Genomic DNA, 144,179 nt, shown 5'->3' with positions numbered 1-144,179 from the left:
CTCATTTGGCACAGTTAATTCCGGATTCCAGAGTTATCATTAAAACAAAAAGCGCATCTCACACATTGAAATCAGTGGGAATTAGACTCCAGGAGCACACACAAGGCTATAACAAAGATAATCAAACAGCATAAGGATAATCCACTAATTGCTGAAATGAGGCGGAACATCTCCATGGCTTGTCTCAACAGAGCCCTGGGCTGAGTCGTGTTTGGAGTTCAGGAAGTTTCTATCATTTTAAAGTATGTCAGAGCTGTGCACTTCATGGCACAGCAGGAAGCAGAGGGAGCGTTTTGCCTGCCCTGAGGTAGGCAGTTCTAGTGTAGGAAATGAAAATCACCCAGTTCCAGTTGAGTAAGTGAATGCTCCTGGTTCCAGTTGAGGGCACACATATCCGCAAGGCCTCCCAAAACCAGGCCAGTGCCTAACTGGTGCATGTTCTGCTTCATCAGCTGGTCTCTGGAAAATAATCCAGTCTTTAAAAGGAAGACAAGCCCAAAGTTTTGTAGTTCCCTGGGTTTCTATATGACAAAGAGGCCAAAGGCTGCTGAAGCAAATTAGGATCATGCTCTCAGTATATCTTTAGAATGATTTTATTCTCAGTCTGAAGCAGAATTTGACATTCAGTAACCTTTGCAAGTCCAAAGAAATGCTATTGACTTCACTTGCAACTACTATAAATTTACACTTGATGTGAGAGTGGAGCTGTGCCACAGTTTGGTCATTATGAATTCATATGACACAGAACAAGCCCAGCAATTCTGTGTGGTGGTTTTATTTTCAATGACTTCTTGGCACATGGTAATTCCAATGAGTGGTCCCCCGCCTTGATCATTTCAAATGGTATTTGAAGCATTTGGCTCTTTAAAATCTCACTGGCTTCTAAGAATATCACATTTCCTATGGCTGACTCTGAAGTTAGAGCTGTGCCATTGAAGAAAGAGGTTCAGAAAAGGTGCACCATGAATCTGTGCATGAATCTATGGACATGGTGGAGAGGTGAAAACACCACAAACTTAAAGAAAACTTAATGCTAACAGAGCTCTTTAACTTTTGGCTGCCTTTACTCCTCTCATTCTACCTATGTGTGGTCTCCTTGAAAAAATAACCAGCTATGTGGAAAAGATACAATCAAATCCTTGCATTCATGTGTGGCATAAAGGACCCTGCAATACCTTTCTCCTTACTACAACTTGTTGTAACTGTGCTGGCAAGAAATCAGCCTGTTTGTGGCCATGGGGTAAGCAGATGATCCCTTGAACAAGCTCAGTACCTACTGCATTTATACAATATCTTGGATACAGTAGACATACATCTCATATCATGATACACTTAAAAGTATGCTATATTTTTGCAGATGATCCTATAGGTCCAACTAGTCCAAAGACTATTTGAGAAGCAGAGTGCCTTTGAAAGGGACCAGATGTGAATAGATGTGTGCAGTGGCTTTAAACTGACAGAGGGGAGATTTAGGTTAGACATTAGGAAGAAGGTTTTTTCCCTGTGAGGGTGCTGGCAGAGGGTGCCCAGAAAAGCTGTGGCTGCCCCATCCCTGGCAGTGTTCAAGGCCAGGCTGGACCCAGGGGCTTGGAGCAAGTCTCTCTAGTGGAAGGTGTCCCTGCCCGTGGCAGGGGTTGGAACTAGTTGAGCTTCAGGGTTCCTTCCAACCCAAACCACTCTGTGATTCTGTGACACCCAGCTTCACACTTCACCATTAAAGCAGTGTTGAAGATGCGAGTTCTATAGTGGAGGGGCTCTCTTTTGTCTCAGTGGAGTTATTCTTAATTTACATCGGGTTAGAATTAGTCCTCACAACTGGAGAAATCTATTCTACCAGGATGGTGATGGAGGCATTGATCCTAAACAAATAAAGTGACCTTCTTCTTCAATTACTTTGGGTTTCACTAATTAAAATAATTTTGCTAATGAAAGCTGCAAAAATATTCACACAATTCTCCCGCAGTCAGTCTGACCTTCTGCTGATGTTTCTGATGGTGGCAAATACTTTAGTCACCAGAAAACGTACAAGCTGTAGAGCCTCTTCTGCAATGTAAGAAGCCTGAAAATAATAGTTCATTAGATACTTCAGCATCAGTGGCAGGCACTGGGTTCTGTGCATACAGGCACAGTGACTTAAAGGTGCTAACACAACTGCTGATCTCCCACCTTCATTATTTCTTGCTGACCCTCTGACCAAACCCCACTGGTATGGTTTGCAAACCGCACCTGAAGATCCTCTGAAATAGAATCACAGAATGGTTTGGGTAGGAAATGATCTTAAGATTATTCAGTTCCAATCTCCTGGCATTGCAAGGATGCCTCACACTAGACCATGCTGCCAAAGACTCTGTCCAGCCTGGTCCTGGACACTGCCAGGGATGAAGCATTTACCACTGCTTTGGGCACCCTGTGCCAGCACCTCACCTTCCTCACAGGGAAGAATTTCTTCCTTCTTATATATAACCGGAACCTCCCATGTTTAAGCTTGAACCCATTCCCCCTTGTTCTGTTGCTACAGCATCCTTATAGATGAATCCTTGTATTAAAAAAAAAACCCCACATCATTTTTCCTTTCTATTTCATCAAATAGAAGAAAAGCAATTAAGAAACATTCATATAGGACTTTAGTATCTAGTAACCTGTTATTGACACAGGGTATTACCAATTGCTGCAGGAAGAGGAGCAGTCACACGTCTACCATAAGAAGCATGTGTGGTTGCTCCCCAGCTTGCATTAGGTAATATCTGGCACATGCTTTGAAGCAGGAAGATTTATTTCCCTACAAAAAAAAAAATTCTCCTCCTGTCTTTAAATATTTGCCATTAGAAATCTGGGTAGTCTTGTTATATTTATATAAATGTCACTCCTTGGGCTTCACTGATATCTTCTGGTAATTAATTATTTATTCTAAGAGTGCAGTGTATATTCATTTTACATCCTTTCAGTTTCATTGTACCTTCCTTTTGCTTCTATTGGAAACACTGAAAAGCAGAAGGGAGTAATCCCAAGTCCTAATAGAAGTAGTGTTAACTCAGCAGCCCTGAACAAGCTTGTGGTTCCATACAGTGGGGTGTGTATTTTATCCTTATTTACTATTTGTATGGCTGCAGCATGCAGGGAAACACAGAACTGAATCAGGGCTATGTTACTCTGAGGACCCTGGAAAGAGACTGCCACCTCTCTAAAGGCCTTATGTAAAGGACAACATAACATAGAGAAGGCTTGCAGAGTGCCCAGATCTCCTGCCATGTCTACTTCCCAACTTCCAATGGCCAGTTCCTGTTGCTGTGTGAATTTATATTTTGAGCCTCACACCTCTCCCTGCAGTTGCAGAACTCCTTTGATCCGGTGAGGCAACAGGGCAGCAGTAAGTCAACTCATTTTCCTGTAAACTGGTGTACAAGGAAGCCTGAAGGCAGAGCAATGAAGGATGAGCTCCCAACAAGACTCCTTTGGTCCCTTCTTTCTTTCACAAGAGCCCACTGAAAGCACAAAGGCTGCTGATAGTGCCATGCCAAAACAGCTTTATTACTATGTGCAGTATGGAGGGCTGCACCCCACCTTTTCCACAGGCAGGCTCTGCCCACTCAGGCTTGGGTGCTGAGGAGAAGAAAGAGGGTTGTGTTTGCAATACCTTGTCCTGTTTCATCCAGCAAAACACATGAATTGCTACCTCCTCCAACCAGCTCTGCATAACTTGGCAGTTTTCTGCCTTCCTGGCAGCAAGCAAAGGCTTGTGCGAGGCTACATCCTCCCTAAGCAAAACCTTAATCTGGTTTCAGTCAGTTACTTTTTTTTTCCTGGCAGCAGATACAAGGCCACACAGTCAAATAATGAACTTGTCTTTCATAGGGATATAGTTTATTAATGACAAAACCACTAATCCATTAATCAATTTAAAACAAGTTGGGAAATGAAAAAAAAAGCTTCAGTCTCCTTTAGTAAGAGGATCACATGCATCTTAAAAGGGGGCCATTATCTCCATGGGTTTCTCAGCTGAAGTTAAAAATCTAAAAATGATTTTCATTCATTCCTCATTAATATGCAAAATTATTCAAATTAGATAGTAATTAACCATCTACTCAGTAGAAAACCTTTCATGATAATTTATGATAAACTCAGTAGCAGCTTTGATTGAGATTGATTTTTGGTGTTGAGAAGCTAGCATGAATACAAAAAAGCACCTGAAAAAATGTTTTGAAACACCTAAGTTACTGCTCTGCTAATGACATGGTAACCAGGTTTCAAAGGGAGGCCTATAGGCAAGATCCTAATGCTGACTGAAACAGGCAAAACATCCTTTGGAGTTTGTCCTACATTTCATCTTAAAGCTCAGCTTTCTTCACATCTCCCAGCCTAATTCATTTAGAATGTTACATGTTTAGCACTGTTTAATTCAGCAAACGGGTATATTGGAACTGGGGCTTTGCTCGTGAGGCTTTCAAGATAAAGCTGTTTTGTAAAATCAAATACATTCAAGACAAACTGTTGTTTTACAACACAGCGTTGCTGGGAATATCACTAGGATTTGTAAACAGACTCCAGATCTATTTTTGCAGATGGTGACAAGAGCTCAGAGGGTTATGGGGTTAATATCATGGGTACATTGCACTATGGAAGATACAGTTTTGTTCTTGGCAAAGATGAGCTTTAGGACTGGGGGACACTCTAAACACTGGGGATTGCTGCTCAAGAGTGCTACTCTCTTGAGGTGGGAAAACCAGAGGGAAAGAAGCATTGACATTGTGCTGCTGAAGTAGCATCAAGGGGAGAAAACCCCCTGTTCAAATACCTATTGCTCCTGGTGGGAATTGCTGGGAGCACCCATGGCAAAGAGGCAGGACTATGGAGGAAAGGGAAAACTAATATTCTTAAAGGCTTTTCCTCTGAACTTGATCACAGAACTAATGCAAGCAGCAACCAATGGTCTCATAGTATAAGGTATATACTGCATATTCTAAGGATTTTGTGTAATTTATAAAAATACCAACAGCAACAGGAGAAACAGGAACCTTAAAGCCAAACCTCTTGAACTATGCCATCACTGGGGGGAGAAAAGGAGGAGGGGAAGACACCAAGTTTTGGTTATAAACTCTTTGACTGTCCCCAGGGTTTAGCACCAGCTCAGATCCAGGGCTGAAGGGCTGAAATCCAGGGTGAAATCAAGGCTATGCATAAGCTGCACTTCACCACAGGTACATCTTTTTCAGTTCTTAAACCAAGACTCAGAATAAACACGTATATGTCTAATAAGCATGTAACCAGCAGCAAAAGACTAGAGCATGATAGCTTTGAACAGGTCTCCATTCCTGGACAATGGCATCAGCATTCACATACATTACATCGTGGCCGAGTTTTATTTACTGCCCCACTGCAACCCACAAAATCCTTTTCCTCATCAGAGTGCTATATAAATGTCCTGGTTAGTAAATAATCCCCAACTGTACTTCTTGGCCCTGTGTTATGTCTTACACTGAAATGTATTTGCCATCTCTTGACCTAGTACCTAGACAAGGCAAAGGCTTTTGAATCTGCCTGCATTGTTCCTCATTATTTACCCTGCCTCCGATTGCTTCCAGATGGTACTTTTACAATGACTCTATTCATTCCTCCCTAGAAAGCCCAGAGGGTGGCAATGGACAACCTGCCCCAAGAGCCCTCCTTTCTGCAGGCAGAGAAGGGACCACATTCATCCACAGTCATGACATGAGAATGTTTTCAGAGAGTAATAAAAAACTCTGCCAAGAAGTTCCTGATGATGCCCAAGTTCACATTTCTTCTTCCCAGGACATGGTAGGAATCATCTCGGGATTGGTACAGTGCTCACAGGAGATTGAAACTGAAATTCCTGCTCAAGTGACATGTCACAGATGGGCCTCAAAGAAAGGCCATATTAGGGAAGAAAACATCAGCTCCCAGCTGGCACATTTAACTACTGCATCAGAGAGCAGGGAATCACACAGGGAGTGATGATGGACAAGTTCAGAGGGACTGATACAATTAACAGTGGTTTCTGGGACAGCAGAGACTAAAATGGCAAGAAATTTCTCCCAAACTTCCACATACATTGCTTTTCAATGATCTGGTTTTCCTGCTTTTTGAGATTGAAATAAATTGAAGGGAGCCATGTCTTTGAAAAAAGCAATCCTCTAAGCACTTATAAACCTTTTCTTTTATACCTTCTATTGGAATATCTCAGGGAAGTTTGTAAGTATGAACCTCAAGCGGTGAAGTGCGGTGGGGAAACAGCAGCAAAGGACAGGTTTGGTACGTGCCCGAAGGTCACGTAGGAAGTTTGTGTCACAAGTAGAAACAGTTACTTCACATTAACCTGGAGCGCTAAATCGCTAGGTTTTCTCTGTGAGAACAGATGGCAGTGAGAAGTTTGGCTGAGTGAGTGCAGGGTTGGAACCAGATGATCTTTAAGGTCCCCTGCAACCCAAACCAGTCTGATTCTATGATACAAGCTCTGATAAGCATGTGCTGTTCAGGCAGCTCACAGGTTTGCAAGAGCAAATAACATCAGGCTTTAACATAGCCCACTTTTTAACTTGACAGATACTGGCTGGCAGTGACTCCTGAAAAAGTCCAACTGGAAATCAAGTGGCATCTCTCCGACCACTTCACACCCCTTGAAGGAGAACAAAGCAGCTGGGAAGCCACCTTTTCAAGCCAGCAAGTTAAAGCTCTTTTGTTGCAGTAAGAATCCAGTTCAGAAAGGTTTTGCCTCCTCAGGAGTGCTGGAGCAACCCTTTACAACCACATGTGACACAAATCCTGGTGCCAAGTTTGCAGTTTCAAAGAGGATTCAAAACAAGATGGGATAATGTATGGCCCAGCTCTAAAATGGGACAGCAGGGAGATCGCAGTAGCTACACCAGGCAATATTCAATCTATTTACTCATCTTCAGTGGGGTGAACCTCCAGCTTTGCCCTTGTAGCATTAAGTTCAATTTCTTTTTGCTGCTTGTGGATATGTGAAACAGTTAACATCCTTGTTTCAATAACATAGAATCCTGAAGGAGGAAAAATTTAGGACCTAAGGAACCCGGCTTTTTTCCCCCTCCCTTATTATAAAGTCATTTCTCAAATCACCTTTCTGACACATTTGTCCATATTGATTAGCTGCTTTTAGAATGACATTGTCTGACCTGTCTAAATCCATCAATTGCTCTCCCGCTGATTCTTAATTCCCAGGCTACTTTAGCTTCTAATGGCATGCTATGAATATTATTCATAAAGTCTTTTTGCTGAAAAGATCAATACCCATGTACATCTTAAGTTTGCATTCTGGGTGTTGTTCAAGTAGCCCTTTAACTGCCCACAGACTCCTCTCTTTTCCTTTTATCACTGTAGACTGTAAATGTTTCATTAGTAGCATTTAGAGTGTACATACTTGATATTATATCCCCAGGAGTTTCAAGTGAGTTATTAGGAACTTGTTCAGCATTAGGATTAATGCATATTCCCAGTAGTTTTCATTGCATTTCCATTCTGTGTGCCACAAACTCTACTGTTAAATATGTTTTGTCCACTTAGAAACTGTTTGGTAGGAAAGGCATGCCTTAATTGTTCCCTAGACATTGGGTAATGCTCTTCTGATGGGCCTAAGGTTGAACTAATAGGCAAGTAAGATGCAGTTTAGCTTCAGCAGGTTTTAAAGTACTAATGAGGCACAATATAATGAAGTTATGAACTTGTCAAGATGGGCAAATCATAGAAAAAGTTGAAACAACCTTTATATTTTTTTGTCTTTAAGAAAAATGCATGCAGTGGATTACCCCAGTGCTGAGAGGATATATTCAAGTTCAATATTTTCTAGATTAAATGAGCAGGTATTTGCCTTACAAAACCTGGTTCTGCCTAAGAAAATCACCTGTGTTTTACAAAAAAATTGTTATTAAAATAAGTTTCAGGAAAGAGTTTTCAAAACTAGTCCCTGAGTTGAGCAAAGAACAAAATGAATCTGCTTGAGCACTAATCGCAGTGTTCAAGACCAGGTTGGATGAGGACTTGGGTGATATGGTTTAGTGAGAGGTGTCCCTGCCCATGGCAGGGGGGTTGGAACTTGATGACCTTAAGGTCCTTTCCAACCCTAACTATTTTATGATTCTATGATTCTATAATATGGTTGTAAAATACAGAGCCTTCAGTTTGCAGAATGCATGTTGGACATCCTGGATTCCAAGCTGCTGTTTAAGCAACTGCTTGTCTACATTGCAAGCTGGGAAGTTTTAGAAGCTTGGAAGCACAAATAGTGACTAGTCACCATTTTAACTTTATGGCATTTTCCTGGAAGCCCTTCTCAGAACAAAAATGCAAATTCCTAGGTATTTTAGTAACTACAGGATTGATTGGAACTTCATTGGATTTTAACTACTGCATGCCAGGCTGTTGTGTTTAGTGACATGAAATATTTCATTTTCATTTTACAACATAAAAGTCTAAAGAGTCCTGCTGCTGAGATGTATCAATCAAATCAGAGGTTCCGATGGAAGATTATCTTGTTGCTGGGATGAGAGTGAAAATGATGCTTTAGTTCACAGTCAATCGGTACTGAATGTCTCTGCAGTCAATAACAGACTTCTGCATATACTTTTGCAGAGCCATTACTTCAGGGTTCATAAAGTGGAACACAGCACTTCTGGCAACGCTGGAGGAAGTTTTTTTAAGGACATAAAAATGTTGCTTACATTGAAAAGTAGAAGTCAAACTTGTTTTTAGAAGGATCACTGTAAGACAAGCATTTCAAACAATTAAAGCCCAAGTGTTTCATGGATAGTGATATATCACAGATGCTTGAAGAACGGTTATAATGTGTCAAATCCTTTCTTTTATGAAGACCACTAGAAAGCTGCACCAGTGGGATGGGTAGCTTGGCACTGTAGGCTAAGCAATAGGAATTTCTTGGTGTTTATGTGATCACCTCTCTGGCCACGGAACACAAGATTATTGTGGATAAGTGGAATGAAATCTCTACACTGGAAAAGCTCAAACTGTTTAAAGCTGAGAGATGAAAAAAGAAGTTTAATTCATTAGTAAGCATCTTGGCTTATATTAGGCTTACACCTTAAGCAGTCTTTCTCTTACACAGTTAACTTAGCTCACCACATACAAGGACTTTCAGTTGCATGCTTTACAAATCTAGTGCAAGACACTACACCAAATGGATAGTACATGCCTCAAGTGCTCTTACTGGTAACTCAGCAGAGCTGTGGAGCACAGGTACCATGAGAGCACTCCAGCACCATGTTAAATCTCCTCAGCTGGGGACCCTGTTACATATTCAAATGAAAACTTGCTGCTGTAATTATAGAAAAAACAGAAGTTTGGGCATGGTTGGGTTGGTTTTTTTTCTGTGTTTTTCTTATAGTAGAAAGAATAAAAAGATGACTGAACTCCTTAAATGTTCGAAGAAGAAAGTATAAGCTGCAGGTAAAAACAAAATTGGGGATGGGGAGGGAGGAATTCCAAGAGAAATGCTAAGGCTCCAGGCTTTACTGCACGTTCATTTCCCATGACTTGGCATGGGAATGAGCCCATACCAACAGGCTACAATCAGTCAACTAACCAAAATTTGGCTTTTTGCACCTCTTGGTGCCAGAATCCTTCAATTCTGTGCTCTAGCCTGACTAAATGCTTAATTTCATAGGAGTGCAGGATCTCCTTGAGTCTGTGACTCTCCCAGTACAGGAGAAAATGGCAGGCTCAGCAGTCTGCATTCCTGAATAAAACCAATGTGCTTTATCACTGTACTGGAGCACACTGGGGATAGGCAGCTGTTTGCACCTGGAAGCCACAGAAAGCATTTCTGCACATGCTTTTGATGCTTCTCCTGGCCTGGTGCCACTCTTCTCCCTTCCTGCTTACAGCTAGGCCATGGAAGAGGTGCTCAGCTTCCACAAACCAGCCCCCTGAGACTGGTCTGCATAAAGGCATCAGGGGATAAAGCCCAGTAAGTGAAAGTTTGCAAACCTTTGGTGGTATGATTTGCTTCTCAGTTTTCCTTAACAAATTGCCCTCCTTTAAGGGATACCTGAATCAGAAACCTGGAGAGGCACAAATGAACTTCCAGGACTGGACCCTGAATGTTACTCTTCAGAAGATTTCCCTTGGTCTCTTACATGTACCACCAGCACATCAAACGTTTCCCTCCTGTGCACACACATACCTTGTTACTTTGCTTTTGCTGACCCTTCACAAGATGACCTCCTTTGCAGCTTCTCATTCTCATGAGGCAGTTTGAAAGTGCTGCTGTACTGTGCTTAACCCTGACCTGAAGGACAAAGAATCACTGTGCTGTGAGGAACGCTACAGCTTTTGTGGTGGTTAACATTTACTTAGTCCTTACTGCTAACCTTGTGTTTTCTGCCCACCATATCATGGAGCTTTTCCAGGCTCAAGTAGGAAGTAGCAGGGGGGAAAACGAGAGAAATCCAAATAAAGCAATTGTTCTGAAGGCTTGCTGCAATAATTTATGGTGCTTCCTTAGCAAATGACTGTCAGGCTTTGTTTAATATTATTTCATAGTAATATCTTTTTTCTTCTAAGCAAGGTAGGTAATACTGACCATGCTGTCATATAATTACAGCAGAAAAACAAACGTATGGCATTGTGCCCCTACTATTCCTCCTCTGGCTGCCCAGCCTGCAGCTCAGCATGCAAGGCTACAAGCCACTGACAGTAGAAGAAATGGTTTTACTTATTAATTGAGAAGCTCCAGGTTACAGAAATGCCACTCAGACTTGCTGTGCTCCCATATAAATAATTGATGATTTTATAGCTCAGCATAGTTACTATGAGAGCACGTAATGCTCAGTGGATCAGGCATTTGTCAATACTTAACACTGTCTATATGTAATCCAGTGGAAGCCAGACAAGATTTGTTCAGGTAGTTCCATCCTTTACTCACTATTTGATAAGATCATAGGCTGAGTGTAGTTGTGGGAACTACTAGTTGAAACAAAAAGCACCTACAGAACATAACACCTCACATTTTGCTGGATCATCTTACTCCAGCATGGACAGTAGCTTTCTTGGAAGCCTCTGAAAGTCAGTGTGTGCCCTTTCTAACAGTAAGCACCTTGTCTCATCATCCTAAAGGTTAATCAGGCACGTTTAGAAGTCTTAGTCCTCCAGATTCTATGCAGTGTCACCTGGTCAATCCAACCCACTGATCACCACAGTCCATATTTCATCTGCACTGAGGATCTAGGAATCAGAGAACCTGGCAGAAGCACAACTAGAGAACACACTGCAATAATCCTTCCTGATAAGGATATCTTGGGTTTAGCCTGATTAATGTAGGAATAATGTGCCTCAGCATAAGACCTTCCTGGATCTCTTCTTCAAGATGTTGCAACTCAAGCAGGAAGATAGCTCTCAAATGCACCAACAGTCCTCCTTGTGAAGTATAGATGCATGCACACAGATGCAACAAAAGACAATGACCACATGCTGACCTCCACATGCTAAAGAGAACTTCAGTGTCCCCAAGCATCATCAGTGAAATAGCTGTCTCCCCTCAACACAGCAAATGTTACTGTAGCACCTCCTGCAGTGGATTTCTCTCCTAATGTCTCTTCCATGTCCTATTCTCTCATAACACATCCAGTCCAACAGGTAAGACAAGCTCCCAAAGCTGATGAAAAGGAGCTGACAAAAGCACTCAAGCCAAACTTAAATTTTCTCCCACATCGATGCCTGTGATTTAGTGACACTGAGTAACAATAAAAGCAAACTCTAGAAGTGAGGAAACAAAAGCCAGTTCCTGCATATGCTGGTGCTTAAGGGAAAGGCTTGGAAACTGCAGCTTCCACAAAGTCCTCACCAGTGCCTGAGCATGAAAGCCTTTTTTTTCTTATGCATAAGGACTGCCTCAGGATTGGTTTTGAGCTGTGAGTTTAAGTGCTCCCAGTTTTCTAAAAGAAATTACATGGTTAAAAAATGGTAAGAACTTTTTACCATATTCTGTGGTAAAAAGAGTTATGTGCCCTGTGGATCAACTTTTCTTTTCTCCTACGTGTGAGAATTGCTAACTTGATAGCGTGGAAGTCTGCATCCCCCACAAGACACACCTAGTGAGTAAATGAAACAGCAAGTTATCTCTTCCCACTGCTGTACTGTCGTGTTTCAAGCCTCTTTTGGAAGGACAACCACAAAGAATTAGAATATAAATCCTTTCTAATGCCCATTCCATCCTTGGTCTATCTGCTATCACTGCTAAGCAGAGTGCCAATTAGTGTCACTTGTAATGGTGGTTTCTTTACTAGGAACATTCTTCAACTGGGAATTGGACTAAAAGACCATCGTCTCGTTTCACACTGGCAACCAAAACAGTCAGCAAGCAGTAATAACTTTTGGTCACTGCTAACCCAGACCTCATCAAACCAGTGACCTTGAAATGAAAAGGTCTGTGTCCCACTCCCCTTCCTCCCATTTCTCAAGTGGAATGGCAATGCCAAGAGTTCTGAGGATTGGAAGGAATCCAAGTGTAATGGATAAGTCATTGAACCTCGAGCCCTAAACTGGAAGCCAATGAGATCTATTCTTTATCCTTCTTTTAAGGGAAGATTAAAGAAAACCCCAACCCCCCCCAGACCCAAAGATCCCATTTCCAGCCATGGACTATGTACTGTGCATTACCCACAATGCTCATAACTGCTGACCTCTGGACACATCTCACGACCAGCTGATAACCTCCAACATTCTCTTATTGCCACCACTTCTGCAATAGTCTGATTTAGATGTAGAACACCGCACAGTTTTGGACTCAGTCCACTGTAACTGACCACTTGAATTACTAGGTCCTTATTTGAGTTATTAGTTGAGATTAATTGAAGAGGTTTGTTACTGAGCCAATGCTGCTCTGTTACCCCTGTGCAGCTTGAGCCAAGCAGTAAAGGTTGTTTGAATAACAGAGATTAAATTTTGGTTCACTAGCCTTTATTTCTACTTTAAAAAGTTATAAAGACTGCATTAACTGGGTTATAATACACACGGCGATCTCTATTTTGCACTCTTTCTAGCTATTTTTCCTGTTGTAAAACAGCTGCTGTCTTTTCACTTTCAGAAAAGCAAGACCCAGAATTTCAAGTGAGATCTGTGTCTAACTAAATATATATATACACATATATGTGCTAGAGAAATTACAGCACAAATACCTACATATCCTGTCAGTTTTAACTGCATTACTCTAAAGCTCTGAAAATAAATATGTGAGCATTCTACTTTTAGTCCATGATATTTAAGATTACTAAGGTTGGTTTTGCATCACGAGGACTTCCCCCCCCCCCCGTGTTAAAACCATAACTGTAAATGTGTTTTCTCCTGCCCAAGTCCTCCTTTATAAGGCATGTGAGGAAGGGCAATGTGGATTGTCATGAACGGAGCAATCATCATCACATTAGAAACAAAAGAATCAGACAGAACAAAGCTTTTTTTTTTAAGATTCTAAATCACACACAAAACATTTGTTCTGCTCCAGCTCTTTGTGAACTAATTGGCTCTCCTGGAGGGACAGGTAATTGTACTTGACTACACAAGCTGTCCTGAAGCTCCCTTGGAAAGCTCCAGTAAGCTTCCAGTGTTAGCAGCCATCAAGGATTTCACAGGTCAGGCATTGGATCAATACAGCTAAAAGCAGCAGGGACTGTAATGTCGACAGCAGGTTTCAGAAAGCGCTGCAAGTGCCAGTTTGTTCCCCTTCATGCAGAAGCTCAAGACAGCTTAATTAACCCTTGGAAAATACAATTTATCCAGAGGCTCTGCAGGTCTGTACGAGGCCTTATTGGTGAACTGATAGCAGAGGTACTGTAGCTGGCAGCTCTGAATTCCCATTTCCCCCTTTAATGCTGCTTGGGTTAGGATGCAAACAACACATGATTTTAGGTGGATGTGTTTGCCTTGTCCCGAGATCATGCTACAGGAGGCCACAGAGGTGGCTGGTTTGTTAGAACTCACTGTGATTCCAGCAGGAGCCTGGCCCAGCAGGGGCATTGATCACTCACTTCTTGGGTTGTGCGTGTGTGTGTATGTGTGTGTGCATGTGTGTGTGTGTGAGAGAGAAAAAGAGAGAGGGGAAAACAGTCATCTCCCACAGGTCTAAATGCTTCTTTGCCCTCTTGTAAAGATGTTCGCTTGTTAGTTGTCTATTTTTACTGTCTTTTAACACCACATGGCCATGAAAAGTACAGACAAGGTAATTTTCCACATCCCAAAACACCTACATTTTAGGAGACAAAGAATTTGCCAGGGGTGACAGACCAGTAAGAAGTTAGCTTGTCGGATGTGAGATTCAAATTTGTGTCTCCAGTGTCAGGCCAATAGGCCAAAGGGTTTTTCCTTCCACAGCTCTTTTCAAGCTAAGGAAATCTTTTAAGATGACATGCATAGAACAACTAAGAGGGAAAAAAAATGACTCAAGTTACTGAGGCTTAGCAGTTTAACATAGAAATCTGAATTCAGTTCAATTATTTAAAATATGAACTACTTACACTGCCACCAGTTATATTTCTAATTTGTATATTTTCAATTAAATCATGTAAATGTCTCTTGTGCAGTTTATATTTACTTCCTTTAGTGAATGAAAACATGCTGTTTTCCTTCCAGAACAATGCTTTCACTGGAATAAGCAAGGTGGATACACACTACTTTCTTTGCACTGGTTTGTTACTGTTTCTGATGGTAAGACTCTGAATGAGTAGAATGAAGTAGATAAAATCAAGTTACAAAGAACTGTTATACGGGTGCAGACAGATATCATCATATGAACTCACACATAGATGTGAAGACTTGAGGCATTCACTATGCAACTTTGAATCTATCCTTAATAATCATTACAGGCATAAGAGTTTGTGATGAAATAACAAAAAGTGCTGAAAAATAAGAAACCAGGATGGTAAAAGAAGGCAAATGCAGCCAGACAACACCTGTGATTCTTGTATTAACACACTCAGAAAACCAGCACACAAAGAGCACTTGATAGAATTATTTAATACATCTATGTCACAGTCACCCTTAGCCAAGCAAGTAGATATTAATTTTTCAGGATAGCTTGTAGGAAACAGTCTGCCAGGGGTAGTGAAAGATGCTGCTTGAAGGTCTGCAAGCAAAGGGTAATGATAGATACTTGACACATTTCAACCTGGTATATTGCTACCTGCTGGGAAGCCAGAAGGTTCCGGGGTAGACCCACACACTCCTTTGACAGTTGTATTAATGACAAGCAAGAAAATAAAACAGGACTTGAATGACAAATGTGGAAGGGAGAAAGGACTGGACTGTGCCCAACATCGGTGTGCAAATACAGAAGATGTATGTGGATGAAGAAATTGGACTTGCTCCGGTAAAATCTTGTTTCACATGAGCAAAACTATCTTAAACACAAGTACACAGCATTTTCCATGAGGAGAGGCCTTTGCAGATGAATTGGCAACAAAGAAAAGACATAAGTAGCTGACAGAAAAGAAGTTTTATGGCCACTTACACCAACTGTAAGTCTGTCTGGATTTGAGAAAACAGCCTACTGTTTTAAAGTCTTTACTTACAGTTTGGACTACAACCAGAACATGATTCAAAAGACCACAGAATCCAGCTGGTTATCTAAGATTTGTGAGATCAAGAGGGATAAAAGCAGCATTGTTAAACATGTTGTCCCAGTTCTTAGCAAAGCTCAAAGCTGGACTGAAGAAAACACAAGATATTAGACAGTACTAAGGCAAAGATTTATAATTATAGCTGGAATATCAGTTAAATAAGTCAACTTTGACTCCAGAGTACAAATGCATGTCCATGGAAAGATGAGATACACAGGTATGAAATAAAGAGATAAATTCTCTTTTTACCTCTGCTACTGATCCCCTTGCTGTCTCTGTGTTTCCTGTCACTCTATCCACAACTTTAGTTTTGGTTCTACTGTTTCGGATTGGTTTTCATGCTTGCTTTGTGGGTTTTTTTCATATTTACCCTGTAAGGTAAAGGACTTGATCTCTAGTGGAACCACTTGGTGCTACCAGAGCACGCAGCAACATCTGACTTACTGGGGTGTGTGTGAGAACAACCACAAAATTTGTAGTTAATGCTAAAATATGCTCTTGTGCTTAACAAATCAAGTATTTGTAACATGCCACCTTCTTGAGAGGCATGCTTATTGTAGCCATAAGACAAGGGGTGATAGGCTGAAACGGAAACAGGGGAAGTTCAGGTTAGGTATAAGGAAGAAGTTCTTTACTGTGAGGGTGCTGAGGCACTGGAACAGGTTGCCCAGAGAAGTGGTAAATGCTCTACCCCTGGCAGTGCTCAAGGCCAGGCTGGACAGAGCCTTGGGCCACATGGTCTAGTGTGAGGCATCCCTGCCCACAGCATTGGGTTGGAACTGAATGATCTTAAGGTCCTTCCCAGCCCTAACTGTTCTATGATTCTATGCTAGTGTCCGTGCTGGTTACACTGCTTGCTTTCATCTGACACTGCTTGCAATCAACTTTGAAAAACCAAACCAAACCAAAGCCACCACTTGGTACAAACATTTCCTTCAGGAAATACCAACAGTTTCTGAAGACACACACCAAAGTGCATTTTAGCATTTTATCCCAGAATACAGCAGGTAAAGATCCTTAAGGAGAGCTCTGCTCTGACATGTTTTAAGCAGTGTTATTCATTAGCATTGAAGAGCACAACCTAAATCTGCTGGAGCGCAAAAATTTCATTTTAATATCATCAACAAAGAGCTTTTACATACCCACAATACAGTTTAGAAGCAAAACCCTCCTGTTTAATTATGAGGCAGTGCAGGCTGTCCAAGGCTGAGTACCTATTTCTGTCTACAGATCAACACGAAGTGTTCTAAAATCCACATAATTGCTCAAGTTGCCTTGAAATTTGGTGTGCCTCATGGCACACCAAGGCAAGGTTACAGTCATCAGCTTAGGGTCACATTTGCCTGTGCTTCTCAAGATACGGTGTGAAAAAACCCTAGCTTTTCCTAAGTGATGAAATTATGGTAAACTGCTGTTATTTTCCTGCATATCCACAGTGGATCAAACCAGAGCTTTACACAATGTTCCAAGTGTTAGCATTCAACATTTGGCACCCTGAATAGGTAAGCATTTAAATGCCTGATCCTAAGAGATTATAGAACATATTAGGATTCTCAAATCAAGAATGGCTTCTACCTTACTGACCAGCCTTAAAATGAGGTGGGTGGTACAAGGGGATGTATAATAGAAACTCACTCTATACCTAGAGGCAGTTTGCTTTTAATCCTCAGAAGGAATTGTGAAAGCCAGCTGAGCAGATATTAGGAATGCAGAGACCATTGAAAAAGACGTATTTTGTTATTGGGGTCAATGCAGTTCAAACATTTCTGAAAAAGAAAGCAAGTTACATCTATGGATTCTTGCTTTGGAGGACAGGGGAACTAATGAACAGTGAGGAGACAAGGAAGAGCATTTGAAGGGCAGTGGGGAGCCAGAGAGGAAGGTCACCAGACTCTGCAAAGAACTTGAAGACACCAGGGAGGAAGGGGGTGAGCAATTCTCATGCTCATTTTCACCCATTTTATGTGTATTTCAGGAGGTTCAGAGGCTCCTTCACAATCACATCAGGTCCTGGGAAACCCTGTTCCTCTGGGAAGAAAGGATGGGTCTCCAGAAGTATGTCCTGTCCACACGCAAGGAACAGAAAACCAGGACACTAAAAATAAGCTACCTGCCACCTCACTGTAGAGTTGGGATGAGGGAATGGACCAGCCCTCACTGGTCACTTGGACAAAGGCCCAGGTAACAAGGCCACAGAGGTGGGGGAATAAGAAGTCATCAGCGTACAAAGAAAAGGAATCTTATGACCTTATTTCTGGCTTAATGAGACAGAAGAAAGAGCCTGGAAATGTTGACCAGTGAGGCTCTATGTTTTTAGGAAAATTATAGAAGACAGACTCAGCCATTAGTTTTATGCTACATATTTAAAATTCGTGTAGCCATCCCATAATTAAAAAAAAAAAAAGCCCAAATGTTGGGCAATGTGTCATATTTGTGATTTCTCTGTTAGTAAGCAGGAAATTCTGATTACATAAAGCATCTGCTTGCTGATGGTGTTGTGAGGAAAATATGGCATGAGCTGATGACCATACGCTTAGTGATTTCCCTGCAATGATTTGTTGAGGGGCTGCCTCAGCTCAGGGCATGTGGTGTCAGCCTTATAAGGAGAAACTGAAGTTGAGCTTTAATGCTGTTTAAGCTCAAAAAGTCAAACTCATGCATGTCCCTACATATATAAAGCTATATGCTTCGATCACACTTCAAATCTATTTGTTTTGACTCAGAGCTTTGATTGTGACAGTCTTAAGGAGTCCTGTATAGTCCAGTATCACTGGCTCCTCCCTTTCCACTTTAACATGCCTATACATCTTTGGCATGTTAAATTTGGGGGTTAATGTTGCCACAAAAAAGCAGAATTTGTATAATCTTATATCTGTGGAATGGGACATCTGTGTATGTGCTATGGTTGTGTATTAGTCAGTAAGGTGTTCTGAATAGAAATTCTCTCAATAAAATATGGTTTAAAATATCCCCAAACTGTTATTGTAGTCAGGCTGAATTGATTTCAAAGATCCAGGTGAAAAAGAGTACTTGAAGAGAAAATACCACAACAAGAGATTTCCAAGAGGAAATGTGGGTAGCACCAGAAATGGGTCATTTGAGGTTGTGCTGGTATAAAACTCAGTCTAAAGCTCTTGACAGTGGTATAACTTCTTGCAAGTATGACTTTTTCTGTCATTGCTTTAGAGAACAGACAGATTTTGAAAACCAGTATATAACATCCTGGATTGAATCTAATTAGAATCCCAGACTGGTTTGTGTTGGAAGAGACCTTAAAGCTCATCCAGTTCCAACCCCCTGCCACGGGCAGGGACACCTGCCACTAGAGCAGCTTGCTCCAAGCCCCTGCGTCCAACCTGGCCTTGAACACTGCCAGGGATGGGGCAACCACAGCTTCTCTGGGCACCCTGTGCCAGCGCCTCAGCACCCTCACAGGGAAGAGCTTCTGCCTAAGAGCTCATCTCGGTCTCCCCTCTGGCAGGTTAAAGCCATTCTGCTTGTCCTTGATTTTTAATATTTCATCATATATTTCCCAAATGCATCACACAAAAATAATGCAAAATACAAGCTTATAAAGCCATAACTTAATTCTTCCTCAGTTTTGTCTTTCTTAAATTCACTTCTAAACTTTCATCCACATAAGGCCAAATGATTCTCGAAAGCTAAAAGGCACCAGGTAAAGCTTGTAAAGCTTACAAAAACTGCTCTATGAAGGAAAGATAGAATCAACAAGAGGTAGGAGGAGCCTTTTGTAAGGCTGCAGTACAAGAAACTTTTTGTTAGATCTCCTGTAAGAATGCCACAGCAGAGCTGCTGGCCCATCTGCTGCTGAAACACATACGCCTCCTGGCACCATATCTAACAGTGTCAGACTCACAAAATTGCTGGATTAGGGTTTCCTGGAGGTGCTCAGCCAGGACATGAAACCTTTTCATCAGCCAAGATCTGAGCCTTGAGAAGTAAAAGAGGAAATGCAGTTATAGCATATCAAAGTTGCCTAAAAAAGCCCAACTCCAAGCTATTGTCTTCTTTCAGAATGTGCCCAGTGTACTCTGAAACACATATTGTCCCCTTCTGACCACATTACAAGGAAGCTGGTTGCTAGTTTTGTCCTTCTTGTAGTTTGACATACATATGCCTGTTACAGCATTCAGGCATTTGAGTCTGCAGGTATGTGCCATTCATTATATACAAGAAAAATGTTTACAGAAGCCAGAGAGACAGCACTGCAGAGGCCTGTCTTGTGAACACGAGCACAAATCATGCCCCTGTAGCAGCAGCCAGCTCAAACCACAGATGTCCAGAACATATTGCTGAGAACATGCTGGAGGTCAGAGCTGCTGCTCCAGGTTGGTGTATAGGGAGTGAGAAGGGGAAGCAGCTGGCATGAAGACATTCAATACTAACCTAAGCGGCAGACAGAAGTGTACCTGACACTCCTGAGTGAGCAGCATGCTGCCCATCATAAGGAAAGTCAGCTTCTCATCATTATACACACTTAACAGGGAGTTGAATTTACTATGCAAAACAATAGCTATACTTTTCTCCATTCCCAAACAGATCATAATAGAATTAGATTGAGCAAGACGGCCCAGCAACTGGGGAAAAACATTAGGTGTCATCAGAAAAGACCAGCAAAGCAGCAGTTTCAGACTCCATGCCTAAACACTCCGGGAGAACTAATTCGCTTTTCAAATGTAGCCAAGATCTGTTCAGTCACATTCCTGAGCAGTGTAAGGGTTAATGATTTTCCTGATAGCAAAGGCTCTTCCTGTAAGTAGTAATGTAATAGCAGAGGGATGGATTCAGGGACTTGAGAAATACACACTATTCAAATGCACAGGGTCAATATGGTGAAACAGATCTTTGCCATTATCCTAGCAACGCTGTTCATAAAAGCAAGATCTAAATGGTGGGAACACAGAAGAGGCACACTACTGTGTAGCCACACAGGTGATAATCTATGCATTTATATCAGCACTGACGCAATACATAAATATTAATTAAATATTGAAAATACTGAAGACTATTACATCTCTTACTGTACATAAAGTTTTCACCAGGCACCTCTTCAGTTCAACTGGGTGGCTCATGGCAGTCTCTTTCAGAAGGGTGAAGGAAGGAAGAATAATAATGGGATAATCAATAGTCAGCCCCTAACATGATGGTTAAAGTCCCAGATACTGATCCATTACTGTACAGACACAACAGCTCACAAAGCAAGAAGTCTTCACTAACCATAGAAATCTGTTGCTCTGGGTAGCTACCCAAAGGTGAAGTTACTCCCAGTTTTCTCTTTAGAGGTGTTGTGGCTCCATTCTCTGATATTTTTAAGGGCCACCCCTCTGAAAGCAATCGTGGGAAACAAGCATATAGAAGAGGGGTTTTTGCCTCACTAGAAAGAACATAAGGACCATATGGTTAGAAAGGGACAGGCTTCAGTTTCTTTGTCAGCATGAGGACTGTGCACACTACAGCACAGAATAAAAGCTTCTGAAAACTGTGGGAGAAAATGGTTACTGTAAGCCATTAACTCTGTAATTTTCTACATGTGCTGGGCAAGTATCCTGTGAAATAGCAGGACTCTCTCTGCGGTTACAGGGACTATAAAGCAACCCTCAACAACTGTTTAGATAGGAACTTGTTTTAAATCCTGAAAGCCTGGAACCACTTTATTTAGTCAGCAGTGGGGCAAAAGATGATTTAGAAATAGCTTCCTGGTGTGTCTGGAAATACATCTGTATTTCATCATATAATGGAACAAACATGGCATAGTTCAAATACAGGAATCAGTTATATAGATGATGTGTTCATTATAGGTACAAATTAGGAAGCTCCTTTGGGAAGATCAGCCTATTCTGAAGGTCACTGTAAGGTTAGATTTATTCCAAAGCAGCTTCTTTCTACAGAGCCTGGAACTAACACACTTTTACATGCTCAGCTTTTGTTCAGCTGAGGTTTTATTTGTGTTTTCTTTTTAACTTCAGAGAAGCCCCAAACACTGGCATACTCATTGCTGTCTTTACAGCATTTCAAAACTTCATGCTGCATTGTCATACCACTTGCCACTGCTGTCACTCTCTTTCTGCTGCTGATGCAAGGCTCCTGACTGCATACACTGAGCCCTGTTTCCCCTGCAGCTCTACTCCAGTAACAGATGATGCTTTGCATTTCTGAGCAGAGGAGCAGCATAGCTGTCCCCTAGACTTCTCACCCCAGTTGGATCTCACATCTCAATGAAAGCAGCATTACAGCTGGACAGGAGTGCTGAAAGGATTTTCTGCCAAGAAGTGAAAGGAGTGTGCAGTGGTCTAGAAAAGAAGAGCTGAGGGATAAGGTTGGTCTTTTCCAAGAAGAGTGGAGTGCAATGGGAAGGGAAAAGCAAGGGAAAAGGAAAGGGATCAATAGGAAGAACAGGGTGAAAACACTAACAGAAAGACAGTCAAGGAAGGAAAAGTCTCACAATTATAAATGTCTAAAGTGTAGATGAGGCCCTCAGCGATATGCTTTAGTGGTGGTCTTAGCAGTCTTGGAGTAATGGCTGGACTCAATCTTAAAAGTCTTTTCCAACTCTGCTGATTCTATACATTTATGTATACATATACACATCTATTTTGATCTTTGATACTGATTTCCTGTGGGACCTTAAAAAAGGTGTGAGTTTTTCATTTGCATCTGTAAAGTGAAGATACAGACACTTCCACCCCACAAGAAAGTGGCAGTAGCTCCAGCTACTTGGAAGGAAATACTGCTACTTATACAGGCTATAGCTATAGCAGAACTACTAATGGGTTTGTATTAAAAGCAGGCAGTGAAAATAATCAGTGCAAACTCTTAAGTAGTTTATTGGGGTAAACCAGGCTGAGGAACAATACACAAAATTCTATCTTTTCTTCTCCAAGCCAAAAATTCAAGACTCTTATGAGTTTATTCCAGTTAGAAGGCAGAACTGGCAGTGGAGCTGTGTATCCCCTTCCAAGCAATCCTGTTCATCTGTAAAGAGCATACGAAGCTCTATTTCCCTGAAGGTGCCAAGGCTTAACAAGAAGCACTTTTTCTACTCAAATTCCAAGACCCCTTCTCAGCCAGTTCCTAAGTCTGTACTCATCCCCCTAGGATCTTTCTGTGACCAAAACACTTAGCCTTGTTTTTCTTCTCTCTCCTATGCTCAGGAATGCAGATACACGCACTTAGTTAATTCCACTTAGAATCATAGAGAAGTTAGGATTGGAAAGACCCTTAAGATCATCTAGCTCAAATCCCCCTGCCATGGCAGATGTATCAGTCCCTGGAAATACATCTTAGTGCTGTTTGTCCTCACTTTTGTCTTCTTTTGACAGATTAAAATATAGAGTGGCACATTTGGATCAAAACTAAAACTAGTTTTACCCCTTCTGAAGCTTAGTTCTTAGAATCATAGAATGGTTTGGGTTGGAAATGACCTTAAGATCATCCAGTTCCAATCCCCTGCCATGGGCAGGGACACCTCACACTAGACCATTTCACCCAAGGCCCTGTGCAACCTGGCCTTGATCACTGCCAGAGATGGAGCATTTACCACTTCTCTGGGCAACCTGTTTCGGCACCTCACCACCCTCACAGTAAAGAACTTTCCTGTTGTATTTAACCTGAACTTCCCCTGTTTCAGTTTTAACCTATCACCCCTTGTCCTATCACTACAGTCCCTGATGAAGAGTCCCTCTCCAGCATCCCTGTAGGCCTCGTTCAGACACTGGAAGCTGCTCTGAAGTCTCTATGCAACTTTTCTCCAGGCTGAACAGCCCCAACTTTCTCACAGCCTTTTTCATACCAAAGGTGTTCCAGCCCCTGATCATCCTCGTGGCCTCCTCTGGACTTGCTCCAACAACAGACTGCTTTGTACTTACCAGATGGTAGGGCAATGCACCACCTGCAGCTGTTTGTGCATGGTATTAGCCTCAAAAATGAGCAAAATATGTCAAATCAGTTGTGTCACATCAAGGACCTTTTTTGTTCTTTCATTGTTGCCCTCTGATACTTGAAGTATCTCAAAGGCCTGAGTTTCTTGGGGTATTGTGAGTCAATAAAAATTCCAGCTCATTCTAAAAGACTGCAAACTTTGCAATTAAAAAGAAAAGCTGGAAAACACAAACTCCTAGAAACCCAGAAGATAAACTTGACAAATTTGTACTCAATCAATTCTAGTCAATGCTGAAATTTTGCAGAGGTGGGTGTACAAGTTTGAACACTTGAAACTGACAATTCTGCAGCTTTAAAAACTGAATTTTCAAGTTACATAGAATTCACGTGACAGATGAGACACAGCCACTTCCCAGCAAAAGCAAATCCATGTATGCAGCAGCTGTGTCAGAAAGCTTCAGTGATTTTTATCTCTTCCTTTTTGAATTGAAAATTTCACAATGTTATCACTAGTCCATAGGATAGGTAAAAAGCCTTACAACGGGGTCCTTATAGACAATCTTATTTAGACTAGAAAATATACATAATACATAAATATACCTTCAGCCTACACTTTTGTCAGGACTGGAATGACTGCCTGTCATGTGAAATATTAATAAGTGCTAAAGGGTAAGTTGCTTTCAGAAATTAACATTACTTTAAAGCAAAAAACCTCAACCAAACCAACACCACCACAACCCCCTAAAAAAAATTACAGAATCATAGAATCATAAAACGGTTTGGGTTGGAAGGAACCTTAAGCTCATCCAGTTCCAACCCCCTGCCATAGGCAGGGACACCTTCCACTAGAGCAGGTTGCTCCATGCCCCATCCAACCTAGCCTTGAACAGTCAGGGATGGGGCACAGCTTCTCTGGGTATGCTGTGCCAGTGCTTCAGCACCCTCACAGGGAAGAACTTGTGCTTTTTATCTTATCTGAACTTCCCCTGTTTCAATTTGAAACCATCAGCCCTTGTCTTATCATTCTAGTCCCCAGAGAGGAGTCCTCCCCTGCAGCACCCTTGGAGCCTTCCAATACCTGAGGGGGGGCTACAAGGGGGGAATACACACAAACTTAAGATTTAAAATAAAAGGAGATGTTCCGAGTACCTGCTGGAATTTGGAAATCCAGTAGATTTCTGAATAGGAAGTTGTTTGTATTTTTATCAGATCACAAACATCTTGTGAACATTTTAAGTCAAAACTTAAATGGTTAAAAAAGCCTCGTATCACTAAGTGAAGGTTTCTGCCAGTTACTTTCTGGGAAATCAGTCAAATCAATGGCTCACTTTACAGATGCACAACTCTGCCTCATTTAAACTCAGGGTTTAAACCATTTAAACTCAGGGTTTAAAATACTGCGTTGGGATGGATAGCAAAAAACTGGCTGCAATCACCTGCTAAAGCCAGCAGAAAAATACAGAAATTTGGATGCAATCTGTAGCTGCCATTAGACACAAGAGAATGAAAACCCTGCAATCTTGTAGAGCCTCAAAGAAAATCAGACTGAGAATATCCCCATCGCAGGGAAGATAATCCTGTTGAAAGAATTGTGTCTGGGGCTCAGATGAGGTTCCTTCTAAATTCATCTGAACAGCCAAATACTGTAAGGGGAAGGGATATATAGACCATATTTTGTGATGTTTATGTATCATGACAAAGGTCTTCTTGACAGAATTGTTTGGAAGGATCTCCTGAAAGACTGGGATAAATACCAAATCAGCAAAAAGGAATTTTTGGGGCCACACATATAGGAGATGACTGTAGAAGAGAACAGATACTAGTAAGAACAAAGCAGTCCGTTGAGTCTGGCAATGTAATCTATTAGGAAAACATGACTGAGCATACGGAGCAAATGTTCCCCATAATGTGCTATAACATCGCATCCTGCCAAACATACTTTAAGCAACAGGGCTTCCAAGAAGACTTCTAAAGTTCTAGTTGTTATGGGTTTTGCATAAAATCTTACAAAAACTTTTCAAACATAATGGGTTTAAACTTAAACAGCGAAAGTTCAGGTTAGATAGAAGGAAGAAGTTCTTCACTGTGAGGGTGGTAAGGCACAGGGTGCCAAAAGAAGTGGTAAATGCTCCATCCCTGGCAGTGTTCAAGGCCAGGTTGGACAGAGCCTTGGGTGACATGGTTTAGTGTGAGGTGCCCCTGCCCATAGAAGGGGGGTTGGAACTAGAAGTTCTTAAGGTCCTTTCCAACCCAAACCATTCTATGATTCACCTTTATATCTGAAGAACTCTAAACATTTCCAGTAAGACAAAAAAAGATGAAACACAATGAATGGCTTTTCAACACCTTAACTCAAATAGGATCACAAAGTTTTCTGTCCAAATATCAGCATGCTAGAAACGGTATTTTTGGGAAAAGCACCCTATTCAGTCTATGGATGAGTGCCACATAACTAGCTTAATCTTTTCTTCCTGTGCTGACCTAATTAAACATATCATCTTTGAATCCAATTTCCATTTTCACATGAGAATTGCATGAAGATAGGCTGAGAAAGTTGGGGCTACTCAGCCTGGAGAAGGCTGCGTGGAGACCTCAAAGCTGCCTTCCAGTATCTGAAGGGGGCCTATAAGGATGCTGGGGAGGGACTCTTCATTAGGGACTGTACTGACAGGACAAGGGGTAACAGGTTAAAACTTAAACAGGGGAAGTTTAGATTGGATATAAGGAAGAAGTTCTTTACTGAAAGGGTGGTGAGGCACTGGAATGAGTTGACAAGGAAGTTGTGAATGCTCCATCCCTGGCAGTGTTAAGGCTAGGCTGGACAGAGCCTTGGGTGACATGGTTTAGTGTGAGGTGTCTCTGCCCATGGCAGGGGGGTTGGAACTGCATTATCTTAAGGTCCTTTCCAACTCTATCTATTCTATGATTCTATTCTGTGATTCTATGATTCTATCCTAAGCCTCTTGTGTTTCCACAGAACACAAAGAGTTTTCCAATTGACTTCACAGAGCTGGGATTTTGCTTCAAGGAAGTGGAGAGAAGTAAAAGAAAATAGCGCAGTATTTAGGCTTCTAATACACATTGTGAGTACACAACATAAAAAGATTCAAAGGAACTGAAGTAATTTAGCCATTAGATAGTTAATAAGACTTTTCAGATTCTTGAAAGCCTTCTGTAAGTAAAAATTGTGCAGAAGGCAGTTACCTTCCCTTTATTTAATAAGCTAAATTTTCATGCCACAGACCAAAGAGGACTTTCTGATGTGGTAGAGGCCTTGATTAAATTCAAATTATTCTAGATATTCTGTTCTATGTTACAGTTGACTCAGTGGATTTGTTCAGAATAACAGAAAAAGAACAAACCATTAATAATTATATTCCTTAAACAATTTTAACAAGGGGTAAAAAAATAGAGGAGAAAGCAAAATAGTTGAAAAGGCTTTTCGCTTGATTGAAAAAATAATTGAAATTACTCTGTATATATCTGTGAAAAGTTGTGTTTGTAGTGGGGTGAAAAATTATAAGGAAAAGGATTTTTACTGTGATGGTGGTGAGGAAGCTGGGAATGCTCCATCCCTGGTGGTGTTCAAGGCCAGGTTGGACAGAGCCTTGGGTGACATGGTTTAGTGGGACGTGTCCCTGCCCATGGCAGGAGGGTTGGAACTGGGCGATCTTAAGGTCTTTTCCAACCCTAACTGTTCCATGATTCTGTGATTATATATCTGTCACACAGGATGCATTTTAATTATATGAATTAAAATATAAAAATATGGTATCCAATTAAGTTTTAAATACATTCTTTGTATTCTGGAAATCCACTATGATGTCACTGCCTTCATGGGCTACCAACAGCACTGTAGAGCAATTCACTAACACTACACAAATGCACTTTCATACAGGCTTGCTAATGTGCTGCTTTCCTTGGAAGTCAGTGGTTTAATTACACAGCACCACAACAACCACCACAAACAAATTAACAAAACCCCTACACAGATACAGATGTTTTGTGAAATAAAACCCTCCAAGTTCTGAATGTGTGTTATGCACCTTGCACTGGCATCTGCCAAAGAGATGCACATTCCACAAAAACCTTAATACTGACAGAGGTGAGTTTGATTCCCTTTAGTGCCTCAGGCTTCTGCCAAATAGCCATTAATTACATCAGACTAATTGCCCATTGTACCTCACCAAAGCAAAGACCTGAGGTTTGTTTGGATTCCATTTAAACTTCAGAGCAACTTCAATGCTGTGATCACCCCAGTAAAAGCACCTGCTTTGACTCTATTTTCAACTGCTTCACTTTTCAAAGCAGCACATGCTCTTTAACAGGCTTTTTTCCCCCTCCCTTTTATGATAGTGCATAGTCTCGAGCTTGGTGCAGAGAAGAGACTCACACTTGTAAGTTAGTAGTTTGATGCATAAACTACAAAGCTTGTGCTTTCTTTGCAAAACTGCAAAATCCTCAAATGACCTCATATGTAAGCATCATAAATCACCTGGGACAGTCCATCATGTACAAGCTCACAGCATATCATAAGAGTGAAAAACAAAGCCAAACTTGAAAGCATGTTGCATGCCTTAACAGTAACCAGATAAACAGAAGAATAATGCATTGAACTTTTATACTTTTCCACACTTGTGTAAGTTTCTGTTTCTTCTGCTTGTGTTCCTTCACTCATTCAAATGTCAGCATGAAAATCCCACTTATGAACACAGCCCTGTAAGCATTTACTGTGCATTTCAAACAACCTTTCTGATATTCATTTTACAAGCAATTAATGAAAAACCACTCTGAGCTATAAAGAGGAAATTATGCCAGGTTCTGACAGAGGTTTTGCATGCAGATGTGCTGCAGTTATTACAATGGTTTCACTGTAAAGCTAAAAAGAGGAGCTGCAAATAACATGTTAATTTGTTGCACCTTAAAAATGCATTTTGGGGAACCGTCAAGAAAATCAATGAAGAAACTCATTCCAGACATCGAGAACAAAGTTCCTTGAAGTCCCCAACATTCCTGCCCTATAGAATGAAAATTGAAGTTCTTTTCTTATTTTCTTTTACTTCTCTTTTTACAGTCTCTTTAACCCTGGAATGTAAAACATCTACTACCCTTTTCCACTTACTACACTTGGATGTTCTTTGCCTTCTAGATTTCGCTATAGAATCAGATCCTGGAGGAGTACCACCAGAACCTTTCAGCAGAGGCTGAGCCTGAGTCTTTGTATCAGTGATTATTGCTTGCAATAGTCTCATTAAACTGTTTTGTCCCCAGCTACAGAGTTCAACAGGGAGATGGTTTATATGCCTTCTCCGTTTAGAAATTACCTCTGTCAAATCCACAAACATCCTTCTTTCCTTAAATATTGTTTTTAAAAAAGCTATATTATACCAGCAATTCTTATTTTGCCATAAAAAAAGAAAAAACAAAGCAAATAATCCCTTCTATAACAACAAAAATTTAAAACTCACGTTACCCTTGATTTTTTTCCGAATGGCCTCATACAAAACATCCCAGAGTATCTGATAAAAAGAACACACCTTTTAAAACTTAATCTTGCTTAAGTTCTACCTTTTCTAACTGAAAATTCTAATGGCTTTTTCATCAACCTGCCTCTCACAGTTGCATTACAGCGATGCTCAGCATCAGCAGCAGTGGGTCATCCAGGGCAGTGTGGGGCTGTGGAGGATAAACCTGAGCTGAAGAAGCAAATTCCTCTGAGGGCTGCAGTGACTCCCTCATGAAGCTCATCAGGAATCACAAGCAATGCTGCATTTAGGCTCTCTGCACTAAGCAGCAGGTTGCTCATGACAGTAACTGCTCACTAAAGGAGATGAGCTAAAACATGGGAGCAGGAAGGTTTACACAGGGCAAGGTAACTTCTCTGCCATGGACTGACACCAAGATTTTGCTCAGTGTTAGGAAGACCCTCTGGAGAGGCCATTCTCCAAGCAGATCAAAGGTGATATGGGCAGTTACCAAGCATACACTTATTTAATCAGGAAGCCTGTAGAAGAACACTGATGAGATTAAAGCCTCTTATTAGACAAATACAAAAGCATCACAGAATTGAGGAGTCAAGAAACAGAGTAATGCCCAAACTGTTCGGAATTATCTTACTTTTCCTTTCACCAAAAAATAAACCCCTAATAGTACAGAACTGGGGACAAGAAATATCCTCCATGAACTAGAAATGAACCTCACTCCCTTGTGCATTTAGCTATTAGAAAAGAGTTTTAAAAGTCACAGTGAAACTCCAATACAGAGTCAAGAACAAAGCACTTGAGAGCTAGAGAATTACAACATCTCTGATAGCTTGAGGGAAACTTTGAGAACCTGGAAACAAACTATTCTGAAAATGAAGCAATTCCAATTCCTCTAATTGTAGGGAACAAGTGCCTTCTGTAGGGCAGTAAACCAGCCTGAACTGATTTCTATTGGGATTACAAACTTATGTTAAACTACTGCACAGAATTGCTATGAAACCAGAAACAATGCTTATATCCAATTAACAATATGCTAAAACATCACTGGATGATAGCATCTATTTTCAAGTTAGGAGCAACTATACAGAGGTGGGGAACAGAGCTTCCTTTTAATAACAGGAGTGGCAACCAGGGTTACAACTATGCAGTAGGCACACCTTTGCCTGACAGTGCATACAGCTGAAAGGCCTAGAGATTTCAGATGTGAAGACTGTGACAGCCACTGTGATCATCTGTTCAAATGATCACAAGCTATAAAACTTGACCTCACAATTTCTCCACCCAACCTAGGTAATGGGGCTAAACCTGTGCTCTGTCATAACTTGGTAGGATAGAAGAACTGATAGAGATTTAATCTGAAAGGATACTGTTATAGCATGTAAGCAAGAAATCTCACAAGACACCTACCCATACTTCCTCTCTTCCATACTTTATAATTTGCAGTCAGTACACAAGGCAAACCAAAAAGGTTTCTAGACATTTTAGAGTAAATCCAGTTTTGGGAAGCTGAGGTATGGATTTTCTTCCTCTGCCAACACTGTGACTTGATCATTAACTTAATCTTATAACAGTTGGCTGGGAGCTTTTGGCTTCATGCCATCAAGTCTCTTTTAAAATAATCTGCCCATTTTCCATGGAGAAAAGGAATCTATTTGTCAATATGCATTGTGTGTAACCATACATCTGAAAACATCTCTACTTGGTAACTGGCTACTTTTCCCTTCTGGAAGAAGAAGGTGGGCCTGTGGCCAAATACATATCACATGGACAATGCAATGAGAAGCTGTACTATATGCTTTAAAATCTGTGATTCCAGGAATGATAAAGAAGACTCAGCAGCAAAGCAGATGTTTTGAGGCCCGGATTGGTGTTGGATTAAAGCTGATGGCAAGGATTCTATGAAGGCCTTTTTGTTGAGGTGCTCCTCATACATGTGTTCTGACCATACTGTGCAGCACATATACCCACCCTGTAACATTAGTACACAGTGGGCTTATCTTCTGTATGGGTGACATTTACCTTGGCTGCATTATTGCTTTCTTTATACGCCTTGTGAACAAATTTACAAAGACCTTCTTTATAGATATTCTGCCACCTATTAGAATACTGAATAAAACTCCCTTTTCTCTACATGTATTGTCTGTCCTTAGGATTCAGGTGCCCTTCACTCCTTAAGAGTAGGGTCAGGTTTTTGATAAAGAAAGTGCAAGACTTCCTTAATCCAAACAGGATGTTCTCTATATGGCGATAACTGCTGCTGGTTTGCATATGGCTCTTGTAGTGTTTATAATGGCCATATAAGAATGCAAATACAATTCAAAATAACTTTATAAAGCTGTGCTGCTTACAACTGTTGTATAGCTAAAACTATACTTCCTCCTTATAGTGTTCAATTCCAATCTCTTCCAGAAATTTAGCCACATGCCTACCAAGACCTCTTGCCAAAATTGCTGGGATATCAGTTTCTAGTACTGTTTCCACAATCATTAACTCCATTAGGTGCTGAACTGAGCCACACTGATGGAATAGATACAACAGATAAGACCTGGAGTATTGTGTGCAGTTCTGGTGTCCTCAGCATAAAAAGGACATGGAACTGTTGGAACAAGTCCAGGGAAGGGCCATGAGGATGATCAGGGGACTGGAGCACCTCCCATATGAAGACAGGCTGAGGAAGCTGGGGCTGTTCAGCCTGGAGAAGAGAAGGCTGCGTGCAGACCTCACAGCAGCCTTCAGATACTGGAAGGCTGCTATAGGGATGCTGGAGAGGGACCGTTCATTAGAGACTGCAGTGATAGGACAAGGGGGAACGGGTTCAAACTTAAACAGGGGAAGTTTAGATTGGATATAAGAAGGAAATTCTTTCCTGTTAGGGTGGTGAGGCCCTGGAATAGGTTGCCCAGGGAGGCTGTGAATGCTCCATCCCTGGCAGTGCTCAAGGTCAGGTTGGACGAGGCCTTGGGTGATATGATTTAGCGTAAGGTGTCCCTGCCCATGGCAGTAGGGGGGCTGGAACTAGATGATCTTAAGGTCCTTTCCAACCCTAACGATTCTGTGATTCTATGATTCTACGATTCTATTGACTTACTGTGCATGTACACAGGCAGTGGTGGAGCAGAGGAGAATGGAAGGTGTGGGCTTTTTTCCCCCAGCTCCAGCCCCAGAGACAGGAAGAGAGCCATGTGTATGTCTTTTCCCACTTAAAAAGTGATAGGACAAAAGGAAATAGCCTCAAGATGTGCTACAGAGGCTTAGATAGGATATTAGGAAAAATTACTTCACTGAAAGGCTTGTCAAGCACTGGAACAGGCTGCCCAGGGAAGTGGATGAATCACCCGCCTAGAGTTATTCAAAAGACATGTAGATGTGGCACTTACAGAGAAGGGTTAGTGGTGGACTTAGCAGTGTTAGGTTTATGGTTGGACTTGATGATCTTAAGTGCCTTTTCCAACCTAAATGATTCTACCATTCTATTCTACATGAACAAAGAGACAGACTGGGTTAAATTATTAGATCTTTATGTCCTCTTAAGTTGTTGTTGACATTTACTCAGAGGAGGCAACAGAACAGAGAAGAGAGCTATAAGCAAAGGCAAGGAGATTGTCTGGGGTTCGGTGCCTGTGTAAGCAAAGTTAGTGTATGCTTTCAACAGTTATGCTAAACAGTTGTTCCATTATTTATGTAAAAAGTAGTAACACATTAAGATTTGGATTCTTGGAAGGAATCTTTTTTTTTTCCTTTCCTAAAGACATGCCTCTGTATTCCTGCAAGTAATGTTTATATCCTTAAGGAATTTCATCAAATGCCTCCTCATAGCAATTTACTCTCCCTAAAGCCTCAATCTGATGAGCCACTCAAGTACAGTAGGTCACTGCAATGATGTAATGACAATGTCAGGGATAGACACTAATACAAGGCAGTAAGGCAGATTTATCTTATAGAAGTAGAAAACTGTAGTCATCTCAGCTGAATTTCTGGTTATTTCAGTTACAGTGCTTTATTTTAGAGTTGCTTTTATCCTCTTGATGTCATTTTCCAAGTGGGGCTTAACACAGTTTGCAAACAAATTCCCTGTGAAACTAAAGCATTCTAAGATGGTCTAAACAACTGATTTCCAGACCTGCCTGCCCCAGATTTCAGGAGCAGTCTTCTTCCTGCCCAAGCCACGCCAGAACACTGGCTGGGAGGGGGATGGCACAAAGCCTTGACCCTCTGCTGGCTGCTCATGATCCTGCTAAAGGGAGAGTCTTGTAATCTACATATTAGTGATGAGCCTCTTCTGATTTATGCCTAATGCTGTAAAAACTACCATGACCCCTCCTTGGCTCCCTTCCTGCCAGCTTTTTCTCCATTCTCATCTAATCTTTTTATCTTTGGGAATGTTCCTGCCACTTGGACTCTAACAGAGCAAAATCCTCTCCAAGTACTCAACTCCCCTTGGACCCCTGTAGCTTCACCACCTCTATTTCTACCATGTTTGCTATGAGAAAGATCCTAACAAAAGCCTGTGGATGCCACTATAATATACAGCTGTTATTAGTGCAGATGAAAGCAATCAGAAAAAATGCAAATTGTAATAAAACTGCCAGACATGCAGTAACAAACTACTACAGCTTTCAAATGACAGGGAAGCTCTGGCTCTGAGCAATTTCACTTCAAAGATTGATATAACTTCGGAATTGGTCCTGCTTTGTGTATTAGCATGGGACCAGGTGACCTCAAGAGGTCCTTTTTGGTCTAAGTTATGATTTTTGTGAAATTATATTTACCAAAGTGAAATATAGTCTCAAACTTTTACACAATATTAATTTACACCTTCAAACTGTAACTTGTATATATGGTACAATTAATTCCACAAGCGACCCAAAAGCCTTCGTTAGATGTAATACATGACGAGAATTTATGTATCACCCAAGGAATCAAATTCTCAATAAAGAAATTAATATGGTACATAACACCATAATGCACAAAGAGAAATTGGATATTTTGTGCAGAAGCTTTCTATTACTACAGTCCTTTTACCATCAAGTTTAACTTGCAAACTCTCCTGTCTAAATGTGGTTGTTTAGCAGTAATGCTGGAGACCTGGACCTGTACTTGCTTCACCTTTTCTTCTAAACTATGGATGCACCTCCGTTTGTTTTCATGGAATCACTGAGGTTGGAAAAGACTTAAGATCATCAAGTCCAACCATTACCCCAGGACTACCAAGACCACCACTAAAGCAGAAAGTTTTAGTTCAGATCCTGGTTGTCTCCCCTTGTCATGCATTGGTTTGCGTTACGGAACAGTTGTGCAGAATGAGACTTGACCCTTTTTAGAGTGAATAAAGCTGTGCACATTTTGGAGTGAATGAGACTATAGCTAGAAAGTTATTTACTGGTGAGTTCTAGGATACTGATGCTGTTGAGCTGAGCTGCCTTTTTCCACTGTGCACATCAAACATTACTAAAAACTAATCCTGTGATACACATAAAAGGTAAGTAAATATGATTCATATATTACCAGTGATGGTAATGGCCTACCCAGCTAATACCACAGCATTGGCAGAGTGACTATTAGAAGGCCAGCAGCACCCTGAATTCCTGCTCTCCTCCATTGTTAGGCATTGAGATGGAACTGGAATGTCAGTAAGTGAGAACTATTGCAAGCTACTGCTCAGTGGGCCAAAAGTCCTTTTAATGCCCCAGCACAGAAGGAACAGTTTACGGCTTTCGTACAACCTTTGACACCCTATTTGCAACTTTGAGGGATGACTGCTGTAAATTGTCCTAATGCCCATCCTCTGGCTTGCTCACGAATTCATAGTTTCACTGCTGTGTCTATATAATACCTTAAATATTGGTGATATAGTCTCCGTTCAGCAGTTAAAGCAAGTATGGTGTGTGCTGTAGTAAAACAAACAGCTGTACCCTACACAGAACAGTTCAAACCTCCAAATGAAATACTGAAATGAACCTCTACAGTACATCTAGCTTTATTGCACAGAGAGATGAGTCCATGAAGACTATATACACAGAAGCATTATTTTTTGATGGAAGTATAGTACTTAGGTTTTAGAAAAGCAGTGCTGACTGGTTTTCCTGTGCTCAACTTGTAAGTACCATGTACCCAGCTGTCCGTTTTACACAGCTTTGCGTATCATTCTATGTATTATTTATACTTGGAAAAGACAGAGCCTCACAGGAGTCAGAACTTTGTTATGTATCAGTTATGTAGCAAGCCATTGATATGGTTGTGTCAAAGATTTTTTGTTTATTAGTCTTATGATCCACAGACAAAAAAAGAAATTAAAAGCCCCACAAATATGAAGTTTCAATTCAGAAACACTTGTGACAGTTCCTCCCAAATATATTATAGTTCTATACTGATTTAATGGCCTGTTACTTTTAAAGTGACTGCTTTTCAGATAGCTGCACATAGTTGCTTTTATTATTACAATGTATGTCAAGTGTAGAAGTACAGAATTAGTGTACTTACATTAGAGAAAATTAAGGCAGAATGCCCATCTTTTTAACTCTATGTTCCTATAATAGACACTCATTCTTCATCTTTTTCCTTTCAAATGTAAGAAAGCTTGAAAGACTTAAACTAGGTTTAGTTTAATAAGAGAAAATAAGGAGCCTGCCACACAGAAAATGACTAGATTATGCTCAGTTTAGGGGTTCCACTTTTCTCTTGCCTCAGGCTTTTGGGACATTAAGGCCACCTTATAAATCCTGGTCAGCGCTTTTTTTCTAAAGAGCAGAAATGAGAGTTTATTAGCATCACAGTGGTTGCCTCAATAATGACAAAACAGTTGCTCATTAGATTCATATTAGATTCATTTGCAATAGCAATACATCTATTCATACTCGATTGCAGAACAACAGATATGATTTGACACCTGCTGTAGTACAGAATTCATTAGAAAGTAATAATACAAATAGGAACTCAATGGATGGACTTAGTCTTCTGTCTCTGATGGGTCTAAAATCTGTCATTTAATGTTGAATTTATATAGGATAAATACCACAGCAGGCAATCAGGGTCTTCAAATCATACGTACTCCAATAAAATATCACACACAGAAGCAGATATGCAAAGAGCAGACATACAAGTAAGCAAATAAACAGTACCAGATGCAGTATTTTTTGCACAGCGGTAACATACGTGGACCATTTCTGTTGATATCACTCATATAAATGTAGTTACTAATCTTTAAAATTGTAGAAAAATGTAAAAAGTTAAGTTTTTCATCAATATTAAGTCAACAAGTAAACAGGCCTGATTTTCCCTTGAAAACATCTGGGACAAACCAAGCCCAAGAGGTTACTTAGCTGCTGTTGTCTTAATTTACTCAAATAGTAAAACAGTATTGTATTGCTATACTTTGGAAGCACCGATCTAGTGATAGTGCTTAAATGACCTAAAATCTCTACTTTTTTCCCAAAAATTCCATGGGGAAAAAGACCCCAAATTACATCAAAACTCAAAAGTTCTTGCCTTTTTTCCTGTACCAGGGATGAAAGTATACCCAATAGGCCTTCACATCATGAAGCAGAGAAAGAGAGGAATGGGCCGATTCCAAAATATAGCCTTGCATATCCTAAAATAATTCACTTTATATCATTCTCAGCCTCACTATTACCTTTCACTATATTTCTGATGCTATTTCTCAAGGTACAAACCAAATATCCCCTTGCTGTCTTCTGCCCAGCTCCTCATTATCCCTGGTGGTGTTCAAGGCCAGGTTGGACAAAGCCTTGGGTGACATGGTTTAGCATTAGGTGTCCCTGCTCATGGCAGGTGAGTTGGAACTAGATGCTTTTAAGGTCCTTTTCAACCCTAACTATTCTACGACAGCTATGATAATTCATCAATTCAGTTAAATAATTCCTACCACTTACTGTTTATGTAAAGGGATTTCTGTGTGTTCCTACTACCTCAGCACAAATAATATGAAAAACTATATCACTTTGCTTAATCTATCCCTGGAAAGAAATTTCTTCACAACTTCTTTTCAAATCCATTTCTTACAAGAGGCGCTTTCCAACAGAAGAGGTCCTCTTTCAGTTCAACCCACAGTCATAATTTAGCTCTGCTTTCCACTGCAGAACTGAATATAGTCATTGCTGTCTGCATGCACTGGATAGCATTCATGATTTCACGCTCAAGGAGCATATAGGACAGTAGAGATGAATTCTCAATGAAACACTTCCAAATAAGTCTTCTGAATCTCATAATGAAAGTACCGATACAACCTAGAATCAGGCCTGACTTTTGGACTCCTTAAGTCACATTATCAGCTCATGGCCATTCTGTGATTCTCTTTTTCTTTCAAACCAGCACTCTAAAAGAAGCATAGCCTCAAATGTTGCATTATGAAATACTGTTGTTTCTCTTGCACCGATACTCCAATGCCTCACAACTTCATATTCGGCAGCAAATTGTGTAAGGACACTTCTGTTTTGGTTTTGCTGCTCATGAAGTAAGTAATACTCAATGTTGTGGTTTAAGCCATTAAATAGGTGCTGAAGTTGATCCTTAGGAAACCAGTAACCTCTTTGTCATTCACTGTTTCCCCATTCAGTTTATTACTTGCTCATTTCACCAGTTTCACACTTTTTACACTTACATTCTCCAGCTTAATTAATAATTTCCTATATGATTCTGCATAAAATGCCTGGAAGCCCAAATAAATTGGTTCTATCATACTTCTCTTGTCCAGTAAATCGTTACCTTAAACATAGATACAAGTTAGCTTGGCATGACACAAAGCAATACTGCATTTTATCTCAGTTTCCATTTATCATCATGGACTCTTCCAAAATCAAAGTTCTAAAGGTACAAACTGTTGAAGTCAGGCCACCAGATATTTGGTTGCTCAAATCACTTTCTTTACTTAATTGTAATTATTTTCTGCATGGCAATATGCCATACTAGACATTTCTTCCCCTTGCTGTCTGTAAACTATGGAAGTTGTCATCTTTCCTCTTGACTTAAGTCACCTGACACAAAGCACTCAAAACATGCACTAAAAAGAAAGACCACATATAAAGCTGTTCATAAAAGGCATACAAATATACCTCCTGAGAAGCACAACTTTCTCAGGACCACTATGCAGTATTATTTAAAGGTTATTTCAATGTGAGCTCTCTTCTCCCTGTGTTTTACAGAGCAGACTTGATAGAAAATTCATACACAATCACTCTATGAGGAATACTTAAAGCCACCAGATCTGCCTTGGTTCAGCCACCAGTAGAACAGCAGTTCTAAGCCTGGATTTTCAAGAGTTACCATAAATGTAAAAAAAAAGGGGGAAAAAACCCATCAAATTATCCCATCAGTCTTCTTTCACAAGTGTGATTCTCCTCATGGAATTGACTATGACTATCAGGTAATGACAGCACCTTGAGCACCTTGCTTTCTTGGGCATGCTGGAAAAACAACACATATCTATCTTATTAGATACATTACACAACCTATTTGCCACTTCACTACTGTTACTAATTTTAAAAACAAAAAAAAAAACCAAACCCTAAAACAAAGCAAAACATCACATTTAAAGGAGTCTGAACAGTCATTAGAATTAACAGCTTCCTGATTTCTCCTAGAAAAGAAGGCATTGGTACCTTGCCTCTTTCCTTCTGGATGGGATCTGAGAAATAACAATGCAAATATATTAATATTGCATGGTCAGGGCTACTTTCTATTAATATGCCATTAATAAAATGACCTTTGCACTACATTTAAAGATCATGAAAATCAATATTTATTCTGAGGTCAGGGAAAAAAGAAATCAATCTTGCAGTGAAATGTGTCATATTTAACATATCCTATCATCGTAATTAACTTTATACATAAAAAGTAGCATTGACAGGTGAATAATTAATATTATAACAGATGAGTTTCCTTTCTCAAACAACTTTATGTGGATAATCTCAGAAATGGAAAGCCCTTCTCCCCAGATGCTTTGCCAGATTCATTCCTCTCCATTTCTCTAAACCTTTTCACATCACTGCTCTATAGGGGAGGAAAAGTCACTGTTTCCTGTAAATCAAGAACACTAGTGAGATCCTACTAATATTCCTGTAATTTCTTCATTTCCATTTCTAGATATCCTTTGAAAAGGCCTGGTGTCTAAGCGTTAACCACCATAGAAGCTTAGCAACCTTCCCCCTGCTCTTATGCCTAGGATAAAATGTACAATACCGCCAGTGGAGGCAAACTTCTTATTTTCTTTGCAAGGCTGTAATAACCAACTTCACAGAAATCTTGTGTTCTGTATGTGCTTGGTTTTGGAGGGGAAAAGCCTACATTAGAAAAGAAAGCTTGAAACAACAACAGAAACAATGACAAACACAAACATACATTGGAGCTGACTATATGGACCATTTCTAATGCATCACCTGTCCTACAAGAAGGTAGAGCTAATGTTCACCATCAGGTAATAGCCATGGCAATTGCACATACACAGTAGCTCTCACCTGAGAATACCAGCACCTTAAAACAAGCCACCCAGACTGCTTCACATAGATTAAATGCAACAAATAGGAAATAATTTGTATATGGTCAGTCTGTAGCAAAGCCAGGATTCTGATTCCAGGAATTACTCCCATAAAGAATATAATTCCTGATCCCTTTCTGTGCTCTAACCACTAGACATTCTGCTCTCCCTGTAAATTCAATCCATTCCCACAGCAACAATAAACTTACATTATATCTTTGTGCTTTTCTGAAAGTAAATAAACATGAGTAAGAAAACACTTTCTCATAAACAATTGCTTTCTTAAAGGTATGAGCAATAAAACCTCTGACATACAAGAGATAAGGAAGACACCCTCCAGCTATAGTGGAAGGAGCTGGGAGTAACATCTCATCCCAATAGCCATTAAAATGATGCAAGAGCAGGAACACATTAGGAGAGAGGAATCCTAACTGGGCAGATGGATTCTGCACCTCATTCAAAAACCAAACATAATTTCTTCCCCGTTTCAGGAGTTTTGGTGCTTTTCTCACTGGAAAGTTTAACCTCAGGGTATTAATCCCCCCTATTAATCAGTTCTGTGTGGAGAGCTGATTACAAATTTCCACAGTATTGGCAGCAAGGTGAGTGTTAAGAGACTGGATGGAAAAGTTACAGTGGTAAAACAGCCCCTCTAAGTGTGGAGTCATTCATTCATTCAGGCTGCTTGGCATTAAAGCAAATATCACCTATTGCCATTGTCATTTCCTGTACTTTAATAGAGCTCTTCAAATAATTCGTTTGCAGTATATTTAACATGAAAGCTCCAAGATCTCCAACTTATTGTATTGTCTTTCAAGAGATAACTGATTTCTTGCCTGCCTTTTAAAAGTCTCAGCTGTTTTCTTCTGCTCTGTTTAACACATAAAAGCCTTTAATACTTTAAACTTACTGTGAGATGCAAAATACGAGAACTGTCTACATGGAAAACCTTAATCAGTCAGAAAGTTGGTAAATTATGTCTTCATGCCATCCATATTGAATGTCCATTACTCCTGGACATAGCACATTAACTGACTCATTAGCTATTTCAAACCATATGGACTTAGGTTTGGGTGGGTTGCTCTGATAATATCCTGAGGTGAGCTTCCTAATTATTGTAATTATGTGATCTCAATCACGGGCCAGTCACACAAAATAGAGTCAAGGGTCTTTAAAATGGGTGTCAATGCACCCAGACAATGACTGAGTTGAGCAACATGCCCTCTGGATGTTGGAGATCCCTTGGTACTGCAAGAAATAATTACTTCAAAAGTTCTATGAAAGTGACAGGGAGCACAGTGACTTAGCACAGCAAGCATGGGACTCCACACAGATGCACCAACACAAATAGATTCCTCAGCAGAAGCTGGGAAGCAGCTCTGAAACTTGATGCCTTGTTGTCAATGGTCTTAATACAGAGATGTTACAGCTGTTGGGTAAACTTAGACATGATATTTTAAGCAACAAGGAGTTCTGGAGGGGTGGGGGGAAATAAATGTGGAAGTGTTAAAATGACAGTGTTAAATACCACAAAAGCATCACAATGCAGCAGTGAGCAAAGAAATTAGTTGCTCACCTACTGCAGCAAATTTAAGGATCTTTTTGTTACATGATACTGCAAGATTTCATATAATTGAGTAAAACCTTGTATCCTCAAGCTTAGGTTTGAGTAAGAAGAAGAAGAAAGGATTGAAATAAATGGAAAATGCACCAAGTATTTAATATATAGTGTTTCAAAACAAAGCCAAAACCAAATACAGCCTCAGGCCTGAAATAAAAATAGTTTGCTATGTTTTTAAACACCTAAAGAAAGCACTCACCCCCTGAGAATCCTACCACACTTTTTAAATGCAACCCATGGTAATACAACATAACTTTTTGTCACCTTCTAGACCTTATTCTAGAAAGACAATTAGAAATAGGGTGCTGCTTCTGAACCACAGGTGTGGATAGAACTTGCAAAGTTTAAACTTTACAGATTCACTTATAACTTTCAAAGTGCCTTTGGGGCACCTACAAATCCAGAAAGCCAGATATTAAATAGCACCAGGCACCTGAATACATAACAAAATAGCAGAACCTTTTATTGAAATGCTACTTAGGTATATAACTTTGAACCGTTGTATGAACTAAAGTTATCTACACACAGATCTTCACTCCAAAACTAGATCCCTGTATTTGCCTTGCAGAAAACACAGCTCAGGACATTAACAAATACACAGATTAGCCTAAAAAGTATTGCACCACCATTATCTTTATCAGGAATACAACAGCAACCATACCTGTATCAACTCTGCAGAGAAGCTCACATTTCCTCAGCCATCATGTATTGTTGTAATATCAGTATAATAGTAAATATATACCAAGCAAAGCAAATGAATAAGCCCCTGAAGATGTCAGGAGCACTAAAACATCCAGATAGAGGTCTTTCCACCACTTCTAATATATACCTCTGACTAATAAGAAAATGCCTACCTGAGATGCATGAAGGATAGATGCTTCATGAGAAGGGCCTGTGGCCCTCAGCTGTTTGAAGCAATGTGCTCTGAGGAAGTGCAATAACAGTAATTTGTTAGCATTTCCAGTCGGATGCAGGCATGATTTGTGTATTTTTACTCTTATTACATACACACCTCTCTCCTATGATTCTTGAATTTGGCAGTAATGGTGGCTATACCACCTTAAAGGGAAATTACTTCCACCATAATTAGTCTTTTCTGAAAACAAACCAAAACCAAACAAACCCAAATACCAAATAAAAGCCCACACCCCTACCTGTCATTATTTTGGCCATTCACTCCCCCTTAAATCACAACAGCTAACTGCTAATTTGAAGCAACTGTGAAGAGGCAATAGAGGCTTTAACCTGACTAAATGAAGCTCATGTTTGTTGGGAGAGTTGCTAACCGGCTGACAGTAAGCAGGAGAAAAAGAAACCAACCCTATCTCCAGTTCAGCCCAGAAGCCCAAGAGGTTTTCTCAGTCCCACCCACAAAGCATAGGGATGTGTTATATATAGGGCCAAAGGACCTAGTACCAAGGTCTAGTCTGATTAGAGCTTTTCTCAGGTAAAGTTTTTGGTCTTTATTGATTTTTAAGTAGGTCCATGTGTTGATTCCTCGTTCAGCGTTGTCTAGAACAGAGTTGTATGAAATACATTCTAGACACTTGTATATATTTCTGTCAACCTTATTAATAAATATCTGATTTTAAGTGACAGATGAACTCATCCTTCAGAAGGAGTCTGATATATGCAGGAAGCTTCTCTTTCTAATAAATTGTTTTTTGCTTATTAGTCTGAGTAGTATTATTAGTCCTTATCACATTCCTGTACACTTGTCTGAGGGATTTTTAACTCTTGCAATAAACAATAAAAGTTTTTAAGCCTTCAATTTTATGTAAATGCTTTTTTAAATAAAAATAAGCCAAATTCCCAAACAAATGTCAACAAACTGATAATTATTTTCTGTGACTTGCAGAATATATATTTTAAACCTTTTTATGCTACATGACATTGTTAAGTTGTACAAGCTGTGAAAGAGCCATGTGATATTAAAGGGAACTAAGACTTCAGATACCTTTGCTTTTGAGTAGAGTTCAAGCTGTAGAGTTGTTGTTTCTTTTTTTTTTTTTAGGAAAGGAAAGCTTTAGTTGAAAATTGAAGACCTTAAACCTCAGCTGCCTATGGATGTATCAGTCTTGCATGGGTAAAAAGGGTGTCGTGTAGCCTGACTTCAAAGAGTAATAGATTATGCTACTATACTCATTAACAGTTAAATAGAGCCTGGTGTATTGGTTTCTACTTTTAGTTTTGCTATTAGCTTGAAATGAGTATTTTTGAAATAGCCTTTTCTGATGACTTCATTATGCATCAGAACTTGTTTTCTTTTTGTGATCTTATCCTTGCTCAGGAATAAAAAGCAGTAAGTAAGTTTAAAACAACTTACATTTCTGAATTGTGAAGTTTTGTAATGAACACCAACCTTTCATTAAATCAATGTATTCTACTAACTTCCTGATGTTAAAAGTATTCTCAATGGTTTTGGGGGAATGAAATGTAAATGAACTGCAGGCCTTGTGTACTCAGAAAAAAAATAGGAATATCTAATCAATTTTGTTTTTGTTTCTTTAGGAACATGTACCTTTTTATTCATCCATACTTAATGTGTGGGGGGAAAAAAAAAAAACACACCACAATTTCTACACATTTTTGTCTCTTAATTTGTAGGTGTTTTCTCCTGGATCCCCAAAAAAGGAGCCTTAAACTACGTAACAATGTAGGTCTCTGCTAGCAACCTAATGCTATCACTGGTGTCTGCTGAATGTCTAGAAGACAGATGCAAACCTCACCAGATTTGTTTCACTTTCTTATCCTGATGTACTTCTACAGGCAGGGTAAGATAGCTCAGAAGCAGTAAGCTCTCTAATGCATCCTTTTCGGTTTAATCATGTGAATCCCTTTTTGCAACAGTTGAGCAGAAAAGCTTTCTCCTTCAACACAAGCAAGTTCTCTGGTTCCCAGGTAACTATTTGAAGACAATTTTCTTTGAGCAGACTTTTTGCGTGTGGCAGAAGAGTGGCTGTCATCCCAAGTGAGACACCCTGACAGCATTGCCCAAGTGCTCTCTGTGAATAAAGGTGCTAGCTCTCTCCAGAGAATGGTAATGGTTTCTTTGACGCAGCACTAGGCATCTCGGGTTGTTTGGGTGGTTTTTGCAGGGGAAACACAACAAAAAACCCCGACACACAAACAAAACTATCCCAACACTACACTCCTACAGCCTGTTTTGACAGCTGTTCCAAAGAGGAGAAAAACCCTACAAAAAGTTTTATGGCATAAAGCAAATGAATCTTGACTTTTTTATGGATGAGTTTTCTACTGGCAATTCTTTAGCTGGTCCTTTCAGTAATGCTAAAACAACAAAGCCTGCAAGACTGATGAAGCAGAAAAGGTTGTTATGTTAAGGCCTACTCTACTGATGGCATTATGTACTTTCAGTCACAATCTGTGTTAATATTAACTGTAGTGATAAAACAAGGAGTAATTCTTTTAAGCTTAAGCAGGGAAAGTTTGGGTTAGCTATAAGGAGGAAGCTCTTTACTGTGAGGGTGATGAGGAACTGAAACAGGGTGCCCAGAAAAGCTATTGCAGCCCCATCCCTGGTAGTGTTCAAGGCCAGGCTGGACAGGGCTTGGAGCAACCTCCTCTAGAAGAAGGTGGCCCTGCCCGTTGCAGGGGTTTGGAACTAGATCTTAAGATCCTTTCCAACCCAAACTATTTTGTGATTCTACGATTTTAAGTTTACTTGGAAATTGTGGTTGCTGAAGAAGTTCTGGACTTCCATTGTTTGTGAAATTTATTTATGTATAAGGACAAGAAGTCACTGCTAGGAAGATGTGGTGGTCCCCAGGGAGCTCTAACTAGGTGTAGTGTGCTGGCTGGGTGAGTGGACCCTGTTAATAAATCAAAGATCACACAAGATGGTGGCTTGTGATCAGAGGTATGCTCTATGTGCTTGGGGAGCTAAAGGGCGCTGAGGGTTTGTTGTTGGTTCTAATTTTCAGCTCATAAGCTAATGGCAGTGATATGACTGACCCACCACCCCTGGTTCAGCTCCATCTGTACTTCTGTGCAGCAACAGCTGTCATTTGGCCTTTGCTCTTCTCACTGCACTCTGGGGCAGCGCCAGCCTCTGCCATGTCACCCAGTGTGAACGTGAGAGGTGCTGCATGATGGCTTTGGGGTAAGTTTGGGAATCAAAGAACCAACAAGGTTGGAAAAGACCTTCAGAATCATGAAGTCCAATCTTTGCCCCAGCCCTGCCAAGGCCACCACTAACCCATGGCACTGAGGGCCTCGTCTACACGGTGTGTGAACATTTGCAGGGATGGTGGCTCCAGCACTGCCCTGGGAAAGTGTTTGTATGTGTAGGATTGATCCTTGAGCTATGCCAGGAAGATCCTGAGGCCAAAGTGAGGTGGCCTGACTGAGGGGTGGTACCATGATGGCTCTATGACTTCATTACAGCTCCTGAAGTCCTTGCTGTGTCATGAAACCACAGGGTTCAAACTTAAAATGGGAGATTCAGGTTAGACCTTAGAAATTCTTCCCTGTGAGGGTGCTGAGGCGCTGGCACAGGGTGCCCAGAGAAGCTGTGGCTGCCCCATCCCTGGCAGTGTTCAAGGCCAGGTTGGACACAGGGGCTTGGAGCAAGCTGCTCCAGTGGAAGGTGTCCCTGCCTGTGGCAGGGGTTGGAGCTGGAGGAGCTTTGAGTTCCTTTCCCAAGCTACAACCTGACTTTTGTACTTTATTTTAACCCCGGGCACGGAACACCCCGATCACACACACCTATATGCACCAAAACAGTTTAAAAAGGAAAAAAACAACCCAAATAGATGAGTTCCTCACTCGCCAGCGCACCTTTAGAAGCGGGACAGCCGAAGGGATGGGAAATCGCCGCTGTTCATCGACCTCCTCCATGTCCCGCCGCCGCCTCAGCGGGCAGCGCCACACGGCCGGGAGGCGGGAAACGGCGCGCGCCTCCCCCAGGGCGGGCTCCGCGCTGCTGAGGGGAGCCGGGCGGCGGAGCGAGGCCCGAGCCGGGGCTCCAGCGGGAGGACGGCCGCTCACCGCCTCCGCTGCCTCCTGCACCCGCCCCGCGGGAAGTTCCCGGCTGGGAAGTTTGCGGCCGGCGGCGGAGGGAGCCCGAGGGGCTCCTGTGGAGGTGCGTGGGGGGGGGGGGAGCGGGCGGCGGGGCCCAGCGCTCACTGCCCTGTCCCGGCGGAGCGGACGCCGCAGTGGGTGAGCAGCCCCGGCTTCCGCTCCGCTGAAAGGCCCGGGACGGGGAAAAGCGGCCCTGAGGGGGAGCGAGCTGGGCCCGCTGGGCAAAGGACTTTGAGGGATGTTGTTTCTTCTGATCAAAGTCAGCTTTTGATTTCGTTTTTTCCTCTCTCTCAAGGTGCGATGCCGCCAAAGGATCGTGGCAAAGGCAAGCTGCCGGTTCCTCTCCCCAGAGACATGATCCTGAAAGACACCGAAGGGAAAGTGTGGCGGCTGGGCAGCCAGATCGGCCAGGGAGGATTTGGCTTGATCTACTTAGGTAAAATAGTGGCGGTAGTTAAGAGGGTAACTTGTAAACAGTCTTTGCAACTTCTTAACAAAAATCAGAATGGTCTTTAAAAGTTACATGCTTGTGGTCAGCTGTGTTGAAGTGTGGTTTTCTGACGTTTGCAACACCCTGTTGGGCGTCTGTCTTGGTCTAATGCTGTTGATGGTGCAGCGTGTTCTCCATGCCCAGTTTGCTGGCTCCTTGTGCGCTTTGCTGTGGAGCTCAGGTGGGGTAGGCAAGGTGCTGCTGCTGCTGTCAAAGACCACGAAGAGTGTTGCCAAGTGAGGCTCCAGCTAATGGTGATGCTTTCCTTAGCTGCTGCTTTGGACTGGTGCCAGTTCTGTGCTCTGGAGCACTCCTTGGGTTTCCGCTTACTGGAAATGTTCTCTTCTGGCCAAGACTACATTAGTTTCCATCCAGGACGCGCAGCAGTTAGCTGGGTGTTGCCTCTGAAATAAAACTTTTCACCAGAGGTGGAAAAGCTGTTCTTCATTTGCTCTGTCCTAGCTAGCTTTCTGTGTTTCCTTCAGAAGAAGCTGTTGCATTTCATTCAGGCGGTGTTTTATGAGGAATGAATGGTTCTGAAAGGCAGTTTGTAAAGCATTTTGGGTCACTGGAGAGCATATAATGTATGTTACTATTGCTGGTCTCTATGAAACAGCAAATCCTGTTTGCAAGGCAATATTAAATTTGGGATTTTTTGGGGAGGGGGGTGTGTTTTGTTTGTTTTTCCCCACGGCAAACACGTACAGGCAAAGTGGTCCGCAGTGGCTGTTAGGAACTAAACTGAACTTGTATAAGACAGCAGTAAAGAGTTATCTAGAAGTAGTTTAGTACATTGCTTCTGGAGCCAAACATGATCTGTGTAAGTTAGAGATATGTTATCTCTCTATTTAGAGTATTAACGTTTAAATCTTCATGAGCAAGTCACTCCTATACATAAATCAACTTCCCTTTATGCATAAACCAGCTAAATCTTCTTGTTTTACGATTTTTCTTTTTGTGTGGTTGCCGTGGAAAATAGTTTTGATTGTTTCCTACTCCTGGTTTTTTTTTCAGTTGGTTTCTTAATGATGTTTCCTTCATATTGAGTGATTTGTTGGAAAATGATTTGTTCAAACACTGTTACGAAGCATGAGCTTTCCACTTAGTGTGATTTCCAGATCTTTATAATGAGACAAGTATTCATTAGAACAGGCATCATGTGCCATGTGCATTATCAATTGTCTTTAGTAACTCCTTTCAAATATGCTGAGCTGTGCTGGATTTAATGTGGTTTCATGGAGGTGAAGGAGTTGTCCATCAGGAGTTGTCAGCATCAGGCACCTACAGTAGAGAGAAAAAGTGTGCTCTTTCTGTAGAAGGGTTAGCATGTTTGCTCTTTTGGTATTTGCAGACATAAATGTAGCACTTGGGTGCCACTGGTCTCTTGGTGACAGATTGATTGTGACCTTTGTTACATCTGCCTGGCTATCTCATGGTGCTCATCTGCTTTCAGCTGTTCAGGAACATTTTATATTGCACTGAAGTGTTTTTCCTTTCCTTTTTTTGTTTTTTTTTTGTTTTTTTTTTTCCCCCTCCTCATGTCCATTATGGTTAATCACAAAGAACTGAATGGCAACTGAAGACTCATATTTTATTTCATGGTGCCATAGTCCCATATGTGTTCAGATGTTGCTTCTCTAAAGTGGTTGCCCAGTTGTGCTGTTCTTCCAGCTATTTGTGTGTGACTGTAAACTACAGGAGGGTGGGTAATTTTACTTGTGCAGTTGGACTTAGTTCATCTAGACTTCAGATTTGAGTGGAGAAACTTTCTGGGAGGGGAAAAAGGCGTAAACTTGCACTTCATCCTACTGAATGCACGTGTAGATGAAGCAAAAAGATTTCAGTAACAACCTAAATGTCACTGCTTCTACTTTCCTGCCAAGTAAACACAGTCATTGAAAAACCTGGAGAAAAGGTTTGCAAATAGTTTGGTAAAACAGAAATGAATGAGTAAATGGCAACAGTTGGTGGGTATGGCCCTACACCTACACTCAAATAAAGTGGAAGGTTTGTTTTACTTTGGACTAGATTTGGTGTGGTCTGATCTGGACTAGATTCGGTGGGATTCCTCAAAAAGTGCGTGTTTGAGGCTGTCTGAAGAAACTGGTTTGCATCTTTATGTTGCTGTTAGTAGTTGGAGTGCATCTGATGAGTTCCTGTAGTGGAGTTTCTGGTTTGGCTTCCTATGGAATTCATATCATTGACACATTCCTAACTGCTCAACAGACTGAACCAGAAGCTTCAACTAATAGTTATAGAGGAGCCAAAGGTTAGGGCAGTGTTAGAATTTTTAGATTCTTTTCTTTTTGATATATCTGATAGCTTGTTGTGACCTTTCCTGAACCATCTAGTTGATTCTGTGATTCTATAATCAGTGGATTATGTTCAACAGATGCTGTGCATAGAGCATGTATGAGATGTTACCATAAGAAAATAGAGCTTAGCGTGAGCTAAGAAATGATGTTAAGGTGTCTCTGGATATTGCCATTCAAGGATAAATGACTGGAAGATGGAACTTGCAGAAGGACCCTACAGAGAGGAAGAACAGAGGGAATGCAGTGCAGCAAGCAAGGTTGTAGTGGGTGTAGCTCTCCAGTGTAAGACAAAAAATGTTGTGTTTATGAATCACTTAGAATATAGCTTTGTCATTTTCTGTTGCAGTCAAACCACACCGGCCCTTGTGGGTGTACAGCACGTGGGATCTGGACAGTCTCATGCAAATCTGATTAGTTTTCTGCTGATCACACAGACTGCTGAGGTGATTTCACATTGTGGTGTTTGTTGAGCTTGGCTCCCACTGAACTGAGGTGTAAAGCAGTCAGTGATTAGTTGGGAATGAGAATACAACCTAGGAGCCTTGGTGTTACTATTCTGTGGGGTTTTTTTTTGTAAGTGGCAGCATGGCTGAAGAAATGCAGCTGCCACTTTTGTAATGGTATTTGCATTCATTTAATCTCTTCTTTCAGAAGGGGTAGTGAATGATACATGATACATGAATGATAACTGAAGGCTCAGTTCTCTGCATAGCTCATCCTACAGTTAAAAGGAGATATGGGCTAGATTTAGCCCCAGATATTGACACTGGAGCTTTCTCACTTTGTCCACCTCTTTATCTCTGATACATTATGTATTATGTAAATATCATTCAGTAGCATTTTTTTTTTTTACACTTGATCATATGAAAGAGTTCAGCTATCTTTGAGAGTCAAGGGGAATGAAGTAGATGACAAAACTTTTGAGACTAAGATATGGATGCTTGGTGCTGAGAGGCACCTTCTTCCTCTGTGCTGTTCAGACTAGTTTTTAGTGCATATGTGCATATACAACAAGATGTGAGAGGACCACTAAACTTTTCAGTGAGATGCTAACCCAGAAAGAGCAGTAGAGAGGTGGGAAAGACAAGGGGGTGGAGACAGGTTCGACTGCCTTCCAGATATGAACAGTACAGCCCATTTATAAAAGTAAAGGTTAACTTTGCTGGCTATATCTTTTAATAAGTCTTTTTACAGTAGTGGTGTAAAGATTTTGATGTGCATTGTTATAGCTTAATTTCCCATTAAGGCTACTCCATACTCCATAAATCTCTATTATAATAATATAATCATGCTCTTGAGAAATTTTACATTATCTCTGCAAAATCTGTTTACAAGGGATGCATTCCATGGAAGGTTCTATTCACTAAATCAAAGCTGCTGAAAGGCATTTACTGGCCCTGAGTCCTCGAATGCAAGTAGTTTCTTTGGGAGCGGGGCTTCCAAATTTCTAATCACATACCTGAAAGTCACTGCTATCTGCAAGTTCAGTCCTGCCTAACTTAACATTTTCCTTGGTTTTCTGATTTATTCTTTCTCTTTTCCATCTGTGCCATCTTGTCTATTTCTTTATTGACTCATTTATTGCCTTGGATTCCCTTTTTGCATTTTGATCTTGACCAGAGCAAATCCAGCAGCTGAAGGCTTACAAATACTGATTCTTCCCAATGCTCCTGAAAAGAACAGTTTCCTCTGCTGCCAGAAGCAATAGAAGCTGCCTAATGATGTTCTCTCAAACACTGGTTTTGCCATAACAAGGGCAAGATGGATCATAAGCAGAAATTAGCTATGCCTTTTTTTGTTAGAAGGTTTATCTCTGTTACTGGTGCTCAGTTTCTGTCAGGCACCTCAGACAGAACTGTTAGCTCTTTGATAGAGCAAATTGAAGAGCAACTGGGGAAGAACATGGCATATTGGTGGTCTCATGACTGGTTTGTAGCCCTGTAGAGAACAGTGGCAGTACACTGGAAAATGAAGCAAGAGTTGAGGAGGGTGATACTGAGATCCTTACATTTCCTCATTTATCTTCCTGATCCCAGTCAGTAATTAACACCAGTCTTTATATAAATCATTCTCTAATCCTGCTGCAAGCACTCTATTAACGCACAATTTGGACTGAAAATTCAAATGCAGAAAGGTCACACAATGTTTTGTTAAAATTCCAGTGTTACAGTGAAATGTGCTGCACACAGCACTCACTACCTGCCTACAGGCTTCTTTCTCATGGAAGCTGATGGTTCTGCAAAATATTATTTTTTTACATTTATATACATATGTTTTGTTAGATGGGGTCTTTTACAATAGAACTTATTCCATGGTAAAAGTGTTTTTATTGTATTTAGCAATTTTAGTGTGTTAAGCACTAAGTGGTAGATGAACATTAACAGTTTTGAAACCATTGTTTGAGCTGCTTTGCAGCAGGTATTCAGGTGATGCTGTCTGTCTGCTATTTTTGCATGTGTTGTTAGAATATGGGAAGCTCAGGAAAGTATGTATTGATAAAGTCATAATCAAATTCAGCCCTACTTGGAGATCAGTCACCACTACAGCCAGCACACTGGCATTTTCTTCCCCCTCCCCATGATTTTCCAGAAGAGGCAAAGAATATCCACTTGAGCAGCAACCAGTGATTAAATGGGTGAATATTGCCTTTTAATACTAGCAGCAAAGGGAGATCTGCTGTGGGCAGGGAAGAAGCCTGGCTGTGGCTTGTTCTGCTGTAAAGTTTGGACCATAGTATACCCTGCTGTGGATGTTCTGAGGCCTGGTGTTCTGGGGACCAGGCTGAGGTGTGAAATAAACTTTGTTTCTGTTACAGAAAGAGTAATTTCCATGGATAGTTTGTATAGCTGTGAGCAGGGGTGTGCATCTGTCAAGGGAGAGAAGCCTCGATGGGAGCACATTCTGTCATCGTCATGCTGATCATTCATAGGGTCATACAATAGTTAGGGGTTGGAGAGGACCTTAAGATCATCTAGTTCCACCCCCTGGTTTACATTAGGCATTGTTTTAGTAATTGGTTCTAGAGAAACTTCAGCAGTGGGTTACATTAACTTCACTGAAAATATTTACAACAGTGCAGCAATTTACAAAAATGCAGTAAAAATGACACCAAAAGATATATGTTCAGCAGGATTTTTATAAACTCAGTGGAGACAAGAATATTAATAGCAAGCCCCTGTAATTAATAGCAATATCAGATAATTGTCTGGTTAGGGTTGGATTTTTCTTAACCTTCAGATGTTAGAATGCATTTCAGCAAAGGTTTCATTGTACCTGCAGGTGTGAAGCTTAGTGTGAAAATAAATTCATTGTTAGACAAACACCACTTCAGGAAAAAGGCTTTATATCTTGTTACTAATATAAAACTGTATAAATATAGATACAGCAAGCAGATGATCTAATTGTTCACCTTGTCTGTAGGCAACCAAATCATATACTTAGCCTGATTTTGTTACTTAGTGGTTACTTAGAGCTGACCACATGGTGCAGGATCAGCCTGCACCATTTGTTAAAGAGGAAATACTCCTTACTTCAACTAGCTCTTGCTGATGGCTGCTTCCCCTTGAATCTTCCCTTTTCTTCTTTGTTTTTGGTCCTCTGTAGGCTAGAAGTCCTAATTTGGAAAGCAGAACTCATTTTGACACAGTAGTCTATAGCCTGTTACAAAGTCTGCAGAGATCATTACCATTATATTTGAGTGTTCTGCCACATAATGTGTTGGTTTGTTTTGTTTGTTTCATATGTATGGACCTGTGATTTGGGAGCCATTGTCATGCTCTTCGTTAGTCCACCACACTAGTCCACAAGTCAGACTAGTGGATGGGCTGGAGCAGAATCTTGCCAGATTGCAGTTTGTACATCAAGTTTGAAATATTAGAGGGCTGGAAGGCCAGGTCGGATGGGGCTTGGAGCAACCTGATCTGGTGGAAGGTGTCCCTGCCCATAGCAGGGAGTTGGAACTGGATGGGCTTTAAGATCCCTTCCAACCCCAGTCATTCTAGGATTCCCGGACTCCCATTTGAGAGTGCTGTAAGAGCAGATCATGGATACCTTTTTTTTTGCCTGGGGTTAAAGGATGTGTCATACCTATTCCAGCTTAAAGTTAGTAATTCTGAAAGTCAAACAGTGGCTTCCATTGCAGTGGAATACAAAACTTTGGCTCTACTGAGTCATGATTAAGGGTTCATTGGAAGATGAGTAAGAAATGTAGTGAAATTTCCTGCCAGTACTGATTGTCCTTAACCTGGGAGGTATTTGCAGTTGTCTGCAAAACAGTTCAGCAGTTGAGCACAATTTTCTACCAAAGCCAGTTTAGTTAGGGTTGATGGCAGGTGGTTTCACAAGCGTGGTACACGGGTACATATAATTTGTGTAAATAACCCCCTATATTCATAAAACTACATAGAAGAAGAATCTATACAAAAACCATGTCATGTAAACACTGCTCAGGAAAGAGTTTGTCCAGGAAATGATAATGCACGATAAAGTAACAATATAAGCAGAGAAGTGGGTGTTCCTTGGGCTACATTAAAAACGGACTGCAAACGCCCTTCAAGCACTGAATATTTCAGTTCTTGGGAAACACTGGATATTGTGAAGGCAGAGGGGAGAAAGTGATGTCCTTCGTTCTCCTTAGTACCAGTACTTCCCAGTACTGGTATTTCCCTCCATAGGCAGGAAATATTCAAAGTCATGTGTTAAATAGTAGATACGACATGTGTACATTTTGATTTTGGTAACTATATTCCTGCAGCTTGGATTGGTTTTTATTGTTAGATGCTTTGAGCAACACTTCCCCCGCCCCTGTTTGTTAGCCATTGAATTGAACAGCTCTTGGCTTGACTTAAACAGGGTCAGAATTTTCCCAGCTTTTTAACAGGTAGCCTGTAACTTCCAAGTGTGGTATTTTTGAGGTTAGTTTTTATTCCTGCAAAAAACTCAAGTGCCCATATAACTCTTTGGGATCAGTTAACCAATGAAACAAAGCAAAAACCCAGCTAGCAACCGAAGAACTTCTGAAACCAATTTTACACGTTTTCTAAACAAATATATCTTCAAAATAGCCAGCAGTGGCAAAGACACCAGCTGCGGACAGGAGCAGGGATGTTTTTCCAAACTGCCAAATCAATGCTGCTTTCTTTTCCACTGTGTAAACTTTGTCAACAAAACTGTTTCTGGGAGAGCCATTGAAAATATTTCACCATATTCCAAGTGTGACTGCCACAAATGAACTGCTAAAAGTGCAACAAGCACGTTTGAACTGGCAAATAGAATTGGCACTGTTCTTTGTCAAACTGCATGTAATTGTGCTGTGTGGTTGTAGGAAACCAGCTCATCCAGAAACACCCTTTTGTTACCATGTCTTATTAACATTTAGAAATCTCCATTAATTAAAGTTGTGGCAACAAAACAAATGGAACTTACCATTAAAGTGGATGATGAGACTGTAACTACTGTGCCTGGGTGAAACTAGGGAATTCTGGACATTGGTTAATTTGGGGTGAGTTATTTGCTGTGTTGTGTAGGCACAACAGTTGGAAATGATAGCAAAGAATGTGAATCTCACTGCACAGCTTCATTTCGGAGTGCATGTTAAATTTGTATGCTTTTCACTGGCGTGGTAGCTGTGACTGGAATGAAGGGGAGGAAGGGAAAACAGAGCTGTCCTTTGCCCTTTGCAAGTGTTTGGTGAGACTCATCTTGGCATGAGATAGAAACAGCTACAGTCCCCTACACAGGTTCATCTTGCACCAGTGTTCCCAGTTAACAATTATGTAGACAATGGTTTTGATTGTGTGCATACATCAACAGCACCACCCACAAACCCCCACTCCCAGATATAAGGAGATTGTGCATATCTAGTTGATCAAAACAATGTGAACTGTAAACTGGGAACTCTTACACTTGTTATGCTATTTCAAGATATCCTTTGCAAACATAATGTTGCCATATAGTGCTCCTGGTACTCTATACATGTACTTATATACCATCAGAGACCTCCTGCCTATCAGCATTGCTCTCCTGCAGGGTCTCTGCTTACTGTCCTGCAGTCTAGCATTAAACTGCTTGTAATATTATAAATAGCCATGTGCTACCACACAGAACGAGGCTAGCACATGGCTAATTACGAGTATACAGTAATTAACTATGAGCTAAACTCGCAGGAGAGTATGTGGTGGTGGTCTATGAGGTATGTAATCAGACTGTTTGTTAAACCTTGGGAGCCTTTCCAGTCTGTTAAGTAACTATACATAGTAATGAGACAATTTTTTAAAAACCATTTATGTTTATTTATGGACACAAAAAAATTAGTCTGTCTTATTTCTGAGCTGCACTAAAATGTTGCTGCCTGAATGGTTAATTAAAATGATGCAACACAAGGTACACATGCAGCTCCTGCTTAGCTGTATGTATGAGACTAATTGTCTCAGCCTCATCTGTATGAAGTTTAGAGTGTTATTCATTGTGAATGTTACACCTTGTTTCATGGATGTGCAGTAAACCCAATAATACAATTTCTCCTTTTGTGGATTTGAATGTCATGCTACTCATTTTGAGGAGCATCTGTTCCTGAATCTTGTTGGGCTTTGCCTGACTTTTCTCCCTTTTCACATTGTTAACAACTGCCAGTTAGTTTTGGTTGTATTTTTCTTCAGGATGTTCTTTCAGTGTGACTCCAAAACCCATCCACGCTGGCACAGTGGAAGAACCATGGGAGTCAGGCCCTTTTGCTGGGCTACCTCCTGTTAATTGCTCTTCTTCATTACCCTGACAGCTGTTTCTGTCTGTTCCAGATTACCATGATTGAGGCCTCTCTTTAGAAAATGTCAGGATGTCTACAGGGAAGTTAGATCAGACTCTTTCAAATACATTTAAATTTGATTCTTCTCTATACCTATCAAACCTTGTTAAGTAATTTGATATTAAAATACATTTTTCTTATACACAGGTTCTTTTCTGATCTGTGTCACGGAGCATATCTAATTGTTTGGGTAATGTGATGTTGTTGAATACCATGAAAACACATGGGATATATTCCTTTAAAGTAATGTCTTCGGTTATTAACACATAGTCTGCATGTGTCAGAGACTCAAGCACTTGTGTCTCAATTCCCAGTTCAGTACAATAATATGGTAAGAATGAAGTTTACCAAAACCTCCTTCCTGGTTGTATGATAGTTTTAAATTGTCTTTTGAGTATGACCACTTCTTGTTCCAGTCCGCGGACAGTTCACACCTTCCAGAGCTACTGTTTTAGGATATGTTCATTTTATCTTAATGCGTTACTAGTATAGAAGCATTCATGCAGGGGAGTGTCAAGCAGAAGGCAGTGGGGACCCTGTGGGTGTTTGGGGTGTATATGCTGCCAGATTCAACCCAATTGCCGAATAGAATTAAAGGAAGATGGCAGCTGAAGGGGGCTGTTCAAAATATTTTTGTGCCCTGACCACCAAAAAATATAAGCTTTGATGGTTTGGTGAGATCCAAGTTTACTTCATTTTTATTACATGGATAAAAGGAGTCTATTTTTGTGTGTGCTGATAGTTGAAGTGTTTCACACCTGGGCTGTTGTTGGTATTTGATCATTACAAGAAGTTTGAAAGGGACATTTATTTCCTAGGAACTGTATTCTTTTTTAGTTTTCTTTTCAGTGATGATTCTAAAAGATGATTTAGTCTCATTAAATTTTAATCCCAGTGTAGCTCCATGTAGCTTCAGTAGTATCAGAGAGAACTGATAGTTCTCTCAGGGTCAGAAAAAAATAGGATTGCATTGTCTGTGCAGAGAGGTTCTGTCTCCTGGGCTGTAATTGGCACATGTGGTCAATTATTGTTTTGAAATCCGTACTTGCAGTTAGAGGCACAATCCCTTGTCTCCCCTTTAGGCAGGTGGTGGCTGTGCTATCCCTAACTTAGGCCAGTGTCTAAATAATGTCAGAATAGAAATCATGGTTCTAGGGCCAAACTAATTTGTAACAGAGGAAAGCAGACAATCCTCTCTAAAGGCATAATGTAGGTCACAACTTTTAAGTGGTGTCTTTGTCACGACAGTGAATTGGCAGCAACCCAATACAGAGGTTATCCGATTGACTGGAATGACTTCAACATAGTGTGTTATAATGGAATACCTCATTGTGGTGCAAAGGTGTAGTGGGCACATCCTGCTTACTCCTTAATTAGCATCTAGGAAGAGAGTTCTGAAAATGTGGGTTAAAATTGCCTCAGTACTTGTTGATTAAAGCTTCCACGTGTGTGTGGGATTTGTTTTGGTTCTCTTTGAACTTTGCAAACCTCTAGCTTTTAAAAGCAGGAATTCAGAGAAAATGTTGGGTATCTTTGTCATGTATTTTGTTGGTCACCTTATGCATTGTTAGCTTGGTTTTTATTTGTAATCGTATTTTGCTTCACACAACTTGATCCCTTCTCTTTCTCATTTTGCAGCTTCCCCTCATACTCGTGTTCCTGTAGAAGATGATGCAGTGCATGTAATTAAAGTGGTAATGTGTAGATCTCATTACTAAATTATTAACTTGTGCACACAGTTCTTTCTCTTTATTGTCTGTCCTTATTGTCAGCATTGGGTCTGTACTGAGTGCTTGTGCTTTTTGTTTTTTATATCTTGAATTACTTTCCCTGCTTGGGGATGTTTTTGGCATTTCTATGACTTACAATGTTTCCTTGAGTTGATTCCTTCCTTTCCTTGGTTACTGCCCTCAACAGTTTAGTAAGGAAAATCAGGTTATGAACTTGAACACACCTCATTTACAGGATTTTTGAAAAAAGTGTCTTAAATCATTCCTGAATCTGAGTTGTTTAAGAAAATGTGTGGCCAAACAACTTATTAAAATGACATCTCATATGGCATGAAGTATGGGAGGTGGGGGGGGGGGGGGGGGGGGGGGGGGGTTTCATTCTCTTGAATTTCTCTTGAATTTCTCTTTTCTTGAGAAACCATTGCCTTTCTAATGTGTTTTATGATACTGAATTTGCTTATTTCTCAATAGGAATATCTTGAAAATGGCCCCTTATTTTCTGAACTGAAATTTTACCAGAGGGCTGCAAAACAAGAGCAGAGTAAGTAATATATCAGTTCTGATTCTGATAGATTTAAGAGCAAGTTTGGGTTTAACTGCTTCTAGTAAGAACTGTTGTTGATAGTGAACTCATTTCGTATCCACTGACCTAATACTGTTGGTGCTGCAATAATTTGAGATTGCTGTTACGTTTCTTTGCTAGGATGTTATCTTTCTCCTTTCTGATCAGAAGGGAGAGTAAAAGTGTGCCAAATGCATTCTGTGCTCACTTCAGAGTTCACAATGAATGGACTCAAGAGAGAGGCCAGCCTTAGAACAGAGGTAGTACATGGACTAATTGCTGAGTGTATTTCTGCTAGTAACAATTTCCATGTGCACAGCTAAGAGTGTGCGTAATCATCGCAGGATTTAGTGGTAATCAAGGCACTTGATTCTGCACACACTTAAACATGGATTTGATTGATTCACGGGAAATGTCCTAAAGACTTTAGATGACTTAGCTTGCTGGTAGACATAAGCACTTCTGATACCTTGAATCATTCTGTATTGAACGAAGCAGATTTTCTGAAGGAATTATTTCTCCAGCTATTGATAATTGTTTATCTGCCTTCTAAGAGAACCAAGTACCACACTGATAGAACAAAAACTGCTTCTTGTTTTGCAAAATGCAGAGAACTTTAAAGTTATGGGCTGACTTGTTTGCTACACTAACTACAAAATCATTACTTGTTTCATTGTTTCATTCGATGTCTTGGCTTGATAGCTAAAACAAAACCAGCAAGAAAACCTCACTCCAAACCTGAAATTCTCCAGTTTTCTTTAACCCAATGTTTTTTCTTTATTATCATTACAGTAAGAAAATGGACGAATCTCAAAAAAATAAGATGTTTAGGAATTCCAGTGTTTTGGGGATCAGGCTTGGCTGAGTACAAGGGAAAAAGGTAATAAAAGATGAACTGTAATTAAGCCTCAAATTCATTGAAGATCCATTTTCAAGAAAATGGAGATAAGTCCTTTCAATCTGACACAAACTTGCAGTACTGCCTTAAAGGATTCCTTCCTCTTACATCTTTCCTGGTAGCTATAGGTTCATGGTTATGGAGAGACTGGGGCAAGACCTTCAGCGAATCTTTGAAGGTTGTGGAAGCAGATTTAAGAAGGAGACTGTTCTGCAACTTGGGGCACGAATGGTATGTACAGAGAGAGGCAAAATTGCTGTGTCTTGAACTTGCTGAGTTCAATTGGAAAATTATCTTTCCAATATTGTTCCTTTAGGTGGCTCTTGAGTTCAGAAAGAAATATGTAAATGCTATGTATGTTCTTGGTTTTAATCTGAGTATAAGGATAAGCTTTTACAGAAACAGTGTCTTAGCACTGGAACATGCTTCCCAGAGGCTGTTAAATGTCCCTCCTTGGGGACTGAAACCTGACTATCTAAATCTCTTTTACAGCCTGATCTAACTTACATTAGACCTGCTTGAAGCAGGGGATTTAAGCTGGACACCTCCAAAGTTTCCTTTTAACCTCAATAATAATAATTATTATTAAAAAAAGTGAAAGGCTTTTGTAGCCACATGGTTGACAAACTTGTAACACTCTCTGTACCTTCCAAACACGAGGACTAGAATGTTCTTTTCATGAGTTTCCAAGTGCAAACATGATTTGAATAACAATTGGAGCTATTTTGTACCTCAGTAAAGAGGTGAAAGAGGATGGTGATGATGCAGGGGGATGGTGACATGAAATGCAGGTAACAGAATAACTGTCAGGATCAAATATATTTTAAACCTTAAGGTTTAGAGTATGTTCTTTTTGAGAGCTTTGTGTTCCCAAAATTTCCTTCAGTGTTTATAAAGTACTAGATTCATTCTTGCTTTGTGACCTTAAGCTAGTGCTTGTAGTTACAGAGGGATACCTCATGGCAAAGCACAGCCTATTTTTGATTTGCCATACACCTATGTGTCTGGTGGGAACAGACCCTGTGGACAGAGTGGGTAGTCCTTGTGCTCTAACACAAAAACTGTTAGCCAGCTCAGTCTTTGTAGCCTAGATTTCCATGTGTGAGAAATATTTGGTGGTGGGGTTAGGGACAGAGTGGAGAAGATGATGATGTTTTCTTTTCTGTTCTAAATCCTTTCCTAGTTGGATACTTTAGAATATATACATGAAAATGAGTATGTTCATGGTGATATTAAAGCAGCAAATCTACTTTTGGGCTACGCCAATCCACACGAGGTAAATATGTTTACTTATCTACACTGTTCCTCTAATGTGTTCATAACAGTTTGATAGTTTTAAGTCATGTATATTCAGCATCACCAATTCACATATTAAAAGAAATTTATGCATGAACACTCACAAACTCTTACAACAAATCTGAGAGGGGTTCTGTGGTGTTTAAGGTCTGAGAAACAAGCAGAACAGACCTCTGCTTTGTGCTCTGCTGACTGGGGTGCTGGTATGTATGGGTCAGCTAAACAAGAGGGTAAGCCAAAGATCTAATTGCTGTTCTAGGTTGTGCCAGTTTGAGTATATTAGCAAAGTTTAAGGATGTGGCTCTTTGTATTGTCATTCTTGGGAAGGTCTACCTGGCTAATATTGTCATATGTTTCCATGCTTGCGAACTCTTATGTCCTGCTTGTTGTAATAGATATTACAATGGATATTACAACACCTGGCCTGGTGGTGTTCAAGGCCAGGTTGGACAAAGCTTTGGGTGATATGGTTTAGTGTGAGGTGTCCCTGCCCATGGCAGGGGAGTTGGAACTGGATGATCTTAAGTCCTTTCCAAACCTAACTATTCTATGATTCTATATAACAGGTAAGTAGGATTACAGTTGCTGCTCTCTAACACTCTAAAGCCTAAAGCCAGCCTAGAAATTGAATTATTTTGGTGAAACGTTTTGAAACAAATCTTTTGATCCTGTCATATTCCACACACTCTTACCATGTCTTTTTGTTTTTTTATTCCTGTATTAATAAAATCTAAGTTTGCTTTTTTTCTTGGGAAAAATATCATTTAGGAAGAAAGGATGTCTCTAACTTCACTTAAATATAATGAGCCGTAAGCAATACTTCTGTTCTTTCAGTATTTGTGTTTTCTGCTGCAGTGATTAAGAAACAGATCTTGCAAAACAGCTCCTGCCATTGGGGGTTGAACGATTAACTATAGCTGCTTTTTTACAAGTTTCAAGTTAGATGTTGAAGTCAAAATTAACTTTCCAGCTTTCTAAACCCCATAGTTTGAAAACTATGACTGCTGTTTAAAACAACCAGGGTCTTAAAAAGTAGTAGCAGCCAGCACATAATCTCAGTTTATGGTGTTTTCCAGCCTACTGAATCCAAAGGAGGTGGCTGTTTAGAGGCAAAATGATCTGCTACCCAGACCCATTAACATACTCAAATGACTTTTTTTGTCTTAGCTATTGTATATTTTTATGACAGCAAGATATGCTGCTGTTTTTCATATTGAAGTCATTTTGGAAGTGTCCATTTACAGTAATCATAAAATTTTAAGACATGTAGCTGACTTTGATCTGCTGCTTTTGTATTAGCCACATTGTGGGGTGATATTCTGATTTGCTTCTTATCTTTTCTGCATGAAGATTGTGCTATACTAGTATTTTGTTTTCATGAATTCACTGACAGAAATACCTTAAAAATAAGGTACTTGTGAGCTGCTGGACAGAGGTTTTTGGTGGAAACTTGTTACATTAAATAAATCAATACTTATTGCATTTTAAGTACTGCCTAGCCCAACATATACAAAGTATATGTTACTGCTGAGAGGTTTTGTGTAGAATTTTGTTTCAGTACAATTTCTTTTCCATTGAAATTATTCTATGAAACATTTTAAGAAGTTCACATTCTAATTCAGAAGAGCTCGCAGGAGAGAATTTCTAATATTTGCTTGAGTTTGTAAGGTGTGAATTAAATTTTCATTTCTGTGTGCTTAAGAAAACTCAGAGCTGTTCAGCTGTTATTCAGATAAAGCTCCCAGTCATGTGCCCCAGAAATTCTGCAAGTGGTCAAAGGTCTGCTGTTTTCACTGAAGCTATGGCAACTATACAATGCCAGTCTACAGTTATGTAGAGAGTGATGATTCTAAATGCATTTTAAGGTAATGTGCACTATATTTAGCTTACACAGCAGGGCAGGTGGCTTAATGGGACTGTTTCTGGTCAAATAAATTCTTTTACAGACACAGCTTTGACAATACCTTGAAACACATATGCTCTGCGGCTTGTGGGGCATGAAAAGAAGGACTAACCTCACCAACACCAGAGAAAAAACTTTCAAACTGGCAGACCTACATAAGCCACTAATTGAATATCCCTCCTCTGGAATTGCTGGCTTTCATGTCCTTCTGCCCCATACTTCAGTGAATGCTCTTTATCTGGATTAGGAGCAGTACTAGACAATATTCTCACATGGATTCAGGTATTCAGAACAGCACATGTCTACTTGCACAGATCATTTTTTCACTTGTCATGTCCTGACTATTTGCATGTGCCATTAATTTGCATGTGATTTTGCCATGGAAGTTGCTGCTTCCTATTCCAAACCTGTCCAGTTCCTATGTAAGACTTCATGATGTTGTGACAGCCTTTTCTACAAATCAAGATGTCTTTATAACTTGCGGGTGAGCTGAATGTATTATCTGTTTTTACCAGAATAGTATCAGTGGAGCATTACTACCAATTAAATATGACAACAATATGGAATACAATGTCTTGTATCTTTCAAACTGTTGTCAGAGATGCTGTATTTTAAGTTGGCAATCTTGTACTACCCTTAGACACTTCAGATAAAACCTCAGACACTGTTACTGCTACCAAATGCCTGTAAAGTGGTTTGTCCAACCTTCTCTCTCTGCTAAAATTGTGCATAGCTAGATTGCCTTGGTCTTGTTTTATTACAACAATGGAACTGGGAGGTAACATGATCAACCTAATCTCTTAAATATAGAGTGAGAGCATCCAGCCAGTGGCAAACTCAAACTCAGGAATATAATTTGAGGGACGTATAGCTCCAGCAGCAGTTGGCATAATAAAGCTGTCTGACCTAACTATTTATATGGTGAGGTCTTTTAAGTAATTTTATGTTAGTGGATTGTCTTTAGGTTCTAGGATTTTAAGAGAAAAGAAATTGGAATTGTTCTTTAATTCCAGAAATTTGCTTTTAAAAGAAACCCATAACTAATCTCTTTAAGATATATATATTCAAAATGTATTTCCATATTCTGTTTTGGTGAAGAGAGAGAAATCTGCTCCAAAAACCATGTGTACCTTTGTCATTTAGTGACTGTTCATGTGCACTGTGATGTGTGAATTTGTTTCTGACTTCCTGCAGTTCCCAAAAAGATCATTTTTCCATGTTAGACTTTCTGCTGCTACTTTCTGTCTTTCTTTAAATTAACCTGGTAAATTTACACCACAGCCAATAACTACCATAGCTCCCTTTTTGAAAGAATGTGTGAAATCCATACTGCTTTCCCCTATCTTCTGTGGCAAAGCAAAGAAACAAATAAAGGTCCTGTCACTCGCTGACCTCCGAATGATGTTTAGAAATGGTTTTAAGATCAGAATCAACTGACCTCAAAGAGCAGCTTGCTGCAGATCTATTCAGCAGAAGGGAGAGAGGCCATTCAGTGAGTTACAGGTCAAAAGATCAATTCTGTAGTCAATATGTTTCTGAACATGGACCCAGCACAATGACTGACAGAGCAGGAGTGATGTACTGAGGGAAGTGCGCAGCCCATGAATCTTGGAGAGGCCTGAAAGAAAACTTGAAGCCATCAGACCTCTAAATTACAGAAGAAGCAAAGCACTGTCTCAGTATTACAGCGAGTTAAAGATAATTTGGTGTGTAGCAGCAGCTGTTTGTATGATCAGAGTAAGCAACATCGATACAGGCTCTAAAAGGGAAATTCAAATCCATTAAACTCATTTAAATTGTGGTACTATTAGAAGGGACAAACTGTCACCAGAGAAGCTCTTGAAATCAGAATTTTTAATACATCAAATTAGGCTTGGAAATATGTCCCTTCAAAACAATTGCCTTGTTGTATTTTCCTTTTCTTCCCCTATGGAATATATGGGCAGACGTACTGAAGGCTCCAGTCTGCACCAGACATTGCTTACTTGGATTTCTAAGCTGTACATTTAAATTGCATTTGCACCTCAGTTCTAGTTTTGATTTTAAACGTTTCTTCAACAAGATAGTTACAGAATAAAGCTCCCAGACTTGATTACCATAGATAGCCCTAACTGAAAAGTAAAAAAGAATACAAAAATGTTAACTTTCAAGAGCAGCTTTCAGTGGACTGGCATAGAAGATACAGAGCTCACACACTGATCATAGGGGGAAAACATGCATGAAAATAATTCCAACTTTAAGCTGTTTTTCATTGTGAGATGAATCATTGTGATTCCTGCTCTTTAGTCCAGTATGACAGATATGACAGATTTGCTAAAGGGAAGATGAATTGAGAAAAAAGAAAATCTTCTGCTCTCCTTCACATGTTTTTAGGAAGGATACAGTGTGCAGAGACACCACACAGAAACAGCTGAGGTGTAGCTCATGGCTACAACCCTGGTCGGAGATGCAGCTTCACAATCAGATGGCCTTAATGTTCTTTCATCAATTCAACCGCTACATTTGGATAGAACAGTTTACAGTCATCTAACTTCTTTTGTTAGTAATGCCCCAAATAAGTTGGAGTTCAGTTGATCCTAGCATCAGGACTTGCCATGTCACAGAAGATTTCTTTGCCACTTCCCTTTGTTTAACCTGCTCTCCTCCTTGACTGCTGTTTTGTGGAAGATGCTATTTCTGTCCCAAAGACTATAGTTCAGACTTCCTCTCCCAGGATAGACTTCAGTCTGCCTTTACCCTTTTTATAGTGCAGTGTCCAACTGAAGCTGACAGCAATACGGCCATTAGCAACCAATCTGCCTCTTGTTAGTAGGTATCTACTTAATTATTTACAGCACATTACATAAGCTGAGTAATGGAACCACTGGAAAGCAAATGTACAAAAAAATCACTGTATTGTTATCTTTTCAGCAATAAGTCTCCTGCTATGTGTGCTTCGAGAATGCCATGAGAATCCCAAGTGCCAGGCTTATGGCTTCCCAGATCAGTGGAGTTTATAGATATATCAAAACATATGCAATTTGCAAGAGTTTTATAAATTTAGCAGATTTTTAGCACTTCAGATGTAAAACACCATGAGGGAGTCCTGCCCAGGAAGGACAAGGGGACGCTGAATCTATGGCTGGGTGCTCATGCACATCAATAATTACTTGTGCCTGTGTGGCTGTTTGCATGGAATTAAGTGTGAAGACTTTAGAAATCTGGCTCCTGATCTGTAATAAAATCTATTAATAACAGACTGTGCTAAGCACAGCTGAGTCTAGTGCAAGCTGGGACGTGTAAAACAGAGAAACTTGAACAAAAACAGGAGTTAAAATAAGTCACTGTGTGGGAAGGAGTGTGCAGGGTAACACAGCTAAACCCAGCTGTTCCAGGCTTATGTCACTGTTGCACCTTCGTCATCCATGTTACCACTTCTTGTTTCAAGTGTCTTGTTTATCTGACTCTGCATATGTTTTGTCCCGTTTTTTTGTTCTTGTTTTGTTGTTCCTAAAAAAAGGCAAGCAGATGAAAAATATTTGTTATTGAAACACATACTAACACTGACTTAATTTTCTCTATATACTCTAATATTAATCTTCTTTTCCCCTCCCCATACCCTTAAAAAACCTGCAACAGTGAGGCCTTGGGTGATATGGTTTAGTGGGAGGTGTCCCTGCCCATGGCAGGGGGGGTGGAACTGGATGATCTTAAGGTCCTTTCCAACCCTAACTGTTCTATGATTCTATGAGCAGCCTACAATTTCATTACCACCTCGACCCCCATGTTCTGAGCAAATTTGGAAGGACATGCTATGTTACATTATCAAAAAGTGACAACTAGCTATAAAGAACTATATATCTCTTTAATGATGAAAGGGTTATAATGAGAATTGATGAAATGAAATTAATGGTAATTTAAAAGAACGTAGTTGTTCTGATAATGGTTGTGGCAAGGTTGTAACAGTGCTTTGCTGGTTTTGTACAGGCTGAGGGGGATTGATTTTTGTTGGTGGCCAAGAAGCTTTGCCTTGAGAGGTTTGTGGCACAGATCTGATGTGAAAGTTATGGAAGTGATAAATGGCTCAACTAGAAGGAAGCTGGGCAATGACTCTCATGACCAGCTTCTGGAGCAAACTGCGGTGCTGTCATAGATGGTGTTACAGTCATGTATGAGTGGCTTTAAGGGGAAATTACTTCTTGGTTTTCAGATCTTGCCACCACCAGCCAAGGCAAGATAACCTAAAGCTACTTCACACTTTTAGAGGGTTTTTTCAGTATAAATTTAAAACTGCTCTGCTGATGCTACTACTGAGAGTATTTAAAGCAAATCTCTCGCTTAAAAATAGATTAAGAGTACACAGTAACTGTGATTTATCTGTAGGATAACTGGTAGCTCTTTTACATAGTTCAAGTTTGACTCACAAATGTTTGTGGCTACTTTCTAGATGCCCTGCTATTTAGTTTGAAAGACCCCAAGGCTGGGCTGCCATATGGGAGTGTCTATCACATAAACTAGCATTCCCAGGCAGACACAACCAGAGAGCTGGCAGAGATGCTTTGGTTGTATTGGTTTTTCTAACAGACACAGCCTGAATTTGTGAAAGTTGAAATCCGCTCTATTTCATCTTATTGTATCTGGTCAACTGTACCTGTTGGAAATCTGAAGTCAAGCAAAACCCAAGATGTACCACTTAGCCTGGGAGGGATGCACCTTCTAGCCTGCTCTTTCCTTCCCAGCCCACAAAGGATGCTGAAGTCTCTCAAAACTTGATATTAGGGTAGTTTAAATTAGTTCTCTGATGCTGACTGTGGGCTTGATTACAACAGGTAACAGAGCATCAGGAATATACAGGAGAAAGGATGCAGGAGAAAATCAAATCGGTCAACTCAACAAAGTTTATGCCTTGTCCCAGATTTTCTAAACATGCCTATGGTCTTTAATCTTGTATCACAGTTTGCATAGTCTGTCAGGTGAAAAACATCATCTGCAATCTTAAAAGCCATCACCCTGCAGGAAGCTAGTTCTGCATCCCAGCTTACACGCTCCAAATAAGCACAGATCCTGCAGCAGAAACAGTAAAACCAAGAGACCAGCCGTCCCAGGATTTGAAGCTGCCTCGAGCACAAACAGGAATCAGTAGTTCAACAGAATGTGCTCCAAAATAATGTGTTAAGTTTTCTTGAGGGTTTTTTTGTTCATTTGTTTGTTTCCTACCACGAGTGATATAATTCAATTACAAAGGAGTGCCATAAGAGTTTATTTGAGACTTGTAGGACAAACTGTTCTTTAGCTAAAGAGGGAACAAAACTAAGGTTCAGATAAGAAGTTTTGCTTTCTAATATAATGTGATTTAGTAGAAATGATCTCTGTGTGCCTTCTGATGATGTAGCTTTTGCCCCAGAGATCACTTCCACTGGCAAAACAATAACAATCTGTAGCATTTACTTTTTTCCCAACTGAAAGTACCATACTTGGATATTTATTAAAAAAAGCAATTACCTAATGTGAGAAGTGGTCAATGTAGGGGGCAAAAGCCAGGGGGGAGTGTGAGAATGACAGAGGGAGAAAATAACCTATGGAATATTGGGGAGTGGACAGACTGTGATTAAATTCCAGCTGCTTTCAACAAGTTACTGCTTGTCAGCGGCGCTGCAGTAATTGCCCATGTGCATGTATTAAGTCCACCCCGCTGGAGGGTATAGCATCAACGTAATGGTTAATCTCAACTTCATAGACTGGAATGATCTAAATTATGTGAGTGGCAGAACTGCCATAGCTGCAGGACTGCCTACACTATGTCTGCAGAGAAATAGAGGTGTAGGGGCCAGATGGGGTGTTTGGGATTGTCTTCACTGGCAGCAGCAGAACTGTCCTGGTTTTGTCTGGGATAAAGCAAATTTTCGTCCTCGTAGCTGGTCAAATGCTGTGTTCTGGGTTTAGGATGACAGTAATGTTGATAACACACTGATGTTTTAGCTTTTGCTGAGCAGTGCTTACCCTGGGTCAAGGACTTTTCATTTTCCCATGCTCTGCCGGTGAGGAGAGGCACAGGAAGCCAGGAGGGAGCACAGCCAGGACACCTGACCCACACTAACCAAAGGGTTATTCCAGAGCTTGGAATGGCAGGCTCAGTATAGAAACGGCAGCAAGTCGGCTGGGAGCCCCTGATCACTGCTTAGGCTGGTCATCAGTCAGTGGGTGGTGGGTGATTGTATTGTGCATTACTTGATTGTCCTCAGTTTTATTGCTCCTTTTTTTTTCCCCATTGTTATTACTGATTATAGTGTTTTGCTTTACTTCCATTATTCACATCTTTCACAGTTAATTCCCAAGAACATGCAAGTGCATATCCAAGATACGTTTTTCAGAACTGAGGGGTTTCCTCCCCCAGCTTATTTAGGTAGTGAAGCATCTTGAGGAATAAAAATTACCTATGCCAGGATGGAAAGGTAAATCCTAGAATCACAGAATGGTTTGAGATAGAATGGACCTTAAAGCTCATCCAGTTCCAACCCCTGCAACGGGCGGGGACACCTTCCACTGGAGCAGCTTGCTCCAAGCCCCTGTGTCCAACCTGGCCTTGAACACTGCCAGGGATGGGGCAACCACAGCCTCTCTGGGTGGGCACCCTGTGCCACCGCCTCAGCACCCTCACAGGGAAGATTTCTTCCCTAGTATCTAACCTAAATCTCCCCCTTTTAGTTTAAAGCCATGTGGCAGAATGTATAAACATGCTGCAGTATACACAGTGGGAGCCCTAAGTTTTAACTTTACACTGATTTAGCTCCATAGATTTCCTTCAGAGTAACTTTGAGTGAAGTCTGGCTCTGTAGCTTTTTTAAAACTTATTAAAAATGATTTATTAAGATTGCTCTTTGGGGTGGAGGGTATAGTTTGTTATGCTTTATCTTATCCTTTATATTTAAATAGTTGCTGTCAGTACAAAGTTATTGACAGTGACACGCAAAAAGAGGAGGCTGCTGTCAGGCTAAAGCTCAATAGCCCTGTGGCCATGGTCCCTGTCAGTGCTGGGGCCCTGTGTGTAGCAGTGCTAGGGGAAGTTGCTGCCTCTCCGTTCCTCTGGCTTTCAAGTGTCACTGCTGTTCTGAAGTCGCACAGTCTCAGCTGACGGGAAGTGTGAACTGGGGTGTGTATGTGCCTTGAAGTAAGGAGGGGAAGGGGTCCCATAAGCAATGTGAGGGTATATAAAAGGCATATTGCACTTTATGATGTCTAGATGCCCACCTGGAGAGGAGAGAGCTTATGAAAAAAATAAAAAGACTGAAATTCAGCTCGACTCTGAAATAAGATAAGAGTATAGTAGTGGAAGGATTTAAATGGGGAGGGCAGCTGTTATAGCCCCCAGATGTACATATTTTATTCTGAGGCACCATTTGGTTTAATAAAATTTAGATCTAAGGCTGTCCTTAACCTATCAGTTTCTTAAGACTTAATTATAAAGGTTATACTTTCAAAGGACAAAAGCATTATTCATTTGTCTGTTCATGTCTTCCAGGTTTATCTTGCAGATTATGGACTTTCCTACAGATATTGTCCCAATGGGAACCACAAACAGTATCAGGAAAATCCTAGGAAGGGCCATAATGGGACAATAGAGTTTACCAGCGTAGATGCCCACAAGGGAGTAGGTAGGTTTCCTTTTTTTATTCCAGAGGAGTGATTACAGAATGAGTAATCAGGCTGTGTGAGCTGATGTATACAGTACAAGCAGTCCTGGGGATTGCTCAGGGTTGATCAGACCCTTGTGTGGTGACCTCTTCCTGTACCTGGGAATGCTTCTCCAGGGCTGCTGGGGGAAGGGGAGCAGTGTAAGTACAATTGAAAGGCTGCAGAATGCATGGTACTGGGAGGTGGACAAAAATGCCCCAAGAAGAGCTTGCCATTAAACCTAATTGGTTCATATTGGGAGTACTGGTTTGGGTTTGCTATGTGCTGTAAAGACAGAGACATTTGCTAATGCTGCACTGTCAAGGAAAAATGCTCCGAGCCTGCACTGTCCTTTAGGGAGAGCTGTGTCTGAGTGTCACCATCTGTGTTATGAGAGGATATTTCACAATGACATTCCTTCTGCGAGGAGAAAAACCTGGTTTGAAGCCATAAAGTGTTAACTTTTTGAAATCTTTTTCCAGTAGCCTTTCATATATCTTACTTATTTAAACTCACTTTGATGGTATTGGAAACACATTTGCAGGTAAATTACATACATAGTCCTTTTATTGGATATTGATTGGACTGCCTTGCATTCCAAGGCAGACTTAATTCAACAATTCCCTAATTAGTTAAAGTCATAACCTATGTCTTGTATTCATTTACCATTAATTAAACCTTAGCTGTTTATTACACTGCAGTCCAAATCCAATAGCAGACCCATAGAGCCATGGAAAAGGGAATGGGAGGTCAATATCGAAAATATATATGGTGCAAAGTCCCACTGATGGCTGCATTGTTCACAATCAATATGGTCAATGCAACACAACTTTCTTAGTTGCTATGTCAGCAAGACAAAAAGTCAATTCTAATGTTATGCTAGTGAAAAAAATGGTGATTATTGAAAAACTTTGACTCTTGCTATGAAATGGTGTTTTTGTTAACTTTTCTTCTCCCTGTTCCCCACCTCCTTACCCCAAAGATCTCCTGAAACAAAAGGAATGAATTTGTGCTGCCAGCTTGGCCAGGATCATAATGTCACAAGTGATAACTGTAGAAATTTGTGCTTGTTAATAGCTGCTGAACTGTTACCTTAAACTAATACTTTCTAACGAGTTTTAGTTGGCACAAACAACTGTGTATTATTGCTTTTTCTATTAAAAGGACCATTGACCATGTAATGTAGAGGGTCTTGATAATTTGCTGGTGCTGTTAAAACCTGCAATCGTTTAACTCTGGTCATTAGGAAAAATGAAATAAGACTGTCAAGTATTTGTTGCCGAGACAATTGCACAATTTCACCTGCTACAAAATATTTTGTGGTGGAGAGGGACCGTTTACAAGGGCATGTAGTGATAAAACAGGGGGAATGGCTTTAAACTGACAGAGGGGAGATTGAGATGGGACTTCAGGAAGAAGCTCTTCCCTGTGAGGGTGCTGAGGCACTGGCACAGGGTGCCCAGAGAAGCTGTGGCTGCCCCATCCCTGGCAGTGTTCAAGGCCAGGTTGGACAGGGCTTGGAGCAAGCTGCTCTTGTGGAAGGTGTCCCTGCCCATGGTTGGTCCCTCCCAACCCAAACAATTCCATGAAGAGGACATCTGTTTCGGACTCTTTGTGCCTCCCAAGCACGCATTTCCTGGATTTCCTGGAGGTGTGACTCTGGCTGGTTTCTGTGGTAGTGTGGGCAACATGGCTGTGTTATCAGTATTTGCTGTGGATGCTGTTTGACCAATAGGTGGAAGCTGGAATATTTGGGATTTGGCAGCTGGATACTTGTAGCTGCTAGAGGGCAGGTGTCTGTTGATGGGTATGTGATTACAGGACAGATGGTTCCTTTAATTTCAAAGAGCAGGGAGATGGGTGACAAAAGGTGTGTACATGCAAGTGTGAGTGAAGTTGTTGTCTTTTGTAATCTGTGGGTTAGAATACACCCTCAAATAGCTAAAACCATGATGGAATTGGTGGAAAGTGTAAGATTCCAGAAAATAAAATATTCAGAAAATGGCTTGAAAGGAGCTAATCCCTATCTTACACAGGAAATTTTTTTGCTTGTTAATAGCTGCAAACAGAAGATCTGCAGATTTGTGTGATGCTCCTGCTGGAAGAGCCTGCAGAACATCGTGTGGTATCTGGCATGTCGCAGAGAATCCAAACTATTCACACTGAATACTTCAGCTTTGCCCTTGTAACAGCCTGAATCCATTAAGGTCAAATTACCTGTTCCCATTTACAGCAGGTCTCTCAGCATCCCAGGGCAGATTGCGCAGGTCCAGATGGCAGAACACAGGGACTGGTTTCCATCGTCTCATCTCTTGTCGGGAAGTTTAGAGTTGCAGAGATGTTTCAGGATTCTAAACCACGTCCAGCAGCTGCGACAAGGGGTTCATGGGTCAACAACCTCCTGTACTCCTGACTTGGGATTGAGTCTCAGCACAGTCTCAGCTACCAAGTGAGGTGGGGTGCTCTTCTCAAAGTGTTTAAAGCCTGGCAAATTGAAGTGCATAGACAGCCTTCATCCTGGTGTTACCCAGTTTTTCAGAGTGGAGTATTCTTATATTTCAATGTAGTTGTAATTTTTAAATGTAATTTTCTATAAATGAGATCCTCTCTAGAGGGCATTTCCTGAATGTACGTAGTAACATAAATATCTCAAGCCTCAAAACCCCTGAAGAGCTCCAGTTGCTGTATTGAGCTAGACAAATGAGAACATTTTGACTTGCTCATGAAGTAGCTACCTGAATGCAGCAATTTGAGGTACACGCTGAAACCTAAAAGAAAATTATGAATTTGTTGCTTTCAAAAGTGCCTCTTGGCAATGCTTGAAGCTGATAACCTCCTTGCATAAAGCCAATCAAATGCAACCACTTCCCACTAATTTAAATCAGCCCTGGTGTTTCCCTAGCTGAATTGGGAGTTTAACTCAGCTGCATGTCTATTTATTCCCCAAGCTCTCCAGGGAGTTCATCAGGTGTAGAGGATATGCAGTCCTGTGAGATCCAGACAGTTTCTTGCCAGCACCCACTGCATGGTAGCACTTTTGGGTGGCAGTAGTCCACGTTTTTCTAGCAGTCTCTGGTAAGGGCTGCATTGAATGTGCCATTCCTGTGGTGACTGATGGTAAATTGCTGTCTCCAAACAAGTCACTTTAGTGTGTGTTGGTGTGTACTGATGGTGTTGGCAACCTTGACTTTGTGCTGCAGCTGAAGAGGAATTCCCCTGAGCTGGGAAAGGCTGCGAGCAGCTGCCCTGCCTCATGTCTCAGCTCTTCATGCTGGTTTTGGCTTCAGTTTTGCAGGGCTCTGCACAGTGGGTGTGGGCTCCACAGGCTGGCTCCTCTGTACCATTGTCTGGGGGCTTCAAGACTTGTGGAAGTACAAGTATTCATTGCAACCTCAGTTACATCCCTATGTCTACAGCTCACTTTGAACCAAGTCAGGCCCGAGCTGGGCTCTGCCACAGGATTTGCCCCACACCACCAGCATTCCTGTATTTGGTGGCTAGATATCATTGCAACCAACATGTGAGGATTTCAAATTGAAAACCTTTTTATTTTGCTGCGAATTCTGTATGGCCCAACTGCACTGTGAGTTTTAGTGCAGTATTTGAGTGTATTCATCATATTCATTTGAAATGACCATACTGTATAAACAATCTTACATTTTTGTTTGTTGATTGATACTTAAAGAGAATTAAATGTACACTGGGTACAGATATAAAAAATTGTTACATAGTTAGTGTTAAAAAGTAATATTTGGATCAATGCCTCCTATGGATTTTTGTAGATTTTCTACTCAGTGAGGCATGCAGTCAATACCTAATTTCTCTGGAGATATACTGCGCTTAACATATTGAGGTTTTTTTAAATACTCCAGTCCTGTGCATTGAGTGTGTAAGACCAGTTTTAATTTGCTATCATTGATGAACATAAGAGTATGAACTGTCTATGTTGAATTCCCTCCAGCATATATTTGTGTTTGCCATCGATTGCAAGATGACTCTCTTCTTTCTTTTCACGACGTCTCACAGTAACTCTTAGCACTTGCGCTACCTCTCACATTGGGTAGATGGATCTGCCCAAATCCTTGCAGAACTTATGCCTATATAAGTTACTATATCTTATATAGTAAAAGCTGCTTAAGACAGTAGTGGTGACTTGGTAAACTTAAGGGTAATTAGAATGTCTGATCACGTTTGCCTCTATTAGGACCACCGGTTGTCATTTCTTCAGACCTGGTGAATACATTTTGTGGGAGCTGATTTCATTGAGCAAAAGTGTATTTTCGTCTCCTGTGTTGGGGAAGGCAGTTGCAGCTGTATCTGATGCCATAGTTCAGCCAGTTCTTCATGCTCCTCACACTGGGTTAGTGCAGCACACACTCCTTGAGGTTCATCCAAATGCTTGTACACTGTGTTTGAACAGGGCAATGCAGGCATCAGGCTGATGGTGGGGAAAACTCTGCAGTGCTTGTTCTTGTTTTCCCCACTGGTCTGACAGAACTGTTGCTGTTTGATGTGAAAAACATAGCTTGATGCTTGTCCATTTCTCCTTTTCTTTTACGTGCAGGGGTTGACTAGAATATATCGGGAGTTCATTTTGTGAGGAAGGATGTGCAAGAATATAAACACCTATGCCTGGAAACATATTCTTGCTAAGCCTGCGTGGCTTCCAGAGAACAGAGCTCTAAATGGCTCTGGATCAAGAGGTTTATTTGGCATCTGTCCATGTATAGTTTGGATTCAGAGGGAGCCTGCTGGATTTTTCTGTTGGTCAAATGAATTATTGATTTGCTGCAGTTTGGTGTGTGCTTCCCAAAGACTGTGTGCAGGACAAACTGTAAATCCTAAAAATAAAAGGAAAATATCATTGGTCTTGCAAAAAAACCACGGGTAGAACTTTGCAGTGTGAAGTAAATACACAGATATTTCAATTTCTGAGTGTGGCATCAGAAATGTGTGCCCAGCAAAAGAGGGAGCACGAGGTCATTGTAAGGGAAAGAAGAGCCAGGCTTTAGCAGGGAGATGATTTAATAGGCTCCTATACCCACCAGTGTAGGCTTACTCTGTCCTGCCAGAATGTCTAGAAGCAGCAAAAATAAGATGCTGACCATCACAGCTTCTAGCACAACTGAGGAGTGTGGCTGGGAATTGACTGTTTGAATTTGCCTCTCACTCTCTCCACCAGGAATTCAGAAAGCTTGGGAATCTCACAGCTGCTTGCCAGCCCCAGCCTGTCAGCCCCTTACCTTTGTGATTTCTTTTCTGCCACACAGACATGAAAGAAGAGTAAAACTTCCTGTCCCCTCTCTCCTGCCACATGTTCTCCTTACTGCAAGCTTGGAACCTTTTGCTTCCGACCAGGTACCTGCATCTCTTGCCACCACCGTTTTATCTCCCATCTATATGTCACGGTGAAGTTCCCTTGCATCTCCCAACCTTCCCTCTACATAACCTTCTCACCAAATCAGGATCTCAGCCCTCTTCCTTTCAGCATCCCATTCCACTAATCCTGATGGTTGTTCACTCTCTGTCCATGTTGAGAGGAGAATTCTGCTGCTGGCTGCACTCTTCTGTTGTGGCTGCAGCAGAGCAAATGCAAGATCAAGGAGGCTCTGCAGTTAGATTTGCTGGTCAGTGGATGTGTGTAACTGCTTGGTTGGAGGTTGCTGGGCACGTGTCTGCACATTAGGCTGTTGTGATTGTCCAGGAAAGCTCTGCTATTTTGGGGAGGCTCGGGGGTCACAGTTTGGGAACTTGTGGCTTGCAAGACCTGCTGAGGTCTCTGTGTGCCCATGAGCTTGCTCAAGGCAGGACAGCAGCAGTAGTGTTGCAGCTTTTGTGGCTCTTGAAACGAGTTATCCAGCTCCTGTGCTGACACTGCCTCCTGCATCTGACAGGCCAGTGCTGATGTGCAGGCTGGTTTTGAGCTTTGATGCTGTCTGAGATGAGTGACCCCTCAGGACTGTGAGGCTGATATTGTCACCAGGGCACCTCTGTGACCACCAAGGCATGGTCAGTGCTAGGGAGCCATGGTTGTATCCTCCATGTGAACCCCTGCAGGAACTCCTGCCCACCAGCTGTGTGACCAATTGAGTGTACATCTATGGGACTCAAGTTTAGGAGGGAGACCACAGCTGGCACAGGAGAAGTGACTCATTGCCACATCCCAGACTGGGTTCTCTGGGAGAGATGTTGTCCACTTGTGGTGACACCATGTTTGCACTGGATTTTCCTTTCAGCATTCTGTGGTGTTGGTTATTGTCAGTGAGTTCTCCAGCAGCGTGCCAAGCTAATGGTGCAGAACTGTACATGAGGGGAGGAGAGGTTGTTCCCATCCCCTGCTGGCAGCTGCCCTGCCTGAGAAGGGATAACACTGCACAGAATGGCATCCAAGCACTAAAATGAATCATAAATTTAACTATATTTATCTAACCTTTTCCCTGTTTCCAGTCACTCTATTCAATTAGCCACTCTCCTGCTGCAGTGAACTCCTCAGACTGACCAGTTCCTTGGGGAAACGGTACTTCATTAGCTTTTTTGGTCTTCTCCTTTTTCTTTCCCCTAATACAGACACTGATTTTTGATAGTTTTGTATTTGGGAAGCAGTACTTCATTAGCTTTTTTGGTCTTCTCCTTTTTCTTTCCCCTAATACAGACACTGATTTTTGATAGTCTTGTATTTGTCTGTTTTTATAAGAACCTCAACCTTGAGTAAAGAAATTATATCACTTTCAGTTCATTTGTTAAAACATTGTGGTGATGCATTTTTAACATAATGGTATTTCTCCATGGTCATGTTAACACTCCTTTCCTTTATGGGCTTTTGGATTAATGACTATGGGTATGAGTTATATTTGTTTGTGCATTAACATGAATTTGTATGCTGTAATGCCAGGGAGAACTGGAGGCTCCACTGCATGTAGATGCAATATGAGCAACTGAAATGATCCTTTTTATGAAAAGCTTCCAATCTAAAGCAACACTAATGGTGAAATTATAATGTAACAGTGCTAATTAAAAATAATAGAAGAACATTTCATCTGTCACTCGTTAGAGCCTTACAAAAAGCTTGAGAAAGTTAGTTTAATAAGGGCTGGAAAGGAAAACTCCAATTTTCACATGGGTTTCAGATGAGTTTTTGGGAGCAGGGTACTTTTGAGAGCACATTGTGGTCGGGGTGATATCATTCTTCATCTCTAGTAACATGAATCCAAATTAAGGCTCAGAGAGCTGCCAAATCCACTATATGGAGATACATAATATATTTTCTTCTCAGGATGAATTGCTTCAGTTATGGGGTTCTGAGTTACCACTGATCCCCATTCCTGCACCTTGAGTGTATGGTTGTGATATATATAAAACTAGTTATGGCCCAACTCTGATTTCATTGACGTGGTTGTTAATTCATTAACTTCAGTGGAGCTGTTCCTGATTTATCTTGGCAGGAGTGAGGGCAGAATCAGGCCTTAAATCTTCAAATTAAAAAATTAAACTATAAAAATATTGTGGAATAAAATATCACCAATGTGCTCCCATTAAATAGGATTAAATATGAGACTAAAATAATAATAAAGAAATTCCCGGTGAATAGAAAAGCAGAAATCAAAAATCTATTAAAAAAGAAAGAAAAAAAACCCCAAGGTTTTAACCCACAGCAAAGGAAGAGAATTTGATTTAAATAAGTTCTATTTTGAGTGTTTATTCTTCTAGTGGTGACAAGTTATAAAGCAGAATCGTTTCGTTTTTGTATGGCTATCACATGCAAAATGAAACCAGACTGATTTCCCTCACTTAATGTTTATCAGAAGTTCTGTACCCTCCAATTGTATTAGCAGATCTCTTTCTGCAAGTGAACTTACAGTTGAAACCTATGTGTTAGTGCTGTATTTGGGGTGAAAATTGAATGTTTCTATTGTTCATAGATAATATTAATTCCTTAGATATTAGTTAGTTGAATACTTCTATAATAAGGATCTAAATGATTTCAAAACTTGAGGAAGTAGCATCTCTATCAGCAAGCTGACAAAGAAGCAGAGAGAAAGACTATGCTCGTACAGTCAAATAATCAAACACTGACATTTTCATGTGGTTCTATCTATGAAAACCACATGTGAACGTCTCTGTGTAGTAACACTTGCAGTGACCTGGGAGATAAAGTGACACTGGATTTCTCCATCTCTCTGTAAAACATTTCCCCTTTTGTTTTTTAGTGATGTATGGCTTAGTTACATGTACCTTTTATTTCTTTTTCACCAGCTGACTACTGTGGCTTTAGGAAGGTATTAGTAAAGTCTTAGCTGTGCACATCTCCCTGTTTCCAGTGGGTTTGGGCTGGTGTTAGTCAGGAAATGGCTAGAAGGACTGCACGGGAGTGAGGAGGTAAATTAGTCCCATCCAAACTATTGACTGTGAAGGAAACTTTACTCTCTGGGGACTGTTTAGTCAGAAAATGAAGTATCTTGGGTGAGCTTCTGAAAAATAATGGACTTAGCATCAGTTACAGATTCCTATCAGTTAGCACCTCAGTGGGTAAAAAGGTGGTCCACTCTCTTGGACTTCAAAAGGTCACTTTCTATAGCCTGTTCTGCACAAGCAGGTACCAGAAAAGCCTTGTATGAAAAAAAAATGCTGGCTGATAGGGTTATAATCTGGAATTGCCATGATGGAAAAGGGAGTTGTGAACACATGTGTATGAATGGAATTGTTCCACAGTTAACAGGAGATTTATGGCTGAAGAAATCACTACAGAACAGCAAGAGGTAGAGATTGTGTTTTTATTTTAATACGAGAGCCAAGTCTTGCATTAGGATGTTGCTGAATCTAGTGCAGAAAACAGATGACACCCAAGGGACAGTGCAGCATTCTGTTAGATTGAAGGGCCTTTAATAATCCCATCGTCTAATAGCAGTTAAGATAGAGAATGTAGAAGAACTAATCTGCTTTTACAATAATGTGTGTACGGTAACAAGCAGCAGTTATGATGTGTTGGCCCTGTAGCTTTTAGCAGATGACTTCTTAAATTAAAAGATAAGTTTGCTGAGTGACTTTCTGGAATGTATTTAATGAAGGCCCATAAAATATGATATCTGTTTACAGCTGGATTAACAGCACTGTGCTCAACTACTAGTCTTTACACTAGACAAAAAGTACTGAAAGAATCTGAAATCTTCTTTCCTTCCTGGAAAGTGCAAATCCAGTTTGGAAAAGCATAAATTGAACTTCTGCCTCTGTCTGGTTTTAATCACAATGAACGGCCTCTGGTTTGGCAGATTCCATGTGGTCTTGACTTGCACACTACAGGCTGCAAGTCAGATGTGTACAAAGAAATAGAGCAGCAATCCTGCTTGCTCAGGTCTTTCAAGTTGGTTTCCTGTGAATAGCAGCAAGAAATAGCAATTCTTTTGGTATCACTTTTTTCTCCTCTTTCTCTTGGAGAAGTTAATCAATAGATTAACTCGGTGACCTGGTTTTCTGCACAGATGATGATTGTGGATGGGGTTAATTTTGGATCGAATGATATCTACTGTATATCTGTTCTGTAGTTAGTGTTATCTGTTTGGGGTGTGCAAAATGAGAGTAAGTTGTTCTTGAAACCAGTTCCTTTTTGGAAGTGTAGTAGTAAGTTTACACAGGACTTGCTAAACAGCAAGTGTCCTTTAGCTTGTGCTCCGACTCTAAACCGTTCGTGGTGCTTGTAAGCAGACTACTCTGGTGTGTAAATGTACACTAGATGGCAGTTTTGTCATATCTTCCAAGTTCAAATAGCTCTGTAGGAGAACAGGAAAGGCCATCAGTGTTTAGTCTGCACTCACAGGGTCCCTGCATGACCAATGTGGACCCCATGGACTTCCTGGAACATGTGTTAGCAATTTAGCAGCAGACATTTATTTCTTTGTTTTACTGCTTGGCTCTTTGAGAAAGTGTTGGTACTCAGTTATGGGCTGTCTGGATCATGTCAGAGGCCATGGGGATCAAGTCCATGTGACAGGCCAGACCGAGGAAGGATGAAGTTGGAGGAGGTGAGGAAACTGACCCTTACTTCAACAGCAACAAGTCACTGCCTGTCTGTGGCCTGTGGCCAAATGCCGGGGCGGTTTAGGTCTAATACAGCTGAATAAACAAAACACTTTGCCCATTTGGCTTTTCATATTTCATCAACACAAGTTCAATCAAAAGACTTTTCTATTTCCTAAGAAGAGGTTCATATTCTTCATCTTTTGGGGTTTCTTTTCTGTTATTTTTTTTTAATTTTCCTTTCCTCCCCCCGCCCTTTCCCATCCCTTTAGCCCCATCCAGACGAGGTGACCTTGAAATCCTTGGCTACTGCATGCTGCAATGGTTGTGTGGGAAGCTGCCCTGGGAACAGAACCTGAAGGACCCTGTGGCTGTCCAGGCTGCCAAAACAAGGTAAAACTAAACAGCACACACATGTACACGTATGTGCATATACACACACATCACCCTAGAACCCTGCAGCAGCAGCATCACTTAACAGGACAGGTCAGGAAAAGACACCTTTACATGCTGAACAATATACAAAAGCTAAAACAATATCCCTTAGTTCAGAGAGATGTTAGAAGCAGTTAAAAATGTGACCTCTGTGTGTGTTATACCCTCTTCCACATGTTCCTGTGTGCACTGCTATGGAGAGATGATAAATTCAAATGCACAGCACACACTCATTTTGTCTGCTGTGTATTTTATAATGCTCTTTTTTTAAAGCAAACATTTGTGAATCAGTGCAGGCCTTACTGCACATCCAGAGGGTGGTTGTGTGTTCCCATTGAACTTCGTGAGTGCTTTGTAGAGACTATAGCACAGGCATCGCTTGGAAGTTTTTCCACATGTGCATCCAATTTATTTAACTTTCTGTATGATACTATTTTTCAGCTGTTTTTAAGTAGGTTTTTCATGTTACATAAGCCTACTGCCATTACAATTAAATGCCAAAATGCTAGAGAACTCGATTAAAATCTTTCCCTTGTCCCAGCATGACTTATTTAGAGCTTACTAAAGCAACGGAGTGTAGTAGTTTTTCTTTTCTCTGCTTTCACAGTTGGGACTCGAGAGAGTTAATTGCATGTGGTACAGTGCAGCCTGTAGAAGGCAACAGAAGAGTAGTTACCCGTAAATGTAACATCACAACTGGAGAAGGCAGCAAACTTTTAAGTAGGGCAAGTCACAACAGAGGTACACAATAGGGATAGCTGAGCCACAGAAATCAATCTGCAAATTCAGTGTGGCACTGGCTCTCAGCAGAGAGAAAGGTTAGCCTGCAGACGGTGGATAATACAGATTGCATCTGTAAATGTTGACATCGCATGTTATGTTTAATATTTCTCCTTTAGAAGTTCTCATCATTACCCAACCCCCTGCAAGGTAACACTTACACAATTCAATGTTAAATCAATTTAATCAATCAAGCTGTTTTGCTAATTCTTCCCTTGTGGTTAACCCTTAAGCTCCTATTCTTTTCAGGATGCTGGGCAAACAAATGATTCCAGGAGGTGTACAGAAAATGATAGAGATTCTGTTTGTCAGAAATACCCTGTTAATCTAATGAATTATGAGTTTGGTATTAGGTCATTTGCCCAGGCCATCCCCTTTTATTTATCATCATTTGTAATGCCAATGCTGTTTCTAAAGGCCAGAAGTAGATACCTGGATATATATGTGTGTGTATCCAGTTGCTCCGAAGTTAGTAAGTACGTTAAGGATCACATCTGAGTTGCTTCTGAGCATGCCACACCTTTGCTGTGGAGTCTGTGTGATGGTAAGGAAAAGGAGCTGGGCCTGGAAGATGGGATGCAGTGAAAGGCAGGAGCCAGGGCAGAGCCTCCAACTGCTGTTCACCAGTTATCTCCTCATCACTTCACTGCAAGTTCTTAGTCTCCTCCATGTACTGCTGGGGCAATGAGGCAATGCTGCCAAAGCTTTGGGCATTGCTCAGGGGGTATTTAAGGTCTGCTGGTATATTTGAATGCAGAAATGTTTGTGCTATGCAATAATTAGAGGAGAGGCTCTGTTTGAATGGAAATTCAGGCTAGGTTACAGGAAAACATTTAAATGCTTCATTTCCCCAAAATAGAACTCTCTGTTGCTGATACTAAACAACAGATCACTGAAGGGAAAGTTATTACCCAGTGTACCCCTACTTCATGCATTAGAGGATGCACCCTGTTACTTATTGGTGGAGCTTTATGGCTCCTTTAAACAAACAGAGGGATCCTTTAATAGGATTAGCAGCCAGACTGAGGTGATAATTTCACTTCCTCAGAGCAAGGGGGCTTGTTCAGGTGCCCAGAGGCCTAGGAGATGCTTCTGGTTCATGCTTACACAAAGACGAGAGCTGCTGTTACTTCATTTGCTTTTAGGGTGTGATTGATTCTTAGCACCATCCTTCTTGGCTATTGCTGTTCCTGGGTAGATAGGAAGTACACCAGTGGCATTGCCCTTTGGTTTATGAAGTTCATGGAGCTTGAGGTCAGTTAACATCCCTCTCCCCTTTCAGCCCTGTCAGGCCTGTTTGTAATTTTGACAGCCATCACCCATGAGCTGCGTGGCAGAAAGGACCTGATGCCAAATGACTTGTAGGCAGAGCAGTACTGCCTCTTAAATTCCAAAATACAGACATTAATCACTGAGCTGAAATCAGAACAAGCCATTTCAGCTCCAAGGATGCTGCTTTATCTGTCTAGAAAGCTTAAAAGAGCTGCAAAGAAAAACTTCATGTTAAAGTGCAGACTGTAAGCCCATCTTGGTGAAATCAGCAGTCTCCAAAGAGTTAAAACTATAGCTGGTAAAAGGAGATTTTTGTTTTAAAAGCAGCCCTGTGAATCATTAGCTATCCCGGAGGTCCACTCTGTTTGGAATTGAGACTTGCTGTCTTCCTAAATCCCAAATGAAGAATCACCTGCTCCAAAACCACATTAAATTGTTGCACTCTCCTGTTGTTTCAGGCTTATGGATGAGCTCCCAGATTCAGTGATGGAATGGGATTCTTCTGGAAGCAGCTGTCGTAAGTGTACTTGCACTATGTACCACATAGCTCTTTAGCCTGTTACAGAAAATACTTCAGTGTCTTACTCTGTTTGGGGGATGAAGATTAAGTAGAGTAAAAGTAACACAAAGTTAACAAAGTCTTCACTTACATCAATTGCAAAGGTTTGAACCTTAAAGCCTGAGTTGGTGCAGTATGGCAAACTGTTGTGTGCAAGCAGAAGGCATCCTTGAACCAACCTCTTCCCATCAAGCCTGTGTACGCCACTCTTACCCATACCTAGCCAAGAGAAGGATTCAGCCTGCACTGGCTGTATTTAGCTTACTGATAGGAGATGCTTGGAATGTGTCACAGGAAGTCTTTTTCTGCTGCTTTCCTGCATTATCCCATAAACAAGCACTAAGGAGATGAAACAGGCATTGAGGGCTGTGTTTTCAACCCTAGTGTGAGGTCGTATAAAAAAGCTTCATCAGTCTCATCTGTGGTGCGTGCCATAGAGTGACATAAGGGACCTCAGCCATGTGTAATTCAAGGTGTGAGGGAGCAGTGCCTATCTTAGAAACAGAAGTAGCTGTTGGTATGGAAATAGTAAGCAACTGTCTACAAAAGGTTTATTGCTCAGTATTCAGAGTGAAAAAGCAAGTGAATGGATGGTTTGTCTTGTTCTTCCTTCACTGAAGTATTTCAGGGAAAAACCTAAATTTCCTTCAAAAGTCAATGTCCCTTTGGGATTTATTCACTTATTTTGTCAACATTATTCTCATCAGGAATTATTGGAACACATCATCTATTACATAAACTATATCCATGATGTGCATACGTATTTAACAAATTTTTACTTCTGGGATTTACCAGATGCTAATATCTGGTGTTGTTCTCGAATCTTAGGATACATGTGGGTCTTCAACTGAAAGAAAAGTTTGATTCTTCCCTGTACATTTCTCCTGCCAGCATTATTTCTGCCCATTCATAGAATCATAGAATCCCAGGCCGGTTTGGGTTGGGAAGGGCCTTAAGATCATTCAGTTCCAACCTGCTGCTATGGGCAGGGACACCTCACACTAGACCATGTTACCCAAGGCTCTGTCCAACCTGGCCTTGAACACTGCCAGGGAGGGAGTGTTCATCACTTCTTTGGGCAACCTTTGCCAGCACCTCAGCAGCCTCACAGTAGAGAACTCCTTTATATCTAACCTGAATGGCCTCCCTGTCTAGAACCATTTGGTAATGACAGCAAAATAATGCTGCTGCTTTAGGATGCAATCTCAAACCCAAGTATTAGAAGTAAAAACCAACACCCGTTTTTTTTCCAAAGCATTTGAAGTACAATATCTATGCAGATTAAAAGTGCTGTTGACAGTAGTTAATATTTAAAGGGGTATTACAACCTATCAAATATAAAATGCTTCTATTTTACACACAACTATCAATATTGATAAAGTATTTTGATTAATTTTTATCCTTGGATAACTTTTGGTGCTACATGAATTAATACATGACAAGATGCGGCCCTTAAGGGTTTCTTTGTTTATCCGTAAGGGTTACCTTGTTTACCCAAGTCTTCTTTTCCTTTCGCATCCAAACATGATCAGATATTGTCAGGCCTGTGTCCTGAGTAGTGTCATCTCATTTCCAGTGTCGGATTTGCATCCATTTTGGCATGAAATTCTTTCTGAAGTTCTAAGTCCACACCAAGTGAACTGTACATTAAAATATGCTCCACAGGTGAACTCTCCAAATTCTTGGCATGTGTTTGTGGCTTAGCGTATGATGAGAAGCCAAAGTATGAAGTGCTCAAGAAAATCCTGCTGGATGGACTGGAGTTAAGTGGAATTCGCTATGATGGCCCTCTGGAATTTTCCGCTCCAGCGTGCACACGGAATCACACTGCTCCTAAAGTGTCCAAAGTAAGGCAGGCAGTTCTGGGATTATTTCTGACATCTCCTGTTTGATTGTTGCCTTTTCTTTTGCAGGAGAAGAAATAGTTTAAGATCTCAAAATGAGACTGACACAGCAGTTCTTTTGCCTTAAATACACCATGTTTGTTAATTCCTGTTTCCCCTGGCTCTGCTAAAATCTGGGATGTCAGCCCTTAAGGAGGAAGAACTGTCATGAGCCCTTTTGACCTACAGCCTCTGGCTTCAAAGCGGTAGGTCTGTGGAGAATGATTTACTTTCAGGATAATGGGGAAGTCAAGGACTTTGTTCGCTAACATCTCGAAGATGAGCCCGAATGCCACGTTTTTCCTTCGCTCCAGATTAAAAGCAAAGTTACCTTTATTAGTGAAAGCATTTAATTCATTTTCTCCCTTTCAAACCGTTCTTTGTCATTTGCCTTCACCCTCCTGCAGCCACTGATGGGGAGGAGGCATTATCCTAGGGTTTAACTGTGCGATTGGTATGCAGCACTATGTGATGCGCTGGCACTGAATTGGGAAGTGGCAGCTATCGTGTTCTATTTTCCTCTTGTGCTTTAAGTCTGAAACTATGTGGTTAATAAAGCTGTGCTTTAATAAAGGGAGATGGAGGTAATTAACAATCTTACTGGACTTGCCATGAAATGTCAGTCCCGTCATACCTCTGCCTGGAAACCCCCTGTATGCAAGAGCCCTGCTCCTGTCTCAGCTACGTGGGCAATAAGGCAGGGTCAGGGTCCTGCTCATTCCTAATATTTCTGGTGAACTTTGGACCATCACAAGTGTACGTGAGCCAAGAATGCAGGATGCAAACTAATGTGAGTGATCGGCTGCAAGATGAATGGTGATTCAAGTATCAGTGCACAGATGGTTCTGATTTGCTGAGTTTTGTAGCTGCTGCAACTGAAGACATAAAATATCCTTCTAGTCATAAATTAGCTCTTTGGAAGCAAAACCTTGGCACCAGAGCTTTACAACCTTCAATTAGTAGGGAAAGAAGTATTTGAATGACTGTGGTATTGACATCTGTAGGCCTGCATAGTAATCATTCCTAATAGAAGAGAATATCTGTTTGAGGGGGTTTTGCATGGCTAATTAACCACCAGTGAGAATATGTAATTTTTTCATGATCTCCTGATTGTCACCTTTCTCTCATGATACAATTACATTTTATTGTAGCAAGTGCCTCACAAACCAATTGTCAGCACTATTTACGTATGATGGGAGGCAGAACAAAAGTTCATGTTTAATAAAAAGCCACTGGGTTTTGATCTTGGTAATTACACAGACTTATTTTAGCAATTTTATTGACTTTTCTGGGTTTATCACTTGGAGGTTTACTTTTAACAAGCCCAAACGCTATTTCAGGGACATTATGTCTCTTGTTATGCTGGTGACCACTCTGTCCTCACTGATTTGAGAAGCTTTAAATAAAGTTTGCACTGTTTTCTGAACACAACTGAGGGATCAGCCAGCAGTGACCCCATCCCCAGCCGATCCTCCCAGATCTCTGCATCACAGGAGGCTTTGATTTCTTAGTCAGATACCGAAAAGTCAATCTATTTTCCTCTTATTGCCTGCCCTAAGACGTGGCTGTGCTGGCAGAAAAGATGATCCTGACCTTCCAGCCTGTAAAAGCTGCTGTAGCTCTTGCTATTTGCAGGTGCACAACCCCACTGTGAAACCTGTGCATGAGGGGTGTCAGCGATCAACGCTCTTGCGCTGTAGGACTAAGCGGAATTGGTTTTGATGGCCAAGAACAAGATCAGAGTGTGTCTGCATATTACTAAATCCTGGCACCTGTCATCACTGCTTCAGAGGAATGTTTAATGCTGAGTGTCTTGATCCTCAGTACAGTAGCGCTGCTCCAGCCATCACCTATTTTTCACTTGAGTGTGTTTCTTCAGCCAGTTCTGCCGCTTATGTGTACACGTTTCCTGTAACATCCACTGCAGAACAGCTGCAGAGAGATCTCTAGGGTTATTCCAAGGACTTCAGGAGTACTTAAATACAAGTAGGGAGAGGAGAGAACTGAACTTTGTCTAAATTTACTGCTGTCTGCAGAAAATCCTGTTTTTCAGGCTGTCGAGGATAGCCAAGGCCTGGTGCACTCCGGTGCTACAGCCCTGACAAAGTGTTCGATGACAGGCAGGCACTTCCCACTGCATCTCTTCTCAGCACTGTCTGTAGTTATCCTTGGTCTGACGCTTTTCATCTCTGCGTTCCCTTTCCACCTCTCCTTTTAGTCACCAAACACTTCTCCCATTAAAGAGGCAACCTCAGAATAGTGGGAGCCACTACAAACAATCCCGTCTCCTCACTTCTTGCTTACGAGCAGAATCTGCCTCCAGATGACCTGTCAGAGCCACTTGTACCAGTGTGGTACACAGGGAAGAGGTGATTTGGGGTTAATTCCCTTCTGAACACCAGTAAACACCCGTAAATACCAATAAGGGGATCTTGTAGCACAAGCTGCTTGAAGGAGGCATGAATAGGAATTGCTACAGAACATGAGTTTTCAGATGCAGCTCCCTGCATATAACACATGAATCTAATCTCGAGGTGACATAAAAAGGGTAGCAGCGCCTACGTCCTGGCTCTTTGTTCCAATCACACACCAAACATAGGTGATAAAATATTAATTGCATTAATTATCAAACTTGTTTTCCCCAGTCTTTGGCACTGGATAAATATTTTCAGCATTTTCACCTGCAGTGGAAGCATTGGCATTAGGGCCAGCTGAAGTGTGGTGAGGCCAGCTGAGGCCTTGCTGCAGTTTGTAGATCTGATAGTGAAAATTAATGGCTTTTCAGTTATATTAGTATGGAATATGGCAAGTTTCAGGGATAAACCAGATATATTTTCACTAGTGCCACAAGCCCTGCTTTGAAAGTGATGCTGTCACTTGGGATATGTATGTACATTGTGAAGACACCGGAGCTGTCAGCAAGATGAGCTGTTCTGGCTCGATGCACTGACACAAGCAGCTTGGGTGCCTGCATTCAGGTAAGGGTCAGTGTGGCACTGAGACTCCCCTGGGCATCTCCATTTCTGAGGTCAGCTGCAGTGTTATGTCCTGAGGTAGCCCAAAACTAGCTTGAGTTGTTCAGCTACACCTTCACGTCACTGAACATGAGCGATTTTCACAGAGCAGAGCTCTGGTTTATGTTCTTAAAAGGTGCTTTGGATTAAGCAATACAAGAAGTGCCCACTGGCACTTCTATTTGTGCAGGTTCTATCTCCTGCATGTATTTAATTTGCAGTACAGAAAAGCAGCTCATTATTTCAAGGGCTGTATTTGGATCCAGCTGCTGCAGAGGCCCATATGCAAACGTTACAGTTAGAGGGCTGTTGGTGTGCCAGAAGTACCAAAGGCATGTGGCATACAGCCTCTGTTTTGGCTATGTTTGTCTTCCAAGGCACAAAAGCCAAAACCAGGCATCATTTGATACTTACTGCTTCGAGCAGCACTGGAAAAAGCTTGTGTTAACTCAAGCAACTATTCACTGTGTGCTCCTCACTTACATCTTTGGGAATATAACCCCTCACTCTGAAATTAGATTACCAGAGTCAGAACACTTCGTGGTTACCTTGCTTTTGGGGCTTTGGCCACTCAGTTCATGAAATGCCTCCAGCTCTACTTGTCAATGAGCCAGTGACCTCCTGGCTTCATCCCCAGTGAAGGTTGCTAGTGAATGGCCTGAAATCCATACCTGAAGTTTATTTTAGAGCATCCTTTCCAAGTTTCAACTTTGTGCAGTTCAAAGGAGGCATTTATTGATAATGAAAAATGCTGAAAACAGTTCTTTTGAGAGATGAAAGCTTTCTCTTGTTCTGTGTTCTCAGTACTGAAGGTGGAATGCTTTCCCTTTTGAAACACTTTTTCACTGTACAAACCTGTTTACTGTCCATCAGCAGGTTCGCTTACCAAAGCCTAAGCCAAAACCAGTTCAGCAGAAGCAAAAGAAGATGGAAGGTGAGGAATGTGAGGAATACGTCTGCCAAAACAGAGCTTGTGCTGGGGCAACAAACAAACACCCCCATGATGAAGAAAAGCCAAGTAGATTAAACAGGAGGCTTCACCAAACAAAGCCTCAGCAGGTGAGGATTTGGGCACTGCAGTGCTTTGTGGCATCTGGAGCTTGGCTGCTCCTTTAGCTTCATGTCTACCTTTTGGGGTGGGCAAGGAAGAGGAGTGCTTGAAGAGCCAAGTGCTCTGTCCTAGGCTCCAGAAAGTGGCAACCGCTTCCTGGCTCCTGTTAGTCCAAACATAAAACTGAGTTCCTTGTAAGCACAATAACTAAGTGCAATCAGAGTACTACTTACACCTGACAGGTCCAGGTAGCAGGATGGTACCTGTGGTAGTGTTGAACATTACTCAGTCCAGCATACTGAACTACTGTGTGTGCCTCAACAGGGTCCCTTCCTGAAGCCTTCCCTGGAACCAGTGCCACAGAAGCAAAACAAGGTGAAAGAGGAAGAACTCAACGGGCTGAGCAGGCCCCGTGCTCGGGTGACCCGCCAGCACTTCCAGCCTGAGGAAAGGCCACTCACGATTTGGGAGCCCAACCGGGCACAGAAGGTGAGGGTTTGGTGGCCCCTGACAACAGGCACGGCACCCTGAATGCGAGGAGTTTCAGACAGCACTAACCTCACACCACCCAAACTGAGCCCAAACTCAATGTGTACAAAGGAGACGTTGGCCACAAACACTCAAAGTTTGGGTACAGTTGCTTGGTCCTGCTGTTAGGAAACTAACATTCCAGTTTCTCTGTAGTTCGCTTGTAAAGTGCTGCAGTGTGGGTCATGTGTTAGAAGTGTTGGGAAATGAGTCTCCCTTTGTTTCCTTGGTAGAATCTTTCTTACTGCAGTAGTTTCCTTTTCTTCATAGTGGAAAACTTCATAGCACTCTTTAAGTAAGTAAGTTCTTAAATTCTCACTTCTTAATCTGAAGATTTTAGCAGTTAACTAACTCACCTCATATATTACTGGTAATTTACCACATAAAAGGAAGGGCTGAATGGATGTGTTCAGTCTTACTCTGCAGCTGTACATGAAAAAGTTGACGAAAGAAGTTAATCAAGGTTTAGTAAAACTAATGCAGAACTAAGCACATGTTGGTAATCACCCTGTGCTGTTTCTGTGGAGTTAAATGTGTGTTGTAACAAAGGGATGCTCCTCTGGGGTTCTTTCAGATAGAAAAATAGCTTGTGAAATACAGCCGATTGCTGATAAGCACAAAACCGCACCTTTAAAGAGAGCTTTATGATTAATGCACGATTCTTTGCTTCAAGCAGTTTGCTGGTCACTGCCTGGAGACTCCAGTACAAGCTGGGAGAGGGAAGCAGGAAAAGCACAGCAGTACCCGAGAGCATCAGGCAGTCAAGTGGTGAGCAGAGCGGGGTCTGGAGATGTGCTGACAGCAAGGTAGCCAGAGACCTGACACAGCAGTGACTCAAAGTAACACGCACAGCTTTGCAGTAGATGTTCCAGTGCTACTTAGGACTATAGTCCTAAGAAAGAAGTAGATATGGAAAAGGAGCCAGATCTAGGTTTCCAAGCATGACATAGGGAGGAAAAAGAGCTGGTGTAACGTCCCCTGTTCAGTGCAATAGCAAGCATAAAGTAAGTATGGGTTGTAGATCTTGACTCCAGTGAGTAACCTGGGGCTTTGGGTTTCCCCCAGAGGGTTTGGTATTTATATTGTATTTGTGGCTTTATTTAGTCTTTATAAAGGAAAAGCTTCTGTTCCAATCTGATTAATAATGCTGCATCTATGTAGTCATTCTGGGGTACTCACTGAATATTGTCAGTAAGATGGGAGAGTTAAAATGGATGTTGGGTAACAGTTAAGATATTCAAATGGGGAAGGCAAAAAGGCAGGATTGCACTAGTTTGTTTTGCAGACTCCTCTCCCTTCCTTTCATAATTGAGGAGGTTGGTAAAGCAGCGCTATATAGACAGTGTAGAGAACTGAGGTTGGGAAAAAAGGGTCATCTACAAAGCAGGGAAAAATGCACTGGTCCATGCAGGAGCTGGAGGGTGAAGCTAACAAGGGTCCTGCAGAGAGCAATGCCACACACCTTGGCCAGGCAGCTGTGGAGCAGGTAACTGCAGGCACCATGCTCTGACTCGGGCACCAAGATGGAATGGTGGCCCTGGTGCAACTGAAGGTGTGAACAGAGAGCGTGGAGGGGAAGTTCTCTTCCTCCGTGGTGTATCTCTGGGGGAAGAACAGGCAAATGCCACATAGCTGGGGCTGCTGGAAAGCAGCTGTAGTCTAGGTATAAATTAAAACAGGAAACACTGCTACGCTGAAAGGAGAACACCTGACTGAGAGGAGGAGGACAAGAAGGGTAGGACACTTGTGAGAGATGAACTGGGAAAGACAAAATGAGGAAGACAGGTAATACCTATTATAATGATATATCGTTATAATAAACATCTATTAATTAAAACAATATGGAAACAACAAAAAGCAGAGAAGACAAATAACCTATGAGCTGCCTTCACGGTGGATGTCCTAGTGTCTTTCTATCAGATGGGGCCCATATTTAGTTAAAAGAAAAGAAACAGATGTCTGTCAGTAATCTGAAAGAGGAATAAAACAGGAAGACAGGAAATTTTATATTAGAAAGATGCAAATTTTCTCCTATTGCTGAGGTTGAAATTAAGGGCTGTATTGCTAAAAAATCACCTATTGAGAATGGGAAAGGAAACCAAAGCTGAAAGTTTTGAAGGACAGTGGAAAAAATGGCTAAGTCTGGGATGCGTGAGAGACAGATTCCTTTCTGATGGATTTCCTTTCCTCCCAGAAAGGAGATTTAAAAGGGTAAGCTAAGGATGACATTGCTCCTGGAGACCTAAAATCCCCCAGCCACCCCCCCAGCCAACTAGAACTGACCCCACATAAATACTACAGAGTCATGCTGTCTGTATAAATCACAAGTTTGGCTTCACCATGAAAGGCAAAACCTGCACAAATTAAAACAGCAAATCAGACTTCAGACTCAGGTTGAGGGTTTCCAGGCTAAAGCTTTATTAGCAGGAACACTAATAAAAAGTGTAGTTTTATACATTACATATGTAAACACTGTAAAGACTTAAATATTGACAGTTTTGGGAACAAGTTAAAGATAGAGAAGAATTTCAGCTGTTGAATTCAGTAAAATATAGAGGATGGCTCTGGAGACTTCAGTATAGAAATGGCTCTGGAGAAGATGTTTAATCATACCTAATGTTATACACTTAATATACAGTATACTTGTACCTAGAAATGCCAGAGCTGAGGCTTTGTAAGACTGGTATTGCTTCCTTTAGGATAACTGGATGTCCTCTTTGGCATCCTTGTTTTTCCGATTCACATCTCAATATTAAATTTAATGATTACTATTTTTTCCCCTGCAGAAATACCCTGCAAGAGAACTGCCCCCATTCACCCCCCAAGCACTGTTCTCAGAGCCCAGAAAGGAACACCATCGACTCTTAACTGTGCATCACCCACTGCCATGGCAAGAAACTGGTTCTGACTTCACTCGTCCTTCGCTTCCTACTGTATTTAGGCTTGCATTTACTGACAGAACGTACCATTACACTACAGCAGTACTTGTACTCCTGCTGCTGATAGTACTTTCCTTGTATTTTCTTTGATGGCACCATCTCGGGGGCTTCAGTGCACGTGTGGTGGTGTTCCCATCACACAGTTTCTTCTCAGAGTTTCTTCATTGAAGATTTCAACGTCAGTGGCTTGAAAAAGATGTTTAAGTAACGCTGTCAATACAGATCCTTCCCAGGCAAGTCCCGCACTCCAGAGTTACACATGCACTAAACCATGTGTACAAGGCTCGTCTCTCTCACAAGCGGTGGGATTTCTTTTTGCTTTATTTGTGAAACTGGACCTTTGCTGCAGCAATACTAGAAATGTATCGTGAAATACAACAGGGCGTGAGACTGAATTACTGACACCGCTGTGTTGGTAACTTGTGCTGTTTCAGCAAACCTTTGGGTAAATCCCGATGCGTTAAATGTGTGGGAATTTACTTTTCCTCTCTTTATTCTACAGTATAAAGGGAAGATCATAGCCACAAATTCCATTTTAGAAAAGACTTTGTTACTGGTTTTGCCTGTACCTGAGCTACCACTCATGGTTTAGTTCAATCACTCATTTTTTGGTTTTCCTTACCTTATTACAATATGGACATTCACCAAAGATGACATTAAAGCTCTGTCTGCTCGAAGGAAGACCTTGTAGCCACTGCAACACAATTAAGTGGATTAAAATTCACATTTGTTTCATATCAAATTTAAGAACTACCTATTACTGGGGATTTCTCCCAAACAGAGTTCAAGGTGTGTGTCAAGGCAGAGTCCATGTGAGCACAAAGTGAGGCAGGTTCCCCTTCACAGACAGCTTATGCCTGATGTGTGGGGTTACAAGATGAGAGGGGCTTTGGACAAGGGATGTAGGGACAGGACAAGGGGAATGGCTTGAACCTGCCAGAGGGGAGACTGAGATGAGCTCTTAGGCAGAAGCTCTTCCCTGTGAGGGTGCTGAGGCGCTGGCACAGGGTGCCCAGAGAAGCTGTGGCTGCCCCATCCCTGGCAGTGTTCAAGGCCAGGTTGGACACAGGGGCTTGGAGCAAGCTGCTCTAGTGGAAGGGGTCCCTGCCCACACCACTCTGTCTCTATGACTCAAAGAGGCTGTGGTGGTTGTAACACTCCTTCAAGGACTTTGCTGCTTCTGAAATTCGAGTGGGCAACACTTGTTTTCCAGAGTCTGACAGGCAATGAACAAAGTCTGTCCTGTTACTGTACCTCATACAGACAAGCCTGGTGGAAGGGTTGTCCACAGCGGGGGTCATCACACACCTGATCTGGAGTAGTGCCGTTGAGGCGATAGGCGTAGCAGATGCCACAGTCCTTGGCAAAATCCTTACAACACAACATGGTTTAGCTTACAGGCCCACCCAAAGGAAGAAACAGAGCTGGTAACACAGCCAACACGTTCATCTGTTGGTCTCTGCTTTTGCAAGTTTTGCTTTCAATCAGTACGTTTATACCCTCATGGCATAAACTGAGACTATTGAAGCCTTGTGCATCTGAAGCCAGGTTGTATTTTATCCCCTCACTGAATTACATCTACTTTGACAGGCATTTTCATACTCTGTTGTTTCTTTTTCCTCAAACACAATGATTTGTCATTACATGTGAGCATCAGGCATAACCCTCAGTCAGATATTAATGTCAGAATTCCACAAGTGGAAGCGAAGCTGATAATCCAGTGTTGCAGTGCTATTTGGATGGCCTCTTGTCCCCCCTGAGCAGCTCCACCTCATTAGAACTTAAGTCATCAGCATCCATAACAGAATGTTTGGGTTTGCCACATCTCATTAGCTACTCTGGAACTTCCTCCTTCCCTTTTAATAGCGAAGCCTGTTATTAATGGCCTCACTGCTAGGAAGGCCACAGGGAAGTGAGCACCTCTAATCAGGGGTTAACAAGCTCTGACAATTGTTGCTTGAAGTCCAGAAGTCCTTATGACAATATATTAATGCCATTACCTCTCCTCTAAGTCTCTTCTTTTTGCTGGCAGTTGTAAAGTGACCATTTAACTGTTACTTATTCAGGAATAACGACTGAGCATTACCAAAAAGCAACTTACACTTTTCTCTAACACAGCACGAGAGGGGAAATCGATTTCTAAGAGGCCTTTCAAGTTTTGCAATAAACTGATTTCTGGATCCCTGCAGGTAGGATCGAGAGAGAAAAGTCAACACGAGGAAGGGCAAATTCCATTTCAGTTTCAAAGCTCTGCTCTTTAAAGGTACTTACCACAAGTGCATGTTGTCGTTCAGCTTGGTTCTCAAGGGGTTAACTGCTGCAATACAACACATAACTCATTACATACCTTTAGCATCCCTTTTGCTTCCCCCCTCAGATGCCAGCACTGGAGAAGAAAGCATGGGCTGGGGTTTAATCGCTTAAACTACGTAAGTCAGTGACTGCTTTTAGTTTGGGGAATTCATTGCACTATCATTTTAAATATCACACTGCTGAAGATAGGGTTGCATTACCTTTAAAAGTGGCAAAAAGCTGTGGGACACAGAGTAAAAGACTGAAGTATTTTCAAACACTATTAGGACATATGCAGTGCTATTCCAATATAAACATGATGGGTAATCTGTAGGACACAGGGAAACACAGTGCCAGGAAAGCACTGGAAAACCAGCATCACTCGCAGAGCAAACCAGCGTGCTGTGGATTTAGGTTGTTGAACCCCCAGCATCCACTGTGTAAAACCCTCCTCCACACCCATTCAGCTTAATCCCCGGCTCTGGGTAAGTACAGTTTACGCCAGGAGTCTGCCACAGTGCGTGCTCAGGAGAGATGTGATTCTGGAAGAGAAACTAGCAGTGCAGGTCTGTGCTCTTACCGTGATCTGCCCCGAGGAAGTAGCACTCGGGGAGCATGGCTGGGTGCCGAGGATCCACCTCCACACTCACAGAGACATTGTTCCCTACAGAGAGCACACGAGTCACTGGGGGCTTTGCTTGGCAGGCAGGTGTTTGTGTCAAAATAGGAACATAACCTTTCTTTAGGAGCAGTTTTAAATGGGTTCATTTCATGGGTTCAAACTGAAGCAGGGGAAGTTCAGGTTGGACATAAGGCAGAAGCTCTTCCCTGTGAGGGTGCTGAGGCGCTGGCACAGGGTGCCCAGAGAAGCTGTGGCTGCCCCATCCCTGGCAGTGCTCAAGGCCAGGTTGGACACAGGTGCTTGGAGCAAGCTGCTCTAGTGGAAGGTGTCCCTGCCCGTGGCAGGGGGTTCAAAGTGCATAAGCTTTAAGGTTCCTTCAACCCAAACCAGTCTGGGATTCTATGATTGTTTTAATCCAGACTCATTTTCGTTACGCTAAATGATAACAGTTGGTAGGTATCTCTATTAACTGTACAAAGTATCAGTCTCTATAGGAAATATTTACATTTCAATGGGCTGTAATTAAAAATAGCAACTGACTAAAAAAAAACCCCACCAGTCTTGAATTTCTTTAAGTCTTAACCTTAACACTTCAACTTATTTCTGACTGATCAAACTCAAGCCAGATGAGAATCCAGTTGAAATCTTAGTAGAGATGTAATTATTATTAATTCCTCGTTATCTTTTACAGTCAAAAAGAGAAGCCTAAAACCAATTTTAAGCAGTAGAAGTCAGTCCCCTCTGCAGCACACACACTCAGTGATGCAGATCAGTGATGCAGTGATGCACTCACTGATGGAGTGAACAATGGCTTACGCCTGAAGTGGCTAATGTCCTTCTTGCACAAGGTGCGCCCTCACCCTCGGAAGGGCTGTGTATTCCTAAAGGGTAAACAGCCCAGAAATGGTCTGGATCCAGGTTAAAAACCTCGCGGCAAATTCTTCTCTAAATAAAACCAGGTGAAGTCCAATGTGTTTTCATAATTAAGAGGTACATGAGGCTTCCCCTCCCTGAAGACACTGGAATGAATGAAATCCAGTCCTAACCAAAGACTGTGACTGTTGACAAAGGGCTCCCAGTCCATAGTGCCCTCCCCTGATCTCCTCTGAGGTGCCTCCTGAGGCTTTTCCTTAGTCCGTGTCAAGATACAATGGAACCAAGACAAAGCCAGGCACAGAAAAGCGGTGTCCAACCCACAGCTGCTGAACCTTTCCTTGCCTGTCCCTTCCCTCTGTCCCTGGGGATGGAGCAGCTTCAGCATCCCGTTGGCTCCATTCCTTCCTCACAACTCAGGTCTGTTTCGGCCCATTGTGTGTTCTCACATTTCTCCAATATCCTCTTGATGTTTTGGATTTAAGCTAAAAATCAGAACTCTTCTTTCAAAAGTAACATTTCCCTCCCTTCTCTACCCTCTGACAGCAGCAAGCTTCGCCCCTGCCATTAGAAGCTTCCTTATCCCATAGATACTCAGACCTTAAATGCCAGTCATCAGCATATGAATCGAACAGTTCACAGTGTAAGCCTCCAATCTCCTCTCTTCTCTTCCTTCTTTGTCCTTTCCACCTGCCTCTTTTAACCCCCTTTTCTCCCTTTTGACTGCACTTTGACACTCCTTTCCCTCTTCCAGGACAGGATCAATCTAAAGCAATGGTCTGTGAATGAGATAAGGGCTTCACCTAAGCTGATCTTTCTTACAAATACAGGTTTTTCTAGAGTTCTCCTGCACAGCCTCAGTTTCTGACAGGTCCATGTTTATCATTCACAAACACACACAGTTTTCCTGGAGAAATGTAGGTTCTCTGTAGCACCATAAAGCTGTAATTGGTATCCTAAACCAGGTTGGCCATTCTGTGGCAGGGTCTTTTAATACACAAAAGAAGACAGTGGTGTCTTGCCAGTTTTAAGAGCTTCCTTGCATTTTCCTAACTCCCAGAAACACCATCTGTTCAGATCAGTAAAGCAAACAGCACCCCTCAAATCCATCACATTCCTTTAAATCTTTCCATACCTATAGCGATTCTTCTTGTTGTAGCACCCCGCGTGGGATTTTCTGGCTCAAGCACCCATGTCTTCCCATCTATTTCATCCATGGCATCCCAGAATTCTTTCACTGATTCCAATGCTGCCAGGAACTGATTATAAATGTCCAGTAAGGAGCTCTAAGAAAAGAAGTTAAAACTAATTTCATAGGGTTCTCACCCACAGTCATACCTATAATGGGTATGGATCTAGGTGATCTTTAAGTCCCTCCCCATCCAAACCATTCTGTGATTCTACATCCATGAAAACCAAACTGCAGGTGATTTAAGAAGCATTAAGATCAAGTGTGTGTCCTTCTATATTGTGGTAGCATAAAACTTGGAACCTCACAGGTTTTCCAATAGAAACAACACTGTGTTCCGAGTCCAAACACGTACTCCTGGTGGTTGTAATGTGTTGTGATACACGTACACCATACCTTGAACTGACAGTGGTTTATACTCCTCAGAAAACTGGTAACTATCGAATTGCATTGTAACTTGTAACAAACTACAGTAAAATGAAAGTAAAAATCCTCATTGTCTACTATTAAACATCTCACATTCAGCACCTTCTCTCTCTGCTTCAGGTGAGCAACACGGTGGTGGTACCCCATAAATACACAGAAATACCCACATAACTAAAGTAGCTGATTCGGTTTTTGGATTCTGAAATGCAGCTTAGCAGTGTCATAATTAGCTCAAAATTAAGCAGTACAGAAACACGTACTTAATGTTAGGTTTTAAACCATGTAAATGGGGTAAGAGAAGGAGAAACTGTCTCCTAATCAGAGGATTACACTTGAGGGATTTCAGTATTTGAGAGTGGATTAGATGGAATCAGATCTCTCATTGTACAGGACAACACAGAGAACAGCAATGCCAAAGAGGTGTCCTGGTGACCACTGAGCACAGAAGCAGTGACTGTTCCTACAGGGAAGGGCTGCTGCAAGTAGAGCAAACACCTTGCCAAAGGCAAGGACCACAGGGTACAAACCTGATTCCAGGGAACCGAAGGGAGATGAAGACCACAAAAGGAGGAGAAGGAAGGGGAGTTCTGCTTGAGTAACACCCCTATGGGTTTGAGTCCACTGTGGAATCAATGGAGGAACTGGGAAGTGCCACAGGCAGAGCAGCAACAGAATGAGGAGCCATGGGCTGTGGCTCTGTGGGGAGAGGTGAAGCTATGACAGGAGAAAAGGCAGCAGGGAAGGGAGACCAAGGAGGGGGGAAGCGTTCTGGGGACAAACACTTCCCCAGTAACTTGTTTTCTTCTATTGTTCGGTATTGAGGAACTCAAGAGTAGAAAAAGAGGAATTGTTTGGGAGCACCAATGGGTGTTTTGAAATGGTTTACACAGAATACAAGTGAGCAAATGAATACATGAGTAAAATAGCAGGAAGGATGGGAGAGAACCGAGAGGATCTCAGCAATGTGGAGAAAGACACAGCAAAGTAAGCTTTGAAAGCAAAAAGAGGTAGCAAGGGCCAGATTTCAGGTATTCTTCTCCCAGTTTTCAGGTATTTTTTAGCCAGATTTCAGGTGTTTTTTAGCCAGATTTCAGGTATTCTTCTCCCAGTTTTCAGGTATTTTTTAGCCAGATTTCAGGTGTTCTTCTCCCAGTTTTCAGGTGTTCTTTTCCCAGTTTTCAGGTATTTTTTAGCCAGATTTCAGGTTTGGTTTTTCTTTGCCAGATTTCAGGTATTTTTTAGCCAGATTTCAGGTATTTTTTAGCCTGGAAAGCAGTTGTTTGGGTCAAAACCAAAAAGCAAATTAAGTAGGTCATGAAGAGGTATTTGTCTCTAAATAACACAAAACACAGAACAGCTTCCTTTACTCACTAGTGACGATGTCCTTCCTTTCTCACCTGGACAAACAGCAGTGAATTATAGGAACATTCTCCAATGAGGAACTGTGATTTTTGTATGGAACAAGGTTTTAGGCTTTGTGCACACATTTTAGAAGGAAACAGCGTAGCTTGGAAATAAAATGCTCCTTTTTTTTTGCCCTGCTGTTATTAGAGTATATGAAAGTAGGGAAGCACCTAAACAGGAGAGTGTGAACACTGCCAATCTCCAACTGTAACGCTTATTATCTTTAAAAGCATTTTGTTACTTTTATAATACCTGAAGTGATATCGTAGTGTCAGTCACTTAACCACATCTTAGGGTATAATATCTTCATCTTAAGTACTATTATTTCCAGTATTTTAATAATTTTCACACAGTCCTGAAATGTGATCTTTTGTGCTCTGATGACACTTAAATTAATAGCATAATTTTCTGGTCCTTGCAACAGTTGCTTTCCATTTTGATTTTGTACATTTTTCTCTATCACATCCAGATAAATCCTCTAATAATCATTTTTATCTTTATCTTCTGGGAATTCAAAGGGTTTCACTAGAAAAAGGAAACATCAAGGGATTAGAACCCACAGATAAATTTTAAAATCCAATTAATTTTAATACTAATTGTAATTTTTCAATGATGTTCCTTAAAAAGGTAGTTAAATCTCTTCTTTTTTCTTAATGCGCTGTTCATTTGATCTTATTTGCATGCTTCATTGATGTTGCCAGCTGTCTCCTGCTATATACATCAATGCATCTATAGCTATTTAAATACACTGCATGCTTGTCATGCAAACCATGAAAACTCTAACATTCCTTTTTATTTGATTAACCAACTGATTTTTGGTCATTGCCCAATGCTTCTAGAAAAGACTATCAGGGTTTTTGCTTTGTCTACAATGCACCAACACGGTTGTCAGGAACGGTGTCAAACACCACAAACTCCTTGTTCCCCAGTCACCTTTGTACAACTGGATAAGAATTTGTAGGAAATATGTCAAATGGTGATTGGAAAATAAGGCATTCATCAGCCAGGATATTGTCAGGGGCTTCCCTGGCTCTACAGAGCATGAGCAAACCCAGACCTCGGCATCTGCTGGATTTCCATGCTCATCGGGTAAAACATCCCCTAGAGAAAAAGGACATTGTGGAGTTTTGTCTTTCACAACAACTTAAAACTAAATGAAGATGCTACCCAGGGGAGGCAACGGAGATGCTGCGAGGGCTGGAGCAGCTCTGCTCTGGAGCCAGGCTGAGAGAGATGGGCTGGGGCAGCCTGGAGAAGAGAAGGCTCCTGAAGGGGAGACCTGAGAGCAGCTCCAGTGCCTGAAGGGGCTGCAGGAAACCTGGAGAGGGGCTTGGGACAAGGGATGTAGGGACAGGACAAGGGGAATGGCTTGAACCTGCCAGAGGGGAGACTGAGCTGAGCTCTTAGGCAGAAGCTGTTCCCTGTGAGGGTGCTGAGGTGCTGGCACAGGGTGCCCAGAGAAGCTGTGGCTGCCCCATCCCTGGCAGTGTTCAAGGCCAGGTTGGACACAGGGGCTTGGAGCAAGCTGCTCTAGTGGAAGGTGTCCCTGCCCGTGGCAGGGGATTGGAACTGCTGGGATACACAGCACTCCTTTGGTCAGTGACAATCAGATGTTCTGGACCTATCTGTTTGAGGGGAACCTACCTTCTACCTTGTAGTTTTGCAGCATTTCTGTTTCATTTCTATCCTCTGCATTCTCACCTCTATCTCATCACCGGTAGCTTCTCATGCCAGTTCTTTCCTGCTTTAAGTTCATTCCAATTCAAACACTTTCCCAAGCTCAACCCTATTGCCCAGGCACAGTTTTCTTCAATTAAAGGAATGAGAAGTGGGGAAAATAATCACTGTACTCTTGGTTCTTATCTCTAGAGCCATAGGAGATGGGAAGAATAAGGAGAAAGACTTGAGTCTGCACCTGCCATACATAAAGCCCATGAAGCCTCTCAGTAGCTTTTAAGAAGTGCTATATGCCTATATGGCCATGCTGCCCAGTTTTAAACACCTGCTCCAACTCCTGGATGAACTAGACTTGAATCAAATGGCACTAAGTAAGTTCTAATTCAGGTAAATACAGCACAATTGATTCAAGTTTATATTTTTATTAAAAGATAGAAATGTGGTCTTTATTCTGAGGGGTTTTTGCTAAAAATTCTTCCTAACACAAAATTTGCTTACCCAAAATGAAAGCAGTTAAAGCATAATGGAAAAGGGAAAACAGCCTCAACTGCAGGTGCTGGTACCCCGTTGCCCTTAGAAACTCATAGATAGAATGTAATTTAATAAAGTGAACAGTTCCTGCATGGAGAAGGGGTCACCTAAATAATGGATGATTCTTTAGATTTGTTTGGGAGCTGTTTCTTTCCCACCAACAGTAGTTTAACAATCCCTGAGGCACAACAGTCCGAAACCTGTCTAACGCCTCGTCAACCACCTCCATTTTCTGTATTTGCCTGTGAAGCTCCTTTGCTAAGAAAAAGCACAATTATGATGCATTTTACTGTGCTTTCATCAAGATAACCGAAGAATAACCCCATTCACATCACTGCACCTCGGGATCTTGTATCCTGGTTTCAGCGCTGGCTGGCTGCGTGACCTCATTAGTCATTAATCCCCACTCTCATGACCCTCATGTAGCCAACCAGGTGGGCAGTGGTCAGTATAGAAAGAACACCCTGATGCGAGGGCAGCAGAATATAGATGCACTGAGGCTGCAGAACCCCGCTTAGTGAGGCTGAAACGTGGAGGCAGCACATTTGTCTGGTTATTTAGAAAAAGAATATAACTGAAATAAGTAGATGTTCTTGCACTTGTCATTGAGAAGCACTCTGCATTTATCTGGCACTTAAAACAGTAGCAGCAGCAGCATTGCCCTTGGTGCTGATTTCTTACTACTCTAAAATGTCTCCTCTGAGCCAGAATACACTGGCTGTTGCTGCTCATGCTGTGAGACACCTGCACTGGCTACTAGGCTTGTCATGACGCACAAAACCCTACCATCTTCAGCTTGACATTGTGCAAGTTATAATTATTCATCCAAATGAATATGTCAGAGCAGCAGCAGCAGACCTCTCATCAGAGCAAAAGAAAAATACATCAAAACATTATCAACCCAGCAGGAAGACAGGGACCATAAGGAAAATTACCCATTTTTAATATGGATGCCATAATGCCACGTCTATTATTACACAGAGGGAAAGGGGAAAAAAAAAGGGAGGAAAAAAACCCAACCACCCAACAACCCCTCAAGTTTAAAGTCCACGAGCACTGAAAAGACCCTGAAATAGGCAACAGCACACATGAGGAAGTAGGGAAAAACAAGAGGAAATCGATTACTTGAAATCTATTTCTATTTTCTTTCATAGGAGTTTATATTCTAATAGTGCGATTGCATCATTTTAGTTAAGCCTTGTCAGTTTTTACATTGCATACCAATAAATATTAAAGGCTAAGACTTAACGGTATCAAAAGTTCATGTTATTTTACTAGATAAGAAGTATAGTATGTTCTTTTTCCAGTTTGGGAACCTGAATTTTAAGCACTTAAGCTACAAGGGGTGTTCCAGCATTCTCTAAGCTTAACCCTCCCTTTACCGTGGTGTAAGGACTGCTTCCTGCAATGACTTCAATGCATTTTGAAAGTAACCCCAATTTACACAATGCTTAACACCCATTTTGATCCAGAAGGTTTAGGTTTGTGTCACCTACACTGATAAGGTTGATTTCCCCAAAAGAGCAGGCAACAAAAGCATTTCTATGAGCACAAAGCACAGGCTGCTGGTATTTGGTTCAGTTTTGTAACGGGCTGTCTGCAGCCAGAATTAGGACCTCTTGATTCCAAAGCAGGGTCTTCAGTCACATACAGACATCTATTGTTTACAAATAACCCATAGATAATTCAACTGTATAAAGACTTGAAGCATTAGAAAGCCATATTTGTAACATCAGGTTTTTACTTGTAGTGTCAATATTAATACACTCATTCCCATCTTTATCCTGTCAAAAAAGGCTGCTTTGTACCATGTTTTTCAAGAACACTTCATTAAAACATAAGGGCAGTTAGTAGCTCTCAACATACTAACAGTAAACACAGCAGAAAGGGCTGTCAAGGATATTTGAAACGTTGTTAATTTGAGGCAGCACAAGTTGCAAGGCTGTAAAGTTAATAAAATACTATTAAAAGTATGGATGGAGATTGAGGTTAGGAACAGTACTTGAAATCCTGCTTCTGGTACATGGAATCCAGTATAATGTAAGGGACAAACAGTATCTGTTTATATTGTTCCAAACTGTGCCAGAGAATCAAACCCTACTATTATATGGGAAACTAATTATACATTTATTTTATATATATATATATTTTTAGGGTTTTTATATATATATATATATATATATACACACACACTTCATTTGCAGTGGCCACTGTTGCAGTTAAAGCTCTCAGAGGATGTCAGAACCTTAATCGTTGCAGCCAATTATATGCCTTCCCTAAAATCCTTCTGCTGCAACCTTTTCCCATGTTCCCTACTAAATCCATGTAGATTTAGTGCCATCAAGACAGGCTTTATGGATGGGTAGGAATCCTCGCGAGAGTCAGAGTTATGAAACACAATCATTTAGGTAAAATCTATTTTCCTGAATGAAATGAAATTAAACATCAACTATTTTCTAGAGATAATTCAAATTAACTTACATCTAAGTGGTCACATTTAAATCCATTTAATCAAGTACACATGCTCTATTAAGGGGAAAAGATACATGAAATAATGCAAGAGAGACTAAGACAGTGGCCCTTGGTTCTTTATATTAATAGTATCTGTTAAACTATGAGATCAGGATTCTATTAAGTACTTCCCTGTTGTTCTTTTGATTTTAACTGGAAAAGTTTTATCGCATTATGAATACTATATGGGATAAATTGTGGGACTGCCTTTTTTTAATGTCGCTCAACTTTAGAGGGTGTTTCTCATGCCTGTATTTCCCCAATTTCATTCCCAAAGAGATTTGAGCCATATGAACAGCTTAAGAAAACTCCAGCCAGTATAAGCATAAAGCATACAGCATGCAAGATGTATCTATATGGCAAGGAAAATATTGAGACCACTCTCATAAGGAATAAGGGGTGCAGTAATATTACATTCACATAAGCATGTATAAAAGGAAAATGCACACGGGGGGGGGGGGGGGGGGGAAGCTGGAGTTAAATAATAAAATCCAACCCCTCATTACCACCAACACATTGTGTAGATATCTCAGTTATTAAAAAGAGATGGGGAGTACAGCAGTTTACCTGGGGCATCCAAGAAATAGCAAATGGAACTGGAAAATCCACAAGGCAATCCGGTGGTTCTGTTGGATACTGAGGGAGGGAAAGAACGTTTAGAATCAGCCCGGTACACTGATGCCAAATGTGGTAACAAAATACGAGCACTTCAAGCACCTTGAGAACTTGGCTTTTAGAGGAAACAGCATGGCAAGCATTTTCAGGAATAGTTATGAATGTTCACTGTAATTTAAAGAAGAAATCTAGATGTGAACAGGTTTTATACATCAGTTTGTAGTAAGGGCAGGAGAATCGCAGTTTGCTGTGCTCAGTGTGCTCAGAGACATTAAAACAATTTGAGACAAAAACATCAGATATTCAAAATTTCTCCTCATGTACCTGTACTGGAAAGTTAATAAATAACATACCACCTTTTCATGAGTCAAGAATGAAGTTTCATTTCAACTAGAATATCTGCTCTAGTTGGCAACATTTCTTGGCTTGAAACTGAAAGGCATCAAAGCAAGTACGTAACTATTTAGAAAATGAATGAACATATAGCCCAAATTAAAAGAACTTGCTGCCCCCTCCCCCCCAAATTAAAAGGCATCAGTGAGGAAGATTAAAAATAGCTGTATTAAAAAATCCAAAGCTATAAAAGGTTTGCTAACTCCAAAAATAACCATACATTACACCAGTAAATCATAGAAGCATAGAAACATAGAATGGTTTGGGTTGGAAAGGACCTTAAGATCATCCAGTTCCAACCCCCCTGCCATGGGCAGGGACACCTCACACTAAACCATGGCACCCAAGGGTCTGTCCAACCTGGCCTTGAACACCGCCAGGGATGGAGCATTCACAACCTCCCTGGGCAACCCATTCCAGTGCCTCACCACCCTAACAGTAAAGAACTTCTTCCTTATATCCAATCTACATCTTATATACAAATCTAAATTCTACCAATGATTTACACAGCAGGTTTATAGAAACTGTATTGGGGTTTATATCCTGTTAGTACAAGAAAATGTTACAGAGAATCTTATCTGGGGAGACATGAAAAGAAGTCACAGCTTCCTGTCAGAATTAAAGAGTTAAGGCAAAGAGGTGAAGTTCAGCTGTGCTGCTTCCCATAATCATTCTCCATCCAAAGTAAACGTGTAGACATAGATATTTATCTTATTTATCAGGTACATGGCAATCAATTGATCCTAAGTTTTTAAATGTCTTTATCTTATGTAAAAAGTAATTCTGCAGTAATGTAGAATGATGTAATTCTAGAGGAATTTGTTTCTAATTGCTCTCTATGGCACAGAGCAAAAAATAGACAAGCTTCTCGAGGGCATCCATCCTTCATTGCTTTGATTTTAATAACAACCTAGTGAATTTATGGATTCACTAGGTTGTTATATAATAATATATAATATCTATAATATATGTATTATATACTATATTATATATAATTAGATATAATATCTATAACAAATATGGATATTTAAGTTGCTTTTTAATTTGCCTTCCTTTGTGGTTTGCATTCGGCATCACCTCTCTGAAGACACATCCTAAAACCTCAATATCCTGTGCCTTTCTCTTTCATCATACCTGTGGCAGACAAGTTAACAGTGACAGAGCAAGAGAAGTGAAACAAGTGATTTGGAGGGGGGGCAGTTACAGCTTGCAGATGTACAGACACCAAAGCTGTTTCTCCTACTGCAGTGTTACTGTAAGCACTGGTTTTGTATTGTAGGCATTATTTTGCATGAAATAGTTTGATACTTGCATAGAAATACACTTGTTTTCAATGTATAAAAGTAAGTCTAGAACAAACAATTTTTCCATAGGATTAGGTTTAGGGCTACCTCATTTAAATCCCAGTGGCACGAGACAATTATGTGGTTACTTTCCAGGGGAATTCATTTTATGCAGTCTATTGTAGGGTGCCTTTGAACAAGTGCTTGCAAAGAGCTTCTGCTAACTTTGTATTACTTTAAAAACAACCCAAACCAAAAAACCTACAGTCCCTTTTCCCCTGCATTTTCAGTCACATTTTCTTCAAGAGCAGGGTATTGGGCTGTGCACCAGGTAAGTGCCAAGAACTATGCAATGATTCTGTACATATGTACATGATGGTTTTCATCCTTGCAGTGTGAAATCCTATGTAAGTAAGGTGAGTGATTCCTCAGGAGATTATAGTGTTTTAAAATACTATACCAGAACATATCAGCACCATCCTATTGCCTACAGTTACAGTCAAATGTATACGTTGGCAATCATCCTACTCTTTAGAACTTAAGCAATTATGAGACCAAATGTTTATATTGTATTTTTGAGCATGCAGCTAACTTTATCTAGAAAAAGGATTTCCATAACCCAAATCATTCAGACAAATATCAGAGCATCCCGAGGACTACGTGGCATGCAAATTCTTGCAATGGTCTATTTGAATGCTTGGGATCTGAAATGAAACCTGAGAAATAAAGGCCACACTTTTGAAGTTGCATGCTTTGTTTTCAGAAATCTTCTCCAGTCATGTATGTAAATTGAGAACAGATGAAGGTTTCTGGACCAAATAAGTCAGAAAACTAGTTCACAAAATGTAATCTGAGCATTAAACAATATAGCCTCTTATAAGACTTAACCTTAATCACTTATACAAGTCAAAATTGGGAAGGAGACGATTTGGTTAGCCTACCTAGCTATGACCATTCTCAGGTCTTCCAGGTTTAATTATGACCCCAAGTTTCCTAGACACTTCACAAACAGTTTACAGAGAGCAAGGGTTTTGAAAGGATAGTTCCTAACACAAAGCACCTTCAGACATGGAGAGCAGGTGGAAAGAGCGCCAATGCACACAGGAAAAGTCCTCAAAACACACCCAAACTGCTAAGAATGATGGCAAAGGAATATTATGGGGATTATCTCAATACACATGATAAGCTTATGAAAAAGAATTTCCTAAATCACTTCATTGAAGAGTTTCTTCCCCAAAACATTGTTGACAGGCTTAGAAACTCATTTACCTGCATGGCATTCATGAGGGCAAGGCTGAACAAACCCATCTGCCAGAACACAGGCAGGAGCCAGCCATAGATGCTGGGGAGGAAAGGTTTAGCTCACATACAAACCTTAATCAAAGCAGCAGCATTACAAAAATAGATGCATTTTGGGGTGTAGTTTTACTAAAGAAAGTTCTTAAAAGAAATCCCTTCAAAAAAACCCCACTTCAGTGAAGTCTTTTCAAATGTTTTAGATACATATATGAAAGAAAATCAAATCCCCATGTCACCCAAACCACATTTCACACAGGAATTTTCTCTTGTGACAAGTTTAAATGCCAGACATGGTTTAAAAAGGACAAGCAATTGATCCTTCATCATAACAACTGCTTGGAAAAAAAACAAAAGGAAAGGAAAAAGATTGATGACTGCTTGTTACAACAGACACGTTGGATAATCTGGTCTCTTTATTACACCATAACCTTAGATGGTGTTTTCTTCTGCTATTAGAAGTCTCAGATTCAGATATTTCTTTATTATAAGGAAAACACACAAGTTTTCACAAGCCCAGAAGGTTATAATCTCTGTTCTCTATTCTCTATGATAAATTATGGCTAAACTGAACCAGACAGTGCTTAAGTGTAACAGTGTTTGACCACAGCTGCTGCTTGGTACAAATGGCTAATGCACTGTATTTTTCCTACAGTTTTATACTTCCAAATAGTTGAAATACTTTCCTTGCATCACCATAAAAATCAAGACAAAACTTAGGGGCACCAGGCTGCACTTAATTGCTTGTGTCATACTAAGTCTGTGATAGCAGCTCCATTATAAATCACGACAACAGAGTCTGGTCACTCTCCTCGCATGCTAAATAAGCCATAATTGTACTTCCCGATATATCTTTTCCATCAATGTATTTAATGGAAAATTAATTGTGCATCCATTAGTCTGTGCATGTAGGACAGTTATACTCTTTTTAATATCCACTTTAGCAACCTTAATTCCTAACCAGCCCTTTTTCCATGGGCTTTTTCCCCTCTAAGGTAAAGTTAACTTGTTTTATGATAAACTCAAAACTCCAGGTATTTAAAGGAATATGGGATGTCTGTAGAGGTGAAATTTAACCTTCAGTCCACTCCTCATGCCTTCAAGATTATTAGTCCAAACAATAGTTCAAGGATAGTCCAAACAACAATATTTAGACATTTCTGGATCCATTTTTGTCCCCTAGACTGATTTTCTGAAGACAACAGCTATTACCACCCAATTGTCACCATCCCTGGGTATTCGTAGTTCCTGGATAATCATGAAATGAGAAATTCTGGAAATGAGAAGTTCTATGAAGAAACACTGCAATTTGAGTTCAGCTTTAAGTACGAGGAAGAACTAAATGCCATGGATTTGCTTCGCAAGCTATCACAATCAGACAATAGTATAGACTAAAATGAAGTAACTTTTTTTAACGTAAGAAGCTCACTTCTGTAGTTAGTTTTTCATACATCTTTACATCTATAGCTTTAACAGTAAGGCTTCCTAAACAAGCAACCCACCATCCTCTCTTTCTTGTTATATGTATGGTCTCTGGATGGAGCGATAATGAATCAAAGCCTCCCAGGAGGCTTTGTCTGTAACCCAGTAAAATAACTGCAATATCATAAAGTGCTTTGATGCATAAAGTGTGATGCACAGTTTCATATGGAAAGATTCTTACATATAACCATAATGCAATATTAATTTTAAATATAGTCTGAAAACTCTATTTTCTATTAACACCCGCCCCCCCAGTTATCTTGCAGAACAGCCACACTAACAAACCAACTCTGTAAAACCCTTTCAAATTAAGAAACATCCATTTATCACAAGGAAGCCTTAAGATATTTTCTCCCCCATAAACTCACCTTTGCATTGAACTTTAGAGTGATGATATGCTGTCGACCACAAGAGTCTTCAGCTTTCAGCTTGATTGTGGTGAGACCAGTATCCATGTATGCAACTCTGAAAGAGAAAAGAAAACTCCATACAGCATTGTGAAGTCCAGTTTGAAACGTCTGCATTACTCTTATTAGTCTGTTACAAATATTAATCAGAGGAAGCCCTGTATGCCAACCATTTCTGCTGTTCTGGATTTACTGCTGTTAATACACCAGTCAACTGCTTAATGCAGTCATATATCTTTGGGTTATTTACAATGTGTGTCAAGGCTCATGCTGTGGTCAGTGAGCACTGTGTTTCAGTTTTCCATCACCGGAACCTTTGACACCCACAGCATGTTCCTGTCAGCCTCTACTTATGTACACATTAAACTTCCTGTCAAATCTTTGATCCATTTCTGCAGTTTCTTTACTGTATGAGACTTTTATGCCCTTGATTTGCTTTTCTCTTCAATGAAGTTCTCTTTTATTATCAATACTATTATTGTAGAAAATTCGGTGGATATTAGCTCATATCCTAGAATTGATTTCCTGCAGAAAATAATACCCAAACAGTACAAAATGAGTTATTTATGATGATTTGCCTCTGCTTCGTGAGAGTTTTACACAGTATACATGCACCTAACCAAGTAGCAAGTACATATTAAATGTAAGTTTTAAAACTTCTGACATAATCACAGACTCTTTGCTCGAAGATGTCACTGATTTGCGCTTCCCACAACAATAAAGGTGAATACAACTGTAAAACACATTGTTCTCTAGAAATGGGTTCAACTGAATAGCTTCAACAACTGCCAAAAAGGTTCAAACTTCTCCATCTATTTCCCAGTGAACTGGGCCCGTGGATAATCTGGCATTTTTACCATGTTGTTCTTGTTGAAAGATAAAAAGCAGCCCAAGACTATTGTACAACTTATCACCTCTGACTGATGGGAAGGCCTTAGCAGAGTTCAAAGAAAGTATCTGCTTGCTGGCCTAAGTAACATTTATTTTTTCAAATCATTACATACTAGTCCAGACACTTGAGCCAGCGTGCTGGGAAAAACAGTTCTCTTTCCAGTGAAAACGGCAGTGGAGTTACAGAAGCCTGTACACGAAAAAGCAGGCATACAGCAAAGGGTGTGCATGTAGGAAGGAAGGGAAAAGAAAATGATCTCCATAAATGATACAGCCTCAAATATGAATGGACTTAAAAATACAGACGGAAAAAGCAGTGCTTGTAGTGAGTAGGGAAAGAGATCTATTATCTCATGTTTAACTTTAATGCAATATTAAATAGTCCTGGTAGTACTTTGACGCTCCTTTTCTCCACAACAGTTGAAAGAAATAAGGCTTTATAAAAGTGTAATTCAACTGCAGCCAATTAAACCTGATTTATTTAGAAAGAATTAGAGCATTCTGCCTCTAACTGGAAGAAAATCATTGTTCCTGCTTTGTTCCAACTTCACCTTAAAATTACATCACAAAGTTTTATGAAGATAAGAAACCTATATCTCACCTCTCCAACTATTGTTGCCTAGAGTGGGGAAATCCTAAACCAGCAGCTAAGGCACAGAATGGTTACTGTGATAAAACACATAGCAGTATCCAAACCAAAGTACAGCCGGCACCTGCGTCAGTGCACTATAAGGTTAAATGGCAAAAGAGAATGGAAAAAATAAAGGGATGCTGTCAAGGCGTTTAGGATTTAAAATGATCTGTTCCAACAATCATAATGTCTGGACCACCTCACTCTGGAGATGCCAGAAAGGTGTGGATTATTTTAGTTTAAAAATAATGTTTGCATTTCCTTATTCTATATTGGCTGGGAGGAAACAAGATTAAAATATTATGTGGATTTCTTAAATACTGATGGACATACATAACTTTAAATTTACTTCTGAAATCCTAAAGGGTTTAGTACTTTTACAATTACTTTCACAACCTAACAGTCTCTAAAAGAAACACACATGCATGCGTGCACCTAGCTACAGATTTTAAAATAGAAATATATGCACACCCTTATAATAAAAATATAGTGACAATATGATTATGTTCAACCATATTTGGAAAGAATCTTCACCTTCAGTTTTACTGACAGTGTAAATTAGACAAAGTTTAAGAAGAAAAAAGGTAAGCATTTGGAAAAGATGCAGAGAGCACCGATAATGGCTCCCCATTGAGTTACCTATAGAGGGATACATCATAAAGTGGTTTTTCAAGTTCTGTCCCTTAATCGATTTTTAACATATGTAAAGTGTCTTTTCGAACCAGTTTCAAATATGATTTTCACTGAGCTTGGAAATAAGTGGAAAAAACGTAGATCATCACAGCTATTAAGCACCACTACAACCTGAACCCATCTCCAACTCTTCTTTTATTTCATTGACATCAACGACTGGTTGTTAGTAGGAGATAACTATACAAGCTAAACAAGACAACACCTTTTAAGTATTATTCATCACAAACCATCTACTTAGAGGCTTTCTAGTAAGATGTCCCCTTTCAAACTTTGTCCCAAACAGGAACACTATGGGGCCTGTAAGGATGCTGGCGAGGGCCTCTTCATTAGGGACTGTAGTGATAGGACAAGGGGCAACAGGTTAAAACTTTAAAGATTGGATGGAAGGAGGAAGCTCTTTCCTGTGAGGGTGGTGAGGCACTGGAATGGGTTGCCCAAGGAAGTTGTGAATGCTCCATCCCTGGCGGTGTTCAAGGCCAGGTTGGAGGAAGCCTTGGGTGACATGGTTTAGTGTGAGGTGTCCCTGCCCATGGCAGGGGGGTTGGAACTGGATGATCTTAAGGTCCTTTCCAACCCTAACTGTTCTATGATTCTATGAATAAAAACACTGTGACAAGGGGCATACAAGGTTAAAGAATGCTCAGAATGAAAATTTGTAGCCAGCCTTCCTTCTTCCCAACAAAATGTAACAACAGTAAACTAACTCTGGGATATGAAGGAGGATTCAGTTTTCCATTTAGGTTAGAAAAAAGGAACTCGGTAGCTTTGTGCCTACCTGTTCTATATAACACCACTACTATTCTTTGGATAAGAAGGGATAAAAGGGGCAGTTCCGTTAGAGTGGAGAAAGTTGGACAGTGCTGCAAAAGTCAGAGGAACTACTTCATATGATTGCCTAATCAAATAAGGAATTGTTTGCATAGGTGGTATTTCAGTTATAGATACCTTCATTCCTCTGTAGGCTCCATCATTTTATCACACAAAAAAACGGAATGACCATAAAGATGGAAAGCCTCCGTTAAATATCTGAAGTACTGTAATTCAGCATAACACACGAATGATTGAGAGCAGATGACAATGCATCCCCTTGGAAATGGGGAAGGAAAGAAAAGAAGATACTTACATGAACAACCTTAGCAAGTATCAAGCAAAACCACATTGAGACTTGAGAGATCATGACTCACACCATGGCCTTAGGAGGTATTAGCAACCTTCATGAATCCATACGAGGGTGACAGGAGTCCTACAAATCTTTGAAAGTCCATAATTTACCTCCCCAAGATACTGTCACTGAATCAACCAGCGAGGTTATGAGATAGTATTAGAAGAGCCTTTCCTATATCTTAGTACTACTACACGTGTACTCTCTCCCACCTCAGCTGATTAGGTTTGTGCTGGTATTTTTCCATGTTCTTTAAAACGAAGGAAGTATCCTTTGGACTCCTCAGCTTGTAGGACAGCACTTAGTGTTGGAAATCTGGTACAATTTTATAACCTGCTAAACTGTGACTGTTGTGTACAAGTAGTTGAATAGGAAAGCGTATTCACCCTCTCCCACACCTAACTTAGGTCAAAGAATCAAGTTCTCTATGATACAGAGAAAGTGATTATATCTAATCACAGCAGCCTGCCCATTTGCAATCCTCATTACTGTTTGTACTTTCAGTGGCTTAGGATGGAAGAGGTGCAAGATCATTGCAGATAATGCCTTCAATTTGTTTCTGAGAAACTTCACATATTCCTTAGATAAAAGCCATTAGAACACACTAACTTTGTGCCATACCTGGAAGCTTCTGAACTCGCTTCAGAGGTAAAGGAAGCATAGTTTATTGTTTTGATTTATCTTCAAACAAAAGATCCTTCTGCTTTTCAGTTGGATTTGGATGCAGTCAGCTTCCAGCATGATCCAAAACTCACTAGGAAATAGTAAATCTAGGGTCCACAACAAGCCAGTTCTTTTCTAAGAAAAAACCTGATAAATAAAGCTGGAGGCTTCTCAAGGTGTGAGCAGGGATGGATCCTTACTGCCAGTACCAAATGCAGGCTTAATTTTGTGCTGAAAGACCATACCAGGATGTTTTCAACTAACATGCAAATACACATTGCCTGCAACTCAGAATCAATCTTGATTATGAGACCTTCTTAGCAGCTCATTATATTGTTTAAAGCACTCTAAAATCAGAGGTCTAACTTACCAATGCACTTTGAATTGCCTCTCTAAGTTCTTTTCCTTCCAACTCATAATAAACCAGGTATGATACCCTATGTACAGCCCAGCCCTTCAGTTAACAACTTCCCAACCAAAAAACCCTGAAGAGGTACCTTATCAAGGTGTATCTTTACTGAATTACATGACTCAACTTGATAAAAGCACAGCACAATTTGTGTGTCTACACAAAGACCCTCTTTGCTAGAAACCAGGTCAAATTCTGCCCTAGAAGTGTGCCAACAAACCACTGGATGTTTTGTATATGCAGTGACTCGGAAGAAATGTCAGTTTTGAGAAGCTACTCAAATGTGTTTTCAAAGTGTATTTTTAGTATATTTAGCTATATTTATATAGAAAAACAAAAATGTAGTACATTTCATATATTTATATTTTTAAAGTATATTTATTGTCTTTAATTATATACTGTGTTTGTTTTGCTGGCATGGGATTTCTGAAGGGTTTGGGTTTTAGTTGGGGTGAAAAGACTCACTTCCAGCTCTCCTTCTCCCAGAAGATGAACTGAACTGTCTCTTCTTCCACACTCAGTTTATAGCACAGCATACACATGAAACAACATTCTTAGGTGCACCAAGCCTCCAGCCTCAGGTGACACAGTTACACAGTTTATACTCCCTTTGTGCAGTAACCAACATTTTCCCACTTCTCCCCCAACCACGGTCTACTTTGGAGACTAAGGAGTGCTTTTCAATAGCCCTTATCTCCATTTGAATGCATCTGGGTAGCAAAATATATATATATACACGAGTTTCTCTCTGCAGGTGTCACAAATTGCTGGCTTTACAGCTTTCCAAATTCTTCCCTCACCCATTTTTTTCCCCTAGATCTACCTTTTTATGGATTAACTACCTTATTCCTTTGTATAAGGAGATCATTGCAGTACAGAGAGCAAGACAGAACTGTTTCTTTAAGAACAATTATTCTAGTTCTAAAAAATGCGTGAACTGTTTTCATAAAAGCATAAAAGTACATGAAGATGAACCATAGCATATGGGAACAGTCAAAAAGAAAAGCTGTACAAAGTAGGAAAAAGAATGAAGAAAAAGGAGAGCTATAACTGCTGTATTAAATACAGTTACTATGCTAATAGTTTATAGGTCAAAGAAGAACTTATTTCTTGGTAGTAGCATCTCACCTTTCAGCTTAGTTATTTCAGACTTGAAAATACGCCTTCAGTTGATACAGGTTTGTCTGGTTTTTTTTTTTAAGTAAAAACAAAGCAGCAGAGATTTGAAAGCAAAGCCAGTTTCTGAACAGGATAAATTAAGAGAACAAGCACAGTGACGCGTTCAACTCACACATACAAAAAAAGAACTGATATTCTAAAGATGTCTGTTAAGAAAGAAAATGAACATACTTATTCCAACCCAGTATTTCAAGATCTCTGACAAGACAGGAGTAGTATTCTGGCGGCCGTGGTATATGCAGGTCTTGTGTATTCTTTAACGCAATTTCCTGTTTAAAAAACATTTAAAACATCATTAAGAGATGCAAAAATATTGAAATCTCTATTTAGCCATGTGATTTTTGCAATCCATTCAAAAATATTAAGCTTATGTAAAATTAACTGTACACTGCATTTGTTTTGTTATAGCCTCCAGCTAAAGCAGACAAAGAAGCTGTTTGGTAAATTACTTCAGATACTGGTAATGAAAACATCTGCAATTTAAAAAAACAACCCCACAGATGTTGACAACTTGGTCTTCAGATGCAAATATCAAATGTGTCTCTTTTTCAGCTAATAAATTTGAAGTCAAGCATCTCGACTGAAAGAACATTTCAAAAGAAGGTTCTATTAAGCCCACAGCTGTCTCCTGGGCCCCGCAGCCACAAAAGATGATACATGTATGAAATCCCTCATATTATTTTTAAGTAGCTATATACAACTTTATGTAGCAATAAAAAATATAAATCAAAAAATCAGTTTCTCAGTTTTAATATCATAGGAACCCAGAGAGTAAGTTTTGGTACAGACACTCATCAAGTATGTCGTAATGCCTCAAGAAGAGGTTTTTATCAAAGAGGTAAAGCCACGTTATAGAGGAAAACCTAAACCAGATGTTCCACATTTCTATTGTGCTACTTGGTCTTTAAAGGTTTATTTCAGTTGAAATCATGCTTACAGGAATTAATGAAACAGATAATAAAATTATTAATAATTGAAAATAAAGGAAATTTAAATGAAAAAAAGAATAAATAAAATGAATCATAAAATCAGTATAACAGCCATTTCTGCCCAGTTCTCCTGAGGTGTCTGTTGTTTTTACTCTCTGCACTGAGGATCACTACTTTATTATTTTGAATTAATTATACTTTGTCTACATTCTCATCTTCTGAGGGCTTGTGTATCCAGGCACAGATTAGGGACTAACTATTGGAAAATATTTCAAAACAGCCACTCAGTCCTGTTCCAAGCACCTTTGCCTGGTTTAGTGTAATCCTGCTTGGCAGGGATTGAACCAATACTGAGAAGAGGCATTTCCAGTGTAAAGCACTAGTGTAATACCAGGAGGGTATTTTGCTGTTGTTTTGAAGAATGCTTACTGTGTTTCATATCTAATTAAGTAAGTTGTATGCAAGTAATCTTTGCCAAGAACGCTCCGAGAGTAATGTTCCACTAATGGACAAGAAATGGTCAGTTAACCATAGACTTTGCTACTCTTCAATCCCACATTAGAAAAAAGTAATAATAAATAATAATAAGCCTCTGAACTACAAAAAAAAAGCTTTCTGCATTTATTGGTCAAGCTGTTGCACAGGTGAAAGCACCTTCAGCAGTCCAGTGACTGTATAATCATTTGTATGATTACCAGCTTTTTTTGCCACCAGGACAATATCAGGAATTCCAAGAAAATCATTGCAAAAAGGATGGCTCTATCCTGAAATCCCCTGCTGCGATTCTAATTTTCCCGTGACACTCAAATTTGCAGAAGGTCACTTAAAATTCTAAAGGATATTTACACAAATATTACATGAACATCGTACATACAAAATTACCTTTTCTTAAAAATAAAACCCAACACAAAAATCCATCTATCAAACAGTAAGCTGTAAAAAACTGAAAGTGAAAACCAAAGCTTTGAGAACATCCCATCTCCCACATACATATTCTGTCACTTACCAAAATAGTTTTCAGTTCCACCATAAAGCTGCTGAGATCTGGACAGCTGTGCAGCCTCTGAAGGGAACACAGCGTGAGTTCTTCAACTCATAACTTTCAGTGGTAAACAATTTCAGTCTAATTCTTTTTGTAGCGTTGTCAAACTGACTCTTATAAAAAGCCCCAACTTTATATCACATGTTTAAATATTTCAATTACAGAACAAATGTCCCAGAGTACAGGAAACTTTCCTGAAAAAGTGAAAATCACTGCTGGTGAAAATGAACCATCACCTTTGTCACATGACACATCTGTATAGTTTATAAAGACATTATATATTTATAAAGACATTTATGAAGACTTCAGTCTTCACCAATGAGAACAGAAGCTTTAAAATCAGTCAAAAATGTTTCACAGTTGGTTACATTTTCTTTAGTCTCCAGACCCATTTGCTTTTAGATGCTGTACAAGACTGAGGATCCCTGTTTATCTTCAGAAGCTGTGCCCTTTCCTCAGCTCTGTATCTTTAGTTACTCCCAACTCATAGCCCCTGATCTACAAAGGGGTGCACAGTCCATGAGATAGAGAGTCTCAGCTAGCACTCCTGGCAAAGATGCCTTCTTAGAAAGTTTCTTCTAGATAGAGGGGTTTAATTTAGACTCTGACTACGACAGTTTGTACTACACCAGCAATAGTTAATGTGAATTCTTTTTGCACTATGAACACAAAAATAGATAAAAAATGAAAACCAAAATCTGTTTCTGAGAGATTAAAGACAAATTCCAGTAAAATGTCAGCAGCCATTTATTTTTAAAATGTCCTATCTCAATCTTAAAAAAAAAAAAAAAAAAAGCTTGAATAAAGCTAAGTATTTACTACATTCTGTTCATCTGTCCTTAAACTGACCTGCAAATCCTTAAATACACAAGAATAAATCTTGGCTGTACAATGAAAGGAGAGTTCTTTAGCAGTTTTAGAATAGGTTTGTGAATATAAGCTTTTCAAGTATGCACTTAACAAAAATGGGTATAAAAGTTCTATACCTGCTTTAAAATATGCTGATATTGATTCAGTATCTTCTTTAGGTGCCAGCTACACTCTAGCCTAGACAAACAGTATGTTGTGTAAGTTTTAAATTCACAGTAAACGATTTTTATAAGAGATCAGAAAGTCTGCTACACAGCAATATAAAATAACAAAGGAAGTAAATAACACTCCAGAATTTCTTTGAGTTTCACATTCAAAGTTATTTAAAACTTTCAAATGTCACTATCCCAAAGCGCATTAAAAATTAAGCATTTACCTACAAAAGCCTGTTCTTCGCTGAAAACAACATAATTCTTGCAAGCTAGTATGACTTCATAAAATACACCTATGTATAAAAATTACAACCTGAAAATGTCAAAGTTACCTATAATGTGCTTTTAAGTATCTGACCTAGAATGTAATAAAGCTCTCGAATACCACATCTGTTCACATTCAGAGCAGGCTTGCCCAAGAAGAACTATGGACTGTTGAAGTGTGCATACAACACACACACATCTCCATGTATTGCTGTGATAAACACAGTGATAAAAACAGAGCTTTTAAATAAAAGTTCACCAAGTCCATAATTGCTTAAATTTACAACTTTGCACTGAATTTTCTGTTTTCCAAATGGTGACACACAAATAATCTGACTTAAATGAACATTTTTCCTCCCTTTCTATATAAATACACCCAATTAATTGCAACAGGTTTCAAAGTTAATTAACAGGTTTTAATTAAAGAAAATATTTTGATATAAGCAATGTTTATTGTCAAGATTTTACTAACACTGAAGAATATTCTTGCAAGGTTAACTAGAAATCAGTAAGAATTAATTACTGACATTGATATGGGAAAAAAGAATAATTCATATGCATATCCATCATTGCTTTTATCAGAATAAACTTCTGTTATATACATTTACAAATTGCTTTCATAAAACTGTCTTACCTTGCATTTTTCAGTTGACAATCCATTGGTAACAGTATCCTAATGTGGAAGTCTCTACCCTTGAAAATAATCATTTAGTTAATAGGAAGGTCAGGAAAACTATAAAAAAGTAGACACTTGTAGTAAATATTCCCCATAAGATCAGCTACTAAGAAAATAAGTTTGTCTTATGTGACTTTCAGGAATATTATTCAGGATTTCTTTATTCAGGAAAAAAAATACTAGCATGAGTGACAGGTAGAAATAAAACTGATTTTAATTTTGAAGTTGAAGCAGTCTTGACCTCTAACTCTGAGTATCTAGTAAAAGCTTTTCAGTGCATCACCTTTCATAAAGCAAAAATAACACCTTTCAGAAGAAAAATAAACATCATCTAAACCTGGGCAAAACCAAGTAATATAATTTAATCCAAGTTATGCTGAAGCACATAAAAGTCTGTCTTCAACTCGAATAAAAGTCAAAGCAGACTTTTACCATAAAAGTACTTCACTGAAAGGAACCTGGGCACTGATCCACAACACAATCCTGCAAGTCTTTAGAAACTGGAAACAAAAACAGTCCCGAATACACGGATCTAATCATTTTTTCTTTTTAATGCAATTCACCCACTTGTATTTTCAGTAATTGTCCCTATTTGTGATACTCCTACTTTCTTATGAGATGATCAAAATAAAACTGAAATAAGGAAGGTTTGCTAGCAGGTTTAACTCCTCCTTGATGCAAGGAGGGCAGTTAACTCCTCTCAAAACTTTTATTCCAGACTCTCTTCCAGCTAAGCATACCCTGAATTATATCCACAAATTCTGAGATTTCTTCAGCAGGAAGTGAAGAACAAACCCAGATTTCCTCCTGTGATTAGATGACTGACAGAGTGGATGCTTTATCTCAATTTCAGAAAGGATTTTATTTGTGTTTCCCACAATGTCCTCACAGACAAACTGAAGAAAGATGAACTAGATGAGGTGACAGTGAGGTGGGCTGAAAACTTTCTGAAGAGCTGGGCTCAAAGGATTGTGATCAGCAGGACAAAGTCCAGTGGGAAGTCCCTGACTGATGGTGCTCACCAGGGGTCAGTCCTGGGCCCAACACTGTGTCATTAGTGACTCTCAGTCAGCAAGTTGGCAGAGGATAGAACACTGTGAGGAATGGTTGGTAGACTATGTGACTGTGCTACCAGTTAGAAGAACCTCAACAGCATGAGGAAATGGGCCGACAGGAGCCTCATGAACTTAAGAAAGTGGAAAGTCCTGCACCAGGAGAGAATTCACACCATGCAACAGCACATGCTGGTGGCTGATCAGCTAGAGAGCATCACTGCAGAAAAGGACCAGGTGGTCCTCGTGGACCTGAAGTGAGCCTGAGCCAACAGCATGCTTGCAGCAAAGATGGCCAACTGCCACATGTGCTGGATTAGGTGAGCATTTTCAGTAGGTCGAGTGAGGTGATCCTTCATACCTGGTTAGGGTAGGTGAGGCACACCTGAGGTGCTGGGTCCCCAGTACAGGAGAGGCATGGGCATACTGGAGTTAAACCTGTGAGGAGCTATGAGGGTGATTAAGAACTTGAAGCACGTGACATACAAGGAGAGCCTGCTTAGACTGGAGAAAAGAAGGCACAGAGGGTAACTTGCCAGTGCGTACAAATACCTGCTGGGGATGGGGCTTTGAGCAACCTGCCCATGGTAGGTCATTCCTAATCATTCCAAAACAAGATTCTATGACTAAAGAAGGTGCAGATTTCAAGCGACACATACTAGCAAGGTGACAGGCAATGGATACAGGTTGAAATACAAGATATTTCACCTAAATGCAATTAGAAAAAAACTCAGTAACAGTGAGGGTGATCAAACACTGGAACATTCAAGACATTAGCAGTATCCATGCTTGGAGGCATTCAAAACACAGCGGGACACTATCTTGAGCAACCTGCTCCAGCTAGAAGACCTCCAGGGGTTTCTTTCAACCTCAGTGTTCCTGCGATGATCACAAGTAAAACCAAGACCATAGAACCATAGAATAGTTCGGGTTGGAAAGGACTTTAAGATATCTGTTTCTGAGCTGAATATAGCCCATTGGCACATCAAGTACTTCCAATCTCCTCCAAAGCTTAAGTGCATAACCTCAGACTTGGCTATGCTATGGCCTCAGCCCTAATAAAAAAAAAAATAAATCAGATCTAAGAACAGACGCTCACACTCACATCCCAAGCTTCCCATTAAATCCAGGACGCATTCTAGCACACAGCAGTTCAGAAGTCACATCTGTTGGAGTCATACAAACATAAGCACACACTTCCAAATGTCTTGTGAAAGCTGGATGCAAGAGTCACAAAATCATTAGGGTTGGAAGGGACCTCTGGAGATCACCTAGTCCAACCCACCTGCCAAGGCAGGCCACCCAGAGCAGGTTAAACAGGAAACCTTCCTGTATTTTGACTGCAAATACGATGCTTTTGGAAATGCAAGTTTGACACAGACCATGCTGTCTGACTTTACAGGAGGAAAATCCCTGCTATTTCTAAATAAAAATACACCTGCAAAGAACTGTTTCTGTGGTCTGTCTGCACATGCATGTGTGATATATTAACAAGCCACGCCTGCAGCATCACTGCATAGTGCCTCTGATGGCAAAGTTGTCTTTAGAGCATCCACTCTCAATGCATCCCAGGTGCTGTTCTCCCCACACTGTAACTTACTACACCCTGAGTGAGATGATGCAGCTACTTAAGCTTTAACCTCAGAAACACAGGAAGTGAAAAGAAAATACACACAATTAGACACTTGCTTCATAGAATCACAGAACAGTTAGGGTTGGAGAGGACCTTAAGATCAGCGAGTCCTAACCCCCCAGCCATGGGCAGGGACACCTCACACTAAACCATGTCACCGAAGGCTCTGTCCATCCTGGCCTTGAACACTGCCAGGGATGGAACATTCACAACCTCCCTGGGCAACCCATTCCAGTGCCTCACCACCCTAACAGGAAAGAACTTCCTCTTTCTATCCAGTCGAAACTTCCCCTGTTCCAGTTTTAACCCATTCTCCCATGTCCTGTCATTACAGTCCCTAATGAAGAGTGCCTCCCCAGCATCCCTATAGGCCCCCTTCAGACACTGGGAGGCTGCTATGAGGTCTCCACGCAGCTTTATCCTAGGCCTAGAGTGTAGACACACTGAACCTGCCCCCAAACCACATACGCCGGCACAACAAACCCGGCCCACAGGCCATCAGCCTGCCCGCGCTGCCACAACACCGGCAGCTGGGCGGGCATAGACAGCGAGAACCCGGAGGACCGCGGCACGGGCGCCTTGGCACAGCACCGTCAGCACACAGCAAGGGCCCGTGCGCTGCTGAAGTGCCCCGTTTCCTGCCTCACAACCCCGGCGGCCCCGCGCCCGGCAGGGAAGCTGCCAGCCGGGGACGAGGCGGGAAACGCTCCTCCCTCACACAGACCCGGTCCCGCAGGGAGGGAGAGCTGAGGCCGAGCGAGCACCGCCGGCGGTACCTGCGCGGTGACGAAGCCCTCATAGACGGTCCGCTCGCGGTTCTGTGGAAGCAGCAGCGGGCACTGCCGGAGCAGAGCGGCCGAACCCGCCATGGCCGCTCCGCTCCTGCCCGGCTCCTTCCCGCCCGCCACCGCCGTTCGAATCCGACGCGCTCTGGCTGAGGCCCCGCCCTCCGTCGGCGCACGCGCCTGAGGGGACGGGCGGGTCGCGCGGCGCGGCCGTTAGGGCGGGCGCGTGCCGGCCGTTACCTGAGGCGGGGGAAGCGGGCGCCATGGAGGAGTGAGGATAACGTCGGGCGAGGCTCTTAACGCGAAGCCAAGGCAAGGGGGTAACTTCTGGCTTAGTCAGTGCATTGCTTTGGGTTCTAGGAATATCAGAGCTCTTCCCTGTGAGGGTGCTGAGGCACTGGCACAGGGTGCCCAGAGAAGCTGTGGCTGCCCCATCCCTGGCAGTGTTCAAGGCCAGGCTGGACACAGGGGCTTGGAGCAAGCTGCTCTAGTGGAAGGGGTCCCTGCCCGTGGCAGGAGGTTGCAATGGATGAGCTTTAAGGTCCTTTCCCACCCCAACCAGTCCATGAATTGTACCGTGTTTTCTGCTGCAACACATTTAGAGCAGTAAGAGCTCTTCTGCCTTCTCACTAAAGTGTTGGATGAAAAAACTTCCTCTCTTTCCTGGGTGGGCTGCGTTTGGGAAAGCCTGAGGGGACCTAAAGAAAACATTGGGGCTTATACGTGTTTCACGAGGACTTACGACTCTGCATAACTTTGTGGCTCGGCATCACATAAAGCACAGTAAGATGCAGCTTCTGCCTAAATAAACAAGTTTAAGAAAGAAAAAAGGTCTTACAAAGTGGTAGGTGATTTACCAAAGTCACCTACTTGGGCTGTTGCATTAGCTTTGGAGGAGTAGCCTCAGAGAAACCCGGAGGCTGCTTCCCTTGGGCACAAATGCAGTCTCATTTGCATGCAGTGTATTGCTGAAGGTTCTAGAAGGTCATATATTTGCAGGTCATCTGGTAAGGCCTCCACTGTCGGTTGTGGTGTGAATGGCTGAAGTGGCTAAATGTATACAACTTTTACAGTTATTTATCTCTTGGAATAGAGGAGGTTGTTCCTCCCAGCACCTGTTGAGTTGTTTGTATCTTTAAACCAGTGCTTCTTGCTGTGGAACTGAGTGCAAAAGGCTCAGGAAAATATAGACAAAGCAGTATCAGCAGGAGCACGGCTGTTCCAGGCCAGGAAACTGGGAAGCAGCTGCAAGTTGAAGGCAGTTGGAGAACTACTGTTTCTGCTGGCAGCAGCTCAGTACCTGTGGGAGAAGACATGACTTGATAGGGAAGCAAAAATCCCCACTGAAATGTTTTAACCTGCAGTTATGTCTTGTTTCCTTAGCTTGGGGCACCTGTACATGGGGACTGCATGGAAATAGGAGTCAAAAGGGCTCAAACCCTTTGCAATTTTATATTGGCTATTAGAAATACAGCTGCTATATGAGGGAATGAACATGAAGCTTTGCTCATTTGAGCTAGGTGTTAGTCTCTTGTGTTCTCTGCTTGTTTTGCGTGCTGCCAAAGTTCCTCTGTCCTACATCTAAATCCTGCTGGTGGTTCGCCCAAGCACCTGGCATACAATGCACTAGCAAGAGTCAATAGGAAGGTGAAGGAGTCCTAAGATTTGCCACTTCATCATAGGAATACATGCTAAAAAACCCCAATATATCCTCAGTGCTGGCTAACAAGGGTTGTTTGGGGTTTGTTGTTTTTTGTTGTTGTTGTTTTTACACCTCATAGGTATCACTGATGATTTCCAGACTTAAATTTTCAGTGTACCTGAGAAGGACATGTTCTAGCAGTGGAGGTCTTTGCAAGAATGTTGCTCTCATCACATTTTTGTCCTCCAGAGAACTTCGGACAATGCAAGACTCGGTTACCAGTTCAAGAAATATTTTCTAAATAGGTGCACAAAAGGGGCTTAAATACCACTATATTTAACTCATGGACATGGCTTGCTCCCCTTAAGCTGTTGGTGTGCATTTCAATACCCAGCAGGGCTCATCTGGAGCAGTTAATCAATGCTTCATAGTAAACTGTGTCCTTTGTATCTATTAATTTCATTTTGCTCAAAACATTTATTGAGCTGTTTTCTCTCAATATGCATTACACTCAAAATTACTGAATTGTGAAATATCTCTGTACTTTACCAACTACAAAGATTATTTCTTAATTGCATCAAATGCAAAACTCAAGACAGTTTTTCTTCTTCTTTTAGCCATGTTTCTCTTACTCTCTGACTTTAAAATAAATGTGAAATCACTTTAGCCAAGTGCCCTTATGGAGTAATTTATCTAAATAAAAATACTGCAATATCAGAACCATAAAATATTTTAGTACTGAGGCCCAGAGAACATTAGTCACTATGTTACACCGTATGCACTGCACACTTGTAAGCTTTGTATAAAAAATCATTTAACTGAAACCTGTTACTTTGATCTGGCACACAGACTTCAGCATCTTTAAGACATGACAATAACAAAGTAAAAGCAAGGAGGTTTGATAGATACACTTGTTAAGGGAAAGGAGTTTGATCTGATTTGATCTTTCAGCCACAGGCCAACTTAATTGCAATCATGGTTTGCCAGAAAAATCATAATGGAGTTTCTTATTAATTATCTGTCCATTCAGATATCACATTCAACCAGCTAAGTAATAAAAAAATCATAAGTGACAAAACAGTTTGCAGACCTAGCACCGGAAAGCAACAGATGTTAGTAAAATTATCCCATGAGCAGTCAGAGAGCAAGTACAGTCACAGAAAACAATTCACATGAACCCACTCAGTTACCTAACCCCCCCCTACATTATTGAAATAATGTAGCTTTCTTAAGAGCTTGATTTTTAAGTATACTTAAGGATATTATGAAAGGCAAGAAAATAAGTGTGTTATTCCCCAACATTAGTATCTCCAACAAAGCAATCAATTTAAAACCATGCAAAATTGCTAATATTGTTATTGCTGTCCTTCTTCATAACTGTGTCATTTTATTCATCTCGCCCCCAAGAAATGACCTTTTCTGTGCATATCCCGCCTTTTTTCCACAAATCCCCCGAGTGACAGAATCTCATCCTAATCCTATTTCCATTTAGATGTTAGAGAAAAGCACTGTAGACCTTCGAGGGAATAAGTAATCAAAATGGGAAGATAATAATATGTTTATGAAATCTGGATTTTATAATAGCAAATTGAAAAATTGCATTAGTATTTCAAGCCACTGAAGGTCAATGTTACTGAGAGTTCAGAGCCATCGATCAAGTGTTTTTAAATGTTCGTAGTTAAGATTATTTTTAATACAGAACATCTCTGTTTCAGAGAGCACCTCTTCAGAGGTGATTTGCCATCTACCTAGCAACCACAAAATCTGGTGCTAAAAGCAGATGTTTCTAATGGAAAGCCACACTAGGAAAAATCTACTACGTATTTTAGCTGTCTTTTAAGCAGACCTAAAAACACAGAACAACTTCACAGGCCTCACAAAATGCACCATACACCACAGTTTAAGAATTCGAGCCCTAATGACGGCTTAAAGGTAAAAGCATATGAAATTCAATATTGCAAAAGAATACTTTGAGTTAATATGCAGTTGTACCTTTTTTTACTAAAGGTAAATTTGCTTGCTTGCGCCTAAAAGCTACATTTAAGGAGTACATTCTGAAAGCCAGTGAAACTTAACTGAGGTCCTAGACAAAAAAGTAACATTTAAACCTCCTCAAGGGTTTCTCTGTCTTGAGCTTCAATTTTCCACTGTTTGAAAGACAGCTTAGACACACTAGCAGCCATTGGGATTAGATGGAGTTTTCTGTGACTAAACCTAGAGGCCATATTTGTCATCTGGAGAAGGTTTTACTGTACTGTTGCTCTGACTGAATGGCTCACTGTTGTTCTGTGACAGTCATTCTCTTCCCTTCACCTTCCTCCTGTTCCTGCAACCCTTCCTTTGTTTTACCAAAGAGCTTTTGCTACAAAATACTTCTAGTGATTTTCATAGAGTTGTTTTACACTGTACTTTTACTTCTGGCTATTTTCAAACCATTTTGTGTCATTAACAATTCACAAAATTAGATGGAGACTCTGGGTATCTCATAATACCTCACTACAAAGCAGCGCAGCTGTTAACAGAAGTGTCTGAAGCAGCAAATGTGTCTGGTTTGATGATTTGGAATGCAGTTGTTCTTCTGTATTGAAGAACTTTCGTATTAGAAAGCACATGCTGGTACTGAAATCAAGAACACTGATTGATCTATTAACAGCATAAAATGATTAAGTAAGCATTGGATATTTTAAAATGTCTTGGGTGTAGAGGGTCTCAAAGCTCCTGTTCATCTCTGTATGTACAGGCAAAATCTTGGCACTCTTTTTGGCAGGTGACCTGGTGAAATGACTGATGTATTAACATTAATACATTCACATAAATTAACTTTTGCACATAAAACCCACGGAGGCTTTGAGCCCAATTACATCTGTCTGAATTGTACAAATACTCCCTTTGCGGTCAGTGGCAACTCAAGAAGATGAGGCCAATCCATATGTTATATTGATTCTAAATGCACAAGAATATGCAGTTAATCCCTTTCAAACCTTGCAGAGTACAAACTCTTGGAGATCTTCCAAGTAGCCAGACGAAATTTGCCTTTCAGAACCAGGGAATGTATGTTGTTAGAGATTCCAGACGATGCTGGGCCAAAATCTGGCTTTGCTTTTACTAGTGTAAAATGAGACTATTTCAGTGGATGTGTACACCAATATGAAAGTGATTCTTATCTCACAAGGTAGAGTACAATGCTAACATCTTCCTTCCTCTTAATTCCTAAGAAAATGAAAGTGAAGATAACAAGCAAATGAAAATACTGTTTTGTTCCAGCTAGAATTTTTATAGCATACAAACCATTTGTCAGTTACTTCATGATAGCTTTTCAGGTCTCTTGTGTGCTCCTAGTAGGCTTTATCTGGAGATAATTCAGATACCAGAGTCATGACTGACAGTATAAATCTTCCCAGGTAGGTTGAAAACTATTCAAAATTGCAGACACCTGTGGTCTGTGCTTGCATGTGAATGGAATCTCCTGTACACACAGGACTTGTAGCACCTGTGACAGTCATTACAGATGTGAAAAATGTTTCTATGAAGTTAAAGTTAGCACCTTTAGATGTGTTCACACTGATTTTTTTTTGTCCATCAGCCAGCCCCTGAACCTGAGTATTCTGAACTTACAGCATTTTACTTGGGTGTTGGTACTGCCTTCTTGTATGATTTCTAAATGCTGAAAGAATTCAAAACCATTTCTCAAGCATAGCTCAGAGTGCACAGTCTAACTCCCAATATCCGGTTCAGAATCCTCAGTTTTCACGGCATAGTTGGATCATGCAAGTAACTGAAGTAGAAATGCACTTGCTTAATAAATAAGTGCTGTATTTGCATGGTGTTAAAGTATATGCTTATGACTGGCTAAGTTCCAGCCTTCATGCCTTTGTAAGTCGATATTGTCTAGCAAAACAAAATAAAATGCCTGTATTATCCAAAGTGAGGAAAATCATTTAGACAGAGCCATAGCACTGAGCATTATTTTCTCTACATTTTCATTGTTTCCTTGCCACATTTTAGAAAGGTTATATAATAAAAATTCTGAAGCAAACTCAAATATGTTTTCATGGGCTTCATGGTGACATAAGCATGTGAAACAAGAAAGAACTACATTTGTATGCATATTTAATGATAAAATTACTCCATATTCCCAGGTTGGTAGGAGGTACAGAGTATACTCACGGCAAACGCTAATTTTCAAACACTAAGGTCAGAAAGGTGAGTCATTGCTGCCTAGTACATTAAGAATGTCTGACTTAACTCTTGATCCATTTAAAAGAATTGCCTCAAAACTCACAGCAAAACCAGACATTATTCAAGGGTAGCAGTCGATAAACTGGGGCAAATCTGGGGCAAATCCACTCTTTGTCTTACAAAGATGAATTGTTGGTCTGTCTAAACTTAAAGTTGTATGTGCTCAGTGGCTTTAAAACCTCATTGTCTCTGCACATGCACTTTATGAGGAAAGCTGATTTGTCTAGATTAGTTTTCAAGCCAGTAGTTGCAACTCTGGTGATTTTACTCTAAGCTAAAAAGTTTGTTATAGCACTTTATTACATTTAGCTTCATACCAGTTTTAAGTAAATGCGTCAGAGGAGCACAGACTATAAAAGTAGTGAATGCTGTGCAGAAATTAGAAAGAAAAAAGAAAAATACATAATATATGATATAAAAAGAAACAGATAACAAAAATTAAAAGGATTTTACGAGAGGGAAAACAATTTCATTTTATTGTAAAGCTCTAAATGAATAAAATAAAGTCTTTGAATGTGAAGATGATTAAAAAGACAAAATCATTAGCTAAAGATATTTACAAGTTTAGACTTTCATTTTGATTGTAATTTTAATTAGCTGGACACTGGGGGGGATGAAAATGAAAGCCTACATCATCTACTTACTCTTTAAATTGCATTCCACCTTAATTTTCTGCTCTTCAGTTCTTAATTTTCTCTATTTTTGTTCTAACTAATCCGGTTATCAGAATAAAGCGATTTTCTCTCAGCCAGGTTTAGCATTCAGTGTTTGAACCAAAAGTTCACCCCATTGCTTCAATTTTTATTCTTTCAATAGCAGAAACTCTCCAGGAAACTTTTCCAGTCTTTTGTCTGTACAGCAGGGTGCTTTATGTACACATGACAGTTATGTAGCTAATAACAAAAGATTCTATTTTAAAAATAATTATGTTCCATTTACACAGTTTCCCAAGGAATTTACTCATAAAATGCAGGATGCACCAAAAGATTAAATGCCATTTTCCTGTTCATTAAAGCCATTTTTCTAAATGTAACTGAGTTATTTGCCTTTTTGTCTTGAAGGAACCACATGCCCAAGAAGCAGTTAGAGTCAGTTTATTCTTAAACAAAAGATCTAATTACATTTAGGCTGTGTCTGCAGCATGCAGTTAACTTGCAGATTTGTACCCCAATGTCAGGCCATGGACAGATACTACTTTTATGAATAGCTGCACTGGTTGGAGATGCTGAAGAAATTGTTGACCTGACTGATCCTTCTATGCCAAGAAGTGCTTCTTCAGCTGCTCAGTCCAAGTGAGGGAGCACAGTACATCCTCCTGCTTCTAGCAAAGCCATCCAGGTTGATTTAAATATTTGATGAAGGCTATTGAAGCATATTATGTTGCTTTTTCCAGAAAATCTGGAAGCAGAAACCCAGAGCCAGGGTGGCTGTCTTGCTTATGAGGGTGAACTGTGGAAAAGGAGTTAAAAGGATTATCAACACATAAGGGCTTTCATCTGCACTGAAAATGGAAGATGTGATATAAAAGGGAGCAAGCCTGTATCTAAGCCCTTAACCAGCCAGGTTCGCTGTTTTGGGCTAAAAATGTCTACACGAGAATTGAAGTTATCTCTTAAAGGTCAGCAGAAAAGTTAGTGTCATCTCAGTAAGTCCTTGCTCCTTTCCAAATAGCTTCTTTTAGGAACAATTCAGTCCTAAGAGATGTCTTTTATGCCATTCTTACATTACATGATTAGTTTTAGCTGGCTAAAAAACAGCAATTGGAGTTTGATCTTGACAAGTTCATTTTATCTTATTGTTTTATAAAGCACTTCATTCACAGGCCTTCTTGCCCTAACTTCCCACTTCAGGAAAGAATGCAGGCCTTTTTGTAAGAGAATTTCCACTGAGTGTATAAACAATCTTCAGCAAAGCCTACAAACACCTTTTTGTACTTCTCTTTTTAGTGTCATTTTAGTTCAGATCAGTATTGTGCTTTTGAAGGGAATCTGATTATCCTGATGGTCTGTGCTTTGATTCACATCAAGATGTGGTATTGAAGCACATGAACTGAATTCCTTTTGGATTAAACTGAAGTGGAAAATGCTGGAATGTATCTAATGCACTCCAGCTGCAAATGGACATTCAGTCAATTGAACCCAACTACAGCTTTTTTTAAATTAAAAATTTGACATGGACATCACACCCTCTTCTGCTTTAAGTTAGCAATCTTTCTGGTCTAGAAATGTTGCAGATGCAAAATCAAGGATAATCTACTTCAAATTCAGCACCACCTAATTTTCTAAAAGATAACTAAAAAGAGGACATTCATCATGTAGTCGCTGTCTCCCAACTAATTCTAATAGGTTCAGAACTCTGTCGAGATACTGTGTCTGTCCCTTGGGCAGAGCTGCCAATTGCAAATGTTATATTTAAAACTAAAGGTCCAATTACAGGAACAATTTATGATCTCAGTCGAGCCAGTATAAATCTTATATAGTTCATTGACTTTAACCTGACTGCAGGAGCTTCATTCCAGATTTGTTCATGTGTAATGAAACTGAGTACTATGGCTCCAATTATGACTTGCCTAAGAATTAACTAATAATATAAGTTGCAATACAGAGTGCTTCCACCTTTGAAACAAGGTTTCATAATTACCACTCCTGAGTCAAAAAACATATATTCAGTCCAATGGTGCTTCAAGGACTGAAGTGCTTTAAAGATTCTGCTTAAGAAAGTAAGAGGTAGGCATTTTGAGACATGAAGACTCCAGTGGCAACCCCAGGAAAAAAGAACTGGTCACTTGCTGTAAGATATAAGTACAAAAAGGGTTTTCTTTATCCAGAGTAACTGGCAAGGTTGGCTTTCTTTCTCTGTGCACGCTGTAGAAGTCTTAAGAATGTTTATGGGTTTCAGTTTGCAAGGTTTGGTGGAATTCTCCAAAGGGGAGGTATGCTGTGAAGAATCTGCAAGGGCCACATATCTGCAGGCTGATTTTCAACATCCATATTGAAAGCAGAGATACTGCCCTAGAGTTTCAGTACTTCTATCTTATTCTTAGTGGCTCTGCCCATATGCTGACTTGATTGTTGTCAAGCAATATCTGCATAGTAAGAACCCAACCTTCTCAAAAGCAATTCAAAGCACTTAAAATTGGGCTTTTGCTCTGGATTGGTTCCCAGAGGAACCTGTCTATTTGCAATGACCAATGCAGTTTAGTGGAGCAAATCTCCATAGACAAAATTCGGATTTTTTTTTTTTCAGTACATTCCCTTATTCCTACAGAAACATTAGTTTTCCATGTGCATCATTAAATATGTAGTACATATCTGTATACAAGTTATTTTTTTTTTAAAACACATAAGAAGAAAATAGAATCTCGTTTTTGCTCACTCTGCAGAATGTGGGTTAAAACCCAAGTAGCCTCATGCAAATGCCATTATGCACACAGCTACTGAATAAGCAAGCACCAGTACTGCCCAGTTACTGTTGCAACCAGAATTTAAAACATGTTTTCAAGTTTGATTTTTCCTGTTTCCCCGTACTATAAGGACTAGCAGACATATGTCAAAGGGAAAACACAGAATCATAGATTAGTTAGGGTTGGAAAGGACCTTAAGATCATCCAGGTCCAACCCCCCTGCCATGGGCAGGGACACATCACACTAAACCATGTCACCCAAGGCTCTGTCCAACCTGGCCTTGAACACCACCAAGGATGTTGCAGTGGAACTCTTTTTTTTGTGCTTTCACTGTCAATCTGGTCCTTTTTTTCTCTGATAACTACTTATGAATTGGTATAGAAGAAAGGAGCAGATAGTCTCATAGGTAGCTTGCTTACAGTAAATACTCCTCTTGAAGTAAGCATGACCATTCAACCCACACATTTGAGAAAGAAGAGTCATTGAGAAAAATATTTACACATTTAACATAAATATGTATTTTGGAGCTGTCCTGCTCAGTTATGGTTTTAAGTAGGTGCTATGCTCAGGGAAGCTTTGATCCAGAATTCCCTGAAATACACAGATATCCCACTTTACCGTATGGAGTTTTATTTTCATCAAATTAACAAGAAGGAAATTAACTGGATAAATGCTTAAACCCAGTTAGTCAGCTACAGAACAGCCACAGACAGTTGATTTTGAGAGTCTCTGACTTAAAGTACACTGGAAAACAGGACTAACTGCAGACAGTAAGTGCTTGATCCAACACAGCAAGTACATAGGGACTGAACAGAGAGTTAGAATTTAGGTGTCTAACAACACCACATACCTTACATTAGATGCATAACAGAACAAGTTTCAGTCAAAACTGGAAGTCACAGTCTTGACACTATCAGAATTTTCTTATCTAAGAATACTGAAGAACACAACCTAGCAACGTTTTTTGAGCTTCTGAGTGTCTGCTGGCCCTGGTTTTAAGTCTGTATGTTTGAATGCTTGGAATTAGTTTCAGGTGCAGTAATCACAGAAAGAAAACATGTGCAGGAGAAGTTACTTTTTAAAGAAACAACAAAACTGAAACAGGTTTAGAGAATTATACATCAAATTACATTTTTAAGAGTGGCTATTAAAATGTTGATGAAAGAATATAAGATGATGAGTCAGGGACACTAAAAGACCAAATGTATGGGTTCTACAAGATATTACACTAAGTACTAAGAATTTCACTTTATAACCCAATGTGATTAAATAGCATATTGCTGAAAATGCAGATGTTATACTACTATAGTAAAAAATAAAAGAAGTGCCTTTGAAAGATGTTTCTAATTAAGTCATGAAAGACCACAAAGAAAATAGGGAGAGGCTTTACTAAGAGTGCAGTCATAGAAGAACTAGGATTTGAGGCTGAGCTTTGAAGTTTCCTTGTTCAAACTGCATGGCCTTGAAGCTATTGAAAGCTTGAACGATTTTTTTCTGGTGAAACTGGGTAATGTCTTGTTATGTTGTACTACTCAGAAATATGTGTGAGTTGTTTGTAAGGAAGAATTATTTTTAATGAAAATCTGTTTTCAGATTGACCTTGGACTTGCATTTTGAAGGCAGCTAAAGACAAGGCAGCATTCACAGCAGTGAGGATTCCTGCTAGCTATAGAACATTCAAATCTTGGTTATGCATGTTTTAAAATGGCAGTGATAGTTAGAAAAAGCAAAATAATTCATCTGTTTTTCAAAACAGAGGTGTTAGTACGAAAACAATCATTTGTGTATGGGTTGGTTTTATTTCTAAGTAATCCCGATTTCATAGGCATTAGACAAGAGACTGTTTCTGAATTAAAAGAAGTGTGAGCATTCTGTTATGTTGCATAGGGTTAGAAGCACACGTCCCTAAATAATAAAATAGTCCCTATCACAGTTGAGATTGTGGACCTTGCTTCATCTCAAAATATTCCAGTACTTGGCAGGATAATGTCTCATGTATTCTGAAGGCTTTTCTTCGGCCATTCAACCTGCTGTCATTATGTATTGCTTGACGGAAGTACTTAGCCATAAGAATTTATGAGTATGTTCACATATGGAAACAAGCCCATCAGTATATGCCAGGCCCCTTGTTTAGGGATATTCCAGTCATTCACTTAAATCCATTTTTACAGGGTCAAGTCTGGCTTTTTGTTGCTATTTTCTTCTACATAACCAGATTCTTCCAGGCTGACCAGGAAGTGTGTTTCTGCTCAGTCTAATGTTCTTTCTTCTTTATAGAAATTAAGCATTCTGCTTGGGAGCTAATCTTCATCACTTTCCAGCAGGTCAGTAGTATTTACTTGATTCCATGCTGTCCACACCCTTCAAAATCTGTGACAAGACATTCCTAAAAATCAGGTGCTGATGGAATTGTGAAAATCTTCTGAAAAGGCTTGAAGGAACAAATCCTTTATAGAGTTAGAATTGCCAGGCTCCTTGGCTGACATCCCAGACTGAAAGCTCTCTTACATTTTGATGTCTGGATGTGACCTCTTCACCAGCTCTTTCAGGGAACTACGTTAGGTCCCCTACTAGGTTGGATTGCCTTACTCATGGCTTTATCTCTAAAGTTCTCGTAACTTGTTTTGTTATTTTAGCACAGTGACCATACTATTAACCCAGTCAGTAATGTCTGAATTAACTCCAAATGATTCAGCCATCTGGTGAAGTTCAGTTTGTATTCTGTCTCTGAAAGTTAATTGGGTTTTATGTGGCACATCTACTTCAGAAAGCACACTGGGGCCTATAGCAATGTGATATGTATTTAATGTATGCCAGTTCATTAAAAACTTCATCAGATTCGTTAACTGTAGTTTGTACATTCATTTCAGTGGACAAATTTGTTTAATCATATACATTTGTAGTTGGCTGTTATAGCTGAGCATGTTTCCTCTTCCACTGCTTATAACTTTAGCCAGTGGCATCTCCTGTGCAGAAAGAACCATTTGGCTTAGTGTTTTAATTGCTCTCTAATGAATCATATTTAGTACTTTAGCATTTGAGCATTGGGTGGCTGTTAGGTTTTTTGCATATGTTGTTACGCTATTATATTTTACACAATTTGCAAAACTCCTGCATGTTGCCTTTATTTCTGGTGTCATAAACTATTACTGAGAAAGTCTGGGTTTGAACATTTGTGCAGAACCAGAGTAATTAACTCAATCTCTTCATGACCATCTAGTCTTTGTTCTCTTGAGTGCGTATGCCCAGGCATGCAGTTTGGTTTTGCAGATATTACATTTTGTCTGGACAAAAACCAGTTTTGCAGCATGGAAGCTCTCGTGGTATAACTAATATCCAGCCAAAGCTGAGAGTTTTGGAGATGTGACTAGATATCATGGCTACTCTTTAAAAAGCCCAGCTGCTGAGGGCAGCTTAAATCAATAGTGGCTCTTAGCAGAGCCTTGGAAGCACAAAGTCTGTGATCTCTATACTAATAGTAAAACAGAAGGAGAAGTTTTTTCCTTAAAGCAGTGACTTTCATGGTAGAGTCATAGAATGGTTAGGTTTGGAAAGAACCTTAAGATCACCCAGTTCCAACCTGAGCAGGGACACCTTCTACTAGACCATGTTGCTCAAGGCTCTGTCCAGCCTGGCCTTGAACGCTGCCAGGGATGGAGCATTTATTTCTTCTTTGGGCAACCTATGCCAGTGCCTCACCACCCAGAATAATATCAGGATTCAACAAAGGCTGATTCCTTATTTTTGATCATTTAAAGGTTGCAAACATTATATTCAGTCTTCCCTCATGTCTCTTCATCCTGGTGAAGTTAATTTTCTTTGGATTTTTTTAATTGTTTAGTATTGAATTTTGTTGAAACAGATTTTTTTTACTCAGATACATTTCAGTTATTTTTTTCAAACTTGCTGTTTCATTTAGAAATATTTTTGTTATTAATGTAAATATTCACTGGTTTTGTAACATCCAAATTACATGACACAGTTAAGTATGTAAAATTATAACTAGTTATAGCAAGGTATTCCAAACAGTTACATGGAAACTGAAATGTATGTTTTTTGAAAATATTTTACAAGAATATTTGTTTTATACTTAGCTAGCCTGTGTTCATCTTAAATTGTTTTGTAATACTTTCTTCCTAGAGATACCACTTTTCATTGAGAGAAGAACATCAGTGATCATTCTCACAAACCTCCAGATTTTTTTAATAAAGAAGGAATAACATTTTTCTAGGAAAATAAACAAAGCTGTAAAGGGTATCATGTTCCACGCCATGTTGAACAGAGCCTTGGGTGACATGGTCTAGTGTGAGGCATCCCTGCCTGTGGCCGGGGATTGGAACTAGATGGTCTTAAGTTCCTTTCCAGCCTAAAGCACTCTATGATTCGATGATTCCTCACAATACTTAAAAGCTTCAGTTTAGAAAAAGACTGAATTCAATTCAAATTCAGTTAAAATCTCTGAATTCAATTGTTTTGGTCCAGACTTTTGAATGTTAGTTGGCTATTCACAGCTAAAACATTCTGCACTGTCATGTGCATGTTTGAAATATCACTTTGTGGTCTCTCCATGCTGCTTATTGTAAAAGGACATGTTTCTGTACCAATAACTTTTGAGGAGAGATAAGTGTTTGATTTTTTTTTTTCCTGAATTGTTCAGCAATTTCCAGCTGTTTCTGGTTGCCATGCAATGTCATATACAATGCAATATACATAGATTTTGAAACCCTCTGAGCCTATGACAAGCAGCATACAATGTAGATAATTTCTCTCCCTTCTGTCTTATTTTTTTCACAGTTCTTCTTCCAGGAAAATTTGGAAGTGCTTCACCTGCTTCTGGGGTTGCGAAGTTCCTTCCAGCATGAGGAAAAGTGGTAAGTTCCTTTGCTTTACTTTTGTCAAGATCCCATTTATTTCTGACACTATATAATTAGAACAAGTGGTGGTTAAAAATTCTCCCCGAAACTCAAGTTTTCTGCTCCCATTCAAAAGTATAAATCAAGGTCATGATAGGCTGTGCTCCTCTCACGTCAGCATGTACTGACTCTATTGGATCCTCCACAAAATTGTGGAGTTGATGCACCTAAAGAAGGCATTTCTTCCATGACATTGTGAGTTTTCCTCCTTTTAAAGACAAATGAAAACAGAAATCCCAACCATTTAAACAGAAATTCAGTGGAACAATTAAATGTGTTCAACATATGGCATCCAACCAGCTGATATTTTAAATCTATGGTAAATGTCAAGAACATTTTAACTGTCCTCCCTGCATTACCTCACTTGGATCATTCACCTTTCAGAGGACTAGTAAACTTTAATTTGCTTTAGCAGCTTGGAATGGATTTTTATTGTTTCTTACCACAGCCTTTCAACTCTAGTAATTTGAAAGTTAAATATGAACTGCAAAACTCAATCAATCCTGTAGTATTCTTTTAATATCAATTTTTATATAATTAGCCCCCAAACTGTGTTCAATTACTGACAATTATTCTCATGCACTTTGAGGGACAACACTAATTTCACACTTAGCAGCATTTTAAAAGGAAGGTGATTCAAAGGCTGTATAAAAAAGTTCCTCTCTCAAGAGCTCTACAGCTTTGTTGCAGACTTTATGAGAAAAATAGGATTCCACTGTGGTACAATACTAGAATTCAGATTTCACAAAACCACGTGTGTATGTGATTCTGTTTGGCAAGTAGCTGTGTTATATTCCTATAATACCAACTAAGCCTATTATGAGCTTGGATGTGTTCTTTTTAAACCAATAAAATTATGGAGAAATCCACAGAAATTGATGCACCAGGTTAAGACTGATGATTAAAGTAATGTAATCAGGATCTCTTGCATCCAGATTCCTTTCTTTTACACTGTCTTACAGATATTAGAAGCATCCCTCTTACAGCTGTTACAGGGTGCCTTCCTTCAGTTTATAAAATCATGTTTTCTCACCTTCAGCTCATTCTTTCTCCCTATCCTATAACAATAGAGGTGGAAAGGATTGCTGATGGTGCTATGGTAATGATATACAGGTTCTGTTCCACTGGGGTCATTGGAACGATCAGTCACTTTGTAGGGACAAATTATTTTTGTTATATCTATTTTGTTGCTGTGCTCTCTGATGGATCTTGTGGCAACTGGAAATTCTATTTATTTATGTGCATATTTTTAAAAGGTTGTCAGTGGAGCCCAGAGCATTGACTGGGAGCTCCTGTTACAGAGTAGTAAATATCCAAATAAAGGAATGAATCAAGTGACACCTTTCTCAAAGGCGAGTTACAAGATGGAGCTAACAGGGATATTGATAAGTAGTGGTCTTCAGAAGATCTTCTAAATTATCTAGTTTCTGCTATGAAGTTTAAGTAGAGGAGACGGAAACAGAAGAGTTATTGTCAAAACAGCATGCAGACACATAACAGCAAAAATAACAGCCTTTTGTTGGCAAATGACAGCCACTCTTAGCTCTAGTGTATATCTCTGTGATATGAAGGGAAGTTATATGATAAACAAAACTGTATGCATTGCAACTTCCCAAACCCACTGGATGGCTGAAGAATAAAGACCAGTATCTAATATCCTGCAAAGGGTAGATACAAGGTTATCTTGGTTTAAATGTAAATTTGGGGTAGAGTCCTACAGGCACCATGAAGTTTAGTGGGTTTGTTGTTACAGTACCATTCCTTATAGTAGGCTCTAATTTCAAGTGAAATGCTGGCTTAAACCTCTATAATCATGATTTTAAGGTAGATCAGAGCCAGCCTACAGTACTCACTGTGATAACCAGTTGTAAGTTTTTGCAGTATCTTGTGTTGTCTTGGTTTATATATTTTCCAGAAGGCTGAGCTCTATCTTATTTCCCCTTTATGGCTTACCAGTGCTATTATAAGTCGCCAGGAAAAAAGCCAAAACTTTATAAAATTGTAAAAGTCAACTACAGATCGTGCCAGGGACTGCTTGGGTAACATAAGTGATAAGATGAGAATGAAATAATAAAAGGAAGTCCTAAATCATGTTCAGTCAGCAGCACTGGGAAAGAGAAGACCTAACTTGGAGGAAAGAGGTGACCAAAATGCAGTGGAGTAACAAATAAACTGTGACTCATAGACAAAGTAGGATCTGTCTTTGGGGAAAAAGAGGAGCCATGCATGTATAAACCCCATCTTTGAAGGTATATTAAAATGCAGACTAATCCAAACCCACTGAAGGTAATAATTTTTTTTTGCTGCTGACTTGGAAGGCTTTGGATAATGATTATGTGGGTGACAGAAACAGCCTCAGAAGCTTTTGCAGGCTAAGGAAAGGTTTGATTTCTACAGTATTCTGCCATTTGTATAGGTATAGTATTGAAAACAATCTCAATGCTTAACAATCTGCAGCTTCAGAGCAGTAGTTATCCTCCCTGAAGTAAATGTCTATTAGAGTCAGGGCAAAAAGTATTGATAAAAAACGCTGCAATGCCTCTGACAAGAGCTTTTACAGTTTATCAGGCAAGTAATATACATTGTAAAATTAGGATGCTCTAATCTAGCTAATTGCAGTGGGTTTTAACACTGTAGATCCAAACTGTTACATGAATAATGTCTTTTAAAAGAAATGTTTAGATAAAAATATGTTTAGATAACCATATTATGTATTTACACATGAGATCTCTTAAGTATATTTTTTACTGGATCACACAGCCTCAACAAACATTATAAACTTGAAAAACTGAAATAGCAAAAGATGAAATTCAGGGAATAGAAGAGGTCTGGTTAAAACATCAGGGCACAGAATCTCATAGTGAAGACTGAAGTTGTATTGTGAACTCACCTGCTTTTGTTTACCTATCGCAGTGTTCTTGATATATATCAAAACAATATGTACAGCAATACCCAGGCACAACAGAGCAAGTTAATAATGGAGCTTCAGTCTTAACTGTGAATTCCCTTGCATGACTTGGTATATTGCTGATATAGAGAGGGTTTTGTGGCTTAATACATAGCAGCACACAGAGTGTCAGCTGGAAATCCATTTCGTGGTGGTGGAACAATATACAGAATACAATAAACCCATTCCCACCTTCCCATTCCTTTCTTACAGTAGGAAGCCAACATTTAGAAACCCATAGCAAACAAACACCTGCTAAGCATAAATCACAAGCAGGAACACCGCACTGGACAAGTTCAGAGAGATACGATGGGAGAAAAATCCATGAAAAACCTTAATAGTCATTAGAAAAACCTAACATTTATTTCCACACACTGACAGGTGGCCAGTGAATTGACTTCAGAACAACCATAAAGAGAGAAGTGGTTATTATGCTACTAAAACTTAAACAGCAGAGCTTTTTAATAAGCTGCACTGTGTTAGGATTACACTGAGGGAGCCCAAGCAGGAAAAAGCAATAATCACATCTAGCAATAACAAGAGGATCAACTAATATCCATCATAATTTCTCCCTGTTTTGCTTCTCCCTATTAGTATGACATATAGGAGAAGCAGAAGCACCGTAACAAGATACTGAGCAGAACAGGTGCAGAAACAAAAGCATCTTCCATTTAGAGAGTCAGCATTTTTCTTTGGGAAAACTACTTTGCACCGTGCAGGTTGGAGCTTAGGTTGCCCATTGTTTATACCCATTGGGTGATGTGTGCACTATTTTATCTCTTCCTGCAGAGTTTGGTTGTGACATACATAACACATATGCCCATAAAGTTACCCAGAAATGCACTGAGAAGGTTCAATATATGTCATAGCAAGCATATTTCTTTGTTAATTCCATAAAGACAGTGTGGAAGAGCCAAGTCTCCTACAATTTTTGTGTCCACAGTGGGAAGAAAACAGCACATTGCATGCTATCGTTACCACAGAATTATAGTGCACTGTGTACTCTTTTACTCTTGCCAGAGAATGATAGTGGAAACGGCATTGCCCCATTACTAATGCTTAATGTATGACCAATCAGAAGCTGAAAATCATATGACCAGTGGCAGCTTATGGCATCCCATCAGTTAGTAAATTGGATGCAGTTTGTCAGATGGACACAATATCCCTCCACTGTAGGTGGTCTCTGTTTCATTAGGTTTCAGATTGATGGTGGTGAACAATAATCCAAAAGTGTGCAATAGGTACATCAACCTCATTTTTCATTAACAGTGCTTCCCAAACGTATTGGAAGCAGGTACAAAACATAGATTTTGTTTGGCTTACTTTGATCCATGCAGAGCCTATTGGGTATCTGACTTCGCTGCTGGAGGCTTATGGTTTCGGTTAGCAGAACCTGGTGCAGCAACTGGATGAGGTGTTTTTGAGATAATCTAGTCATTTAGGTACGATGCACAAATAGTGGGTGGCAAAGCTGCTAATTTTGTTTTTTATGAAGTAATATGCAACCAACATTCTATTTACATACCAGGCATTGGAGTTACAGAGCGTCCTTCTAAATTACGTGGTAAATACAGGAGTGGGAGTGATTATTTTTTCTGTATTTCCCAAGAGATTAACAGAAATGTTGGTGCATTTTTGCTGCTTCTAAAAGAAATGAAAAGACTGAAAGTCTTTCCCAGGGTCACTGAAATGACATATAAAACAGCTACTGGTGTATCTTACACATCTTTGGCTTTGAAGGATCTGTTTTACTTCACAGTGAAATAAAGTAGTATACGATGTTGCTCGAATACAGGCTAATTGAAAAGGCATTTTTAAAGCAGGGGACTTTGGATCCCTGCAAATAATACAATATTTATAAAGGTGGCAGAAAACTGATATTAGACACTGCAGCAGATGAGTAACAACTGCTATCATCTGAACTGATAGGGTATCACATGCTTTCACTCTCTTTGATACACTTTTCTGGTTTGCATATTGAAAAAGCAAGCATATGCATTATTAGCAAGTTAAAGAAGCTTGCTTTGAAAAATAAAATGAAAGCTTTAAGTATTATGAAGTAAATAATCAATTTTCTCTTAGTTTTTAATGTTAAGATGAATGGATCTTACCACGTAGAAGTATATATACTGTTAATCATGTGACATCAAGCTATACATGTAGTCAAGACAGGCAATATGGTTTACTATTTAGATGCATTTCTTATCTCAATTTTACACAAAATTTCCATCCACAATATTTCATTGTCTCGTTCTGAGAAATGCATGTCTAGGTCCTGAAGATTTAAAGAAACCTCTCTGAACAGCATGAACCTGAGCACTGTTCTGTACAGAGCCAAGGGAGGGGGATGTCCATGTATTTGGCATGATTTATATGGAATATATTGACGCAGGCTCTCACATCATGCCATTTTTTCCAACACCATTTCTTATCATTGTTTAAGAATGTCTTTTCACTTTTATGCTTTTCTGTAGTTATCTAACATAACTGGGCAACTTTACTTCTGAAGTTCTAAAACGTGTCCATTGCCCTGGTTTTTCAGCCTTGGGCGTCTCTCTTTAACAGACCACTTTCATGATGATAATACATTGATATTCTACTTTAATTAGTGTCATGAAAGGGAAAAAGACCTTCAGATGTCAATGGCTTGCAAAAGTTGTTGGAGCATCTTCTTAAGTCAAATCTGAAGGACTGGCCTTCACTCATTTTTTTCTTCCTTTCACATGATCCTATTACAGGAGTTTTTTTGTAAACTGGTGTTATAAACGATTATTTTTAGTTAAGAGGAGCACCAGGAAAGATTAAAAAATGGATATAAAGACATTTTGGTTCTTGATCTTCTTTCTTCTCATCTCAACCTTTAGAAAGTCTTGCTGGAAGAACACAAGGAACAGCAGGAAGGTTTCTAACAGATCTTTGAGACCTCCTTGCAGTCAGATCCCAGGGGAGCTAGAACAGTGTTCCTCTGTGGTTCAAAAACTCTTTGGGCCAGAAAAGGGGCCTTTATCTGCTGACATTTCAAACATATTCAATCAAATATTGATCTAGAAAATCAGCCACTTTTTCTCTAGCAAAGAAATTAAATTAGTGCTACCTACTGAAGATCTACAAATGGTTCTCCTGAAGATAATGACAGTACCCTAGGCTATTCCTAGGATCAAAAGTTTTTATGGACACCAAACTGATTTAATATTTTCTGTAATGCATGGAGAAAAAAGGGTGAAAGATCTGCTTGCCAATAGTAATGTGCTGGAGATTATCTCATGTGGCGAGGCCTTGTATCAAGGAGCCAGGTAGGTTTTTCAAATCCATCTCATCTTCAGAATCAAAGGAACAGAATGTAGCCCATTTCACCTTACACAAAGATTTTCATCACCAGAGACATCTGATACCTCTTATTTAAGTTGGCTCTGGTAGCACATGCTCCTCTAACTCATAAACATTTCCTGTCTGTTATGTTCTGCTTTCAAGATGTACCTTACGTTGCTTTGGAAGAAGTGAAAAGTCTCTTCTTCATGCTCTAAACACTAACATATCGTAAAACATGTCTAATGTGCAATAATGGGATAAAGATTCCTTCAAAAATATGTTAAGTACCCTTGTTGAAACGTTTTCAGCATTTGTATTATGAAAAAAGGAAGTCTTTCAACACAGCATAAGGGTTCAATTAGTACTCTATCCTGTGAATTTACTGGAAATAATAATGAAGCAGTAGTTTTTATTAAAGCTTTTCTCACATTCTCACCCATAAAATCATGTCTTGAGAATTCACCTATACTGAGATAAAGAACTGAATCAGTATTACTGGTTGAATCAATTACTGTCTGAATCAGTAAAGGGTAGATTTTTCACTTCTCTTGCCTCTTCACAAGGGAGAGGTGCATAGATTTGATAGTGTTTTGAAATTGAATTTATATTCATACTGAACCTGTATAATTGGACTAAATGTATGTATAAGGAAGCGGCACTAGGAATAAATTCTGTGAATGTATTGAGAGTTTCCTAAGTTTTGAAGGACTTTGAAACGAGTTAGTTAAGTAGTTTGGAAATTCCAGGCTTCTCCACAGACTGAACTACTCTCATCTGTTGTTTGCTTTGGCTGGTTTTGGATTCTGTTTGACTTGTTGATTTGTTCCTGTGTTTGAACTGTCTATTAGTAGTTACGGCTATCATTAAATAATTTAAAATAATAGTCATTAAATATTCTGTACACATTTACACAGAATTTTTAGGTGGGAAGGGACCTCTTGGATTATCTAGTCCAAGCCCCTGGCTCAAGTAGTCAGCTGGAGCTGGTTGCCTAGGCCTGTTTCCGGTCAAGTTTTGAGCATCTCCACAAATGGACTCCACAGCCTCTCTGGGCAACCTGTTCTAGTGTGTGACTGCCCTTACAGTAAAAAAGATTTCTTATGTTCAGACTGAATTTTATGCTTTTTAATTTGTCCCTCTCTCTTTTTTAATTTTCCTGGCACCACTGAGAAGTCTTGCTCCTTATTCTTCATTCCTTCTGATGAGGTATTCGTGAACGTTGATAAGATTCCCCATTATCCTTCTTTCTTCCAGGCTGCAGTTCTCTGAGCCTTTCCTTATATGAAGTGATGACCTTGAGTCATCAGCCCGCCACCAAAAATTGAGTTTACGTATCTTGAAACTGTTTGCACAATGCAATATAAAGTTCCAAAGAACTTAGAACCAAAAAAAATTGACATGTGCCATCCTTTCACTAGAATTTTTCCAACAGGGATCTTGTATG

At 40.4% G+C, this 144,179-nt stretch overlaps 2 protein-coding genes across 8 annotated transcripts; one reads left to right on the top strand and one right to left on the bottom strand.

Annotated features, from left to right (window-relative positions):
* Nucleotides 1–46,075: 46,075 nt before the first annotated feature.
* VRK2 (VRK serine/threonine kinase 2) lies at nucleotides 46,076–115,819 on the top strand. Of its 5 annotated transcripts, none has more exons than XM_057405779.1 (15): nucleotides 46,076–46,192; nucleotides 46,427–46,567; nucleotides 57,377–57,432; nucleotides 57,940–58,009; nucleotides 58,823–58,910; nucleotides 59,051–59,159; nucleotides 60,112–60,204; nucleotides 69,626–69,758; nucleotides 80,061–80,181; nucleotides 82,734–82,792; nucleotides 84,500–84,681; nucleotides 88,605–88,790; nucleotides 89,107–89,271; nucleotides 89,987–90,078; nucleotides 92,097–92,303. In XM_057405779.1, coding segments are annotated over exons 2-15 (1,491 nt in total). In that variant the 5' UTR covers nucleotides 46,076–46,192; nucleotides 46,427–46,431; the 3' UTR covers nucleotides 92,098–92,303. The 5 variants fall into 5 exon arrangements, with proteins under 5 accessions (XP_057261762.1, XP_057261761.1, XP_057261763.1 ...); XM_057405778.1 differs by having other exon boundaries at nucleotides 89,984–90,078; XM_057405780.1 differs by lacking the exons at nucleotides 89,987–90,078; nucleotides 92,097–92,303 and adding an exon at nucleotides 115,287–115,819.
* FANCL (FA complementation group L) lies at nucleotides 92,301–122,379 on the bottom strand. Of its 3 annotated transcripts, none has more exons than XM_057405781.1 (14): nucleotides 122,273–122,379; nucleotides 118,770–118,828; nucleotides 117,836–117,896; nucleotides 116,814–116,870; nucleotides 115,050–115,147; nucleotides 109,212–109,308; nucleotides 104,342–104,410; nucleotides 97,172–97,322; nucleotides 95,122–95,205; nucleotides 94,521–94,566; nucleotides 94,351–94,432; nucleotides 93,504–93,620; nucleotides 92,872–92,943; nucleotides 92,301–92,435 (listed from the first exon to the last, which is right to left on the bottom strand). In XM_057405781.1, exons 1-14 carry the CDS (start codon nucleotides 122,363–122,365, stop codon nucleotides 92,400–92,402), a joined length of 1,122 nt encoding a protein of 373 aa, XP_057261764.1. In that variant the 5' UTR covers nucleotides 122,366–122,379; the 3' UTR covers nucleotides 92,301–92,399. The 3 variants fall into 3 exon arrangements, with proteins under 3 accessions (XP_057261764.1, XP_057261765.1, XP_057261766.1); XM_057405782.1 differs by having other exon boundaries at nucleotides 118,770–118,823; XM_057405783.1 differs by lacking the exon at nucleotides 118,770–118,828.
* Between the last annotated feature and the right edge of the window lie 21,800 nt (nucleotides 122,380–144,179).

Source organism: Pezoporus wallicus, unplaced genomic scaffold (assembly GCF_028554395.1).
Source record: "Pezoporus wallicus isolate ANWC-B61680 ecotype Strahan unplaced genomic scaffold, APGP_CSIRO_Pwel_v1 contig_6714, whole genome shotgun sequence".
In the NCBI taxonomy this organism is placed as follows: Eukaryota; Metazoa; Chordata; class Aves; order Psittaciformes; family Psittacidae; genus Pezoporus; species Pezoporus wallicus.
The sequence above is the reverse complement of the archived record's forward strand: the minus strand, read 5'-3'. Positions and strand labels throughout refer to the sequence as shown.

Excerpts from the sequence above, each read along its gene's own strand:
- FANCL (XM_057405781.1), bottom strand. The coding sequence starts at position 122,365 with ATGGCGGGTTCGGCCGCTCTGCTCCGGCAGTGCCCGCTGCTGCTTCCA. Across the intron at positions 117,897-118,769 it reads TGTCAACTGAAAAATGCAAG|GCTAGAGTGTAGCTGGCACC; the intron begins GTAAGACAGTTT and ends CTGTTTGTCTAG. Across the intron at positions 104,411-109,211 it reads CTCTAAAGTTCAATGCAAAG|TATCCAACAGAACCACCGGA; the intron begins GTGAGTTTATGG and ends TCCCTCCCTCAG.
- VRK2 (XM_057405776.1), top strand. The coding sequence starts at position 46,432 with ATGCCGCCAAAGGATCGTGGCAAAGGCAAGCTGCCGGTTCCTCTCCCC. Across the intron at positions 84,682-88,604 it reads CTGCTCCTAAAGTGTCCAAA|CAGGTTCGCTTACCAAAGCC; the intron begins GTAAGGCAGGCA and ends ACTGTCCATCAG. Across the intron at positions 88,791-89,106 it reads ACCAAACAAAGCCTCAGCAG|GGTCCCTTCCTGAAGCCTTC; the intron begins GTGAGGATTTGG and ends GTGCCTCAACAG.